The sequence below is a fragment of the Aotus nancymaae genome, unplaced genomic scaffold (assembly GCF_030222135.1).
Source record: "Aotus nancymaae isolate 86718 unplaced genomic scaffold, 86718_ANA_hifiasm-v0.15.2.pri h1tg000076l, whole genome shotgun sequence".
Classification (NCBI taxonomy): domain Eukaryota; kingdom Metazoa; phylum Chordata; class Mammalia; order Primates; family Aotidae; genus Aotus; species Aotus nancymaae.
This window is the reverse complement of record NW_026988491.1, coordinates 19,897,085-20,040,474: the sequence shown is the minus strand read 5'-3', so window position 1 is coordinate 20,040,474 and position 143,390 is coordinate 19,897,085. Positions and strand designations below refer to the sequence as shown.

The window sequence follows — 143,390 nt, the reverse complement described above, 5'->3', positions numbered from 1 at the left end:
CCTGCTCAATTTCTGAGTGGAATGAGGTGAAAAGCCCCTTCATACTAGTTATCCAGGTGAACCCCCGTCTCTACTATGAATACAAAAATTAGCTGGGCATGGTGGTGGGTGCCTGGAATCCCAGCTACTCAGGAGGCTGAGGCAGGAGAATCACTTGAAGCCGGGAGGTGAAGTTTCCAGCGAGCCGAGATCCCGCCACTGCACTCCAGCCTGGGCAACAAGAGTGAAACTCCATCTCAAAAAAAAAAAAAAACACCTTAAGGGAAGGGTTTAACAATAGGTTAGACACGGCAGAAGCCAAAAAAAAAAAAAAAAAAAAAAAAAAACCCTCAAAGACAAGTTAATAGAAAATACATAAATGGAAGCATAAAGAATTGGAAAAACAGAATTCAAAACACGAGGAACTAACTGTACCCTGTCCTCTCCTCAGGCCTCAATTCACCCCTCATCCCTCAGTTGCCTCTACTCTAAGGGATATCAACACTGCCCAGCGCAGGGGTCCTGAATTTATGTGGATTTTATATGTATTTTTTTTTGAGACAGAGTTTCGCTCTTGTTACCCAGGCTGGAGTGCAATGGCGCGATCTCGGCTCACCGCAACCTCCGCCTCCTGGGTTCAGGCAATTCTCCTGCCTCAGCCTCATGAGTAGCTGGGATTACAGGCACGCGCCACCATGCCCAGCTAATTTTTTGTATTAGTAGAGACGAGGTTTCACCATGTTGACCAGGATGGTCTCGATCTCTTGACCTTGTGATCCACACGCCTCGGCCTCCCAAAGTGCTGGGATTACAGGCTTGAGCCACCGTGCCCGGCCATGTATTTTTAATACAATGCACTTTATGTTATTTTTAATAAAGTTTGCAGAATTATTGTTTAACCCTGAAAAAAAAAAGAATTGGAAAAACAAATCAGAGGGTAAAAAAGACCTTTGGGACACAGTTCAAAGCTCTCACCTTGTATCAGTCCATTCTCACACTGCTGTAAAAAACTACCTGAGGCCAGGTGCCGTGGCTCAGGCCTGTAATCCCAGCATTCAGGAGGCTGTGGCGGGTGGATCAATTGAGATCAGGAGCTTGAGACCAACCTGGCCAATATGGTGAAATCCCATCTCTATCAAAAAGTACAAAAACTAGCTGGGCATGGTAGCAGGTGCCTATAATCCCAGCTACTCAGGATGCGGAGGCAGGAGAATCATTTGAACCCAGGAGGTGGAGGTTGCAGTGTACCGAGATTGCACCACTATACTCCAGCCTAGGTGAAGAGTGAGACCCTGTCTCAAAATAAATAAATAAAAACAACCTGAGACTGGGTATTTTATGAAGAAAAGAGGTTTAATTGACTCACAGTTCTGCAGGTTTAATAGGAAGCATGCCCAGGAAGCCTTAGGAAATTTAATCAGGGCGGAAGGAGAAGGGGAAGGAGGCACATCTCACCATGGCAGAGCAGGAGGTGTGGAGATGGGGGAAGTGCCACATTTTTTTTTTTTTTTTTTGAGACAGGGTCTCCCTTGGTTGCCCAGGCTGGAGTGCAGTGGCATGATCTCAGCTCACTGCAGCCTCCACCTCCTGGGTTCAAGCTATTTTCCTGCCTCAGCCTTCCGTGTAGCTGGTATTACAGACGTGCACCACCACGCCTGGCTAAGTTTTTTTTCAGTGGAGACGGGGTTTCCCCATGTTGGCCAGGTTGGTCTCAAACTCCTGACCTCAAGTGATCTACTGCCTCAGCCTCCCAAAGTGCTGGGATTACAGGTGTGAGCCACCATGCCAGGCCAAGTGCCACACTTTAAAACCATCAGATCTCATGAGTCTCGTGAGAACTCACTATCACAAGAACAGCAAGGGGGAAATTTGCTCCTATAATCCAGTCACCTCCCACTAGATTCCTCCTTCAACATGTGGGGATTACAATTCGATGTGAGATTTGGGTGGCGACACAGCCAAACCGTATCACCCCTTTGTGTAATCACAGCCCCCGAAAAAGAGGTGAGAAAGAGAAGAACGGGAACAGAGAAAGGAGAAAGAAACGGATTATGGCCACGAATTTCCTGAAAATAATAAAAGATGGCAATCCACAGAGTAAAGCAGCTCGACTTAGCCCCAGCAGGATAAACACACAGAAATCTACATTCTAGGCCCAGCACAAAGTGGTGGAAAGGAAGCACAAGGGAAAAGCAGCTGGGGGTGGCAGTGGGCGGGGGAGAATGAAGGGCCTTCAACAGACCAGTGATGAACTGGGGTGGGCAGAGGGAGGGCTAGTGGGGAACGCAGGAGTGTCCTTTGCTGGTCACAGAGACGCAAAGATGCGACACACATGATCTCCTCCCAAAAGAGCTGACGGCCAGGAGGGAAACAGGACAGCAATACCTTGGGCTTACCTTGTAACAGGCAGATGCAGGGAAGACCAGGAGAGCCCAGGAGAGGAGACAGGCAATCCAGACTGGGCCTCAAGGTAGTCTCCCTAGAGGGGAGACTTACCTAGGGACAGGCTTGTTCCAGACAGAAGCCACCTGCGGGTTCTGTCTGCATCAGCCCTCACCCCACCTGGGTGCAGGCCCGATTATTCTCAAGGAGGAGTGTGGACCAGGTGCGGTGACTCATGCCTGTAATCCCTGTACTTTAGGAGGTCGATGTGGGTGGATCACTTGAAGTCAGGAGTTCAAGACCAGCCTGGCCAACATGGTGAAACCCTATCTCTACTAAAAATACAAAAATTAGCCAGGCATGGGGGTGTGTGTGCCTATAATCCCAGCTACTCGGGAGGCTGAGGAAGAAGAATCGCTTGAACCCGGGAGGTGGAGGTGGCAGTGAGTCGAGATTGCACCACTGCACTCCAGCCTGGGCGATGGAGCAAGACTCCACCTAAAAAAAAAAAAATGATAATAAAATAAAGGAGGAGCGTGGAGCATGCCACAGCAGCACTCTCTTCTGCCCCTCTCAGAAACCTCTCCCTCCAGGCCAAGCAGCTTCTTGGATTTCAGGGCCACATCTCCGTTTGAAATCCACTTTGGAAGTAAAAAGCTGTACGACATCCTTTGCCCCGAGGCATGGATCTTACTTCTGGGGGCTGTTCATTTAACACACCTCTTAAAGGCAAATATTTTCAAATAGCCTGTCTGACTGGCAACAATTAACCACCTCACACTGCTGGGCACTGAGCTAAAGGCTGAAAATTAAGGAGCAAACAAGTCCAGGCCTGCCCTTGGGAAAGGAAGATTCTTAATGAGAAACATTTGAGGGCCAACCTTTGGGTAAATTGCTATTGAGCCCATGTGCTGTAATGTGATTTTTTTTCTTCCCCTAATGGGGTTAGCTTTAGGAGTACGTTTGGCGAGCACGTTTAACAACCCGCTCTGCATCTGAGCACATGTTCATTATCGGCACAAAGGAACGCTGGAGTCAAGACTAACCAAAATGCATGAAACAAATGCGGAGGTATGTATTGTTTCGTAATGTTACGCGTCGTTTCCAGTGCCAGTTTTTCAGGTTTAAGTTTTTTTTTTTTTTTTTTTTTTGAGACGGAGTTTCGCTCTTGTTACCCAGGCTGGAGTGCAATGGCGCGATCTCTGCTCACCGCAACCTCCGCCTCCTGGGTTCAGGCAATTCTCCTGCCTCAGCCTCTTAAGTAGCTGGGATTACAGGCACGCGCTACCATGCCCAGCTAATTTTTTGTATTTTTCAGTAGAGACGGGGTTTCACCATGTTGACCAGGATGGTCTGTCTCTTGACCTCGTGATCCACCCGCTTCGGCCTCCCGAAGTGCTGGGATTACAGGTGTGAGCCACGCGCCCGGCCCAGATTTAAGTTTTGACAAGTTAGAGTCACAATGGGGACATAGGCCAAATAAACAAAAAACAAGCCCAAACTCAAAAAGAAATACACGTATGTTAAAGACGATTATTATCTCACCAAGACTGAACCCTGAAATCAAAACTGAGACATTCCCTAGAGAACCTGTGTGCTTTTCATGGCAGGACTTCTACGTGCCTAATCTCTTTTTGCACATAAAAATCACTTGAATAAAACTTCCCCACACATTTGCATTCTAGAAAGAGAGCATTTGTTGGCAATTCTGAGGCCTCATAACTTCGTTTCAATGCCAGGGAATATTTGAAATACGGTTTTAAAACTTTAATGGAAAATGAAACAGATCATAAAGGTAGGACATCTGCTTTAGAGGGTCAAGTGAGAGTTTGTTCACGGTTAAACAGAATTCATAATGCTTTAGAACTGAACCAAAAACAATTGTTTCTGAATGCTGGTCACCACCAAGACTTAAAACGTGGAGCTGGGCTGCCTGCATCCTTCTCTGCTACAGCAATAGAACATTTCAACTGCTTGTTAAAAACACCACACAGTAACAACTCATTGATTAAGTGAGTTGGAATGAGTCTGGAAAATGCCAGTTCTCCCTGGGCAACTGTCCCCATCCCCCCCATACTGAAGCTTACCCCTTCCAGTGACAAGCCTTTATTTGTTCATTTTGTCAATTTTGAATGGAAAGATTTCCAAAATATGGAAATATCCTCGCTGATACAATTCAGATATTTGTCCCGGCTCGTACCTCGTGTTGAACTGTAATCCCCCGTGTTGGAGGTGGGGCCTGGTGGGAGGTGTTTGGATCATGGGGGCGGATTTCTCAAGATCAGCTTGGGCTATTTATCCCTTTGGTGGTGAGTTCTCACCCCGAGTTCATACAAGATCTGGTCATTTAAAAGTGTGTGGCACCTCCCTCTGCTCGCTGGCTCGCTCGCTCGCGCTCTCTCTCTCTCTCTCCCTCCCTCCCTCTCTCCTCTCTCATTCCTGCTTTTGCCGTGTGACATGCCTGCTCCCCCTTCACCTTCTGCCATTATTTTAAGCTTCCTGAATTTCCTGCGTAAGATGTACATTGGTTTAGTCGTATAAGGCGGGACAACTCAAAGTGGGGGCTTCCAGGTTACAGGTAGACAAAAGTTTGCGTTCTTTTGAGTCCTCGATTGGCCTTCCGCTGAATACACTATTTAGTCTGGCTCAGTGAATCTGCATTTTTACATAAAGGATAGGGAAGAGGGAGAAATCAGATATGTATTTGTCTCAGGTGAGCCTCAGAGAAATGACTTTGAATAGAATGGGAGGCAGTTTGTCCTAAGCAGTTTCCAGCTTGACTTTTTCCTTTAGTTTAGTGATGTGGGGGTCCCAAGATTTTATTTTCCTTTCACACACAGAAATCCTTAATGTGATATTATCAAATAAAATCCAGCAATATGCAAAAAGGACAATCCATCATGACCAAGTCAGAGTGATCACAGAAATTCAAGATTGGTTTAACATTTGAAAATCAATCAGTATAATTCACCACATTGCCATAAGTCATGTAATCATTTCAATACATGTAGATGATATGGTCTGGCTCTGTGTCCCCACTCAAATCTCATCTCCAGTCGTGAAAATCAATCAGTGTAATTTACCACATTGCCATAAGTCATGTAATCATTTCAATACATGTAGATGATATGGTCTGGCTCTGTGTCTCCACTCAAATCTCATCTCCAGTCGTAATCCCCACATGTTGAGGGAGGGAATCTGTAATCCCCAAGTGTAGAGGGAGGAAGGTGATTGGATCATGGGGCCGGTTTATCTCATGATGTTCTCATGATTATAAGGGAGTTTTCACCAGATCTGATGTTTTTTGTTTGTTTGTTTGTTTGTGACAGACTTTCATTCTTTTTGCCCAGGCTGGAGTGCAATGGCACGATCTCAACTCACCACAATCTCCGCCTTTCAGGTTCAAGCGATTCTCCTACCTCAGCTTCCCGAGTAGCTGGGATTACAGGCATGTGCCCCATGCCCAGCTAATTTTTTGTATTTTTAGTAGAAACAGGTTTTGCCACATTGGCCAGGCTGATCTCGAACTCCTGACCTCACCTGATCCACCCACCTTGGCCTCCCAAAGTGCTGGGATTACAGGCATGAGCCACCGTGCCCGACCCTGTCCTTTCAGTGCTCCAAGTTTTTCTTTCTCATATTTTGCACCTCTCTTCTTTGAGGTTTACACATTTAGGATTGCTATGTCTTCTTGGTGGACTGGCTCTTTTATCATTATACAATGTCCTCTCTGGTAATTTTCTTTGCTCTGAGGTCCACTTTATCTGGTATCAATATAGCCACCTCCTTTCCTTGGATTAACATTTGCATGATGTAACTTTTTCCATCTGACGTGGTTCGGCTCTGTGTCCCCACCCAAATCTCATCCTGAATTGTACTCCCATGATTCCCACGTGTTGTGGGAGGGTTCCGGTGGGAGACAATTGAATCATGGGGGCTGTTTCCCCCATGCTGTTCTCATGGTAGTGAATAAGTCTCAGGAGACCTGATGGTTTTATCAGGGGTTTCCGCTTTTGCGTCTTCCTCTTTCTCTCTTTGCCTGCTGCCATCCATGTAAGACAGGACTTGCTCCTCTTTGCCTTCCACCATGATTGTGAGGCTTCCCCAGCCACGTGGAACTGTAAGTTCAATGAAACCTCTTTCTTTTATGAATTGCCCAGTCTCAGGTATGTCTTTATCAGCAGCATGAAAAATGGACTAATATAGCAAATTGGTACCCGTAGAGTTGGGCGTTGCTGAAAAGATAAACTGAAAATGTGAAAGCAGCTTTGGAACTGGGTAACAGGCAGAGGTCGGAACAGTTTGGAGGGCTCAGAAGAAGACAGGAAAATGTGGGAAAGTTTGGAACTTCCTAGAGACTTGTTGAATGGCTTTGCCCAAAGTACTGATAGCGATATGAACAATAAGGTCCAGGCTGAGGTGGTCTCAGATGGAGATGAGGAACTTGTTGGGAACGGAGCAAAGGTGACTCTTGTTATGCCTTAGCAAACAGACTGGATGCATTTTGCCTCTGCCCTAGATATTTGCGGAACTTTGAACTTGAGGGAGATGATTTAAGGTATCTAGCAGAAGAAATTTCTAAGCAGCAAAGCATTCCAGAGGTGACTTAAGCATTGTTAAAAGAAATCATTTTAAAAGGGAAGCAAAGTATAAAAGTTCATAAAATATGCATCCTGAGGTGATAGAAAAGAAAATCCCATTTTCTGAGGAGAAATTCAAGCCGGCTGCAAAAATTTGCATAAGTGATGAGGAGCCAATTGTTAATCCCCAAGACAATTGGGAAAATGTCTGCAGGGCATGTCAGAGGTCTTCACAGCAGCCCCTCCCAGCACAGGCCAGAGGCCTAGGATGAAAAAGTAGTTTCACAGGCCAGGCCCAGGGTCCCTGAGCTGTGTGTAGCCTAAGGACTTGGTACCCTGTGTCCCAGCCACTCCAGCCATAGCTGGGACCACAGGCTCATGCCATGCCACCATGCCTAGCTAATTTTTGTATTTTTGTAGAGACAGGTTTTTGCCACGTTGCCCAGGCTGGTCTTGAACTCCTGGGCTCAAGTGATCCGCTCACCCTGGCCTCACAAAGTGCTGGGATTACAGATGTGAGCCACTGCACCCAGCCAGTTTTCTATTTTTTTTTTTTTTTGAGATGGAGTTTCACTTTTGTTGCCTAAGCTGGAGTGCAGTGGTGTGATCTCAGCTCACGGCAACCCCGCCTCCCAGGTTCAAGCAATTCTCTTGCCTCAGTTTCCTGAGTAGCTGGATTACAGGTATGCACCAGCACGCCCCACTAATTTTTTGTATTTTTGGTAGAGACTGGGTTTCACCATGTTGGCCAGGCTGGTCTTAAACTACTGACCTCAAATGATGTGCCCATCTCGGCCTTGCGAAGTGCTGGGATTATAGGCTTGAGCCACCGTAGCTGATCTTCTCTCAGAATACTCTTATGTTTGTTTCATATATAACATCTGGGGTTTGGGGTTGTACCTAGTGGGAGGAATAGGGAAAAGAAACAAGTCTCTGTGCTATTTTTGCAACTTCCTGTGAATGCATAATTCTTTCAAAATGAAAAGCTAAAAAGAAATTCCAATATTGATGTCTCACTAATTTAAGGATCTGAATATAAGAAATATATTCTTTTTTTTTTTTTTTTGAGATGGAGTCTCACTCTGTCGTCCAGTCTGGAGTGCAGTGGTACAATCTCAGCTCACTGCAGCCTCCATCTCTGTGGTTCAAGCAACTCTCATGCTTCAGCCTCCGGAGTAGCTGGGATTACAGGTATGCATTCCCATACCCAGCTCATTTTTGTATTTTTAGTAGAGACTAGGTTTCACCATGTTGGACAGGCTGGTTTCTCTCAAACTCCTGACCTCATGTGACCCACCCTCCTCAGACTGAAGCAGTCCCTCCCAGAGTGTTGGTATTACAGGTGTGAGCCACTGCAGCCAGGCAGAAAGAGATTTATTCTAAGAGAAGAAAGCTATCTATCAATTCAAGCCAATGTGAGATGAATGCCAGAGGGTGGAGGAGACCCAGGACAGCAGATCAGAGGCAGAGCAAGTGTGGGGTACACATTGCCAGAAGTGAGTTTATCAAGGCAGTAGGACCAGAAATAGCACCAGCGTTCAAGGAGGTGGGGCCAGGCAGGCAGCTCGGGACAGATGTGGAAGGGAGTGTCTCTGAGGATTATGAAGCACTTTTCAAATAAAAGGCATCATATCATGACTGCTAACCCCCTGGGGGGGTCCTCGAATGCCTGACTTTGATTCTGAGGCACCGTAAACCCAGGAGGCATACAGCTGTAGAATGTTAGAGCCAGAAGGGTCCACGGGGACCATCGGCCCAGGCCTCCTCTATGCAGGAAGTGAGGCCGCAGCCACACAGCTGAAGCAAAGCAGGATGGAAGCCGGGCCCGGGGAAGGCCGCCTGGCTGCACAGGAGGCTGGACTGAAGGGGAGGCCTGCAGTGGGGGCCAGCTGGCCAGCTGGCCTCCAGGCTGGAGGAGATGAAAGCATCTGGAAAACATCATTCACTTCGACCAATCAGTGTTTAAAAGCCAAAGAAAGGCACAGTGAGCACAGGCTGGGTTAGATCTTTTTCTTTTCCTTTTTTTTTTTTTTTTTAACCTTCCAAGTAGAACAGCCTGTCTGGGTGTTTCACTTCAGCTCAGAATCATTTGCTGGGCAGCAGGTAAGCCTCTTATAATCAAAGTCTATCTTTACCCATCTTTAACTCCCAGAAAGTAGGCTGATTTTATGAAAGTAGAATTTATACCTGATTAAGAAAACCTATAAATTACTTTATTTTTTAAGATGGAGTTTCACTTTTGTTGCTCAGGCTGGAGTGCAATGCCATGATCTCAGCTCACTGCAACCTCTGCCTGCCCTGGGCTCAAGCGATTCTCCTGCCTCAGCTTCCAGAGCAGCTGGGATTACGTGCCCGCCATCATGCCTGGCTAATTTTTTGTATTTTTAGTAGAGACAGGGTTTCACCATGTTGGCCAGACTGGTCTCAAACTCCCGATCTCAGGTGATCCACCCACCTTGGCCTCCCAAAGTGCTGGGATTACAGGCATGAGCCACTGTGCTGGGCCTATGAATATTTTTATATTTCAATTTTTATTCCTTTCTTGAGCCAGGCCCCTGGGGTGAGTGCTGGGGACTTGGATAAAACCAAGTTCCTGTCTCAGGATGCCCACCATCTTGGGGAAGATGTGACCTAGAATGAGGGCCAGGGGGAAAGAGGCCTGCCCCAAAGAGACCAATTGAGCATGGCCCACATGTTGGCTTCCTGGAAGCAGTCCCTTCCTTGGGTCCCTCCTGTGACTCCACTGTCCCTGGGTCTCCTGTGTCCCATCAGTCACAGCTGCCACCCCCCTTTTCCCTGCGAGTTTCCTATGTGTTTCGTCCCAGCTCCTTCTCCCTTCACCCTCCATCTTGGCTCAGCTCTCCCTCCTCTGTGGCTCTGGGCACCATCATTTTCCTAGCCCCAGCCCAGCGCTCCCTCTGAACCCAGACATAGACCTCCAGCACCAGCTCTTGGATGTCTCAGAGGTTCTCGTAACTTGGCCTGTTCAGAGCTGCACACATGCTGTTACAGGTGGAGTCATGTCCCCAAGAAATGTGCATGTTGACGTCTGTCCTCACCAGACCCTCAGAATGTGGCTGCCCTTGGAGACAGGGTGTTCAATGGGTCATTAGGGTAAAATGAGTCCATAAGAGTGTGACTGGTTGTCTTCCCATTTAACAGATGAGGAAGCTGAGGCTGCCTTATTATTCTTATAAGCAGAAATTAGGACACGGACACACACAGAGGGATGACCACATGAAGACGTAGGAGGAAGATGGATCTACAGGCCAAGGAAGGGGGCCTCTGAAGAAACCGACCCTACCGACACCTTCGTCCTGTACTTCCAGCCTCCAGAACTGTGAGGCAAGAAGTCTGGGGTCTAAGCTGGGCGTGGTGGCTCACACTTGTAATCCTAACACTTTGGGAGGTTGAGGCGAGTAGATCACCTGCAGTCAGGAGTTTGACACCTGGCCAACATGGTGAAACCCCATCTCTACTAAAAATACAATAATTAGGGCCGGGCGCGGTGGCTCACGCCTGTAATCCCAGCACTTTGGGTGGCCGAGGCGGGTGGATCACGAGGTCAAGAGATCGAGACCATCCTGGTCAACATGGTGAAACCCCGTCTCTACTAAAAATACAAAAAATTAGCTGGGCATGGTGGCATGTGCCTGTAATCCCAGCTACTCAGGAGGCTGAGGCAAGAGAATTTCCTGAACCCAGGAGGCGGAGGTTGCGGTGAGCTGAGATCGCGCCATTGTACTCCAGCCTGGGTAACAAGAGCGAAACTCCATCTCATAAAAAAAAAAAAAAAATACAATAATTAGCTGGTACGATGGCACATGCCTATAGTCCCAGCTACTCAGGAGGCTGAGGCTGAAGAATCACTTGAACTTGGGAGGCGGACATTGCAGTGAGCAGAGATCGCACCATTGCACTCCAGCCTGGGTGAGAAGAGCGAAACTCAGTCTCAAAAAAAAAGAAGTCTGGAGTCTAAGCTGCCGGTCTGTGGGGCTTTGTCCTGGCACCCTAGGCCGCCAATTACATGTTTCCACCCAACCCTGGCTTGCCTCCTGGGTTTCCTGCCTCTGTGAAACAGACTCCCACCCAGCCAGTTGCCCAAGCCAGAAAGAGGCTTGAGATTCACGCTGTCTGCTCCTCTCTCATCGCCACCATCCACGTTCCTCAGGACCTGTCACCCCAGCACACACAGCCAGGTACGGCACCAATGGGCTGTCACTTCATGGTGACAGGGGGCCTGTGTGTGGGTGCTGCTCAGACATCACTACAAGCCCCAGTGATGCGGGGCTGTAGGATGGAGAAAGTGCCCCAGGAATTCGAGCACAAGGCCTGGCCACCACAGCTTTCTCCAGGCACTTCTATAGCCATGCAAAGTCATTATGCTGCAATTTCTAAGTGAGGTATTTAAGGGTGCAAGAGGTCTATACCAAGGGCTTTTCTCAATCCAGAAAGGCCTTACCCTGGGTGATCTGAATACCATCACAATTAACTAGTTTTCTGTTCCTGTGTTAGTTTGCTGTGTTAATTTGCTGAGAATGATGGTTTCTAGCTCCATCCATGTCCCTGCAAAGGACATGTACTCATCCTTTTTTATGGCTGCATAGTATTCCATAGTGTATATGTGCCACATTTTCTTTATCCAGTCTATCCTTGATGAGCATTTGGGTTGGTTTCAAGTCTTTGCTGTTGTGAACAGTGCTGCAATAAACACATGTGTACATGTGTCTTTATAGAATGATTTATAATCCTTTGGGTATACACCCAGTAATGGGATTGCTGGGTCAAATGGTATTCCTGGTTCTAGATCCTTAAGGAATCGCCACACTGTCTTCCACAATGGTTGAACTAATTTACACTCCCACCAACAGTGTAAAAGCGTTCCTGTTTCACCACATCTTCTCCAGCATCTGTTGTTTCCTGACTTTTTAATGATCGCCATTCTAACCGTCATGAGATGGTATCTCATTGTGGTTTTGATTTGCATTTCTCTAATGACCAGTGATGATGAGCTTTCTTTCATATATTTGTTGGCTGCTGGTTTCAGCAAATATTAAGTGTGGTTTGTATCACCCCCGAGGAGCCTAACATGGGTAGCATGGCGATCAGGTGAGAGGCAGACTCGTTGAACAAGGCTGACCTGGGTTGGGGGTTGGCGGAAGGGCAGGGCCCTTCCCAGACATGAAGCAGTTAGCCTGGGCCAGCCTGCAGGATGCCTAGGCCACAAGACCCCTACAGTGACCTGGCGCCTGTCTTCCCAGGACCCACCATCAATTGTGGGAGGTGGACAATGAACACGGAAAAGCCGAAAGGTGTCCTGTGACAGATGGATGTGGCGGACAAAGCAGGACCCAGAGGAAGGAAGAAAGAAGCTGCTCTTGAAAAGAGCCGTGGCCGGGCACGGTGCCTCATGCCTGTAATCGCAGCACTTTGGGAGGCTGAGTCGGGTGGATCACGAGGCCAGGAGATAGAGACTATCCTGGCCAACATGGTGAAACCCCGTCTCTACTAAAAATACAAAAAAAATTAGCTGGGTGTGGTGGTGCCTGCCTATAGTACCAGCTACTCAGGAGGCTGAGGTAGTAGAATCGCTTGAACCCAGGAGGTGGAGATTGCAGTGAGCCGAGATTGCACCACGGCACACAGCCTGGGTAACAGTGCAAGACTCTGTCTCAAAAAAAAAAAAAAGAAAGAAAGAAAAGAAAAGAGCCGCAAACCACTGATGCCCAAGGAAGTGTTGAGAGATGAAGAGGTGTGTGCCAGGCAGACCGGGTGGGAGAGGACAAGCGATGACTGGTGCAAAGGCTCAGAGTGCTTTTGGAGTGATGCCAGAGCAGGGTGGGTGTGGGGTCCTGGAGGGGGCGAGGCAGGAACCTGACCAAGGGGCTTTGGAGGCCATGTCCATCTGCTGTAAGGTTATACTGAGGGCTGCCTGGGAGGAGTTAGGAGAGTCACGTGGTGGAGTTTGTCCTATAAAATAATCCTGGGGCTGGGTGTGGTGGTTCATGCCTGTAATCCCAGCACTTTGAGAGACCAAAGTAAGAGAATGGCTCGATCCCAGGAGTTTGAGACCAACCTGGGCAACATAGTGAGACAGCACCTTTATAAAAAATACGAAAATGAGCTGGGCATGATGGTGCAAGCCTGTGGTCCCAGCTACTCAGGAGGCTGAGTGGGGAAGATTGCTTGAGCCTGGGAGTCAAGGCTGCAGTGAGCTGTGATCACACCCTTGCACTCCAGCCTGAGTGACCAGGACGGAGTAAGATCCTGTCTGAAAAACAACAACAAAAAAGCCTTGGTCCATGGTTTCTGTATTCTCAAATGACCTCAGCTTCCTCATCTGTTTTTGTTTGTTTTTTTCAGACAGAGTTTTGCTCTTGTTGCTCAGGCTGGAGTGCAAAGGCGCCATCTCGGCTCACAGCAAAGTCCGCCTCTGAGGTTCAAGCAATTCTCCTGCCTCAGCCTCCTCAGTAGCTGGGATTACAGGCATGCGCCACCATGCCAGGCTAATTTTGTATTTTTAGTAGAGATGGTGTTTCTCCATGTTGGTCAGGCTGGTCTCAAACTCCCGACCTCAGGTGAGCCACCTGCCTCCTGGGTTCAAGCCTCCCAAAGTGCTGGGATTACAGGTGTGAGCCACCGTGCCTGGCCTGTTTGTTTGTTTGTTTTGTGTGTGTGTGTGTTTTTTTTTTAAATGGAGTCTTGCTATCTCACCCAGGCTGGAGTGCAGTGGCTTGATCTCGGCTCACTGCAACCTCTGCCTCCTGGGTTCAAGAGATTCTCCTGCCTCAGCCTCCTGAGTGGTTTTTCCTAATTCATACCCAAGGTGCTTAAAATGCTGAGGCCTCTGGGAGCCATAAAGAGGGCCTCACTTGTCGCCTTCATTTTGGGGAGAGGGCTGGAAGCTGAAAGCAGACTTCTCAGGGCAGCGCCGATGGAGGGTGGTATATTTCGAGGGAGGCCCACCCCTTCGAGTCCCTAGGTCAGGGCCCTTTAATGGAACACACTTCAGGCGGGGGTAATTAGTCAGATGCCGATGGAATTCTAAGTTAAAATAAAATCCGCCCAACCTCAGAAGTGGGTGTCCCAAATATGTCTCGCCTCCAGCTCTGATCTGGGCACCACACCGAGGGAGGCTGTTTAACATCACGTTGGACACAGATCAGAGTTAAGCAAATCTGGATTCCGATCTCCATCTCTCTGAGCCCCTGTGGCTGTGAAATGAAAGTGGCGTGACCTCCCTAGGCCACAGCGTTCTCTCTTATAACGTGGTATGAGGATCACGGTTCCCACAACGCAGCGGACGAGAGCCCAAACTCGGTGAATGTGTGTATGGCAACCAGCAGTGCCTGGCACAGAGCAGGTGCCCGTAGATACCAGCCACCAGTCCTCTGAGGTGGGGAAACATGCACACATATTTTCCACTGACACCTAAATGAGGTTAGACGGCCGTGATCTGGCCAGAGATTTATTTTAATTAGCAAGCAGCAGGAAAACTTGATTCATGGATGTGAGTGTTTGATGATTTTTCCAGGTGGTAGGAAAAAAATGTTAAATGACAAAAACAAACTCAGAAACATTCTTGAGGGGGAGAAAAAAGGGAGAGGGGCCTGTTAATAGCACTGCCTAAATATAGCAAAGTATATTTCCGTAGATGGCAAAAATGGTACGCAAGCCCTGGAAGAAAATACTGCTGCTTCCCAAAATTCCACCTAGCTCTTTCTTGAATCAAGGTGGCCAGTGACGGCTGGAAGCGTCCGCTGGAGTGTCGACTGGAGGAGTGTCAGCCCCTATACCTGCTGCTGGACCCAGCCTGGTGCAGAAGGATAAGGGTTAATAATATCCCAACCCTTCCCGGCTGCACGACCTTGCTGTTTCTCACCTCCACTTTTTTTAGCCTGTGTTTTAAAAAGGAAACACAGCTCCAGAAAAGGGCCCTTGGAGGCTGAATTTGGTCAAATAGCTTTGCAAACAAACTCCAGGTCCTGAGCCCCACAAACCTCTAATTGGGAACAGGTTAGTGGAGACGCCAGGAGGGAGTCAACCATGTGGTCTCTGACACGGCCCTCCCCACCACGCTCTTCCTTTCCGATTTCAACATCAACCATAACAAACACCATGCAGAACCAATTACTCGGCACCCAGCCCAGGAGGCAGGGACTGCAGTCAGGGTGGCTGGAAGTGGGCCCTTTAGGATGGGCTCTTCTGTGGGGAGGTGGGGGCAGGGTACTCCACTGCCACATCTGTGACCCTCCTGTACCCAAAACCCATGCCTGCCTTCCCAAAGGAAAACCACACATTGATTTATGATAGATTCACCGAAACATCTGACCGTTCCGTGGGTGTTCAGTGAATCTTGTTGACCATGGAGCTGACTGCTCATAGGAAACGGCATGGAACCAGCAATTTGGAAAGCATAGACAGATCCATTTATATCAACTGGATGGAGGAGTGAGGACTCCCCTCCCAGATATCAATTTACAGCTGCCCAAGAGCCTTTAGTACTGGAATCCAAAAGAGGTGCTGGCCCCGGGGAGGGCGGGGTCCCGCAGGGGTCAGGCCTGTTGACTGCCTTGTTAGGGATCCATCGCTCTCTCCACAGACATCTGCTGAGTACTGACTCTCTCCCGAGTGTGTCCCACGCTCTGTGCAATATGGTTCTTGGGTTTTTGTTGTTGTTTTTTTGAGACAGAATCTTGCTCTGTCACCCAGGCTGGGAATGGAGTGCAGTGGCACCGTCTTGGCTCACTGCAATCTCCGCCTCCCGAGAAGCTGGGATTACAGGTGTATGCCACCATACACAGCTAATTTTTGTATTTTTGGTAGAAACAGGGTTTTATCATGTTGTCCAGGCTGCTCTTGAACTCCTGACCTCAAGTGATCTGCCCATCCCAGCCTCCCAAAGGATTACAGGCGTGAGCCATCGCCTCTGGCCGAAATACGGTTCTTTAGATTCTGTACGCCCATTGCTCATAGGCTTAGGGGGTGGCTGGCTGGCTCAGGTCTGAGCTCTCGCAGGAAGAATGGGGAGAAAGAGGATGTGCCACAGGAAGGGGCTCTGCTGGATCTTGGAGCCAGGGCAGCCCAGCACGACGCGTCACAATGGGCTTTCTGGAGCGAGACCCCCTGCGTCCAGATCCTCACTGACTGAGTGACTTTGCTCAGGTGGCTTAGCCCACGACAGCCTCAACTTCTCATCTGCAAATGGGAGTAATCAGAGCATGGAGGTCACAGATTGTTGTCAGCGTGACATGAAGTCATCCAAGCAAAATGCTGAGAACAAGCTAGGGGCTCAGCAGGCATTAGCCATGATTACTGTTGCACTAGAGATACCACCATCGTCGATAAAACCACATTGAACTCTTTTAGCTTCGCCTTGTGGGTATCTTGGGGCAGAATGGTAAGGGGAGCTCTGTTAGGGAAATGGGGACTGTTCATTCACCCAGCAAATATTTATTTCCTGGAGGCCCTCTAAAAAGCAAAATGAATCAAATGCACATAAATCTGTTATTAATCAGAAACTCTTCAGGCTGCAACAGGAAGGCCTCCCAGCACCATTGACATGCTGGCCCAGGCCTAAGAAGCAGTTCTAGCAGAGGGATGGTGGGGTCCAGGGTAGTCTCTGTCCACCCTGATTCCCAAGTGTAAAGCCCAAGCCACAGGCTGAGATTTGGAAAGGGGTATAGGTGAGCCTGTGGCCTTCAGCCCAATCGCGCGAAAGCCCAGCACTGCCCATTCCCCGTTCTGCTAATGCTCTGCCTTTACCCCCAGCCCACGGGCATGAGTCCAGCTTTTGGCCTGCCTTCCAAGCTGCTTCTCAAGCTGGCTCTGGCCCTGTCTGGCCTCTCTTTTAGTCATTCTCAATGACCCATCCTCAGGGCCCCTCACTGCAGGGACTGCCTCTGGGTCATCTCTATGTCCTGGATACAAAATCCTGCCACCAGACCATCAATCCATTGTTCAGGACGTAGTGGACAGAAGGAAGGGGGACAGTCTGCACCCTGAGTGTCCTGGTCTCAGGGCAGTTCCTGGAAGTTCCCTACTGCCTGTTACCAAATCCTAGATCTGGGTTTATATGGATGTCACGTATGTTTCCATGTGAAGGTGGAGCTCAAGCGGAGGAAACTGATGCATTCAGGTTCCAATTTAGTTCTCAAAAAGAGACGTGGCCAAGTGGGAGCTGGGTTTTTCCAAAGATTACTTTGGCTGGAGGTGAGATTGGAGGGGTAGGAGGCCGACTGCTGGGGGCTGGCAAGAGGAGGCTGAAGCAATGGCCCAAGCTCTGCAGGAGGACCCCAAACCAGGACAGGCGCCAAGGGGGAGCCAAGTGAGAGACAGAAGGGCCAGGATTTGATTGACTTGGGGGCAGCACAGCGGGGAGGATCGGGAATGATTCCCAAGGCTCTCTCCCAGAGCCAGGTGGTGTCTTTCATCAATGTGGAGCCTGCAGGTTTGGGGGAAATGATGAGGTCATTTTGGATGTGCCTCTGGGACAGCCAGGTGGAGCTTTCTAGCAGCAGAAAAAGAAGGAACTGGCTTGGCATAGTGGCTCATGCCTGTAATCCCAGCACTTTGGGAGGTCGAGGTGGGTAGATCACCCGAGGTTAGGAGTTTGAGACCAGCCTGACCAATAAGGGGAAGCCCTGTCTCTACTACAAAAATTAGCCAGGCATGGTGATGTGCATCTGTAGTCCCAGCTACTTGGGAGGCTGAGACTGGATAATTGCTTGAACCTGGGAGGTGGAGGTTGCAGTGAGCTGAGATTGCACCACTGCACTCCAGCCTGAGCAACACAGTGAGAGTCTGCCTCAAAAAAAAAAAAAAAAGAAGAAGCAACTTAGAGGGAAGATGGGAACTAGAGGTTTAATTTGAGCTATGGGATATATATTTACTACTGACCAGTGGATGCCTTTACCCAGGGCACTCCATCCCAGGCTTCCTGATGCCCGGAGAGAGGAGGAGGCAGGAGCCCTGAGTGTTGCGACATCCTAAGTGATTTATAGTGAAAACGTCCCTTGTGTTTGTTCCTCAGCACTGCCTTCCAAGAGGGAATCTAAAACCCACATTCTGATCCTAAGTGTAATTTCCAGTCATTTCCACCGACAACATTTGGTTCTTATTATCAAAAGATACTCACACAGATGTAGCATTAAAATCTTGGCTTCCATGGATCAAGAAAACAAGATAATCTAAAGTATTGCAGCAGCCCTCAGACATTTACGATTCCAAGAATTGGTTGTTGGAGAACTCCTCTAAAATGTCCATTTCTCAATGTGTTTCTGGGTGGAAGAAAGCCAGCCACTTGGGTCAATTTCAGGCTGTTCATCTGAACTTTCAATCGGGAGGGCTGAACAGTCTTAAAGGGTGAACTCCTTAGGGTTGAGAACCTGGGCATTTCCTGGGGCTTCGGGGCACACGGACAGTGCTCAGTGAGGGATCATTGGCTGTGAAAGAAACAGGCAAATGCCACAAGCCAGCACATTTCGAGGTCTTCCCATTTGACATTTCTTTCTGCAGGTTCCAAGGGCTGTTATGGGAGAGGTGTGGCTTCTCTAAGACAGAAATGGAAAAATATACGAAATTCATGTTTTGAACTTTAATGGAGAACTTTATCTTTCTCCCTGTTAAATTTTATATTTGTGATTCTGGGTCCTTCCAAATAACATCCCTGGCATGGCATCCTCCACTCACATTCCCAAAGTGTATTGCTACATAATCATTTCTTAAGTTCATCCTATTGTATGAAATGGATGCTCAGTGCCACAAAGAAAAATTAACACTGAGACAGAGGATCTTTTAGCCATGCAATTTTTACTTCAGGGACTGCAGGAAGGGTACCCTCACTAGCCATCGTGCCACGAGACTTCGATGATCAAAGGGAAACACACAAATTTATTCCTTACGCATTTGGGGTCGTCCTCACTGCTGTGTCTGATCTCCATTGGCTGGAGCCAGACCTCATAATCTAAACTAAATCCCGATTGGCTAATAACTTAAAACTTTTCTAAGCAGGTAAAAGCAATGGAGAGCTGGGACATGCCTGTGAGCACATCCAGCACAGATATCTTGGTTAAAGTACAAGGACATAGTGTACTATATGCCTGTAAGCATGGCCTAATGGCTACATAGTATCCTGTCGGGCTTAACAAGGTTATCAGCACACTTATTCTTTAACAAGAAAGGAAACTTTAAAAAGGAATTTTTCTGCTTTTTACACTATAGACCAAGCACTTTAATGAAGTATCTCATTTGATTCTCAGAATAATACTGAGACAATGATATCCTGGATTATCCTTATTTTACAGATGTGGAAACATGGCCTTAGGAAATATAGGTCATTTTCCCAAGAGAACACGGCCAGTGAGAGGCAGAGCTGGTATTTGAGCCCAGGGAAGGTGACCCCACGGCCCATCATGCACTGTTCCTCAGTCCCTGTTATCACCAGCAGTGCCCAGGTTGGGTGGGAGGAAACTTTTTGTACATTCACCTCCTTCCTCCTCTTGGAAATCCTGAGAGGTAGGTTGGTGTTATGATCCCCATTTTACAGCTGGGGAAATAGCCTCACAGAGATAAAGAGACTTGTCTGAAGTCACACAAAGCAGAGGGGCCAGAACCCAGGTCTGAGGGACGCCAGCAGGGTCCTTTGTCTCCCCCAGAGCCCCAGAACTTCACTCCTGTTCCTCAGCCTCCACCTCCACCATTGCTCAGGATTACACAGGCTCCTTCAGAGCCTGCCAGGGCACAGAGGCTGAGAAGGGACGGCTTGACCTGAGAAACCCCCAAGAGGCCTGGCATAGTGGCTCATGCCTGTAATCACAGCACTCTGGGAGGCTGATGCAGGCAGATCTCTTGAGCCCAGGAGTTCAAGACCAGCCTGGGCAATATGGTGAGACCCAGTCTCCACAAAAATACAAAAATTAGCCAAGTGTGGTGGTGCACAACTGTAGACCCAGCTACTCAGGAGGCTGAGGTGGGAGGACTGTTGGAAGAAGACTGTTGGAGCCCAGGAGGCGGAGGCTGTTGTGAGCCAAGATCAAGGTCACACCACTGCACTCTAGCCTGGGTGGCAGGGCAAGCCTCTGAATCAAAAATAAATAAATAGGGTCAGGCATAATGGCTCATGCCTGTAATCACAGCACTTTGGAAGGCCGAGGCAGGAGGCTTGCTTGAGGTCAGGAGTTTGAGACTATCCCGGCCAATATTGTGAAACCACATCTCTACTAAAATACAAAAATTAGCTGGGTGTGGTGGCGCACATCTGTAGTCCCAGCCACTTGGGAGGCTGAGGCCAGAGAATTGCTTGAACCCGAAAGGCAGAGGTTGCAATGAGTAGAGATTGGGCCACTGCACTCCAGCCTGGGCAACAGAGCAAGACTCTGTCTTAGAAAAACAAACAAACAAACAAATAAATAAACTGGGTGTGGTGGCTCACACCTGTAATCCTAGCACTTTGGGAGGACAAAGTAGGTGGATCACTTGAGGCCAGGAGTTTGAGACCAGTCTGGCCAACATGGTAAAACCCCATCTCTACTAAAAAATACAAAAAAATAGCTGGCTGTGGTGGTGTGCTCCTATAGTCCCAGCTACTTGAGAGGCTGAGGCAGGAGAATACCTTGAACCTGGGAGGCAGATGTTGCAGTGAGCTGAGATTGTACTTCTGCCCTCCAGCCTGGGTGACAGAGCGAGTTTCCATCTCCAAAAAAAAAAAAAAACCGTTTTTTTTCCAAATACTAAAAAAAAAAAGAAACCCTGAATTACAACCATTTTGCTGATGAGATGAATAAGACAAGGGTCAGGTAGGTAAAGAGATTTGCTCAAGACCATGTGGTCCTGAGCTGGATGGGAATCCAGGCTGTGTGGCTACAAAGCCCGCTTCAGACTCCTGCCCTCCATCTGTAAATCGGAGATCACCCAGCTCACCTGGCTGGGCTGCTGCGAGAATTTAGTGCAATGTGTGTGCAGAGACCCAGTCTGTGGGAAGGGCTCCACCAACAGCCACTCCTGGGATCCTGGGATCGCCGGATGAGATGGAGGCCAGACGGAGAGAATAGGCTCTGGGAGCTTTCCCTGCAGCTGTCAGCATCTGGGATGATTTGAGGCTGTTATTGAAGAACCCAGCCCTCCCTCAGGCTGCAAGTTGGCAAGCTGAGTGCTAGACCCAGCCGGGGGCCTGGGGCCAGCTGGGTGGGGCAGGGAGCTGGCTGGTCACTGAGGCACCAAGCAGGGAGGAAGAGCCAGGCTCCCTGAGCCTTGACCCAACCCCTCCCCCACAAGCAAGCCCCAGAGGACGGAAAGAATGGCCTCCTTTCATGTGGCCATGTGCACAAGATGAATGGCGGGGGAGCCGTCGGGAGGAAGGCCTCAGCCTTTGCATCTGGGTGGTCTCCCTTCCTGCGGAATTAGCTGCACGGGCTCCACACTCTCTTGCCTCCTTGCCAGGGTTCCCAAGCCACACCTGGTGAAGTCACAATTGCACTGAGGCCCCTGGAACCTCCTGGGGGTTTATTATTTATTATTATTTTTTGAGACAGAGTATTGCTCTGTCTCCCAGGCTGGAGTGCAGTGGCAGGATCTCCATTCACTACTGGGTTTAAGTGATTCTTGTGCCTCAGCCTCTCGAGTAGCTGGGATTATAGGCACCATCACACCCAGCTAATTTTTGTGTTTTTAGCAGAGATGGGGTTTTACCATGTTGGTCAGGCTGGTCTCGAACTCCTGGCCTCAAGTAATCCACCGACCTTGTCCTCCCAAAGTGCTGGGATTACAGGTGTGAGCCACCACACCCAGCTTATTTGTTTGTTTTTCTAAGACAGAGTCTCACTCTGTTGCCCAGGCAGGAGTGCAGTGATCCAATCTCAACTCATTGCAACCTCTGCCTTTTGGGTTCAAGCAATTCTCTGGCCCCAGCCTCCCAAGTAGCTGGGACTACAAACTTCTGACCTCAGGTGATCCACACGCCTCAGACTCCCAAAGTGCTGGGATTATAGGTATGAGCCACCGTGCCTGCCTAATTTTTCTATTTTAGTAGAGACAGGGTTTCACCATGTTGGCCAGGCTGGTCTTGAACTCCTGATCTTGTGATCCTCCCACCTCAGCCTCCCAAAGTGCTCGGATTACAGGCATGTTAATATGCCTGGTTTATTACAGCCACCACACCTGGCTTGAAAAACACTTTAAGTGTTGGAATTGTAAGCATGAGCCACCACTCCCGGCCAATACAGGATTTCTTGAGCTGAGTCCACAGATTCCCAAGAGATCCATGGAGAAGCCTGAGAAGGGAGCCCATGAAATAGAATGGGAGAAACTTGCTTCTTTATTCCAACCAACCTGTAACCAAATGTAGTACTTCTTCCCATGATGAAGAAACAGAACATTCCAGAGGAAGATTAGCAGCACCTGTGACCATTTCATCACTAAATAACGGCCATCTCTGCTTCAAAATTAGAGTAGCTATTAGATGCACTGGTGCAATCTCAGCTCAGTGCAACCTCCGCCTCCCAGGTTCAAGTGTGGGCTTACAGATGCGCACCACCACCTCTGGCTAAATTTTTTGTTTTTATTTTTTATTTTAGGAGAGATGGGGTTTCTCCGTGTTGCCCAGGCTGGTTTCAAACTCCTGACCTCAGGCAACCCACCTGCCTCAGTCTTCCAACGTGCTAGGATTACAGGTGTGAGCCCCCGCCGACTCTGGATCTTGTTTAATGCATCAGTTTGTCAATGCCCTTCCTAAAATACGTGCCGCAGAAGAAACAAGGCCACAGGTGCAGTCTATTTTCCCTCCTCACTTGCACCAGGTCTCTGTCCTTACAGCCCTGCCTGAACTGACTGGTGAAACCATCTGCTGCCTGGTGTCTCCTCCACTGCAGGACTGGGACCAAAGGGGCTGGAGAAGGGTTGACCCCAGTGCTCAGTGCCAGTCCCTGCTTGGTAAGCTCAGCCCAAGAGATCCTTTTTTTTTTTGAGATGGAGTCTCACACTGTGAGTGCAATGGCACAATCTTGGCTCATTGCAGCCTCTGCCTCCCTGGTTCAAGTAATTCTCCTGCCTCAGTCTCCCGAGTAGCTGGGATTATAGGCGCTCACTACCACGCCCAGCTAATTTTTTGTATTTTTTAGAAGAGATGGGGTTTTACTATGTTGGCCAGGCTAGTCTGGAACTCCTGACCTCAGGTAATCTGCTTGCCTCAGCCTCCCAAAGTCCTGGGATTACAGGTGTGAGCCATTGTTCCCAGCCTCATTTGTTTACTGCCTGTCCTTCCACCAGAATGTGAGCTCCATAGGACTGGGTATTTTCTGTATCGTAATCCCACTTCCTACAGCAGTACCTGGCCCTGTAAATATCCAGTCAAAATTTGAGTGAACGTGTGACTGAACAGCCACGTCACCCTTGACTTATCGTCAACAAACTCCTCCAAATCATCTTTACACAATCCGTGACTCTGACACTCTGAGCTTGTATAATTGATTCAGGGGAACCTGATTCCAGATCTTACCGAGGACCAGCCCTGCCATAGAGACCCCCACCCAGGTGGCGCTGAAGGCAATGAGAGGCAGACACCCAGATAGAACAGCAAAGTGGGTCTATCCTGGGGGGCCAACAGCCTACAGAACTGAGAGCCCCAGGGGCTGACAGCATTCCAGGCTGAAGACCCCAAGTAGCCTCTGACCCACGCAGTTATTCTCTCTGCACAGATGGTCATTATTAACAAACAGGTGTTCGGTATTTTCTCATAACACAAAACACACGCCCAGCAGGCAGCTGGTGCCCGCTTACCACTGATTACAGACAAGCTAAAAGGTATTCTCCACGAGGGAGCCACGGGGGCACGGTCAGATAGCTTAATTGTTTTAACCGGTGCGTGATATGTACACATTGTCCTGCTGCTTTGGAATGCCCCAAGTAGTTTTCTACTTAGGGTTCTAGGTTTTCCTTGCCATCGTTCTTCCTAGCAAACAGTATATTCTATGACACACTCAGCATTCATCAACATTCATAAACTTAACATTTCTCAACAAGATCTCAACAACTTATCACTATTAAATTCCATTTGCTACACTCTCAACTGTGTGACAGGTCCTGGTTTCTGGTTCTACTCACCTGAAGACCGAGGAACATATTTTTTAATCCTTTATCCAAGTCACCAGTAAAAATGCTACACAGAACAAAATCACTCTTGTCGCTGTTTTCTGGGTAGCTTTTGTGTCTGTTGGAATTGATCTTGTCCGTTAATAAATTTGCTTGTTTATTTCTGTCTTCCGGCCTGGCCCCAGCCTGCAAGACTTCATTTTCTTTCTCTTTCTGTGCTCTGTCTGTTTTTAAGATAGAGTCTTGCCCTGTCGTTTAGCCTGGAGTGCAGTGGTACAATCTCGGCTCACAGCAACCTCCACCTTCTGGTTCAAGCGATTCTCCTGCCTCAGCCTCCTTTGTAGCTGAGACTACAGGCACCCACCACCATGCCCGGCTAATTTTTTTATTTTTAGTAGATAGCAGGTTTCACCATGTTGGCCAGGCTGGTCTCAAATTCCTGGCCTCAGGTGATCTGCCCGGCTCAGCCTCCCACAGTGATGGGATTACAGACGTAAGTCACCGCGCCCAGCCAGGACTTCTTCATTGCTGCAGAAGCCCAGGACCAGAACTTCGGGAATATTGTTGTGGGCTCTGGATAAACATATATTTCACATGTTCATTTGTGTTTTTTTTGTTCTTTAAGACAGGACCTCACGCTGTCGCCCACACTGGAGGGCAGTGGTGCCATCACGGCTCTCTGCAGCCTTGACTTCCAGAGCCTGAGTTCTCCGCAGCAGAAGCCATGCCCTCTCACCTCTGAACCCATGGAAGGAGGTAAGCAGCACGCATGCATTCCTTAGCAGTGCTGCTCTCCTAAGGAGAGGAGTGAGCAGGAGGTTGGATGTGATTCAGGCCATGCTGTTCTGGCCTCTTGACATGGCCTCTCCACCACCAGTAGGTGGTTCCACTTTCCTGACGTCCAGGCTTGGCTAATCATGCTCTCTGACCACTTGGGCCATGGTTTGGGTGCCACTGTGGGGTCATGCTGCCTGTGCCCCCTAGGGCTCACAGAGATACTAGCCTTTGGATTCCATTGCCCTCCCCCAGACCGCTAACAGACCCCATGGAGCTGAGCCCCAAGTCTCTTCATTATCAATCATTGCCATTATAACTAGGACACGTCTGTGTGCCTGCAATGTCATTGCCCCTAGGATGAGATTTTCCCAGCAGCTCCTCCATCATCACACAGAGATCTCTGGAGGATCCACATTCCTTGCTGTGTAGACCTGTCCTCAGGATGCCTGAGGGTTCAGGCTCAGGCTGTGAAACTTCATACCCACAGTTCACCAATTCATGCAACGAACATGTGCCGTGTACTGTCCAAAGCTCTGGCAAGAGCAGTGGAAACAACAGAGGGCCTGCCTTCATGGAACTTGCATCCTAGTGGTGGGGAGGACAAACGAGAAATGTATAAATCAGATGATAAGTGCCGCAGAGAACAAGAAAGCAAGACGGGCGCGGTGGCTCATGCCTGTAATCCCAGTACTTTGGGAGGCCGAGGTGGGGGGATCATCTGAGGTCAGGAGTTTGAGACCAGCCTGGCCAAAATATGAAACCCCATCTCTACAAAAAAAAAAAAAAAAAAAATTGGGCATGGTGGCCGTTGCCTGTAATCCTAACTACTCAGGAGGCTGAGGCAGGAGAATTGCTTGAACCCGGGAAACAGAGGTTGCAGTGACCCGAGATTGCACCACTGCACTCCAGCCTGGGCAACTGAGTGAGACTCCATCTCAAAAACAAAATAAAACAAAACAAAAAACAGTAAAGCAGGGAGGAAGAGTGCTAGGGAGGAGGGCATGGTCATTTTATATAGGGGTCAGGAAAGGGCCTCACTGGGAAGTGAGCTGAGTTCCTAAGGAAGTGACAGAGCTGACCACATAGATATCTAGAAAAAACAAAAAACACACAGAGGGAGTAGCAAGCACAGAGGCCCTAAGGCAGGAATGTGCTTGACATGCTCAGTGAATAGCAAGGAAGGGAATGTGGCTAGAGCAGAGTGAGTGAGGGGGAGGGCAGCCGGGGAGGGGGCCGGAGGGACTGATGGCAGGGAGCGAGGCCACTGGAGGGATGCTGGATTTACTCTGAGTCAGGAGCCATTGGACAGTTTGAGCAAAAGGACAGATAGTGCGACTTACAGTTTACCTGGGTCTCCAAGGCTACTGTGCTGAGAATTAATGTGGGTGGGAAGGGGAGAAGCAGGGCCACCAGAGAGGGGATGATACAGTGATCCAGGTGGGAAACGATGGCTTCACCCAAAGCCGAAGGTGTGAAAATAGGAAGGAGGCATCAGATTTGTTTTATTTTTTAAATTATTTATTTTTATTATTTTTTTTAAGATGGAGTCTGGCTCTGTTGCCCAGGCTGGAGTGCAGTGGTGCGATCTCAGCTCACTGCAACCTCCACCTCCTGAGTTCAAGCGATTCTCCTGCCTCAGTCTTCCAAGTAGCTGAGATTACAGGCATGCACTACCATGCCCGGCTCATTTTCTTTCTTTTTTTTTTTTTAAAAGGCGGGGTTTCAGCATGTTGGTCAGGCTGGTCTTGAACTGACCTCAGGTGATCCGCCCGCCTTGGCCTCCAAAGTGCTTGGATTACAGGCATGAGCCACCATGCCTGGCCTTCTTTGTATTTTTAGTAGAGACAGGGTTCATCATGTCGGTTGGAGGGACAGATGTGGGTAGAGGGAAACCAGTTCTGTTGGAATTGTGTTCATGTTGACTGTCTGTTAGACATCAAGTAAAGCAATCAAGTCGACATTTGGATACTGAGCCTGGAATTCACAGCAGAGGTCAAGCTAGAGAAAAACACTGGAGTGTTGTCACCTGTCTTCCCCACCTGGGGCTCTGCTGACTGTCCTCTTGGGGGCATTCTGTCAGAGGTAGTGAGACTTTAGAACTGGGCTCAATTCCTGGCGCCATCTTGAACTGGATCTGGGACCTTGGGAAAGTGAGTTCCCCTCTCTAAGCCTTAGCTCTTGTGAAAGGAAAGTCTCTGGACTCCAATGGGAAAAGTCAAGCTGGGAATTTTTAGTAGAGATGGAGCAAATCAGGCAAACCTGTCTCCCATTTTCTTCCTAGATAAGATAGCTACAAACATAAACAAGCTGCATACCTCCCTCCCAATTTGCCCACAGGGAAATTCCTTGTGGGCCTCAGCATCTTTCCCCTACAACAGTTCTGTTGAATTTCACCCTGTCAATGTAAATTGATAGCTTATCTTCACAGACGCCAAAGGACAGAACTCACAGTCAGCCCTCTGCTTACTGGAGACAAATGTATTTCTGATTGCTTCCTCTGCCCTATTGTTTACCTAAAAACGCAGATTCCCTGATTCCTCTACCATCCTCTCACATGGAAATTGTGTATTCAGTGAAAGGCAGATCAAAGACTCAAAAGGATGCAACCATTTGTCTTTTATATGCCTGTGACCTGGAAACAACTGCTTCCAGTTAGCTTTCCAAACTGAAGCAATGTACATCTTACACATTGATTCATGCCTCACGCCTCCCAAAAATGTATAAAAGCAAGCTGTACCCCAACCACCTTGGGCACATGTCCTCAGGACCTCCTGAGGCTGTGTCACAGATGCCTCCTTAACCTTGGCAAAATAAACTTTTTTTTTTTTTGAGACACAGTTTCACTCTCGTTGCCCAGGCTGGAGTGTGGTGTGATCTCAGCTCACTGCAACCTCTGCCTGCTAGGTTCAAGCGATTCTCCTGCCTCAGTCTCCGAAGTCGCTGGGACTACAGGCGTGCACCCCACATGCCCAACTAATTTTGTCTTTTTAGTAGTAATAAGGTTTCACAAGGTTGGCCCGGCTGGTCTCGAACTCCTAACCTCAGGTGATCCACCCACCTGGGCCTCCCAAAGTGTGGGATTATAAGCGTGAGCCACCGCGCCCTGCTGCAGAATAAACTTTCTAAATGGATTGACACCTGTCTCAGTTACTTTGGTTTCACATTCCTCATCGGGGATATGAACTGGTAACACCTGCAGCCTCCTGCAGGTTTTAAGAAGAGAAGCTCTGCGGTGTCAGCAGGCGTGGGCTCAGCAAGCAGCAGCTGTGTACGGCATCAGCGTATTTTGCTGGGCGTGTTTACTGGGGCCGCAAGCCCACTGCCCTTTTTGCCTCTGATTATACTTTGAGCCAACCCTCCCCATGGGAGGATGAAGCCAGATAAGGAGCCTTGACCTATGGACGGCCCATCTGAAAAGATGACCAGGTCCCATAAGACCCCCTGGTCATGAATTTGAGCTGGCAATGAGGAGCCTGGGCCAGTGGGGCTGGGAAGGGTGGCCATGCTGGAGCTGAAAGGCTGTTTTAGGGCCATTAACCAGATGGGCGTGGCCTTGGGTGAGAGACTCACTGGTGGCTGTGAGTCCTGTCCTCAGGCTCTGCCAAGTCCTGAGGGACATCCAGGTAACAAAGGCGTATTTGTCAGCTCCAGAGCCCCGGGGAAAACCTTCAGGGGTGATGAAGTCACAGATCAGCCTGGTGTGGAGGAGATGGCCCTAGGAATTTTTTTCTTCAATAGGCTTTGGAACGTTCTGCCCCCAAAAATTGTGGACAATGCGGCCAAGAGTCTTTTCTGGCAAGGTTAGAACAAGTGTGTTTGGAAAGCTTTCTAGAACATCTGGTGAAAAGAAAAGACCCACTGACTTCCAGACACTCCATCTGTCCTCGTTCCCATTCCTGTTGACTTTTGGGGGTGATACGGTGGGTCGGCCCCAGGGACTTTGGATTCATCCTTCATTCGCTGGAAGAAGAGAAGGGAGGAAGACCCACCAGACTCAGTAGATGAAACTGACTGTGCCAGGTCTGGACAGAGGGCAGGTGAGGTTCCAAGATGGGGGAGCATGAATCTGGGGGTGGGCTGGATGAGGTAGTGGGTGGGGGAGGAGCAAGGCCTTTACTTGGTGGGGGCAAGCACAGATGAAGCCCCACTTGGCAGCTACCTGCTCTGTGTCACTCACAGCCTTGTTCTCACTGGCTTCCTCCAGCTTCTTTCCCCCACTGTCTTAACATCACGTGGGCACGATACACGACGTGGTTGAAAAGATGCCTCTTAGGAAAATATGCTCCAGAAGCCCCTGCTCCATCCCCAACTTTCACCCCAGGATTTCTCCTGTAACCAGACTCAGGAAGTTGATCCACCTAGGAGTGTGGGGACCTCTCACCTCATTGCACCAACATTCCAAAGTGGCTGTTGCCTCTGCAGAGGGAGACCCGGTGGCGCAGGTGGAAACAAGATGGCTAGGGGCTATGCTGGGAGCCGGCAAGATAGATGTGCCACCTGCTGGCGGACAGCTCGCTGGCAGACAGCTCACTGTGCACGCAGATGGTACTTGGTTTCTCAGGAGTCTTCCCTTTGCAGTCCTGACTCGGGGGTGGGAGTATGGTTGTTTTTTTTTCTCCCCCCATCCATTTCCATTACTCCAAAAAATAGCCTCATACCTGTTTTCCGTCTAGCCACCGTCACCCTGTCCCAGGCAGGCACTGATAGAATAGCTACCTTGGTTCTGGAACTTCCCATAGATAGAATAGTAGATTGTGAAATCCTTTGTATCTGTTACAGTGTTCCTGATTATGAGATATATATATATATATATTTTTTTTTTTTGAGATGGAGTTTTGCTCTTGTTGCCCAGGCTGGAGTGCAGTGGCACAATCCCAGCTCACCACAACCTCTGCCTCCCAGATTCAAGCAATTCTCCTGCCTCAGCTTCCCGAGTAGCTGGGACTACAGGCATGCACCACTATGCCTGGCTAATTTTGTATTTTTAGTAGAGACAGGGTTTCTCCATGTTGGTCAGGCTGATCTTGAACTCCTGACCTCAAGCAATCTGCCTGCCTTGTAGTCCCAAAGTGTTGGGATTATAGGCGTGAGCCACCGTGCCCGGCCGAATGTATGTTTTCATTTCTCTTGCAATAGCCAGGTTATAGAGTAAACTATTGTCAGCTTTTTAGAAACCACCTCTCTCCCACCAGTGATGGACCAAAGTTGCAGTCACTCTGCATCTGGACCTTCATCTGATGTGGTCAGTCTTTTGAATTTCAGGCATTCAGTGGCTGCGTAGTGAAATCTCATGGGTTCTTTAAAAACTGAGATACAAATTAGCTGGGCACGGTGGCGCGTGCCTGTAATCCCAGCTACTCAGGAGACTGAGGCAGGAGAATTGCCTGAACCCAGGAGGCGGAGGTTGCGGTGAGCCGAGATCGCGCCATTGCACTCCAGCCTGGGTAACAAGAGCGAAACTCCGTCTCAAAAAAAAAAAAAAAAACTGAGATACAATTAACACGCCATAATATTCACTCTTTTAAAGTGTACAAGCCAGCAGTTTTGCATATATTCACAGAATTGTGCAATCATCATGACCATCTAATTTCAGAACATTTTCCTCACCCCTAAAAGGAAACTCTGTACCCTTTAGCTGTTATCCTTAGAAACCCTGGCCCATGGCAAAACACTCATCTGCTTTCTGTCTCTACGGATTTGCCTATTCTAGACGTTTCATGTCGATGAAACCAGACGATACATGACCCCTTGTGTCCAGCTTCTTTCACTTAGCATCACATTTCCAGATCATCCATCTCATCTCGCGGCATCTATCAGTATCTCATTTCTTTGTATGGCTGAGTGACAGTCCATTGTATGGATGGACCACGTTTTGTTCATCCGTCGTCTGAAGGACATTTGGGTTGTTGCCACTTTGTGGCTGTCATGAGTAATGCTGCTATAACATTCATGTACAAGTTTTTGTGTAAACATATGTTTTCTTCTCTCTCTTTTTTTTTTTTTTTTTGAGACAGAGTTTCGCTCTTGTTATCCAGGCTGGAGTGCAATGGCGCGATCTTGGCTCACCGCAACCTCCGCCTCCTGGGTTCAGGCAAGTCTCCTGCCTCAGCCTCCTGAGTAGCTGGGATTACAGACATGCACCACCATGCCCAGCTAATTTTTTGTATTTTTAGTAGAGACGGGGTTTCACCATGTTGACCAGGATGGTCTCGATCTCTTGACCTCGTGATCCACCCGCCTCGGCCTCTCAAAGTGCTGGGATTACAGGCGTGAGCCACCGCGCCCGACTCTTCTCTTTTTTTTTGTTTAAAATGGAGTCTTGCTCTTGCTGCCAGGCTGGAGTGCAGTGGTGCGATCTCGGCTCACTGCCACCTCCGCCTCCAGGGTTCAAGCCATTCCTCTGCCTCGGCCTCCTGAGTAGCTGAGACTACAGACATGCACCACCATGCCTGGCTAATTTTTTGTATTTTAGTAGAGGTGGGGTTTCACCATGTTGGCCAGGATGGTCTCAATCTCCAGACCTCGTGATCTGCCCGTCTCAGCCTCCCAAAGTGCTGGGATTACAGGCGTGAGCCACCATACCTGGTCCATATGTTTTCAATTCTGCTATTTGCCAAGGAGCAGCATTGCTGGGTCTGATGCTTACTCTGTTCCACAAATTCCAGCTGCCTCAGCTTCTGGAGCTTAGTGAGACTAGGGGATTCTGCCTGGGGACCTCTTCCTCTGCCATGGTACTGCTTCTCCAGGAGGAAGTTTTGGGAGATTGCACAGCTCACTTTGCTTGTTTCCCTTCTCAGAGAACACAATGCTGTGCTATTTGTGGTTTGATGTCTGAAAACAGTTGTTTCACCTATTTGGTCCAGTTTTCTGTCATTTATAGCAGGAGAGAGAATCAGTACTGATCACTCCCCCAAGGCTGAAAGTAGATAATGCTTACACTTTTTAAACAGTTATGTTTAGACACTGGGCACCGTGGCTGATGCCTATAATCCCAGCACTTTGGGAGGCCAAGGCAGGTGGATCAACTCAGGTCAGGAGTTCAAGACCAGCCTGGCCATAAGACTCCATTGTCTGGAGGTCCCACGGTGTGTTTATCCATTCACTTATTGAAGAACACCTTGCCTGCTTCCCAGTTTTGGCAGTTATGAATACAGCTGCTGTAGACACTCATGTGCGGGACAGAACTGTGGACATAAGTCATTTGGGCAAATCCAGATGGCTTTGTAATGCTGTTATTTTAACTTTTCTGTGCTGTTTTGTTTCAGATGTGTCTTTTGTAAGCAGCATATATATATAACTAGAATTTTCAAAAGCCAGTCTGTGGAGAGCTGGGAGACAAATACAGCATAATATTAATTGTAGAATCTAGGTGGTGGGTGTATGCATACATTTTATACAATTCATTCAGTTTTTCTATATGCTTGAAAAAAATGTAGCAGGGAGGGCTGGGTGTGGTGGCTCACACCTGTAATCCCAGCACTTTGGGAGGTCCAGGTGGGAGGATCACTTGGCCAACATGGAGAAACGCTGTCTCTACTAAAAATATATAAATTAGCCAGGCATGGTGGTGCAGTCCTATAAATCCCAGCTACTCTGGAGGCTGAGGCAGGAGAATTGCTTGAACCTGGGAGGCGGAAGTTGCAGTAAATCAAGATTGTGTCGCTGCACTCCAGCCTAGGTGACAGAGTGAATGAGACCCCACCTCAAAAAAAAAATGTAGGGGGAAATGTAACAAAAATCCTTTGGATTTATGAAATATGAAATCACAATGTCCTTTCAGGAGAGAGTAACCCCCCATGTCTGGCCTCGACTCTGCATTCCAGCCAGGGACAACACACGGAACGTCTTTTATCCTGTGGACAGGAATCACAGCATCCAGCAGTATCCTTCCTGGCCGTTGCAAGAACCTGCCCAGCATAGGGACCTGGGGGCTCCACAATTTAACCATCTGGTTCCTCTTCCGCCTGGAGAACCGCAGGGACTGTGTTGTGCTGCTGGTCACCAACAGAGGGCGCACGGAAAGCAAGTCTGCCTCCAAAGTACTCATGCCTGCCTTTCCTTTAGGATTATTTTTTACAACGATGCAGCGTTCAGAGTTAAAACAAGCCTCTCCACGTTGGGCCGTGATTCCAGGCATATAAATGCAGTGGTGATAGCTGTGGTGGCCTGCTAGCGCTGTCTCCCTTCTTTCCTGGGCCTCCTTCCCAAGGATTTCCTTCCCTGCTGGTGTCTCCCATTAGACGTGGCGATCCTGGCACAGGACCTGGCCTGACCCAGGACTGGAAGAGCACTCAGTGCTCATTGAATGAACTGACATTACTTGAACTTGAAACTGATAACTTTCAAGTTATCTCCCCACTTGAAAGCAGGAGGATGAATGACAGTATCGGCTGTCACTCGCCCATCACTGGGGGCCTCCCAGAGCCTGGCTTGTTCAGCCTGGACACAAACATTCCTAATGGAGTTATCCTGGGAGGCAGCAGAACCAGGTGCCCCCTCCCTTTCCCCCTGTTGTGGGTTGAATTGGGTCCCCCATGAAAAGATATGTTGGTCTTCCAACCCAGGTACCTCAGAATGGAACTTTATTTGGAACTAGATTAACTGTAGAGGAGATTAGTTAATCTGAGGTCATTAGGTTCAGCCCTAGTCCAGTATGGCCTTATGAAAAGGGGAAATTTGGACATATGCATGCACAGAGGGGAGGAAGGCAAGATCAGAGTGCTGTGTGTACAAGCCAGGGAACACCAGAGATCACCAGCAAACCCCCAGGAGCTGGGGCAGAGGTCCAGATCACCAGCAGACCCCCAGAAGCTGGGGCAGAGGTCCAGATCACCAGCAGACCCCCAGGAGCTGAGGCAGAGGTCCAGATCACCAGCAGACCCCCAGGAGCTGGGGCAGAGGTCCAGATCACCAGCAGACCCCCAGGAGCTGGGACAGAGGTCCAGATCACCAGCAGACCCCCAGGAGCTGGGGCAGAGGTCCAGAACAGAGCCTTCCTCATGGCCTCGGAGGGAAGCAACTCAGCCCACACCTTGATTGGGCTTCTGGCCTCCAGCACCTTGAGGAACTCTAAGTTTCTCCTGGTTAGGCCACTCCGCCTGCTGGAGTTTGTTAATGGCAGCCTGGGAAATGAGTACACCCCCCAACCCCTTTCCCTACAGGGAGCATCCGTGTCACCACCAGTCACTCTGAAAATAGGCAGCTCTGGTTGGGGAAACAAGGGGTGAGCAGCTGGCTGAGAGTGCTGAAGCCCTGGCCTCTGCATGGGGGCCCTGCCCGGTGCAATCAGAATGGTGAGGTCGTTCATTTTCTCGCTGCAAAATGAGGCTAAACAACAGCTCTCCAGAGGTGCGATGGGGCAGGTTCAAGGGACCAGCTGCACAAGAGGCCCAGTGGGAGCCTGGCACACAGGGCGTGCAAACAAAGCGACTCTCATACTCCCCTCTCCGGCTTTACATCACAACCCACACTCTAGTTATAGCTCCTGAGGCCATCCCCTGGGTCCCACCCACGGTCCCACACCAGCCTTGGGGGGTGGCAGCATTACTTGGTTAACTGTGGACTTGAACCACATCCTCAGTGTGGTCATTTATTCAAATGCTTTGCCTGGGAGCCTGTGTGGGCCTGGATCCAGAGGGAGGCATAAAGTCTGTCTGCAGAGCTTTGCTTCCCTTTCAGCAGCTCTCGGTGGCCTGAGCCTGCTGGGCAGCTGGAGCCATCTTTGTGAATAGGCACACCCAGCCCTCTCTGCCTGGCCGACAATGCTCTCCAAGTTCCCCTTTTGCCTCAGGATAAAGTCTGCAGCCTTCCTTGTAGGGCCCGGCCTGGTCCTCACACCTTAGCCATAGGCCTCTTCCTTCCACCCCCACCCCACACCAGCCCCAGGCCCTCTACACGCAGACCTCAGCGGACACCGCCCTATCATCTCTCCTCTCTTGAACACCCCAGCATGCCTTTATTTATGCTTGCTAGCGAGTCCAGCCCCACTGTGTCCACCTAAAAACCCTGTCGATTGTGAGACTCACGTGAAACGTCAGCCAGTGAAGGGTCTGAGCATGGGAAGAACCAAAGGGGCGTTTAGATGGAGGGAAGGTGAGCTAAGCTGTCTGCACTGGAGTATCTGGCTCCATCTCAGCTAAGGATAACCTGCTAAGAGCTGCCATCTGTCAATGGCCCTGGGTATCTGATCCCACAAGAAACCCACGTGGAGAAGGAAGACGTAACTGGGGTGGGGGGACCCAGTCAGTCATTTCTGGGCCTTGGAGCCAGAAATCCCATCTTTGAGGTCAAGGACAGGCAGGGGGCTGGACTTAGTCCCCACGCTCAGTGGAAAATGCCTCCCACACCTCCCGCCTGGCAATTTCCAAGTCGCCCTTCAAGTGTTGCCTGCAACAGATAGCTAGTTGTCCCCCAAGATGTATGATTTCATTTGTATACAATTGTAGAGTGATGGCCCAGTCACGTGGTTAGCCAGCTAAGCTTCCCAGCCTCCGTTCACCTAGGTGGAGTCACATGACTAAATTCTGGTCCATGGGACGCAAGCAGAGGTAAAATGCCATTTCCATGCCATGTTGCCATGGAGAAGTAGCATGGTGACCCACTTCTTTTTTGCCTTTCCTCCTCCCTCCTGGCCAGAGCGCAGCAGGATGGTGGGGACAGGAGCTGCGTGTGGGGACGGAGAGGACAGAGCCACAGGCTAGAAGGAGCCTCAGCAGAGCTACCGTATCAGCTTGCGCTTGTGTGAGAGCAGAAAGGAGCCTCTGCTCTTTCAAGGCCTCTGCTGTTGCAGGTCAGTGCGGGAGCCAGCCGAGTGAGGCGGCTGAGCGCCAGTTCTCCTTGGGTTCAGCCCCAAGCACCCACACTTCCTGGGGGTATGACCTCACCAAGTCACTTAATGTGTCTGTAACTCAGGTTATTCAACTAGAAAATGTGAGTAGTAAAAATACCCACCACTGGCTATGATGAGAAACAAATTAGTGAATTCCACGTGGAGTGTTTGATGCACATAGCTTGCATGTGTGAGCTGTAACCATTACTGCAGCTGAACCTAGAGTCTGTGTGGAACACAGGTCCACCTTAAATCCCAGCTCTCTCCAGGATGGCCCTGAGCAGGCCCGTGTTGAGCTACTTCCCAGAGCCCCACCCAAGACCTTTGCTGGGCTGAGCTGAACAGCAACCAGTGTTCCTCATAGAATTAATTACAAGGGAGAGGTTAGATAAATGTTTTGTCCACTGAATAGTACTTGTGGACCAAGGAGTGTTTGTTTTTTTTTGTTTTTTTTTGAGACAGAGTCTCAGTCTGTCACCCAGGCTGGAGTGCAATGGTGCAGTCTCGGCTCACTGCAACCTCCACCTCCTGGGTTCAAGCGATTCTCCTGCCTCAGCCTCCCAAGTAGCTGGGATTACAGGCACCCACCACCACGCCCGGCTGATTTTTGTATTTTTAGTAGAGAAGGGGTTACACTATGTTGGCCAGGTTGGTCTTGAACTCCTGACCTGGTGATCAGCCTGCCTTGGCCTCCCAAAGTGCTGGGATTACAGATGTGATCCACCACGCCTGCCCAGGAATGTAGTTTTTAAAAATAAATGTGACTCCTTAAGGTGGCCACTCTTTATACGTAAATGACGGGAAGAAGGGTGTCTTCTTCATTATCGACTTCCTGTATTAAATTGTGTGAAATAATCTCCTGTGGGTTGATTTGTATAGACTTCATTCATATATTTTTTCCTGATAACGAAACAAAAGAAGAAAAAAAAGTCAGCAAATATGTGTACTCCCTAAGTATTCTTTGTTTTTTTGAAAAGGCACACAAACTTTTTATTAGTGTTATCCCCAAAATACAGAATACATTTCCCACCTAATGAGCTCAAAAAAATGACCCATCTCAACTGCTGCTCACTTTATAATTACACTGCAATTAGATTAGGGACTTACGGACAGTAACATTTGGGGACATATTGAAATGAAACCTCCATGGGTGTGACTGGATGCTCTGTTCACCCCATTTGATTTGTCAGATCATTCTTTTATTTTTTTTTAGAGACAAGGTCTCATGCTATCAGTCAGGCTGGAGTGCAGTGGTGCAATCATGGCTCACTGCAGCCTCCAGCTCCTGGGCTCGAGCGATCCCCTGCCTCAGCTTCCCCAGTAGCTGGGATTTAAACCGTGTGCCATCAGGCCTGGCTTTTCAGATCATTCTTAATGCTCCTTTTAAGCCCTCAACAGAAGTGATGATAACAGATGGACCCACCAGCAACCAGACATCAAATTGGAGAAATTATTCCCAGGTCCCTCCTGACTTTAAGCCAACAGTTTGATAAATAAGTAGATATATACTGTGTTTTTCAGTAGCAAGTTCACCTATTTACTCGAATTTGACATTTTCCTGTAGCTGGAACTCTCAACTCTTGGGGTCCTGTCTATAAGTAAGAGACTCCAGGCTTTTTTTGGGCAGGTCAGGAGCCCCTCTCTCTGCCTGGAAAGCCGTTCCTGAGTAGGCAGTGCCATCCTCCTCCTGGGTCTCAGCCATGAAGCCTCCTCCAAGAAGCCTTCCTGACTCCCCCAGCAGACTCACTGCTCTTCCCTGGGGCTTTCCGGTGCCCTCCATCTACGCACCCCATGTGGACAGCAGTGACCTGTGGCCCATGGGTCTGTCAACCTGAGTCAGCCCGCCTGAGGTCCCCAGTGCCCAGATGAGGACCACCCAGGGTGGGGTGTTTCCCCTCCTGCCCCCTCCTTGTCCTTGACCTTCATAGACCTGCGGTCCCTCCGCCGAGTCCCCGACCTGGCCCTGGTCCCACCCAGCACTCACTGCAAACGCTGCTCCTTGGCCAGGCTGAGGTTGCTGCTGTCCAGAGCCCTGCGCAAGTCACGCTGCTGCCGCTGCTGCTGCCGCTCAAACAGCAGGGTGGCTCGAGCCCCCTGAATCCACCGACGGTCCCAATCCAGGTCTCGCTGGCGCTCTTCTTCCTGGAGCCTCTGGAAGGAAGAGATGACTCACCATCACCTTTCCGCAGGTCCAAAGAGCCCCAGGGGATTGTCTAGGAGGCCTGGCCTCTCATTCTAGAGATGAGGAAACCGAGGCTCAGAGGAGGGGCAGGTAGGTGACCTATGTCATGCAGGAAGCCAGAGGAGAGCCCCAGTCTGCCCTCATTCCATGTGGCCCAGCTGCCCTCCCCCGTCAGGAGGTGCTGGCCGTCCTCCTTCTCCTGAAGGCGCAGCAGGGACTCAATTCCTAGAGCGGCCTCCACTCCCAGCTCCCAGGGTAAAGGACCTTCATTCCTACAGTGGCCTCCACTCCCGACTCCTGGGGGGACCTCCATTCCTACAGCGGCCTCCACTCCTGGCTCCTGGGGGCAGGGCTCCCAGGTACAGGCTGGGCCAGGGTCTTCCTCCTCAGGTCCTTAGGGGGCTCCCTGGCTGGGTCAGCACCACCTCCATGAGCCATGGCCTGCTGCCCCACAGCTGAACGCAGATCATTTGGGCAGCTTCCAGAACATGCAGACACCACAGCCTCACTCGTGACAAGAAGGTCATGGTCTTAGAGGGGCACCCCGACCCCTGAGTTGCTATGTTTCAGCTCATTTCTCACTGCCCTCCAGACTGCTCTGTGAAAACCCCAGAGCCCTGGAAGAGGAAGCTGGATTTATGTGAAGGGAGGGGCACTTTTCCACGTGTCATCAGCTTTGTTGGGGCTGAAGATGAGTCCCCTTTGCCCACTTTTGCCAGTTTTAGGGCAGAGCTTCCTCCCACCGAATGAGCAAGGAAGTGTCCGGTGCATGGCACATGAACCTGGGTGGCCCCATCCTGGGACTGAAGGCAGGCTGGCAGTCTTTGCCACCCACTAGGCAAGTCACCTGGCTCCCACGAACCTCAGTGTCCCCTGCTGTAAAGGCAGGCTGCTCTCAGGAGCCTGGGGTCATCACACAAGCTGGTCGGTTGCAAACAGGGAACGGCACGAGACACACTAACTTGGGCTAAGAGCAAAGCAGAAAGCCCAGCTGTTCGCCGCGAGATCCCAGCTTTCCCAGTTATCGCCAATCACAGAAAAGGTGATGGAAGCAGTATTTCTGAGTGGGGAGGTTTCATGTGTTTTGCCCCCTTTGTGCTTTTCTGTCTTCTTTTTTTTCTGAGACAGGGTCTCACTCTGTCGCCAGGCTGGAGTGCAGTGGTGCAATCTCGGCTTACTGCAACCTCTGCCTCCTGGGTTCAAGCAATTCTCCTGCCTCAGCCTCCTGGGTAGCTGGGATTACAGGTGTGTACCACCACACCTAGCTAATTTTTGTGTGTATGTTTTTAGTAGAGATGGAGTTTCACTATGTTGACCAGGATGGTCTCGATCTCCTGACCTTGTGATCCACCTGCCTCGGCCTCCCAAAGTGCTGGGATTACAGGCGTGAGCCAGGCGTACCTGGCTGTCTTAATTTTCTATAAAAAATGAAAACTAGACAACCATGCTGCTTTCAGAATGGCTGGCCGACCATCTGTGCCAGACAGTCCAGGCAGAGCTGCAGTCCTGAAGCACAGAGCAGGGCTTCCCCGATTCCAGCCTTGGTTCTCTTTCCACCTGGGACTACTTCCTAAGCCTCACGCCTCCTGCCTACCCAGGTCCAGGCCCCACTGCAGCCTCTCCCACACACGTGCACCTCTGGCTGGCAGGGAAGCAGGTGCCCCACCCACTCCTCATGCCCTGGTCCACGCCACCGCCACTGTCCCTTGTCCTCCCCGGACCCACCAAATGAGAAGCTAACACCAACAATGACATCTGCCACCCAGCCTGGCCTTTCCTATCCACCTTTGCAGGTTTGAGACCCTCTCCAGATCTCTCCTGCCAGGATTCTCAGTGGTTTCAGCACACGCAGAGATGGCCCTCTCCTGTCCCCACTGCTCAGCTCTCCCGCCTCCTCTTCAAAGACCTAGTCCCGGTTTCACCTTCTCACCCTCTGGGCACACCCTACCAGTAGTTCTCAAACTTGAGTGGGCATCAGAATCCCCTAGGGGCTTTCGAAACCACAGACTGTGGGCCCCACCTGGCCAATGCTGCGGGCTGGAGACCCTCCCTTTGGGACCCTCCACCCTTCCCTTGTCATTACCAGTAACGCTGCCCCGACAGTCTCACTGCTGTGACCTGCCTCTTCCACTCTCTCTCCAAGACCCTGACTCCGATGACTATGCGCCCCCTGAATTGTGACCTGCAGCCCGCTGGCTGCCACTTTTCCATTCTCTCTCTGGCCCCCTGGTTTGTCTCATGGCAGACGCTCCCAGGCCGATTCCTTCGGCCCCGAGCCCTTCACTTGGTCAGGCAGGCAGTGACCATGATGAATCTGGCTAAGCATGGGTAGGAACACCCAAAAATGCTCTCTTGGGGTCACTTCAAGGTCATGACTATGATCCCCCCCCCCGCAGTGGGCCCTGGGCACTGTCCGACCATCCTGTCCCCTTCCTCCAGGCTGTTCCCTTTCTGGCTCTTCTAGGTGACCATTTAGCACTAACTCCCCCTCCCTCAGTTCTACTTCTAAAAGGTAGAAAATTTTTAACTTCTAAAAGGTAGAAAATGCACTGTCACTTCAGTGGTCCTGAGCCACAGCTCTCAGTACAAATCAATTCCAGGTCTAATTTCTGTTCTGATCCTGCTGGTCAATTTCACTAGAAAAGAGAGGCTCCGGAAAGAGAGGCTCCCCAAACTCCCACCCTGATGCTCCTTCCCATGGCTCCCATGATGGCTCTCTGAGCTCCCAGGCCACACCAAGCCCTCAATAGCACGCCAAGTCCCTTGCTCACCTGCAGTCCAGCGACATGGCTCCAGCAAGTCTCTCCTCTGGCATCAGTTTCCCCCTCAACTGTATCACAAGTATGGTGTTATTTATATAATCAAAACAAACAGACAGAAGCTTGCCCTTCACGCCATGGCCCCGACCAGCTACCGCTCCATTTTTCTGCACCCTTTACAGCAAACGCTTGTAAATGTTGTCTACATTTGCCATCTCCATTTCTTTCCTGCCTGCTCTCTTGAGCCCATTAGGCTGTTGGCCCCACTCCTCTCCAAACATGCTCCTTCCTGACAGGGTCCCCGGTGGCTACCATGGTGCCAGATCCAGCGTTTAGCCCACAGCCTGGCAGCAGTGTCTGACCCAGGGGTTCCCCTCTCCTTCCCTCCCAAACACCTTTCCTCACTTGGCCTCCAGGAAACCACGGCTTGCGTCCGTTCACCTCCCTGGTGGCCCCTTCTCAGGCCCCTTTGCTCTTTATAAATGGTGGTGGTGAGAAGGGGGACCCCAGAGGGGAGCAGGACTCAGTCCTCAGCTTTAAATACTCTCTGTAGGGCCAGGCGCAGTGGCTCACACCTGTAATCCCAGCACTTTAGGAGGCTGATATGGGCAGATCACTTGAGACCAGGAGTAGAGATATCTACAAAAAATACAAACATTAGCTGGGCGTGGTGGTGCATGCCTGTAATCCCAGCTTCCCAGGAGGCTGAGGCAGGAGAATTACTTGAACCTGGGAGGCAGAGGTTGCACCACTGCACTCCAGCCTGGGTGATACAGTGAGACTCTGTCTCAAAATGCATATATACATACTCTCTGTAGACTCACATTTATGCCTCCGGTCCAGACCTTGTTCTGAGCCCTATGTTACATATCCAGCTGGGCTTTAATTGGAGGTTGTGGTAGAAAATACCACTTTTCTCCCAGTAGCCATTTTTCATTCTTCCTTAGTAAAAGAATCACCAGCACGTCACTGCCTGGAATAAATGTGACGTTTCCCTGCCTTCTTTAGAGTTAGAGGCAACTTTGTGACTAAGTGCTGCCTGGTGAAATGTAAGTGAAAATCTCCATGCCTCCTTCCTGGTAGCTGGACTATGCATGTGATGGCTGGTGCTCAAGCAGCCATCCTGCACTAAGAAGTGACAGCCAGGAGACAAGGATAGCAGGATATTGGTCAGTGACCACAGAGCTGCGATATCAGTCCTGGACTGTTTTCCTGAGGATTTAGACTACACGCAAAAGACTATTTTAAGACGCTGTTATTTGCGTTTTTCTGCCACATTCAAGCAAATCTAATCCTAATAGATACAGATATCTAATGAACTTTGCATACTTAATGTATCTAAAATTGTAATTTTGATTTCCACCCCACCAACCTGCTCCTCCCACTATCTTCCCCATCTCTGGAAATGCCAATTCTACCCCTCTAGTTGCTCAGGCCACAAGGCCTGGAATCATCTCTAACTCCTCCCTTTCACACGCCCCCACCCAATCCTTCATCCAGTCCTGTAGACTCTACCTTCAAAATACATCCAGAATCTGACCCTTTCCCAGCACCCCCACTGCCAGTGCTGTGGTCCCGGCCAACATGGCCTCTCACTGTGAGCACTGCAAAGGCCTTCCTGGAGGTCTCCTTCCTTCCTCCTCAGCCCCTAGCATCCACCCTCAACACAGGGGGATCAGGCTGGGGATCCTGTTCCACCTAAGTGAGATCTTGTCACTCCTCTGTCCAAAACCCTCCAGAGTTCCCTGTCTCAGTCACAGAAGAAGCCAAAGTCCTCTCCAGTAGCCTTCCAGCAGGACCTCGACCCTCTGCCTCTGAGGCCTTGGCACCTGCCCCTCCCTCACTCCACTCCAGGCACCAGGCTCTTCCAGGCACCAGGCTCCTTGCTCTTCTCCCAGCAGGTCTGACAGGGTCCTGCCTCAAGGCCTTTGCCCTTGCAGCTCCCCGTGCCTGGCGCAGTTTTCCCAGGTCCACACATGGCTCCCTTCTTGCCTGCTTTTGGGTCTCTGCTTCAACATGTACCCAGTCTACTGTCCTCTTTCTTGGCACTCCTACTCCTGATGCCACATCATACGGGTGTGAGATTATCTGGCCCGTCTCCCCCAACTAGAAGGGAAACTCCTTGAGGCCAGCTCCTAGGGCAGAGCCCAAGTCCTGCTACAAGGAGATTTGTGCCTGGAAGGCAGCAGGAGCATAGGGGCCGGCTCTGCGGGCTCTGGGAAAAGGGGAGGGGCAGTCACCAGCTTCTCCTGGACTTGCTGCTTCTGAACCAGGCGGATCTGCTCCAGCTGCTCCTGGGTCATGCCCTTCCAGCGGTCGGGGACCACGCGGTGGGGCCCGAAGGAGCTGGCTGCCTGCTGCGGGTTCTCAGAGAGCAGGTCCCCATGCAGCAGGTTGGTGATCTCGGCCAAGTTGTCCTCTTGTTCTTGGGTTTTCTCTTGCTTTTTCCTTTCTGCTGACTCAATGGCCTAAGCAGGTGAAGATATGAAAGAAGATGGTCTGAGTGACCCCAGGGATCTTCTGATACCCAGGCCAGCAAATCTCACTGGGGGCCCTCAAGGGAAGGATATGCTAAGGGCAGCAGGAGCCGGGTGGAGGGGAGACTTGTCAGGTACAGATGTGGGAGGGTCCCGGAACCTCTGCCTGAGCACTGCTGGGCGGGTGGGCTGGATTCAGGGGATCACCCCCTGCCGGGTGTGTGCATAAGAACTCTAGGTCTTGCACCAGCTTGCCAAGGCAGGGAGCTCCCTCCCTGGGTTAGGCCACCACCCAGCGTCGGCCTGGCCCCACCCAGGGCAGGGCTCTGTGCCCCTGGCAACCCTTGGACATTGGTGGGCTGCAAACAACACCCGACAGAGTGATTCACAACAGTGATGACTTCTCAAAGGTAGAAAATGCACTGTCACCTCAGTCGTTCTACATGCTGCAATCCTCAGTACAAATCAATTCCAGGTCTAATTTCTGTTCCATTCCCTGGGAGGTCCCTGGCTGTGTGACCTGCACAAGTCAACCTCCCCTCTCGGGGCTGCAGTCCTTTCTCTGTGAAGTCAGGAGATGGCGCAGGAGACATGCACTTGGGTTAACAGTTGTCCTCAGTAACACATGGACAGGGCAGTTTGCAAGGGGCCAGCATTCCACAGGTGCTCACCAGAGGCCAGCTTCGTTGAGTCACGCAGCACAGGCTTTGCAACTGGACGGGCCCAAGTTCAAATACTGGACTTGCCACTGAGCATTCCCTAAGAAAGACAGCTCATCCTTTCAAACCTCTTTTTCTTTTTTTTTTTTGAGACAGAGTCTCACTGTGTCGCCTGGGCTGGAGTACAGCGGTGTGATCTCTGCTCACTGCAACCTCCACCTCCTAGATTCTCCTGCCTCAGCCTCCCAAGTAGCTGGGATTACAGACGCCCGCCACCACACCCAGCTAATGTTTTGTATTTTTAGCAGAGATGGGGTTTCACCATGCTGGCCTGGATGGTCTTGAACTCCTGACCTCCCGATTCACCCACCTCAGCCTCCCAAAGTGCTGGGATTACAGGTGTGAGGCAATGCACTGGCCTCTTTTTTTTTTTTTTTGAGACGGAGTTTCGCTCTTGTTACCCAGGCTGGAGTGCAATGGCACGATCTCGGCTCACCGCAACCTCCGCCTCCTCGGTTCAGGCAATTCTCCTGCCTCAGCCTCCTGAGTAGCTGGGATTACAGGCACGCACCACCATGCCCAGCTAATTTTTTGTATTAGTAGAGATGGGGTTTCACCATGTTGACCAGGATGGTCTTGATCTCTTGACCTCGTGATCCACCCGCCTCGGCCTCCCAAAGTGCTGGGATTACAGGCTTGAGCCACCGTGCCCGGCCTTTTTTTTTTTTTTTTTAAAGACAGGGTCTTACTCCATTGCCCAGGCTGGAGTGCAATGGTGCACTCAACTCACTGCAGCCTCAACCTCTCAGGCTCAAGTGTTTCTCCTACCTCAGTCTCCCAAATAGCTAAGACTACAGGGGTGTGCCACCACACCCAGCTAATTTAAACTAAAGTTTTTAGAGATAGAGTCCCACTATATTGCCCAGTCTAGTCTTGAACTCCTGAGCTCAAATGATCCTCCCGCCTCAGCTTCCCAAAGTGTTGAGATTACATACATGAGCCATGGTGCCTGGGCCTGAGCCTGTTTCTTTGTCGGTTAAGTTGGATTAATCACGCCTCTTTGGTAGGGCTGCTAAACATAGTGACTACTAAGAGCAGCTAACTGTTGCTGGGATTTTAAATAAAATAATGGCCAACCAGGTAGATGACCTGAGGTCAGGAGTTCGAGAATAGCCTGACCAACATGGTGAAACCCTGTCTCTACTAAAAATACAAAAAAAAAAAAGTCAGGCATGATGGCATGCCCCTGTAATCCCAGCTTCTCAGGAGACTGAGGCAGGAGAATCACTTGAACTCAGGAAGCAGAGGTTGCAGTGAGCTGAGATCACACCACTGCACTCCGGCCTGGGCAACAGAGTGAGAGTTAGTCTCAAAGTAATAATAACAATATTGTTTTAATATTAATAATATTGTTTTAATAATAATATTGACCTTTGCAGCTCACTGGGTGGTGAGCTCGGACATCTGGTGTCTTGCTTTGCCCTTCGGTCCTCCCCAGCACCCGCAGTTTGCTCTCCTCATTCCTCTCCTCCGTGTTGAAAACCCACATTCTCTGGTGTCTGGTCCAGCCTCTCTGGGATTTTTGACTGCCCGCCCCCACCAGCAGAACAGTTTAGAGTTTGTATCTCCAAAATATTTAGTTCACAGTGTGGCACTACTATACTTTAATTATAGCATATGCTCTGTAATGACACATGAACATGGAACTCAAAAGCGACGAGGTTAAAAACAAACATGAGGCCGGGCTCTGCTATTCTCCTCTCCAACGGATCGTGACCCATGTGGTCTTTAGGGACCACAGTTGTAGTTGACAAGAGAATCTGATCAATCTGGCCAAGTCCTCACCCACTGAAAACAGAATTGCATTTGAAAAGAAAACCTTGTTGGGAGAAGGAGGGGAAGGGGTTGAGCTCTAATTTCCATAAGTAAAAGAATCCCAGCTCTTTGTGAGGCTGAGGCGAAAGGTCGGAGCACTTGAGCTCAGGAGTTTGAGACCACCCTGGGCAACATGGCAAAACGCTGTCTCTACAAAAAAATACAAAAATTAGCTGGGCATGGTGGCACGTGCCTGTAGTCCCAGCTACTCGGATGGCTGAGGTGGGGGATCACCTGAGCCTGAGAGGTTGAGGCTGCAGTGAGGCATGATCACGCCACTACACTCCAGCCTGGGTGATGAAGTGAGACCATGCTTCAAAAACAAAAAACAAAGAAACAGAGAAGGATCTACTTCAGCAACTTCAGCATCAGGTTGGAGGGGAGGGCAGTGTGTGGGAGGAGGTGGGCCAGAGTTCAGAGGAGGCGGGAGCTTTCAGAAGACCCTACTGTCCGAGCTCATCACAATAGTCTCCCTCCCTGCCATGAGTGAGCATCCATGTAGGTGTTCTCGGTAAAGGGGAGCTCGGAGAAGGGAAGAACTGAAGACAGCAGCAGGCGTGGCAGCAGAGCTAGGCAGTAACAGTTTAGTGGATGTCACCATACTCACGTTACAAAAGAAACTGAGGTGTGGAAAGCGGAGCTGACATGTTACAGAAGAAACTCAGGTGTGGAAAGGGGAGTTGGGCAGGTTTCCCTCTAAGATTCAGAGAGAAGGGACAGGACTGGGTCTCATCCGTCTCTGTAATCAATCAGGCAGCCCGTCAGGGGCTCCGTCAGGGCTGGTGATGTGGCCAGGGGAGTGGGCTGAGACTGGGATTCCCGGGGAGGCAGGAGAGTCTCAGGAAGCTGCAGTGGATTCATCCTCCCCTCCAGTGGCGGAGCCTGGGGTATCGGGATACCTATACCTGGCTCTTGTTGAACTCTTTCACAGATGCACAAACTGCCTTTCGGGTGGCGCTTTCCAGCTCCTGTAGGTGACTGGCCGTCTCATCAAACTGCAGCCTGGTCTCCGTGTAGAAGGCCTCTGAAAGCAGGCGAGATGCAATCAGACCCACCTGGCCACAGGAGCGCCTTCTCCCTGCCATGTGGCCATTCGTGCCTTTGCCTCCTACCACGTCCTTAGCCATGAGCATGAGGCAGGTACAATAATGACAGGACCTGCTGAGTGCTGGTGATCACTACTATGCTGGGGTCCTGGGACAGGCTGGTGGTGTGTCCCCTGCTGTCCTGCTCTATGTGGACGCAGCTACATCCTTACAGTGGGCAAGAGATACTCTACAGCCCCAGAAATGACGTTCGAGACCTACAGGACAAAAGAAGTGGGTTGAGAGCAGGTGCAGAGGTTTTGGGGTGGGAAAGGATTCAGCAGAATCCAGAAGTGAAAGAGGAAGAAACTAGGCAGGATTCTAGGAGGAAGGGGAGCCAGATGACAGATATTGTACAGGGGCAGGAGGACTTGCTCAGGCCAATGAGGAAGAGAAAGAGGAATAGCTGAAGGAGTCAAGGTAGAAGGCCCAAACAGCAAAATGCGAAGATTTGGAGTCAAACAGAGCAGGCTCACATCCCAGCCCAACACTTCCTAGCTCTGTGAACCTCAACTATGACTTAACCTCTCTGAGCCTGTGTCTCGACCTATGAAGCAGGACACACCTACCTTGCAGAACTACTATGTTTAAAAAAAAAGTCATCAATCAGAAGTTTCTTCATTCAAGTATTTGTGCCCTGTGAGTCTCCACCATATCCACAAAAACAAAGACCAAATTCTTTCATCTTGAATTTCTGGCCTCTGCACTGTCAGCCTCATATTTCACCCTTCAGTTGTCCATTCAACCATTTAACATAGAGCCATTGAGAGCCTAGCATGGGGGTCCCACTTTGCTGGGAACATGGTACATAATGGCAAGTAAGACAGGGCTTTTCCTGCCTTCCTGGAACTTGCTGCCCTCAACCAACACATGAACCCAGAATAAATGTATTAATACCAACTGTAGCCGTGACATGGAGAAAGGACAGAGAAACCGACAGGGGAGATGCTGGGGGCTCCTGGCTGAGGCAGCTGAGGTGTGTGGGGGGAAGGGATTACTCTTCTGGGAGCAAATGAGGCTTGAGACCTGCAGGACAAACAAAGTGGGTTGGGAGCAGGTACAGAGGTTCTGGGGTGGGAAAGGATTCAGCGGAATCCAGAAGTGAAACAGGAAGATGGCAGGAACATAGCAAGTGGAGGGGGAGGAGTCAAAAGCAGAGGGGGTGGGCAGAGGTGCAGCGTGCAGAGCCTATGGTCTGCGGGAGGATTCTGCATCTCTCTCCATGTTCATGGGAAGCCATTAGTGGGCTTGAAGCTGGGATCAAGGGGGTAGGGTGATGCTGTCCAAACCCCACACTGTTTTGTTGTTGTTGTTGTTTTTGACATGAGTTTCGCTCTTGTTGCCCAGGCTGGAGTGCAATGGCACAGTGTTCTGAAAGCTGAATTGCATGTGGATTTTGAGGAGGAGGAGATGATTGAATGTGTCTTGTGCTGATGACAGGTCAAGATGAAGATCAAAAACCGACCTTGATGGCTGGGTGCAGGCCATCAAGTCTGTCAAGCTTGTAATCCCAGCACTTTGGGAAGCCAAGGCGGGTGGATCACGAGGTCAAGAGATCGAGACCATCCCGGCCAACATGGTGAAACCCCATGTCTACTAAAAACACAAAAAAGAGCTGAGCGTGGTGGTGTATGCCTGCAGTCCCAGCTACTCCAGAGGCTGACGCTGGAGAATCACTTGAACCTGGGAGGCATGGCTGCAATGAGCTGAGATTGCATCCTTGCACTCCAGCCTGGCAACAGAGCAAGACTCCGCCTCAAAAAAAACAAAAAACAAAAAACCAACCTTGGATTGGGCGACATGGAGGTTACTGGTGGGATTGGCCAGGGCAGTTCCAGTGGAACAGGGAGGGGCATAAATCTGGTAGGAGTAGGTTCAGAGAGAATGGGAGAAGATTATCTGGGGAGACATCACTAGTGGGGAGTAGAGTGGGGAAAGAAGAGGCTGGGAGGAGGATGAGCTGAGCAAGGAGACTGCACACTAACAAGCAGAGAGGAGGGGCTCAAGAAGATGGAGTGTGTTCCTCCCTGTACCTGCTCCTTGTTTCGGCTTCCTCATAGCTCCTGACTATTTCATCACCTGCTGACACACCCCAAGAGAGCGGGGATGTTGTCATCTTCATTACTGGGTCTTCCTGGCACAGAAGTGGCTGGGAGGATCAGTGCTGCCTGGGTACATGCATGAAGAGGAGCTGGGAGAACAGAATGCTGCTGACCTCAGTGAATGCAGGACGTATTGGGCTCTCTGCAGTTCCTTCAATCAGAGGCAATTTTGTGCCTTGGAGCATTTGCCTAAGAGGTTCCCTGGGCTTGGGGAGGCCTGGTGAGGACAAATGACCACCATGCCTGCAACTACACTCCCTAAGTTCCCTGTAGGAACTTTTTTGTTCTTTTGAGACAGAGTTTTGCTTTTATTGCCCAGGCTGGAGTACAATGGTACAATCTCGGTTCATTGCAAACTCTGCCTCCTGATTCAAGCGAGTCTCCTGCCTCAGCCTCCCAAATAGCTGGGATCACAGGCATGGGCTACCAGGCCTGGCTAATTTTTTATTTTTAGTAGAGATGGGGTTTCTCCATGTTGGTCAGGCTGGTCTTGAACTCCCGACCTCAGGTGATCTGTCTGCCTCGGCCTCCCAAAGTGCTGAGATTACAGGCATGAGCCACTGTGCCCATCCCCTATAGGAACTTCCACCACAGCACCCAAGAGACTTGGGAAGACCTGCATCTTTCCCATTCATCTTCCCAGCAGGCTGTGAGGGCAGGGGCCGATTCTGAGTTACCTTTGCACGCCAGCATCCCACTGGGACCTGACACGGAAAGTGTTTCCCATTTGACTGAGGGGTGATTGGAGATGTTTCACTCCTGGAGGGGAGGCTCTGACTTTTCTTTCCCCACAGGGCCAAAGAAGCACGTGGCTGTGCACATTAGGACTTTTAAAAAAAGGGCTGGGCGCGGTGGCTCATGCCTGTAATCCTAGCACTTTGGGAGGCCGAGGCGGGTGGATCACGAGGTCAAGAGATCGAGACCATCCTGGTCAACATGGTGAAACCCCATCTCTACTAAAAATACAAAAAATTAGCTGGGCATGGTGGTGCGTGCCTGTAATCCCAGCTACTCAGGAGGCTGAGGCAGGAGAATTGCCTGAACCCAGGAGGCGGAGGTTGCGGTGAGCAGAGATCACGCCATTGCACTCCAGCCTGGGTAACAAGAGCGAAACTCCGTCTCAATAAATTTAAAAAAACAAAACAAAACAAAAAAACAAAAAAAAAAACACACAAAAACTGTAGGGTTGCTTAAAAAAAAAACACACACACGGAAACTGTAGGGTTGCTAAAAAACAAAACAAAACGACCCAGAAAAAACTGTAGGGTTGGTTTGTTGAAGAGAGCATGGAGACCGGTTGGTCCCTCCTGTTTCATTACCTGCGTGTTTCTGTTCAGCCCGGGCATTCTTCCATTCCCTCTGCTGCTGCAAGGACCATTCTCTGTTTTGTTCTTCTTGGAATTTCTTCCTCTCATGGAAGTTTAAATCCTCTCCCATGAATTTCTGCATTCCTGATATCGTATTCCGAATATCATTATCTGACTGCCGGGCTGGAAGATCTTTCTTAAGGGCTAGGGGGTCAGACAGATCAAATTCACGGCGAGTTTCTGGCTTCTGAAAGCTCTGTTGGAAGTCACTGAGAGCCCTACAGAGATTTTTCTGATCCCTCTTTTTCCGGTTTTCCAATATGCACACTATTTTGTCATTTTGCCTCATTTCAGCAGCTGGAAGAGATATAGCGTATCCATAAGCTTAGGATTCAGAGGAAAAAATAAATTTAAATATTCTATCTATTCTATTCTAATTTTGAGACGAGTCTCGCACTGTCCCCCAGGCTGGAGTGCAGTGGCACAATCTCGGCTCACTGCAACTTCAGCCTCTTGGGTTCAAGCAATTCCCCTGCCTCAGTCTCCCAAGTAGCTGGGATTATTGGCACCTGCCACCACGCCTGGCTAATTTATTAATCTTGAATAATAGTATTCAGGGTACTTGAATACTGTGATTTGAATCATGTCTATCTGTGAGTCAGCTTGAGGGTGTGAGCCCGGGCTTATGTGTTGTCTGGTATAAACAGCTGTTCTCCATAAAGGGTCTTAAACTTTTGGGCAGAGAAAGAGTGTGTGTGTCTTTCTGTGTTTAAGGCTTTTCCAACCCAGTTTTTTAAGAAAGAAGAAGAAAATATACATTTATCCTTAAAAATCTACTTCCTGTAATCCACATCCAAATTCAATAGCTGTTTTTCTTTTAAGAGAAGAATCAGTGCATTAAGTTAACTGAGCACAAGAAACTGTGAAATTTAAAAGGAGGAAGAGTATGAACATGACAACTTTTTGTGTATGTGAAGAAAGGAGGGCTGGGCACAGTGGCTCATGCCTGTAGTTCCAGCACTTTGGGAGAATGACATGGGAGGATCACTTGAATTCAGGAGTTCCAGACCAGGCTAGGCAACATAGTGAGACCCCCATCTCTATTTAAAAAAAAAAAAAAAAAAAAAAAGGAGCGGATAAGACTGGAGTCTAAAGGCACACAACCCTAAACCAATAGATAAGCATTCAGAAAATGCTCACCGAAGGTTTCATGTCTAGCTTTTTCAGTAGCTTCTTTTATCTTCTGGTCATGAACTTGAATATCCCAGGCTTCAGTGTCTCCCTATAAATGGAAAAACGGGACACGGATTAGAGTCAGATAATGTTATTCAGTGGATAACGATCCTACTTATTAGTAGTAGTATTTATAACTGCTGGTGACTCCAGGAGAGGTCGAGAGGGAGCATTATTGAGGGTGCTAAGGTCTCCCCCCTTTAGCAAGTTTAGTGCATCTAATTCTTCCTCCCCTCAGCCTACTTCTCTCCTGCAAAACCTCGTGCCTCTGCAGCCTCCTGGCTCAGATGTTTCATCCTAGAACTCATCTCCTTTCCCGCTCCACGCCGCCCCTCGCCCGCATCCGCCCTCTAACCCCGTCCCGGCTCCTGCCCTTTCACCCCAATGATCCTGTTCCTGGCGTTGAAGACCCGCTTCTGCCTGCACAGCTCCGCGTGCCTCCTCCTGGCCAGGCTGGCGTCCTGCTGCAAGTCCCTGGGCAGCGCCACCGCCATGGTTTGGGAACCCACGGAAAGCCTAAGGGGGTTTTTAGAAGACGCAGAATCAGGAGAAAAGACGACGAAAATAAGCAAGGTGCAGCGCAGGGTTGGTTGGCTCCCTAGGTCTGGCCGGGGAAAGACAAGCCTGCAGCACCGCTTTCCGTCGGGGGGGGTCGAAGCAACGCCGCTCAGGTGCAGGCGCTCGCGCTCAGAAACGTCAACAACTCGTTGCTAAGGAACAGCGCCGCTCTCGCCTCGCCTTGCTCTCGCCTCGCCTTGCTCTCGCCTCGCGTTGCTCTCGTCTCGCGAGACTTGGAGAAGACCTTCCCGCCCTTTTTCCGCGGGCTCCTGAGGACCGGGCTGAGGCGAGGAGGGCGGCGTCATGGGCCACCTGGAGCTGCTGTTCGTGGAGAACTTCAAGTCGTGGCGGGGCCGCCAGGTCATTGGCCCCTTCCAGAGGTTCACTTGCATTATCGGCCCCAACGGCTCTGGTAACTGAGCAGCTCGAGGCGCGACCAGAGCGCCTCCGCCGCCCCAGGCGTCCAGGCCGAACGTGGCCTGAGGGGTGTGGGCGGCTGCCGCGGGGGCTTGGCCAGCCTTCCCTGTCCGGCCTGGACCCTGACCCCACCCCATCTCGGCCTGGCCCTGGGCCGTCCTCTGCCCTTCACCCACCTCAGCCCCGGCCCTCGCCCTCCACCTCAGGGGTCCTGACCCTTCCTCTCCACCCCACCTCGGTCCCCACCCTCACCCCCGACCTCCGCCTCAGGACTCCCGACCCTCGTCCGACACCCTGGGGGGCCCCACCCCACCTCAGCCCCAGCCCTCGCCCTTCATCTCAGGGGCTCCCAACGCTCGCCCTCCACCCAGCGGGTCCTGACGCTTCCTCTCCACCCCACCTCGGGTCCCCACCCTCCTCCCCCTCCTCCTCCCGGGGGTCCTGACGCTTCCTCTCCACCCCACCTCGGGTCCCCACCCTCCTCCCCTCCTCCTCCCGGGGGTCCTGACGCTTCCTCTCCACCCCACCTCGGGTCCCCACCCTCCTCCCCCTCCTCCTCCCGGGGGTCCTGACGCTTCCTCTCCACCCCACCTCGGGTCCCCACCCTCCTCCCCCTCCTCCTCCCGGGGGTCCTGACGCTTCCTCTCCACCCCACCTCGGGTCCCCACCCTCCTCCCCTCCTCCTCCCGGGGGTCCTGACGCTTCCTCTCCACCCCACCTCGGGTCCCCACCCTCCTCCCCCTCCTCCTCCCGGGGGTCCTGACGCTTCCTCTCCACCCCACCTCGGGTCCCCACCCTCCTCCCCCTCCTCCTCCCGGGGGTCCTGACGCTTCCTCTCCACCCCACCTCGGGTCCCCACCCTCCTTCTCCACCCAGGGGTCCTGATGCTTTCTCTCTGCCCCACCTCGGTCCCCACCCTTGCCCTCCACCCAGGGGTCCTGGCCCTTCCTCTCCATCCCAGTCTCACTCTGGGCCCTGTTCTCTGTCCTCATTCCTTCTGCTTCGGGGACATCTTTGGCCCTTGGCCCTGGTCACTCTGGTCCCTTTTCCTTTCTCATCCGAAGTTGAAATGACAGGGAGCTGTCAAGCAGGTAATGGGTTCCAAGCAGCCAGAAACCACCAGTTAGATCCAAGGGAGCTTTGACCCTGGAATGTAGTGATGACCCACTTTACTGAGCTTTTGCTAACTTCCTGGCAGCACCGTCTTTGGTTAGCCCTGGCGGATGGCTGCTCTCTCCATTGTATAGTTGGGGAAACTAAGGTCTGGAGAGGTCCTTCTGAGTATTTGCAATGGTCTCTACTAATAATACGAAAATTAGCCAGGCAAGGTGATGTGCGCCTGTAATCCCAGCTACTCGGGAGGCTGAGGCGGGAGAATCGCTTGAACCCAGGAGAGGGAGGTTGCAGTGAGCCAAGACCGTGCCACTACACTTCAGCCTGGGTGACAGAGTGCTTGAACCCAGGAGAGGGAGGTTGCAGTGAGCTGAGACCGCGCCACTGCACTCCAGCCTGGGTGACAGAGCGAGAGTCTGTCTCAATCAATCAATGAATCAAGAAGGCCTGACACAGTGAGTCATACCTGTAATCCCAGCACTTTGGGAGGTGGAGGCGGGCAGATCACTTGGGGTCAGGAGTTCAGGACAAGCCTGGCCAACATAGTGAAAGTCTGCCTCTACTAAAAATACAAAAATTAGCCAGATGTGGTGGCACACACCTGTAGTCCCAGCTACTTGGGAGGCTGAGGCAAGAGAATCGCTTGAACCCGGGTGATGAAGGTTGCAGTGAGTGGAGATGGCGCCATTGCACTCCTGCCTGAGTGACAGAGCGAGACTCCGTCTCAAAAAAAATAAATAAATAAAATATGTAGTTCCGTGGTTTTTAGTATATTCAAAAAGTTGTGCAACCATCATCACCATCTACTTCCAAAACATTTTCATTGCCCCCAAAGAAACCTTGTACTCATTGGCAACCACTCCCCATTATCTCCTCTCTGCCTAGCCCCTGGCAACTGCTCATCCACTTTCTACTTCTGTGGATTTACATATTGGGACATTTCATATAAATAGAGTCAGACAATATATGGCCTTTGTGTCTGACTTCTTTGACTTAGCATAATGTTTTTTCAGGTTCATCTGTGTTGTCTCTTGTGTTAGTACTTATTTCCTCTTTATTGCTGATAATATTCCACTATATAAATATACTATATTTTGTTTATCCATTCATCAATTGATGTTTGGATTGTTGCCACTTTGTGGTATGTTATGCTGCCTTGACTCACTTAACAGAATATAACCTTTATTAGGCAGGGACAATATTAATGGAATGAATGGATTTGGATGGGGAAGTATTTATTTTAGGCAGATTTAAATAAGGATTGACTTACTGATTTAAAAAGTGTCTGTTTAGCTCTGTTACTTAATACGTAATGAATTACTTAATAATTTAATTCAGTGAATGTTTATCTTGTCCTATTTGCACTTACAATGGCCCTCAATGTGCAGATTATCTATTAACTCAAAAAAGCTGTTTCATGCCTGTTAGTTGATTGAGACTCAGCTAAGTAAATTTAAAGCAATTTACTTCTAGTTCTTTTTAGAAAGATCCTAAACCTCTAAAACTAAGACATATTTCTAGTGGCTGGTAGTATTCCTTTGCTTTGTTCACTGCAACCTCTGCCTCTTGGGTTCAAGCAATTCTCCTGCCTTAGCTTCCCGTAGCCGGGACTACAGGCACGTGCCACCACAGCTGGCTAATATTTTGCATTTTAGTAGAGATGGGGTTTCACCATGTTGGCCAGGCTGGTCTCGAACTCCTGACCTCAGGTGATCCTCCTGACTGGGCCTCCCTAAGTGCTGGGATTATAGATGTGAGCTGCTGCAACTGGCCTGAAAATTGAAATTGTTTTGTGGATATAGGGGAGATGTGAAAAGGGGAAATAATAGCGTTGGTGATAGCTGCATTGACATTGCACCTAGGAAATTGTCTTGGAGAAAATCATGGGCCAATGGTTGGGTAACAAATTTAATATTGAAGTTAGGAAGGCACACAACTACCCTTAGGTTCATTAATTTGTTGGGAGAACTCACAGTACTCTACATATAGTTGGACTCATCTATATAAACCCCATCTCTACTAAAATGCAAAATATTAGCCAGCTGTGGTGGCATGTGCCTGTAGTCCCAGCTATGGGAGGCTAAGGCAGGAGAATTGCTTGAACCCAAGAGGCAGAGGTTGCAGTGAACAAAGCAAAGGAGTACTACCAGTATTATTTATTACAGTGCAGAAATACAAAGCACACTCAGCAAAGGGGAAGGGCATATAGGGCAAGGTCTTAGGAAATCAGGTGCAAGATTCTAAGTCCTTACCCATTGGTGTCACTCATTGCTTCATTCCTCCAGCAACTAGTCCACACATGTGAAATGTTACCCACCAGGGAACCTGACTAAAGACTCAATGTGCAGTGTTTTTGTTGGGAGATTGTCACATAGGCACCGTTTGCCTATCATGTACCCAAATTCCAGAATCTTCTTAGGCCAGACCTTCTTCAAAAGAAATTATAAATTAATATTCCAGAGTTCTAGGAAGAAAGCATATGTTCAACTTAAATCTCATTGTTTGCACAAATAGTTTAGGCACAGTGAGCCACTCTTAAAAGGGAATGTTAGAAACCCTCTCAGCATCCAAATCCAAATCCCTGTGAGCCAGCCCACCTAGTAAGTGGGACTTTCAAAAGATAACAGTCTCAGACCTGCTATATAAATTTTCTGTAGCACCACTCTCATACCAATCATAAACAGTTTTAATCTAGCCCTTGAAAAGATCCTGGATTTAGTTAGCCTCTCTTTTTTTTTTTTTTTGCAATTGGAGTTGGAGTCTCTCTCTGTCACCCAGGCTGGAGTGCAGTGGTGCAATTTCTACTCACTGCAACCTCTGCATCCTAGATTTAAGCAATTCTCTTGCCTCAGCGTCCCGAGTAGTTAGAATTACAGGCATACACCACCATGCCCAGCTAATTTTTGTATTTTTAGTAGAGACGGGATTTTGCCATGTTGGCCAGGCTGGTCTGGAACTCTTAACCTCTGGTGATCCACCTACCTCAGCCTCCCAAAATGCTAGGATTCCAGGTGTGAGCCACCATGCCCAGTCTTAGCCTCTCTTTTTTAAAGTATATGAGGATTTGGTGTTGCACCAATGCTTTAGGTGATAGTTTCCATATTTACAAAATGAGGATAACTGAAACTTCATGAAGTTAAATGGTTTGCCATGCTGTGATACCTAATAATGGAAGAGAGCTGGGATTTAGATTTGTGTATTTCAATCCTTAAATTTAGACCTCTTAATAGTCTACAGTAGATGCGTAGAAGAAACAAATTATCTACATCAAATTTTTCAGTCGTGCATTTTGGACATTGATAAAAAAGGACATGTGTATTGGCTATATTTCACTTCAGTTGGTTGCCTGATTTCATCAGCTCTGCAGGGCTTTTTATCATTAAGAATGAATAATGTTTTATCTCTTTTCCCCCAGGAAAATCTAATGTAATGGATGCACTTAGTTTTGTAATGGGAGAGAAACCAGCTAATTTAAGAGTGAAAAGTATTCAAGAACTCATTCATGGAGCACATATTGGAAAACCTGTTTCTTCTTCTGCAAGTGTAAAAATTATATATGTGGAGGAAAGTGGCAAAGAGAAAACATTTGCAAGGATTATCCGAGGTATTTTTTTATAAATTTTTTTTTTCATTTTATTTTTCAAGAGTCAAGTAAGATTGCTCATTTTTTCTTTCTTTGGAGGATATGATTTATTATTCTACTGGCATAACGAGCTAGAATTCTTTTTTTCTCTTGCATAGCAAATCTCAGAAGCAAGTAACAGAACCTGTTTGATTCTCCACATAATTCTCCAATTATGTCTGCTTTTCCTTAATAGACATAATTGTTCAAATACCCTACTGTCAAATAACATTTTAAAATCTGGTTATTTAGTTGAGATGAAGGAGGGAGTACCTTGAAGACAGAGAAATTATAAAGTTTATTCTCGAGGTTCTTTATCAGTTTTTCTTCATGACGAACAAATTGTATGCATATTTTTGGCTTTACACAGTTTTTTCTATGACCAAAAAGCAATTTGAGTGAAATGTTTTAATTTGTGGTGTGTGTATATATATATATATATATATATATATATATTTACAGGAAAAGGGTGAGTACTGGGGAAAGAGGAAGAAACTTTTTTTAAAGGACGTGGACAGATAAGAGATCAGTGGTTGCATTCTTTGATCAGTTATTCACATGTGATGAGGGTAGAGGAATAGACATGCATTAGGCTAGCTCAGTGAATCTGCATTTTTATATAAGATAATATATGCTGGGGCCGGGTGCGTGGCTCACACCTGTAATCTTAGCACTTTGGGAGGCCGAGGCAGGTGGATCACAAGGTCAGGAGTTCAAGACCAGCTTTGCCAACATAGTGAAACACTGTCTCTACTAAAAATACAGAGAATTAGCTGGGCATGGTGGTGGGCGCCTATAATCCCAGCTACTCGGGAGGCTGAGGCAGGAGAATCCCTTGAACCCAGGAGGCGGAGGTTGCAGTGAGTGGAGATCGTGCCACTGCACTCCAGCCTGGATGACAGTGTGAGACTCTGTCTCAAAAAAAAAAAAAAAAGGATAATACAGGCTGGGCATGGTGACTCATTCCTGTAATCCCAGCACTTTGGGAGGCCACAGCAGGAGAACTGAGACCAGCCAGGGCAACATGGTGAGACCCTGTCTCTACAAAAAATTAGATGTGTGTGGTGGCATGAGCCTGTAGTCCCAGTACTTAGCTGAGGTGGGAGGATCACTTGAGTCCAGGAAATCTAGGCTATAGGGAGCCAAGATTGCACCACTGTACTCCAACCTGGGCAACAGAGCAAGACCCTGTCTCAAAAAAAAAAAAGATAAACAGCCGGGCGCGGTGGCTCACGCCTGTAATCCCAGCACTTTGGGAGGCCGAGGCGGGTGGATCATGAGGTCAAGAGATCGAGACCATCCTGGTCAACGTGGTGAAACCCCGTCTCTACTAAAAATACAAAAAATTAGCCGGGCATGGTGGTGCGTGCCTGTAATCCCAGCTACTCAGGAGGCTGAGGTAGGAGAATTGCCTGAACCCAGGAGGCGGAGGTTGCGGTGAGCCCAGATGGCGCCATTGCACTCCAGCCTGGGTAACAAGAGCGAAACTCCGTCTCAAAAAAAAAAAAAAAAAGATAAACATAGGGCAGAGGAGTCAATCACATTTGCATTTATCTCTAATGAGCAGAGGGATGGCTTTGAGTTCTGTCCTTTGTCCTGTACCTGTGAAGATAAGCTATCAATTTATATTGTCAGTTCAGCAGAACTGTTTTAGGGTAAAGATCTTGGGGCCCACAAGGAATTTCTCTGTGGATAAATTGTGAGGGAGGCATGCAGTTCTTTTTTTTTTTTTTAATCTTCACAACCGTATTATTTAGGAACCAAATAGGAGCAAGTTTGCATGCCCTAGTTCCCAGCTTGACTTTTCCCTTTGGCTTAGTGAGTTAGGGGTTCTGCCGGGCGCGGTGGCTCACGCCTGTAATCCCAGCACTTTGGGAGGCCGAGGCGGGTGGATCACGAGGTCAAGAGATCGAGACCATCCCGGTCAACATGGTGAAACCCCGTCTCTACTAAAAATACAAAAAAGTAGCTGGGCGTGGTGGCGCCTGCCTGTAATCCCAGCTACTCAGGAGGCTGAGGCAGGAGAATTGCCTGAACCCAGGAGGCAGAGGTTGCGGTGAGCCGAGATCGCACCATTGCACTCCAGCCTGGGTAACAAGAGCGAAACTCCGTCTCAAAAAAAAAAAAAAAGGGGGGGTTCTGAGATTTATTTTCCTTTTACATCCTGACTAGGATATATGCTCCCTGAGATCAGAGACTTTCATGTCTTTTGTTTGCCACTGTAAAATAGACCTTGACATATAATAGACACTCAATATTTGTTGACTCATTAAATGCATTTATTGCCATGTATATTATTACATAACTGGCCATCTCAATAAGAAAACTAATTTTGTTAAACTTTCAATGGATTTTGAGATATATCTGATATATTTTTAACAGGCTTTATTCTTTTATTTTAGGGGGATGCTCAGAATTTCTCTTTGATGATAATCTTGTGAGTCGTTCTATTTACATTTCAGAGTTAGAAAAGATAGGCATAATAGTCAAAGCACAAAATTGTTTAGTTTTTCAGGTAAGTAGCTGTAGTAGTTTATTTGATTCAGAGTTTTGAAAATACATCACTATATTTTACATGTTGATGCGCTTTGCTGTTTTTAAAAGGGAACTGTAGAGTCGATTTCATTGAAAAAACCCAAAGAAAGGACCCAGTTTTTTGAGGAAATCAGCACTTCAGGAGAGCTTATAGGAGAATATGAAGAAAAGAAAAGAAAGTTACAAAAAGCTGACGAGGATGCACAGTTTAATTTTAATAAGAAAAAAAATGTAGCAGCAGAGCGCAAACAAGCAAAATTAGAGAAGGAAGAGGTAAGATGTTATGAAGATATAACCATTCAGTGTTGGATACAAAACTTTCTCTGTTAGAATCACTAGGTGGTTACCAAGAAGATTAATAGTATAAGACAATTAAAGCACAGTATTCATTAACATAAACTTTTTGCTCCCACTGTTTCAGATTTTCTTTCCAAATAGGCAGGACAGCCTGAACTAGAAAAATGTCTGATTTTCCCAACTAAAAACAAGCTTGATGGTTTCTGTCTTATGTGGCAAAGGCTTTGAAATTTTGGATATTAACCCCCTTATGCTCTTAAAAATTATTGAGGACCCCCAAGAGTTTTTGTTCATATGGGTTATTATCTATTAATATTTATTGTATTTGAAATTAACACTGGAAAATTTTAAAATATTTTAATGATCCCTGTACAAATAAATAGTAATAAATTCATTACATGTTAACATAAGTAATTTTATAAAATATAACTATATTTTCCAAAACCAATTAGAAGAGAGACATTGTTTACCACTTTTATAATTTCCTTAATGTCTAGCTTAATAAAAGACAGCTGGATTCTCGTAAACACTTTTGTGTTAAATCTTAGTTATGTTTAAGGCCTAGCAATTTTATCCACACTGTCAGTGCAAGTGTCAACACACTGAAATAGACAAATAAGTCTTAGTATTATTGTGAAAATAGTTTTGCTTTCAGGACTCCCTAAAAGGGTCTTGAGAACGTCCTAGGAGGCCATGACCACATTACATGCAAATGTACCTCTGTGATATTTCTTGATCCTCTTCGCAATGCCTGGTATAGTACCTTGACTTTGGTTGTAGTTGTAAGGTTAGCCAAGAGAAAGAAAAGTAGACCCAAAGTCGGGCAAGCAAGTTTTATTAACTTGCCAGGCTGCCTCATAACAATCAGAGGAGGCAGCTCCAATGTTACGAAAGGAGGGATTTTTATGGAGTGTGAGGGGCATAAGGGAGTTTCAGGACTGAGATAATCTATCAGCTTGTAACAGGCACTGAGGTAGTTTGTTAACTTGGGACAGCCTTACAATACATCATCCTGTGACTTTTGTGGTGGCAGTTTTAAAATTACAGATTTTACACTATGTGTAAAACAGGAATTTACAAGTACGGATAACAAACATTTGTTTTCCCTGTCCTCACTGGAGGTACCCAGATCACTGTAATCAGGCTTTTCTTAATTGTAGCACCTAGATAGGAGTTGAGGAATGCAGCTGCAGAGCAATCAGAGTGGGGGCAGGGGTCAGCTTGCACGGAGCATGTTTTCTAAGGCAGCCTGTCCCTAACATTCCAGCCTTTCAATAGGTAATAGAAGAGGGGTACTGTTGTTATCTGGCTGCTTATTGGTGGATAGGGGCGATGTTTGGGTGGGGGGCTAGATAGTAGGGATTGTCATTCCTGGAGCTGTCAGTATTCTTGGAGCAGCATTATATCTTGTATTGTTCCATGGGTGAGAGCTTTAATACAGTCCTGTAAAAACTGAATGAGGAGTCGTTAAGAGACCGGCCAAATGCTGGGAGGAAAAGGGTTATGGCAGGACCTAAGAGGGGCAGTAGCCAGGGTGCCCAGGAGTTACGGAACTACTGGGTCCAGGTGAACTGACTGTCTTTAAGTTTTTGTGCTTGGTCTTTGAGTTTTTTGACAGCCTCTTGTACTAACCCAGATTCATTGAGGTAGAAACAGCATTGTTCATCTAAAAAGAGGCACAGACCTCCTTTTTCAGCAGTGAGGAGATTTACACCTTTGCGATTTTGTAGGGTGACTGCCGCTAAAGAGTCTAGTTGGTTTTGGAGGTGAGTAATAGAGTCTGCTATTTCTTCTAGTGACGATTGGAAGTCTTGAGAGAGTGACTAAGGTTCATAGGCTTCCTGCTTTTAACCTGACACTAGTTGTGACTTCGAGGGCTACTAATAAGGGAATGAACTGTATTGCTCTTTCTAAGCAAGCATGTAATGTAGCAGGGAGTAATGAGAGGGTGTAATGACGGGGCGTTCTTGGTTTGGAGAGACAAGGTTAATGTTGTGGGTAAGGTAGACTACGGTGCAAGTACCTGTCCAGTTGGCAGGGAGAGAGAAGTAGGTTGTGAATCCGCAGAGGAAGAAGATGCCTTCGGTGTTAATGCAGACAAGTGGATTGAGAATAGGTGTTGGAGTGTGTAGGTTCCTCTTTTGGAGGGACTCGTTCAGCTTCAGCAACACAGCGTGAAGAGGAGAGAGACCCTCCTTTGAGAACTCCTGTCTAGGGCAGGGGTTTCTGTGTTTGAGAGGCAGGAGGGGAGGTAGTGCGGAAACCAAGGGGAAACTGAATAATCTACTCAGAGTGAGATATGGGAAGAGGGATGAGAGATGGTTTGAGTTGAGCCACAGGCAGAGGGAGGGATAGTGCCTATGTGTATGTGTTCATTGGAAGAGGTGACACATAAGAACGGGACCGTGGATGGCAGGGTGAGGGAGTTTTGTGCAGTTGTAATTGGCAGCATATGTGGAGAGGTTTGGTAGCTCTGTTAGCGAGGGTAGTGGGATAGTTCCCAGTGAGGGTGAGGGCTCTGTCTACAAAGGCAGAGCCTTTTTAGAGGTGTATGAAAAGCGAATGGGAATACGGTCCCAGGGCTGCGAAATTGGGATAGCTGAGCAGGCAGTAGAGGAAAAGGAAAAACAGGTCCAGTAATGGGAAGCAAGCAGAGAGTTGGAGCGTAGTAACAAGGAGTGAGTGAGATTGAGAGATTGTTTGAGCCTTGTAGAAGTGAGAAGAAACTTTGAAGGAGCAGAGGCAGTGGGGATGACTATTAAAAAAGTTAGGAACTTGAGGAAGAATCAGAGTCTATACTTGGGGGAAGGAGTTGAGAGGGGTTGTTTGGGGAGGTGGCCTCTTGTAGCAGTGAAGTCTTTTCAGTGGGGGATATTGGGGTTGGATTGCGGGGGTAATGAGGAGAGGGGCAGGGGCAGAAGAAAGGGAGGCTTCTTTTGTTGTCTTGTCGGCCTTTCTGCTTCCTCTTGAGATTTCATCTGACCCCGTTTGGTGTCCTCAATAGTGTATAACTCCTGCTTTAGCCAGGAGGTGTGCAGCTGGGAGGGGTTGATAAATACGGGGACCATTAGTGATGGGGGTTCCTTTGGCAGGAAGAAATCCTCTCTCTTGCCAGATGGTGGTGTGAGAATGGAGAATGTGATAGGCATGTTTGGAGTTGGTAAAAACGTTGACTTGTTTGCCTTTGGAGAGGGTTAGGGCCCTGGTGAGAGCTGTAAGTTTTGCCTTTTGGGAGGAGGTCCCTGGGGGTAGGGGTTTAGCTTCAATTACTCAGTTAAGGGAGATGACTGCATACCCAGCGATTTTATGGAAGTTGACTGACTTGGAAGAGGCGCCATCTATAAATAACTGGTTGTCAGAATTGGAGAGAGGTTTAGGGGAGATATTACAGAAATGAGGCTGTAGGTGATCAAGGATTTCAGTGCAGTAGTGGGTGGGTGAGGAGGAAGATACTGGAAGTAGAGATGTAGGATTGACAGGAGCACTTTTGGAGAGGGGGAACTCAGGGTTTTTAAGAAAGAGAGCTATTTGCAAAGGTATATGCCACAACTGAGAGCAAAAACTAAAAAAATAAAGAGGGCATTGAGTAGTTGGATATGAGAAGGAGAAAGTGTGCTTAGTGCTTGGCAAACAGAGGAGATTTTGTAGATTATGTGGACTGTAGTGTTTTGACCGAATGTTAGTTTTTTGCTTTTTAAGGCTAGGGTGGTGGCTGCTGCTAGGGCTCTGAGGCTGGTCGGCTACCTTCGGGCAGTGTTGTCTAATTGTTTAGATAGGTAAGCTATAGGAATGAAGGTAGGAGGACTTCCTTTTTGTTGGCCATGGACACCAAGGACTATTCCATTGTTTTCAGCTGTGTAGAGAATGAAGGGCTGAGAGAGGTCAGGCAAAGATGGAGCAGGAATGGTTATGAGGGCGGCTTTAAGTTTGTGGAAGCTAGGGATTATGTCGTGTAAAGGATTTAGGGGCTTATTTGGAGGGCCTTTAGCTGCTTCATAGAGGGGCCAGGCTAGGAGGGCAAAATTGGGAATTCATAGTCTGAAGAAGCTTGCTAGTCCTAGGAAAGAAAGGATTTCACCTTTAGAGGTGGGTGGGGGCAGGCTGTCTATCAGTGCTGCCCATTCTGGGGTTATGGCTCAGGCCCTGGGGGAGAGCTGGACTCTAAGTACATCACTGTTGGACTGGAGAGTTGTGCTTTGGAGGGGGAAAGCCTATATCACTTACTAGCAAGAAAGTTTAGTTGGATAATAGTGTGAATGAATCTGAGAGTCCTCTAGGGAGGGACTACAGAGGAGGAGGTTGTTCACGTACTGGAGGAGCCGGCTAAGGGAGAGGTCTAGGGAGGTGAGGTAGGTCTTGAGCTAGAACTTGTCCAAAGAAATGGAGGCTATCTCTAAAGCCTTGGGGGATGACTGTCCAAGTAAATTGTCGTGACTGGAGGGTTTCAAGGTCAGTCCACGTGAAAGCAAAGAGATATTGGGAATCAGGGTGAAGAGGAATGGTAAAAAAGGCATCTTTTAGGTCTATTACAGTGTAATGGGTTGTGTCTGGAGGGATGAGGGAAAGGAGCATAAAGGGGTTGGGAACTACTGGCTAGATGGGAATAACTGCCTGATTGATAGCCTGGAGATCTTGGACTAGCCATATGACCCATCCGGTCTTTGTGACAGGGCATATAGGGATATAGTATGGAGAATAAGTTGGCCTAAGGTGGCCTTGCAAGTGGAGTCTGTTTACAATGGGTTGTAAGCCTTTTAGGTGCCTTAAATGAAATGGGATACCGAGAGACATTGGGAAATTTGGAGGGGTCTTTTAGCTGGATTTTGATGTGATCATGGTGAGCTGCTAGAGAAGGGGTAGTGGTATCCCACACTATTGGATTAACAAGAGAAGCAGGGAGTGGATATTGGGGGGAGGGGTCGAGGGCTGGCATGGTGGCAGAGCGGAGTAGGAGCGAATCTGGTTTTGGGGAACAGAAAAAGGTGATGGAAGCTTTGAATTTGGTTAGAAGGTCTCTGCCTAGGATGGGGGTAGGGCAATGAGGCATGATAAGGAAAGTGTGAGAAAACAGTATTAAATAGGGAACAAGTAAGAGGTCTGGTGGCACGTGGGCGCAAGATGAGTCCGTCAACCCCCGCAACTGAGACCTGAGAGGGATCCTGAGAATTCAGGCAAAGCTGAGAAAGTGGCCATGGTATTGATTAAAAAAGAAATCGGCTTACCTGCTACTAGTAGAGTTACCCTGGCCTCTGATGCAATGATGACAGATGGGGTCGGGGGTGCCTGGGCCTCATCAGCCTTCAGCGGCTAGGCCAAGGAGCTACTGGAGTACAAGGGATTCTTCATTTTTTGTATTGCTGAATGGGTGGTGTTTCTGAGGTGCAGGCTTTTCCGTCTGTGTGTTGAGAGGAGTCAGACTTCCAGTGGCCTGTCTGCTGGCAGAATGGGCAAGGGCTTTTCAGCATTCGTGGGTCAAGACATGCCTGCACCCAGTGGTCTTCTGTGCTGCACTTAATACAAGGCTTGGGAGGGCCACTGCTATAGGGTCTTTTGTGCCCTTGGGTACTATGGCTAGGTTGATGGATAGCTGCAGCTAGAAGCTGGTATTTAGCACGATCTCTTTGGGCTATATCTAATTTACTTTGCTTATCCCTATTATTGAAGACTTTGAAGGCCAGGTTAAGGAGGTCTTGTTGTGGAGTTTGTGGGCCATCTTCAGCCTTTTTAAGTTTGTGTTGGATGTCAGAGGCAGATTGAGAGATAAAATGGGTATGAAGAACAGTAATTCCTTCTTGGGAGGCAGGGTTGACTCGAGTGTATTTTTGGAGAGCCTCTGTAAGGTGGGAAAGGAACTGGACAGGATTTTCATCTGCTTTTTGGGAAATTTCTTTGAGGTTTTAAAAATTTACGGAGGAGTGAGGGACAGCAGCGGCTCCTGTGGGCCTTGTAGGATCTTGCCTATGAAGATTATTGGCATGTGCCTGGGCTGCGAGCCACACTCTTTCCTTCTCTTCCGGAAGGAGAGTAAAAAAAAGGATGATATCGAGATTATGCCAAGTGAGTTTGTAAGGCTGGGTGAGATATTTAAATTCTTCAATATAAGTATTAGGATTGGAGGAGAAGGACCCGAGACATTTTTCAGTTTGGGAGAGATCGGAGAGGGAGAAGGGGATGTGGACTCAGATGATTCCTTTGTCCCTTGCTACCTCCCGGAGGGGAAGCAAGGGAGCTGGTTGCTGGGCATGTTGGGTTTGAGAATGGGTAAGGGGTGGAGATGGGGAGGACTCCAAGTTAGAAGTGGGTGGTTGGAGAGACGGGGAGAAGGGGGTAGGGCTGGAGCAGGGGCGTACGGTGGAGGATTATGATATTCCAGTGGAGGATTATGATGCAGTCAAGGAAGAGGAAAATCGGTGGGGTCAAAGAGGAGTCATCAGCTGGGGCTGTGGGGAGTGTGGCAGGAGACAAGTTGTCAGCTGGGGCCATGGGAGGGTGATGGGGGAGAGTTGAGTTTGGAGTAAGGAAGAATTTGGAAAGTAGAACAGGACTGAAAGGGAAGGATGACTACAGAGAATGAAGAAAGCCTGAACATAAGGAATCTCAGACAATTTCCCATTGCAATGGCAAAAGTTGTCTAAGTTTCTAAGTATATTGAGATTAAAAGTGCCATTTTTGGGCCATTGGGAGCCATTATCTAATTTGTATTGAGGCCAAGCAGTATTACAGTAAAAAAAAATAAGCCTTCTTAGGATGGACCTTTGAACAGAGGCTGAGAACATTGAGATTACACAGGAGACACCCAAGGGTGGGTTGTTTTGGAAGGGGTAAACTGAGAAGCTCCCATAGGAGATAGGGGAGGGAGACAGAGGAAGAAGAGACTGGGATTGACAAGGACAGCGGGAGAGGGCGTCTCCTGTCCTGTGGGCCTTGTCCAGAATAGAGGAGGTAGCTGCTGAGTCAGGCGTCCCTGAAATGGAGGAACTGAAGGCCTGGAGGCTGGAGGAAGCCTTTGGCCCAACACTGGGTCTTTTGGGAAGGTAGAGACAGTCAGGGGTTCTGGGTAAATGGCAAGAGTCTCTCTTACTCTGGTGGAGGCTTTGATGGTGGATGAAGTTGTCATCAGTGGGAGAGTCTGGGAGATTCTCCAGGTCTTTGGTAGGCTTGAGAAGGGGAGGGTGGCTGGGAGAGAAGTGATAGAAGAGGGAGGGAGGGATAGAAGGGGAGAGAGAGAGAGCCCTCTAAGGGTGCTCGGCCACAGCCTACCCCATCCCAGGTTTCAGCACCAAAATGGCCGAGAGAAAGAAGAGTAGACCCAAAGTCAGGCAAGCAAGTGTTATTGGCTGCCCTGTAATAATCAGAGGAGGCAGCCCTGAGCTTACAAAACCAGGGGTTTATATGGGATGAGAGGGGCATAAGAGAGTTTCAGGACTGAGATAATCTGTCAGCTTGTAACAGGCACAGAAATAGTTTGTTAACTTGTGACAGACTTACAATACATCATCTGACTTTTGTGGTGGCAGTTTTAAAATTACAGATTTTACGGGTCTGTGTAAAACAGGAATTTACAAGTATGGATAACAAACATTTGTTTTCCCTGTCCTTCCTGGAACTGCCTAGATCGCTGTAATCAGACTTTGCTTAATTCTAGCACCTAGATAGGAGTTCAGGAATGCAGCTGCAGAGCAATCAGAATGGGGGCGGGGGTCAGCTTGCACTGAGGGGGTTTTTTGAGGCAACTTGTCCCTAACAGTAGTTAGAGTGAGATTTTTGAAATGCAAATCAGATCTTGTATTTTCCATGCATAATACCTTCCAGTGCAGTGCTTCTTGCTGCACTGAGAATCTTGTCTCTTATAAAGTGTACTGATCTTGTCCCTGTTTACCTTTTGAGCCATAACTTCTTAAACTTTGCTACCACATTAACCTTTATTATGTGTTGAACACACCAAACTCCTTTCTATTCTGGGGCTTTTGCTATTTCCTCTGGTAGAAAGCTGTATGCCTGATTTTGCATACCTGGTACTCTCTTATTCATGTTTTTATTTAAAAAGTCATTTTATTAAAAAAGTCATTTTCTCAGGTGGGCATTTGCTGTCCATGCCTCCATTCTAAATTAGCACCTCCTCCCTTGTACTAGCACATTACTCTATTTCGTTTCTTTTGTAGCATTTAATGCTGTATAAAATTATCTTGTTTATTATTTGTTTGCTTGTCTGTCAATGGAGAGTCAAACTCTGTAAAATGTTTGAAGAGATTTATTCTGAGCCAAATATGAGTGACCATGGCCTGTGACACAGCCCTAAGAAGACCCTGAGAACATGTACCCAGGGTGATCGGGCCACAACTAGCTTTTATACATTTTAGGGGGACCTAAGACATCAGTCAATACTTGTAAGATGTATATTGGTTCATTCTGGAAAGGAGGGGGATCTGGGGCTTCCAGGTTATAGGTGGATTCAAAGATTTTCTGATTGGCAATTGGTTTAAAGAGTTTTATCTAAAGACCTGGAATCAATAGAAAGAAAATGTCTGGGTTAAGATAAGGGAGAAAAGATACATAAGAAGGTAAGATAAGAACATTGTAGAGACCAACATTCTTATTATGCAGATGAAGCCTCCAGGTAGCAGGCTTCAGAGAGAATAGATTTTAAATATTTCTTATCAGACTTAAAAAGATATCAGACTCCTAGTTGATTGTCTACTGGATCAGGAAAAAAGGCCTGGAAAAGGGAAAGGGGATTCTCTACAGAATGCAGATTTTTCCCCACAGGAGATAACTTTGCAGGGCCATTTCAAGATATGGCAAAGAAACATATTTGCAGTTAAAATATTTTAATTTCCTTCCTTATCTGTCAGGTGATACTATGCCAGCATCATGTTGGAAAGTAAGCCATATTATATAGGGTTGAATAAAACCCTTCTGGCCAGGCATGGTGACTCATGCCTATAATCCCAGCACTTTGGGAAGCCGAGGCTGGCAGATCACTTGAGGTCAGGAGTTCGAGACTAGGCTGGCCAAAATGGAGAAACTTTGTCTCTACAGAAAATACAAAAATTAGTGGGTCGTGGTGGCGTATGCCTATACTCCCAGCTACCTGGGAGGCTGATGCAGGAAAATAACTTAAACCCAAGAGGTGGAGATTGCAGTGAGCTGAGATCGCACCACTGAACTTTAGCCTGAGCGACAGAGCGAGACTTGCTCAAAAAAAAAAAAAAAAAAACCCTCTGATGAGCCTGTAGAGCAGACTCCCCAGGCTCCTTAGACAGAAATTTGGGCAAGAGAAGAAAAAAGATCAGAGTTTAATCCTTAGTCCTTCCATTTATTCTCTGACTTTTCTTCCTCTCTTCTCCCTATTAAAATAACTGGAATGTAAACTTCGTAAGAACAGGGTTGGGCTGGGTGTGGTGGCTCACATCTTTAATCCCAGTACTTGGGGAGACCAAGGTGGGAGCATCCCTTGGGTCCAGGAGTTGAAGACTAGCCTGGGCAACATAGTGAGACCTCATCTCTACAAAAATAAAAAAAAATTTGCCAGATGTGGTGACACATGCCTTTGTTTCCAGCCACTCAGGAGGCTGATGCAGAAGGATCTCTTGGGCCCAGGAGGTCAAGGCTACAGTGAGCTGTGATTGTGCCATTGCACTCCAGCCTGGGAAAGAGAGCAAGACACTGTTTCAAACAAACAAGATCAGGGATAGTCTGTCTTATTTTCTGCTATATTCCCAATGCATACATCCGGGCCTGGCACATAATAGACGCTCAATACATATTTGAAGAAGTAAACGAAAAGTGGCTGTGTTTCTTATTAGTAATTTTTCTCTTGTGTCTACGTATTTTTTGAATGTGTATATATGTCCTTGGTTTTGTTAGTGAAAAGGAGTGGCAGCAGTGGAAGTCAGACTGTAATTATCACAGTATACTCAATTGCAGAATTTAAACATTTTAAGGACAAAACAATACAACTTCCTAATGATTTTTTTTAAATTTTTTTTAAAAAAAGACGGGGTTTCACCATGTTGGTCAGGCTGGTCTTGAACTCCCAACTTCAGGTGATCCACTCACCTTGGCCTCCAAAGTGCTTGGATTACAGACGTGAGCCACCATGCCTGGCCCTTCCTAATGATTTTTACAACATCCTAGCAGATAGCCTGTTACTTGGAATGCTTCCAGTGTTGATTAGTAGCTCCTCTTGAGGTAGCCTGTTCCTTAATTCTTTAATAGCACAAGTGTTAAAGAAATTATTCTTTTGAGCCAGGTGCGGTGGCTCATGACTGTAATCCCAGCACTTTGGGAGTCCGAGGCAGGTGGATCTCCTGAGGTCGGGAGTTTGAGACCAGCCTGACCAATAAGGTGAAACCCTGTCTCTACTAAAAATACAAAAATTAGCCGGGTGTGGTGACTCACACCTGTAATCCCAGCTACTCGGGAGGCTGAGGCAGGAGAATTGCTTGAACCAGGAGGTGGAGGCTGCAGTGAGCCAAGATCTTGCCACTGCACTCCAGCCTGGGCAACAGAGAACAAGACTTTGTCTTTAAAAAAAAAAAAAGAAAAAAAACATATATATACGAGGCTGAGGCAGGAGAATTGCTTGAACCTGGGAGGCGGAGGTTGCAGTGAGCCGATATCGCATCACTGCATTCCAGCCTGGCGCTTGGCGACAGAGTGAGACTCTGTCTCAAAAAAAAAAAAAGAGGCCGGGCTCAGTGGCTCACGCCTGTAATCTCATCACTTTGGGAGGCCGAGGCGGGCGGATCACCTGAGGTCAGGAGTTCAAGACCAGCCTGGCCAACATGGTGAAACCCTGTCTTTAAAAATAAAAAAAAGAAATTATTCTTTTTCACATATACTTTAGCACTGTAAGAGTCTTATTTTATTGGTAGAAAAACTACATCCTGTAGTAGGAATTTTTCCTGGAGACATTGAATTTAAAGTTGCTAGCACCTTATAAGTCATATCACACTCTTCTTTCAGTTTACAAAGGAGGAAGCTGATGCCAGAAATATTGATTGAGTTGTTAAACTCACAGGTCCAGACAAATGGGATTAGGACTCAGGTTAATGCATGCCACTTCATAGTTCTTACCATCATACCATTGAGCACAAGAACACAAAATCATTTACTGGTTTACTGACTTATTTGAAAAGTATATTCAGGCCAGGCGCGGTGGCTTACGCCTGTAATCCAAGCAGTTTGGAGGCCAAGGCAGGCGGATCACCTGAGGTTGGGAGTTTAAGACCAGCCTGACCAACATGGTGAAACCCTGTCTTTAAAAAAAAAAAAAAAAATCCGCCCCCCTCAAAAAAAGTATATTCAGAAACCCTTGCCAAATTATGCTACTTTTGGCAAGAATATTGTGTCTTCATGACAAATAAAAATTCATTAGTTGGCCGGGCGCGGTGGCTCAAGCCTGTAATCCCAGCACTTTGGGAGGCCGAGGCGGGTGGATCACGAGGTCAAGAGATCGAGACCATCCTGGTCAACATGGTGAAACCCCGTCTCTACTAATACAAAAAAAAATTAGCTGGGCACGGTGGCGCGTGCCTATAATCCCAGCTACTCAGGAGGCTGAGGCAGGAGAATTACCTGAACCCAGGAGGCGGAGGTTGCGGTGAGCTGAGATCGCGCCATTGCACTCCAGCCTGGGTAACAAGAGCGAAACTCCGTCTCAAAAAAAAAAAAAAAAAAAACAAAAAAAACAAAAAACAAAAATTCATTAGTTAATTTGTTGACACAGTAGTTGAGTTTATGAAAGGCCAGCTAAAATGTACTCCATTTTAACTACTGTTGAATTGTACTCTTTTATAGGCAGAACGTTACCAGAGTCTCCTCGAAGAACTGAAAATGAACAAGATACAGCTGCAGCTTTTTCAACTATACCATAATGAGAAAAAGATTCATTTTCTGAACACCAAGTTAGAGCATGTGAATAGGGAGTTGAGTGTCACAAGAGAGTCTTTGTCTCATCATGAAAACACACTTAAAGCTAGGAAAAAGGAACATGGAATGCTAACTAGACAACTACAACAAACAGAAAAAGAATTAAAGTGAGTTTTAAAAAATAGATATTAACAGTTGCGTTATAATAATATTTGACACTTTGAAAGTTGATTTTTAAAAATAAACTTTTTACTTAGGAATAATTTTAAATATACAGAAAAATTATTATGATAGTATAGAATGGTCCTGAAGTGACGTTGTTTGTCTGGGGTAATACCCGAGGTTCATTGCTTCACGCTAAGAAAGTCAAGGATGCAGACACACAAGGAGTGAGGTTAAGAGTGGAGGTTTAATAGGTGAAAGAAAGAGAAAAGCTTTCTGTCATGCAGAGAGAGGGGCTCCCGAGTAGGTCTTCCGGCAGTATAGGAGGTTTTATAGATGAGCTTGAGGAGACAGTGTCTAATTAAGGGCATGAAGGATTGGTCGCACCCAGTATGTCCTTTGCATAGCACTCGAAGAACTTGTTAGGACTAGGTGTGCCATTTGCATAGTGCTTGAAGAAGCTGGCCACCCCATCCTAATCTTTTATGTAGATTCTCTACTTGGGCAGTGCCATGTTGCCAGCTTTTCTACTGTACACTTGGTAACAAAGAAAAAGGAAGTTGGAGCCTTCATGTTGAACATACCTGGCTTCCAAGTAGCCTTTTTCTATTGGCACACCTGCTAGTATTCACTCATGCAAGCTTCCAGCTTGCTTATGTATGTTTGTAACTTAATTTTTCAGGCTCCTCTTTGTTAGAAAAGAAATGATTTGGGGGCTGCTTTTTGTTAAAAGGGAAGCTCTGCTGAGGATTCTCTTAACCTTCACTATCTGCTTAATTTCTTTTTAGCTCTTGTGTTAGTCCCACATTCCCCACACTCAGTTTCTCCTATTACTAACATCTTACGTTATTAGGATATATTGTCAGAATTAACAAATCAATATTGATACATTAACTAAAGTTCGTACTTTATTCGTATTTTCTCAGTTTTTGCCTAATGTCCTTTTTATGATCCAGAATATCATATCATATTTAGTTATATGTCTCCCTAGGCTCCTTTTAGCTGTGTCAGTTCACTTGACACTTTTGAGGAATATTGGTCAGTTTTGTTGTAGAACATCTTTCAATTGGAATTTGTCTGATGGTTTTCTCATAATTAGACTGAAGATATGGACTGTGGGGAGGAAGACCACAGAACTAAAATATCATTCTCGCCGGGCGCGGTGGCTCAAGCCTGTAATCCCAGCACTTTGGGAGGCCGAGGCAGGTGGATCACGAGGTCAAGAGATCGAGACCATCCTGGTCAACATGGTGAAACTCCGTCTCTACTAATACAAAAAATTAGCTGGGCGTGGTGGCGCGTGCCTGTAATCCCAGCTACTCAGGAGGCTGAGGCAGGAGAATTGCCTGAATCCAGGAGGCGGAGGTTGCGGTGAGCCGAGATCGCGCCATTGCACTCCAGCCTGGGTAACAAGAGTGAAACTCCGTCTCAAAAAAAAAAAAAAAAAAAAAAAAAATCATTCTCATTATATTCTATCAGAGTATCAGTGTATTACATATGTTACATGACATTTAGCATGTACTATATCATGTGTCATATCAACTTGGCATCACTTGATGTTGACCTTGATCACCTGACTGAAGTAGTGTTTGTCATGTTTCTCCACTGTAAAGTTATTTTTTCTCCCTTTTCATGCTATAATCTTTGAGAGGAAGTCACTGATTGTAGCCCACACTTAAGGAGTAGGGAGAGTTATGTTTTACCTTGAGGGCAAAGTATTTACATGATTTGAAATTCTGCACAAATTTGTCTCTACTTATTTTTAAATTAATTAATTTGTTATTTGTTTACATCAGTATAGATTTATGGATATTTTACATTTGGAGTTATAATTCAGTATTACATTATTTATTTTGCTGCTTAGATTTTTCCTGCTTTGGCCATTGAGAACTCTTTCAGTTGGCTTCTGTGTCCCTTTTAAATATTCTCATTATGATTTTTTTTTTTTGAGCTCTTCCTTATTTTCTAGAAAAGAAGTATCTCCTAGTGTCATTATGTATAAGCCAATCCTAGCATCAGCTTGCCCAGGCTTATAATCAGTCATTTCTCTAAGGAACCCTGGTTCCTTTTATTGGAGAATGGTATTAGGAACCAGCATCTAGGTGGTAGATGCGTTCGTTGCTACTGGAGTATCCTTGCTTCTAGGCTTTCTCAGCTGATGGAACTAGGAAATACGTGTGTATACTATTTATACATATAGCTATAAATATTTCCATACGTGACCATCTATATTAAGCTAAACATGAGTTCATATTGATGTCTCCCAATTCTAAGCCATTACCACATGAATCATTCTAGCCTTCTCTTGCATATCTGTAACCTCCCACTTCAACAATGGGAAATCTGGCTTCTACCATCTGCCATCCATTTGCTTAATTGTGCAGTTCCAGTAATCTTGTGTAACAGTGTCAGAATTGTTAACCCATACCCCCATGGAAAGCATCACGTGTTCTTCTTTTGTTTTTAGTCTTACAGACTCCACTCATTTCTAGAATTTGGTCAGCATGTTTTCCTTCCACCTCTTTAGTAAGGTTGTTTCTACATTTGTAATAAAGTTAGATTCTTTATTGTATTCTACATTTCATCTAGGATTCCTTAGCCTCCTGATTGGTTCTTTTTTAATTTGCTTACATTAAGGTTCCTTATGGTGCTGTAAAGTAATATAGGTTTTGGTAAATTTTTAGTGTCAAGTGTCTACCTACAGTACCACTACAGTACCACTCTCAAAGTGACCATATGCTTTATTCAGTCCTCCCCCTGACCTTACTCAGCCTTTGACAACCATTGATCTGCTTATAGTCTCTGAAAGTTAATTTTTAGGATTTCTTTTGTAAAGTGGTTTGATCAAAACAACTTCTTCCCTTTTCATATTAAAGAAATGAAATGTTTTTAAAGTAAACTTTTTTCCTTTTCAGGTCACTTGAAACCCTTTTAAATCAGAAGAGGCCTCAGTACATTAAAGCCAAAGAAAACACTTCTCACCACCTCAAGAAATTAGATGAGGCTAAGAAATCAATAAAGGACAGTGAAAAACAACGTTCTAAACAGGAAGATGATATAAAAGCCATGGAGACAGAGCTGGTTGATTTAAATGGTGCATGGAGAAGTTTTGAAAAGCAGATTGAGAAAGAAATTTTACATAAAGGACGAGACATTGAACTGGAAGCCAGTCAGGTAAAAAAAAAAGTCAACTTAGGGGAAATCTTAAGTTTCTATTGTTTCTTTGAATTAGAAAAAAATTTAAAAGACGACCTCTCTGATATTTTAAGAGATTATCCTCAGAATGTAAATTATGGGGATTTAAATTTTTCAGCCTGCATACAGAATCTAAATTTATTTATTTTTAATTTTAATTTTGTGGTGATAGGGTCTCACTCTGTCACTCAGACTAAAGTGCAGTGGTATGATCATGATCATGATGCAAGATTTTTTTTTTTTTGAGACAGAGTTTTGCTCTTGTTGTCCAGGCTAGAGTGCAATGGCGTGATCTCGGCTTAACGCAACCTCTGCCTTCTGGGTTCAAGTGATTCTTCTGCCTCAGCCTCCGAGTACTTGGGATTACAGGCATGCGCCACCACACCTGGCTAATTTTGTATTTTTAGTAGAGACAGGGTTTCTCTATGTTGGTCAGGTTGGTCTCAAACTCTCGACCTCAGGTGATGTGCCTGCCTCGGCCTGCAAAAGTGCTGGGATTACAGGCGTGAGCCACCGTGCCCAGCCAATGCAGGATTTTTCTCAGTCACTTTGTCAGCCAGAGGCCCCCAGTTGGTGACACCCTTGCCCAGGCCTTGCTTGGTCCCGAGTTCACTGCGGGAGCTATCCTGTCCACCCAGCCTGCCAGGCTGCACCCAGCCTCCACTCCAGCATGAATCCCACAGCTGCCACGACTGCACATGCAGAACCCAGCAGGAGAGAGTGTGTAAACAAGCAAGTTTAGATTCCAGCCAGCTGTTCCAAGCACAGCACAGAAGCAGGCTCCATGCAGTGTTTGGAGCTGGACTAGTCGTGTCACAAGCCGCTCCCACAGTGGGCTCTTGCATCCAAATGAGGGGAAGACAGTGGCACCTGGGCAAGGGTGCTTATGACCCCAAAGCCCCAGAGGGGATGTTATAGTGTGCTAATTAACTCTTTTAGTCCTGTCCACAGCCCGACAGATGGTGGCATGTTAACAGCTGTCAGACTCTTGGCCCACTCTCGCCCTCAGCTCTGGGGCTGGCTTGGCCCTGCCACTGCTTCCTGTTGCGTGGGGCAGCTGTCCTCTGCCAGCAGAGGGCAGAGGACTACAGTGTTACAGCCTTCTCTATACCCACATTCAGTGGGTCCTGAGTTCCTTGTCCTGCATCTAAGAAGAATGAGGCTACACTGGCAATCGAAGAGTAAGGAGGGCGAAGAAGAATTTTATTGAGCAATGAAACAGCTCTCAGCAGAGAGGGGATGCAAGGGTGGTCCCCCTCCTGAAGTTGGGTGGTTTCTTACCCAGTGTAGCTGGGTCTGGGGCTTTTATAGACTCAGAATGGGGGGATTGTGTGCTGATTCGTTTGTGAGTATGCAAAAAAAAAGCTAAAACAAAAGCACTGCTCTAAAGTGGATACAACAGTGTGAAAAACCAATTAGGGAAGGGTAGGTATATATAAAATAGGTGAAGGATAGGGATCAATCACAGGTAAGTGTGCCAAACAGGAAAATAGGTTCTCAGTCTTATCTGTGGATTTACCCAGGACGTGTAGCTAGGCTTTAACCTGTCTTTGGTTTGAAGGTCAGCGGTGAGACAGGACCCACCCCTGTCTGTCTAGGATTTGTCTGCCTCCTGCTGTTATCAATCACAGTTCACTACTGGGCTCAGTCGATCCTTCTGTCTACAGGCTCATGCGACCACATCTGGCTAATTTTTAAATTTTTTTTAGAGATGAGGTCTCATTGTGTTGCCCAGTCTGGTCTTGAACTCCTGGGTTCAAGTGATCCTCTTGCCTTGGCTTACCAAAGTGCTGAGATTACAGGCATCCACTGTGCCTGGCCTAAAAAAGTGTTTAAAGCAATGAGATATTCAAAACAACCTCTATACTAAGGTCTCTGTCCAAAAATCTTAGAAAGGAGAATCCAGAGAAAATGATAATTTTTCTACTTATATAGTCATAATTATTGTGGTATATAATTGTGATGTAAGATTATCATAAAATTGATAAAAGAGATAAAAAAATTGGTTGTCAGTTACATGTTTTTGCCATTTACTGATTTACTATAATTAAATCTTGTATAATAAGAGATTAATTCATCACTGAACATTTTAAAGCACCTTAAGTAATCAGTTTCCTTCCTGTCAATTAAGTGATCATGTCTCCTTAAAGCCACATGTATCTTTAAGTGTTTATGAGAGGAAAAAATGATTATCTTACAAATGATAAGGTAAACACTTGAGCCCAGGAGGTCAAGGCTGCATTGAGCCGTGATTGTGCCACTCTAGCCTGGGCAACAGAGCAAAATATAAATAAATAACAATTCCAAAAATAAATAATAAATTTTTTTTGAGGTGGAATCTTGCTGTGTCACCCAGGCTGGAGTGCAGTGGCACAATCTCGGCTTACTGCAACCTCTGCCTCCTGGGTTCAAGCGATTCTTCTGCCTCAGCCTCTCCAGCAACTGGGGCTACAGGCACAAACCACCACGCCCAGCTAAGTTTTGTATTTTTAGTAGAGATGGGGTTTCACCATATCGGCCAGGATGGTCTTGAACTCCTGACTTGTGATCTACCTACCTCGGCCTCCCAAAGTGCTGGGATTACAGGTGTGGACTACTGTGCCCAGCAATAAACAGTTTTTTTAAAGGAAGGTTTTATGTTCACATTATTTTACCTGGGGAAATTGGTCGATTATGATTTAATTATAAAGTAAGATTTTGGGAAGATTATCTTCTAGTACTGGATTTCATACAAAGAATTTGCTCTCATGTTTATTTAAGTGAATTAGCAATTTTTCAATACTGTTTATGCAGCTGGAACATTATAAGGAACTTAAAGAACAAGTAAGAAAGAAAGTAGCTATAATGACTCAACAACTGGAAAAACTGCAGTGGGAACAGAAGACAGATGAAGAAAAACTGGCATTTGAAAAGAGGAGGCATGGAGAAGTTCAGGTATCTTGGGTTGTACATTAATGATTTAGAATTATTCTTAATGAAATTTTATTTCCTTTTTGTACTTGAATCCGGAATGAATCTTCTTAACCTTACACTATACTGCCTCATTTCATTTATTTCATGATTTGGCAGATGAAGATACAAACAAATATAAAAGACATAATCTATGATGGTTCCGTGAGTAGAAAAGGGCAAGGAAAATAAGGTGGTAACATAGCGGGAATTACTTTTAAAATATTTGTAATTGTATAATTTGTATCATATTATAAACTTAGACACTGAAATTTGTTCCAAGCCCCCAGGTGGTAACCCCTAAGAGATCCACCTGGCAAGTAAAAGTAATAACCGTGAAGGGACCTATTTAGTGTGACATAGGCTCTCGAAGTGGCCAGAGTAAAGGTCCAGAGGCAGGTCTTTCTAATTTACTGAACTTGGTACTCCTTCTTAACTAATCTTGTTTCTTCCTCTCTGAATGGAATTTGTAAGTGAGGTAATAGAATTTCAATATGGGACTCTAATTTCAACATGTATAGTCCGCACAGAAAAGGAACTGTAACTTACTCATTTTTATAACTCTGGCATCTAGCACAGTAGGTGTTTGTTCAATGAATTTGTGTGATAAGTGAGTAAAACAGAATAATTATCTTCATGGAATGTGTTCATACTTTTCCACTTGAAAACTAGTATTTCTTCTCTTTCCTCATATGCTGAAATAATTGCTTTTGGTTTCTTCTTTTTTTTTTTTAAGACAGAGTTTCGCTCTTGTTATCCAGGCTGGAGTGCAATGGCGCGATCTTGGCTCACCGCAACCTCCGCCTCCTGGGTTCAGGCAATTCTCCTGCCTCAGCCTCCTGAGTAGCTGGGATTACAGGCATGCGCCACCATGCCCAGCTAATTTTTTGTATTTTTAGTAGAGACGGGGTTTCACCATGTTGACCAGGATGGTCTCGATCTCTTGACCTCGTGATCCACCCGCCTGGGCCTCCCAAAGTGCTGGGATTACAGGCGTGAGCCACTGCGCCCGGCGCTTTTGGTTTCTTATACTCTTTATTTTCAACCATTTAGTGATGGATTAAGAGATTAATTTTGCTACAGTGTACAGGATGGATTAAGTGGGGGAAAAGTTAAAGACATGAAACCAATTGAAGACTACTATAGTACTAGACTGCTACTACAATAGTAGTCTCCAATTGGATTTAACGATAAAGTGAATAGAACAACGCTTTCATGAAGTCCTCACCCACAACCCTATTAGTTGCCCTATAGTTCCTATGTTATTACAACACAAAACAATTCTACTGTAATTACTAATGTAATTGTATGTCTCTCCTACCAGACATCAGTCTTTCAGAGCAGGGACTCTTTCCTGTTTATATTTGTACCTCTAGTTCCTATCACATGGTAGCCAGTGAACATATTTAGGTTACCATATGATAGGAACTTTTTGTTGCAAAAGTAATTGTGGTACTTTTGCACCAACCTAATATATTTGTTGGTGCAACAAATTTTGAACACTTTGTTGCAAAAGTAATTGTGGTGCTTTGGTACCAACCTAATATATTTGTTGAGTGAATTAGTTTAAGTGATAAGAAATATATAGATATTTGAAATAATCTCCTTGAAGTTTGAAGTTACAGAGAGAAATCACTCGAGATGAAATATCTACCAAATGATAGAGTCAGGATTTGAACCCTGATATGCCTTTTCAAAATTAAAATTTCAAAATTAAAATTTGCTCTAAGTGTTTTCATATGATTATATTTGACATCTTTCAAATTTATAACAGCTTATAATATTATAGTAAGTTCTAGGCATGTAATTTTGTTGGTTTGGAATTGCTGTAATTGATTTTAGATTTCATTTCCTCTTTTAGGGAAATCTAAAACAAATAAAAGAACAAATAGAAGATCATAAAAAACGAATAGAGAAGTTAGAGGAATATACAAAGACATGCATGTAGGTAGAGTAAAAAAAATTCCTTGCAGCAATTTTCTTTTCTTTTTTTTGAGAGAGGGTCTCACTCCCATTGCCTAGGCTAGAATGCAGTGGCACAGTCATGGCTCATTGCAGCCTCGACTTCCAAGGCTCACGTGACCCTCTTACCTTAGCCTGTAGCTGAGACTACAGGCACGTGCCACCACACTCAGCTAATTTTTTGTATTTCTGGTAGAGATGAGGTTTCACCATGTTGCCCAGGCTGGTCTTGGACTCCTGGACTCAAGCGATTCGCCCTCGTCGGACTCCCAAAGTGCTGGGATTACAGGTGTGAGCCACTGCACCCCTTGCAGTTTTCTTATCTATGAATTTCTTTTTTTTTTTTTGAGACAGGGTCTCGCTCTGTCACCCAGACTGGAGTGCAGTGGCGTGATCATGGCTTACTGCAACCTCCACCCACTGGGCTCAAGGGATCCACCTGCCTCAGTCCCCTGAGTAGCTGGTACTACAGGTGTGTGCGACCACAGCTGACTAATTTTTTTATATTTTGTAGAGACAGGGTTTTGCCATGTTGCCCAGGCAAATTCCTGGACTCAAGCCATCCACCCACCTCAGCCTCTCAAGAGTGCTGGGATTACAGAGTGAGCCACCTGGCCCAGCCATATTTTTATCAACAAAGAATGAGCAAAATCTCTTTTGCCCATGTTTGGTGTCAGGTTTATTGCATTTTGTACCCTTTAAAAATTGATAGAGCACTGCCCTATTCCCCTGCAATGCTGTTGTATCTGATAATTCTTAAAGTTTGGTTTATCATTTTGCTTTATAATTTGTTGTTATTTGGTAGGGATTGTTTGGAAGAGAAGAAACAGCAAGAGGAAACCCTGCTGGATGAAATTGAAAAAACAAAATCAAGAATGTCTGAAGTTAATGAAGAATTGAATCTTATTAGAAGTGAATTGCAGAATGCTGGAATTGATAACCTTGAGGGAAAACGTCAGCAAAAGAGAGCAGAGGTTCTGGAACACCTTAAAAGACTGTACCCAGATTCTGTGGTAATTAGAATGAATATTTAATTTAAACAACAAAAAAAAACAGCTTTCCTGTTTGCTTACAATGTATCTTCTTATTTGGGATTAGAAATAATACCATTATTACAAAGCAATATTATTTCAGACATCTTTAAGTTTTGTGTTTGAGTCTTTATATTTAAAATGTAATAGTAAATAATTTGGGTAAAACTTCTGGTAGTATCTATAGATATGTAATTATTGGGGGAGAAGCATGACATGAACATAGTACTTACAAAGTTCAAATTGTGGCCAGTGTTAGACTTCTCGTCGAGTTCAAGGAGGAAACAGAGACTGGAGTGAGGAAATTAAAAGCCAATTTATTCAGCTCCCGGGCGAGGTTCTATGGTCCTGGAAAGGGGGCCAAAGAAGTCGCCCTTCTCTTCTTGGGGCGTGGGGTTTTATAGGGAATAGAGGTAGCTGATTGACTACGGGGGAAACAAAGACAAGGTAGTTCTATTGGGTATTAAAAGACTGGGGACGGGCTAGGTGAACAAAGTGGGGGCATTTCCATTGGGTATGAAGGGAGTGAGCACGGACGAGGGGCTGGTCGAGGACGTACCGGGGAGCTACCATAGGGCAGGTTCTTGGCAGGCCTTTTCAAAATTTCTGGCGGGTGCAGGGCTGAGATTGGAATGTGGAAATGGGCAAGGGGGAGCCCGCGTGGAGAGGGCAAATGCTGAGCAATGCGCTCAGAATGATGACGTAGTTTTTAGGCGCGGAGAGAGAAGGGCGTGTCCATTCAGCTCCCAAGGAGGCACCGGCCTTACAGCCAGTATCCCCAAAAGAACTTGGATGCTGTGAAGAAGTCTGACCTCTGCATACATATAGCCTGAAACCTCATGTTTTTCAAGGTTTCATTTGTTTTTGAAATATTTTTTCAGCATCCAGTATTGCTAGTGTATTTCATTAGCCAAAATACAGTATCACCTGTTGCTTAAGGTGTCCACCTTACAAGATTATTTCCTTTTGTATCAGGGTTGCATCTGACTCTCTTGTCGCTAACATCAGTGCGTACTATGCAATCCTTATTTTATGATATGGCCTATTTTCAGCATTTGAGACTGGTAACCAGTGCTCTATTTTGAAACACCTATTGGCCGGGCACTATGGCTCATACCTGTAATTTTGGGAGGCCAAGGCAGGTGGATCACTTGAAGTCAGGAGTTCAAGATCAGCCTGGCCAACATGGTGAAATCCCTCTCCACTAAAAATACAAAAATTAGCCAGGTGTGGTGGCAGGTGTCTGTAATCCCAGCTACTTAGGAGGCTGAGGTAGGAGTATCACTTGAACCTGAGAGGTGGAGGTTGCAGTGAGCTGAGATTACGTCATTGCACTCCAGCCTGGCAAAAAACAAACAAAAACACCACCTACCATTGGCCTCCATATCTGCACTTTCATGGTTTTTCTCCTATCTCTCTGGCCACCCATCTTCATCTCCTTGACTTTCTGACTCTTAAATGTCGGTTTTGACTTCTAGATAATGATGGAATAAGATTAGTTCACAGAATTTGGGTCCCCCAATTCCTATCCAAATGACAAAAAATAGTAAAACGCATGCACGCATGCACGCGCATACACACACACGCACACACAACTAGTTCAACAACCAATCAACCAGATGCCATAAACTTTAGAAAATGGTGATAATCTAGGATTTAAAAAAAAAGATTGAAGTATAGCATTGCCTTTTCTCAACTTCACAGAAGCTGAACTGACAAACTGACTAATTCCTGAGAATTTTTACCTAGTATTCCTTACTCTAGCAAGAAGCAAACTCACATATATTTGTTTCCTTTTCCTCTTCTAACTAGAGGGAGTTAGATTTAAAAACTGGAGAATTGGGCTGGTGACTAATTCCTGAGAATTTTTACCTAGTATTCCTTACTCTAGCAGGAAGCAAACTCACATATATTTGTTTCCTTTTCCTCTTCTAACTAGAGGGAGTTAGATTTAAAAACTGGAGAATTGGGCTGGGCACAGTAGCTCACACCTGTAATCCCAGCACTTTGGGTGGCTAAAGTGGATAGACACTTGAGGTCAGGAGTTTGAGACCAGCCTTGCCAACACGGTGAAACCCTGTCTCTAGTAAACAAAAAAATTAGCCGAGTGTGGTGGTGCACGCCTGTAATCCTAGCTACTTGGGAGGCTGAGGCAGGAGAATTGCTTGAACCTGGGAGGCAGAGGTTGCAGTGAGCTGAGATTGGGCCACTGCATGCCAGCCTGGGTGACGGAGTGAGACTCAGTTTCAAAAAAACCCACTGGTGAATTGGGGAATGTGAAGCTCATATGCTCTCTAATGGAAGTGAAGATCCTAGGTCTCACTTCTTAGGGCTTTAAAATTGAGAGGCCATTTTGAAGCCCTCTCTTCAAGATCGGATTTGTCTTCCTCCCTCAAGATAGAAGAACCTTGGTATAGGATATTAATTAAAAACTCAGATGAGAGAGAATTCAGTTACTTAAATGAAGTGTGTTCTTTTTTTTTTTTTGAGATGGAGTTTCGCTCTTGTTACCCAGGCTGGAGTGCAATGGCGCGATCTCAGCTCACCGCAACCTCCGCCTCCTGGGTTCAGGCAATTCTCCTGCCTCAGCCTCCTGAGTAGCTGGGATTACAGGCACGCGCCACCATGCCCAGCTAATTTTTTGTATTTTTAGTAGAGACGGGGTTTCACCATGTTGACCAGGATGATCTCGATCTCTTGACCTCGTGATCCACCCGCCTCGGCCTCCCAATGAAGTGTGTTCTTAAAAAGCCTTAGGTGAGTTCTCGCTTGCCCCTACCATCCAGTCCCTTAAAATAAAGTAAATAGAATAGGAAATATTTATTCTATCAACCGTTGCTCAGAGGAGGTAATTGTCTCAGTTCTGTGAGAAAGGGAATTAGAAAGTTACCCACCATAGCAAATCAAAGATCTGAACAGAACTACTCGCATTAAACATAAGCAAGGTGAAAAGAATCACTGTGGCAGCTATAGGTACATATAACAACAGCAAAGAGAAACAAAGTATTTAAAAACATTTGGAAGTCAAAGAGCCCAGTTTAGAAGGTTACAGAACAAAATCTCCTGTAAATGTTTTACACTATGGGCAATTTAATAAGAACTTGAATTTATAAAACTATTTTCAAATATGAGGTAAAACAGCTGGGTGCAGTGGCACGTGCCTCCCGAATAGTCCCAGCTATTCGGGAGGCTGAGGCTGGAGGATCGCTTGAGCCCAAGAGTTCTGGGCTGTAGTGCGCTATGCCGATTGGGTGTCCACACTAAGTTCGGCATCAGTATGGTGACCTCCCAGGAGTGGGGGACCACCAGGTTGCCTAAGGAGGGGTGAACCAGCCCAGGTCGGAAAGGAGCAGATCAAAACTCCTGTGCTGATCAGTAGTAGGATCACGCCTGTGAATAGCCACTGCACTCTAGCCTGGGCAACATAGCAAGACCCCGTTTCAACATTTAAAAAAAAAAAAAAAGAAAAATATGAGGTAAAACAATAAGACAAAAAGGAAAATATAAGCTATGAAAACAAATCAAGAATAGGCATTATTACTGAATAATTATAGTTAGCGTGTAAGTAATAAATAACATAGACAAATTAACAAATTAGAAGCATTAATAACAAGAAATACTAGTAAATTAGAAGTAGCTGCCAGGCGTGATGGTGTGCAGCTATAGTTTCAGTTACTCAGAGGCTGAGGCAGGAGGATAGCTTGAGCCTAGGAGTTTGAGACCACCCTGGGCAACATAGCAAGACCTCATGTCTTTAAAAAAAAAAAAAAAAAAAAAAGGTAGCAAATAATGGATTACACAGCTGAAAATCAAATTATTGACCCTGAATAAAGGCTTTAGATCATTACAAGCTATTGGAGAAGGAACAGACAAAGACATTTAAATAATTAGAGCAAAGATAAATATGAAAGACAGTGATGGTCTATCATAGGAAAATGGTATCCCTGAAGTAGAACCTAATAAATGCAGGAAACAGTCCAAAAACACAAAATTAAACCTTTAGATACTCTAGAGACCACTCATACACGATGCTTGACATTCAGACATTTTCTAGTAAAGCTTTTGAACTTCAATCTAACTAATGCTTGACCATTCTTCAGGTCTCAGATCAAGTAACACTTCATGGAAATCCTTCCTGGACTTCTTATGCCGACATGATCTCTGCTAAATATCCTCAGAGCACTCTCTACTTTGTCATTGTCTAGCTCTAGACTAAAAATTCTATGAGGTCAGAAAGTATCTGCTTTGTTTCATTAATGTTTTTTCCAGTGTCTGTCTCAGTATCTGCAATAGTAGGTGCCTTATAGATTTTTTGTTTAATAGATAAGGGAATGAATGAATATTATCTAATTATGTAGTTTTAGAAAATATTTTAATATTTTGGTAAGGCTAGTCCCCCTTTATTACTCTTTTTTTAAAATATAGTGTCACATAGCTAGATGGACATTTCATAATGAAACTTAGGCCTATTTAAGTAAAACTACTAATTATGAGGTATATAATTTTATAAAATTAGTTTTTGTCTGTGCTACTCTGTTACGTTGGAAAACAATGAATTATGTATTGCTCACGAATATATCTGATTTTCTCTCCTTTTTTGAAACTTGCTAAGTTCGGAAGACTACTTGACCTGTGTCATCCTATTCATAAGAAATATCAGCTGGCTGTTACTAAGCTTTTCGGCCATTACATCATTGCCATTGTTGTTGCCTCTGAAAAGGTAGCAAAAGATTGTATTCGATTTCTGAAGGAGGAAAGAGCTGAACCTGAGACATTCCTCGCTCTGGATTACCTTGATGTAAGAACTTCATAATGCCTGTATATATAATGATAAAAATCTTGTCTTTTAAAGAATGTTTTTATTGCCTAAAACTATCATAGTGATTGAAAAAAATTGTAGCTTGAATGCCAGTTAGCCAGTCATTTAAATGGCTGGTGTTAAATACATTGTCAAGCAAAGAATAACGTCAGGTGGCTGCTCTCTTTCTTGATATCATATCATTTCTTCCTTATCTAGTTTTTACAGAGTTTTACCTTATTTGATTTCATTGCACTAGCAGTGCACTACTCTATCTATTAGCCCACAATATATTTTGCTGTGTATAGCAAAGTATAGGAAATGGATAAGATGTATGGTCTGTTGGTGAAATGCCAAGTCAGTCTGTTGTAAATATTTGACCCAGTATATTAGTTCTTTGTGGAAAAGACAATTTTGAGGCTTGAGATATGTATTGAGATACCTTAACATATCCTGAGTCTAAATTCGTGAAGCAGGAGCTCTGTCATATCATGATTGATACCCTTCAGTGATTTTTCATTGACTACTCAAGAAAATGTTCTCTTTGGTTCGCCAGTCAAGACCCTGAATTGCAAACAGTCTGCATAGTAGTTAAGAGCACATGCCTTAGAGCTGGACTGCTCTGAGTTTGAATCTCAGCCCTACCTCTAATTAGCTCTTACTTATTCTTAATTTTTCCGAGCATCAGTTTTCCATGTATGAAATAGAAGAATTCGTTCTTATTGGATTACTACAAGGAATTGTTACATGTAAAGCAGCTGGCATAGGACCTACACAGAGGAAAGTCTCAGCAAATGCTGGCTGGTGTTACTCATGGTCCAGACCTCCCTTTTGTACTTCCACACTGTAGCTACCTTCTGCTCACTGAAACTCTTTACCCCAACTCATCTACCTGTTAGAATCCTGTTTTATTTATTTCTCACTTGAGGTTTTTTTCAAGACAGACTCATTTAAAAAAAAATCTCACACAGAAGTGTATCAAATATAAAGGGAATACTCCTACCCCGTCGTAATGCTTGATTCTTTAATAGTAACTACTTTAAATTGCCTCCATACACTTAATTTATGTAACTATATATTCCCAAGTGTATGTATACACACACACATTTTGGTTGTATGTAAGTTTTCTGCTTTGTTTTGTTTTGTTTAAAAAGTGAGATCATACTTGCTGGTTTTCGATAATACATTGCAGACACTTTTGTGATCTATTGTAAACCCAACCTGAAAGTCATGACCAAGAAGGTCTGAAGGCTTTCCTGATCATTTAAGTCAAAAGTGTTTTGTTTTTTTGAGACAGAGTCTTGCTCTTGTTGCCCAGGCTGGAGTGCAATGGCGTGATCTCAGCTCACTGCAACCTCTGCCTCCTGGGTTCAAGTGATTCTCTTGCCTCAGCTTCCCAAGTAGCTGGGATTACAGGCATGTGCCACCACATCTGGTTAATTTTTATATTTTTAGTAGAGACAGGGTTTCACCATGTTGGCTAGACTGGTCTTAAACTCCTGACCTCAAGTGATCCACCTACCTTGCCCTCCCAAAATGCTGGGATTACAGGTGTGAGCTACCACTCCCGGCCCAAAAGTGGTTTTTAAACTTCCATAATGTTGTGCTACTCTTTTGACACATATCTGATTGGGCATTATTTTCCACTAGATTTTATGATTTTAAATGTAGGGGACACTTCTTATGCATTGTTTTATCCCGACTAGTTAGTGACAGAGTTGAATCTGGAAATTATGTCTTCTGGCTTTTAATGAAGTTTTTGTTTTTAAAAAATATTACCTAAACCAATGATGGGATCTAGTTCATCATGTTCTTATCAAACTTTTATTGTATGTAATTGCATGCTTTTTTTTTTTTTTGAGATGGAGTCTCACTCTGTCACCCAGGCTGGAATGTAGTAGCGCAATCCCAGCTCACTGCAACCTCCGTCTCCCGAGTTCAAATGAGTCTCCTACCTCAGCCTCCTGAGTAGCTGGGATGACAAGCGTGTGCCACTATGCCAAGCTAATTTTTCTGTATTTTTATTTGAGACTGGGGTTTCACCTTGTTGGCCAGGCTAGTCTCAAACTCTTGACCTCAAGTGAATCCACCCGCCTCTGCCACCCAGAGTGCTGGGATTACAGGCATGAGCATCTCACCCGGCTGGGTACATACTGTTAATCTTTTGCTGCCATGCTTAAATATTTTGTGAAAAAGAATATAATGAACATTTGGGGTTTTTTCCAGTGTATCTAATATGTTAAATATTTTTAAACCCTTTAGATCAAGCCAATCAATGAAAGATTAAGGGAGCTTAAAGGCTGTAAAATGGTGATTGATGTCATAAAGACTCAGTTTCCTCAGCTGAAGAAAGTGATTCAGTTTGTGTGCGGAAATGGTCTTGTTTGTGAGACTGTGGAAGAAGCAAGGCATATTGCATTCGGTGGACCTGAAAGACGGAAAGTAAGAAAAGAGGCTTATATCACACCTTTGGATAAGTTGAAGTAGTACTTAAAAGACCAACATATTATACACAAACACACAGAAATATTTATATTTGCTTTTATATGTTATATGCTTATAACATATAAAAACATATGCTTTTATATGTTATTTTTTTCTAAAGAGAACTGGCCCAGAACTTAAGGTGGTTATGGCTTCAGGGGTTTTTCTAATGTTCCGTAGAGTTTAGAAAAAAAAAAAAACAAAACAAAACAAAACAAAAAACTCATAGCATTTCTCAACATCATAAATTATATTTTGAAAATTAGATTTATGAAGGCCGGGCGCGGTGGCTCAAGCCTGTAATCCCAGCACTTTGGGAGGCCGAAGCAGGTGGATCACGAGGTCAAGAGATCAAGACCATCCTGGTCAACATGGTGAAACCCCATCTCTACTACAAATACAAAAAATTAGCTGGGTATGGTGGCGCATGCCTGTAATCCCAGCTACTCAGGAGGCTGAGGCAGGAGAATTGCCTGAACCCAGGAGGCGGAGGTTGTGGTGAGCCGAGATCGTGCCATTGCACTCCAGCCTGGGTAACAAAAGCGAAACTCCATCTCAAAAAAAAAAAAGAAAATTAGATTTATTTTAATAATATTCTAAAGCATTTATTTATTTTTAACCTTACATGGAACCCTAGATATAGTACCTGTGTTTTTGGATACCAGAAAAGATTTAAGGTATTTATTTTACCCTCTGGGTTAATTCTTCCATGCTTTAGTGGAGATACTAACTGTCCTTTTGCATGTTCAATGTTTAACATATTTGAATTTCTAAAAAACAATTGAAATGAGATTACTGAATACTAGTATCTTGAGGAAATAATTTTGGTCTTAAAAATAAGTACCATTGCCGGCCATGGTGGCTTACGCCTGTAATCCTAGCACTTTGGGAGGCTGAGGTGGGTGGATCACCTGAGGTCAAGAGTTTAAGACCAGCCTGGCCATAGTGGTGAAACCCCATCTTAAAAAAAAAAGAAAAAAAACGGGCCGGGCGCGGTGGCTCACGCCTGTAATCCCAGCACTTTGGGAGGCCGAGGCGGGTGGATCATGAGGTCAAGAGATCGAGACCATCCTGGCCAACACGGTGAAACCCCGTCTCTACTAAAAATACAAAAAATTAGCTGGGCATGGTGGCGCGTGCCTGTAATCCCAGCTACTCAGGAGGCTGAGGCAGGAGAATTGCCTGAACCCAGGAGGCGGAGGTTGCGGTGAGCCGAGATCGCGCCATTGCACTCCAGCCTGGGTAACAAGAGCGAAACTCCGTCTCAAAAAAAAAAAAAAAAAGTACTATTTTACTCTCAGTTGAATAGAGAGTGTTTAGTTATATTTGTATTTAGTTGAGCAATGTTAAACTCCTTAAATTATCTGACATAGTTTTTTTTAAAACTACATTTATGATGAAGTATAACATAATGCTTAAGGGTATAAGCTATAATGTAAGATCAGTGATGCTACTTAGTAATTAATTATGTGAATGTTGGGAAGTCTGTAAACCACTAGTTTTAGTTTTCTCATCTAAAATCGGGGAAATAATATTACCTGTTTTATGGGGTAATGAATTAAATTAAGTAATCATGTAAAATGCTATTATAGTGCCTGGCAAGTAGCTCTCAAAAACTGGTAGTAATTTTATAACTTACTAGTCAATTAACACATTTAATCTGGAATGTCCAGAATTGCAGATAAACACAAAGCAGGCAATTCTTATGACACATGAGGATTTCCAGTGTTAAATTTATTGACTTATCTAACATGATTAACTTTTCATACATTTTAGTGTTTCTGATCAATAGTCTTAAGCATAATGTGATCACTGTCATTGATTTCTACACGTTAAATTGAAGCAAGCGTAGTAAGTTACTGTTTTTCTTATTTTGCTGCCTAATTAACTATACTAACATTGACTTTTGTATATTTGTATATTTCATAGAATTGATATTTGAAGATTTGTATAGTCAAAGAAGTCACATGAAGATATGATTGCTTATTCCTTCATATAACAAATATTTATGGTTTCTATCTTGTTCATAATAACCTCTTCACCCCTTTCTGTTGTATCTTATTTTTATAAGTTCAGAATTTTAATCAGCTGTATCTTATTTGTATTTTAACTGTATCTCAGGACTTTGAAAGAATTTTCTCTGTGTTTTAGATTGGGTCAAACAATTGGATAGATGTCACATTTTCACAGAAATCATCTGGCGACTCATCTGGAATTTTTGCTTTTGGTTTTCTATATACTTGATACCATGTTTTAGAATTTTATTTATTTAAACATTGCAAATAGTATTAAATATTTTGGTTTACTTGTTTACTTGTAAACTATAGTATATACAAACTACATACAATATCTATAAACTACAAATATGAATTACATTAATTCTGTTAGCTCTAGTTTGGTCACCATATTTTAGTGATAACTCAGTTTTTACACATTTTTTAAATTTACATACCAAAATTTTAAAATCCTGAGTCTTTTTACATATATGAAATTATTCTGTCTGTTCCCTTTAACCAGAGATATAATTATTTGTTTTCTTCTCCTATAGACTGGTTGGTTGTTACTCTAAAATACGTATATTATAGAAAGATCTACTTATACTGTGCCCTTTTAATATGGTGAAGCAAAAAGCAGACCTAGAAAAATATCAGTAGCTGGACAATTTTTGAAAAGATTATTTTTTCCAAAATTGCACGTATTAAACAATAGTGAATAATGTACAGGTTACTATACTACTTTGTCGAGTACCATCTGGAATAAAATATAGTTAATCTAAACTTCATTCCTTGTATCAGGATAAATTCCAGAAATTAGAATGAATTAGAAATGTTAATGTAAAAAGTAAAAACATAAAATTTCTAAGAGAAACCATGGGAAATTTTTTCTTTCTTTTGGAAATGGAGTCTTGCTCTGTCACCCAGGCTGGAGTGCAGTGGTGCGATCTCCGCTTACTGCAACCTCGTGTCTCCCGGGTTCAAGTGATTCTCATGCCTCAGCCTCCCAAGCAGCTAGGATTACAGGCACCCCCTACCATGCCTGGCTAATTTTTGTATCTTTAGTAGAGACAGAGTTTCACCATGTTGGCCAGGCTGGTCTCGAACTCCTGACCTCGAGTGGTCTGCCTGCCTTGGCCTCCCAAAGTGCTGAGATTACAGGTGTGAACCACCGCACCCGGCCTGGGAAGTTTTTCTTAATCTCAGAGACAGGAAGCCTTTTTCCAATATGACAAAAAACCCAAAAGCTATAAAAGATGAATGAATTCACGTAACAAAGAGTTTCTATATGGCAAAGACTAAGAAAAATCAAAAGAAAAATGGCAAACTGGGGAAAATAGTTGTAGCTTTTAGTAAAGAGCAAATGTTCTAACAGATCACTATGGAAAAGAACAATAATATAGTTGGAAAATGGACAAGGGATATGAACAAACTTGTTTTCATGAAAGGAAATACAATTCTTGAACGTGAAAATGCAACCTCACTCATATGGGAAATACCCATTAAAATTACACTGAGGTACTGTTTTCACCTGTCAGATTGACCAACATCAAAAAGTTCAGTAATACTTTATGGGGAAAGAGATTCTTCTGTTTACTGCTGTGGGAACTTAAATTTATACCAGTTCCGTGAAGGGCAGTTCTCTCACTTGTACCTATGAGGAACTTAGCATATAGATTAACTTACATGTGTGAAATGATGAGTGTACAAACTTTATTCATTGAACCATTGGGTATAATAGGGAAAAACTGGAACCAACCCAGTTATTGATAAAAGACTAAATCAATAATTTTATTCCCTAGAATTTCTTTGGGCCTTAATGAAATGGGTTTTATATTTGTGGTTTGCTTGTTTGGGGTCTCTTCATAAAACTAGATATTTTATTAGTAAAGTTCAGTAAGTGGCTTTTCTCAACTGTTTTATTCTCAGCTGTAAAAATTGCCACATCGTGTCCTTATTTTTATCTTTATGTACATATCTCCAGGGTAAAATACTTTTAATTTTACAGACAGTAGCCCTTGATGGAACATTATTTTTAAAATCTGGAGTGATCTCTGGAGGGTCAAGTGACTTAAAATACAAGGCTAGATGCTGGGATGAGAAAGAGTTAAAGAATCTAAGAGACAGACGAAGCCAGCGAATCCAAGAGCTAAAGGTAAATCTATACCATAAAAGTTGTAATATACCAAGTAGAATAATTACGTTTTTAAACTAGGTGGTTTTTTTAAAAATATATATAATAACAGTGCTGTTTCCATAGTTTAAAAATTCAAATAATACAGAATGTAATAAAAATAAAAAATAAAAATCTTTCCCTTAATCTTCCTTATATGTCAGTGGTATTTACTAAACACAGTTTGATGCATAGCTTCCAGAAATTTTCTTTGCATGTGCAAGTATATGTATTATTTTTCCTATTTTCTTTGTTTTATGATAGGTTCTTGCTATAAATATTGCTTGCAGTAAGTTTTTCATTTAATATCATAATGTTACTTGATTTTTAATGAATTCTGCCTGCCTGGTATGTCATAATATAGATTTTATTTATTTACTCAGTCCCCTGTTGATGGACTTTTTGCTTTTTGCTGTTACAAATGCTGTAGAATTAAACAGTCTCTCCCTCTAGAGAGGGAGAAACATAGTACCTAAGAATATAAATTCTGTAGCCAAGCTGCCTAAGTTTGAATCCTGGCACTGCTACTTACTAGTGATATGACTTTGGTCAAATTATCTAATCCCTTTATAACTTCATTTTCCCATTTGTAAAATGGGAATAATTAAAGTACCTTCTGTTTGGGGTTATTGTTGTAAGGATTAAGTCAAATAATCCAGATAAAATACTTAAAACAATTCCTGGCATATGAAGCCCTATATATTGTGTGTTGTTATTATTACATATTTGTTTGTTATAAATATATCTTTAAGATATGTATATTTAAAACATTAATAGATATTGGTAAATTCCCATCAAATGAAAACTTGTAGTAAAGTGTCCATGTCCCTAGATTACAATACTAGATATTAGCAAATATATTTATATTAATCTTTGCCATTCTGATTGGTTTAAAAAAAGTGTAAGTCACTTGTTTGATATGCTTTTATTTTTTGAGACAGGGTCTTACTCTGTTGCCCAGGCTGGAGTGCAGTAGTGCCATCTCAGCTCACTGCAACATCTGCCTCTCAGGCTCAAGTGATCCTTCCATGTTAGCCTCCTGGGTAGCTGGGACTTACAGGTGTGCACCACCACGCCAGGCAAAATTTTATATTTTTTGTAAAGATGAGGTGTCACTGTCTTGCTCAGGCTCACCTCAAATTCCTCGGCTCAAGCAGTCTTCCTGCCTTAGGCTCCCAAAGTGCTGGGATTATAGGCATGAGCCACTGTGCCCAGCCTGATAGGCATTTCTTAAAGTATAACTGAGGTTGGGCATTTCCTCATGAATTTAATGGTCCTCTGTAATTTTTCCTTCTGTGAATTGCTTATTTTCTCTGCACATTTTTCTAGTAGGTTGTTTCTTATTTTATTACCTATTTTAATAATTATTTGCATTAAATTAGTCCTTAGTCACATGTATTGTAAACATTTTTCCATTTGACTTTTTAGTCAGCCTTAGTTGGAATATAATTTATATACAATAACAGTCACCAATTTTAAGTATAATTTAGTAAGTTTTGACAAATGTATATAGTCACGTAACTACCACTGCACTCACGATATAGAACATTTTCATCACCCCTCAAAATTCCTTTGGGTTCCTTTTAGTTAGTCCCCTCTTCCCGCCCCTTTGGGGCCTCACAGTCCAATCTACTTTCTATTATAGTTTTTCCTCTTGTAGACTTTCTTATAAATGGATTCATACAGTCATTAGTCTTTTTTGTTTTCTTCACTTAGCCTAATATTTTTGAGATTCATGTTGTATGTATCAAAAGTTTATTCATTTTTTATTGCTGAGTATCTCTTTGACATTAACTTTGTTCTGTCATACATGTGTTTTTAATCTTTAGCCAAATTTATTAATCTTTTATAACTTCAGGATTTTAGGATGTGTTATGCTTAGAAAGATCTAATTCTTTCTGAAGATCACAAAAGAAGTTCCATACTGCTTCCTTCTAGTGCTTTTGTGTTTAACATTTGTATTTTTTATTCATCTGGAATTTATTTTGAAGACGGGATCAAGCTTTATTTTTACCAACTGACTTACCATTTTATAAAAGTATCATTTGTCGAATGTTGTAATTCCCCCATTTATTGAAGCCAAATTTTACATACGCTGAATCAATATACAGTGCTTTCAGATTATTTATTTTTTTCCATTTAGTTTTCTTCCTTGGTTGATTCAAGATGAAACCCCATCTCTACAAATATATATATATATAAATATATATATATAATTATACACATATACACACACATATATTTATATATAAATATATGTGTGTGTTATATATATGTTATATATATATTTATATATATACAATTATATATATATAAATGTGTGTGTGTATGTGTATGTGTGTGTATATATATATTTTCAAGAAGATATTTTGGCAAAGTTACTTGACTAATTTTCATCTTTTTCTGAAGCATAAGACTACATTTTATGTTTTAATCTAAGGTATAGAAATATTCAGCTTTTAAAGAGTTTACAGATTTAGGCCTAGGCACAGAGAAAGTTCTGGGAAGATGGCAACTTGAAGTGAATCTTGCTTCCCATCCATATCCATACTAAGCTCCCATCTGTCTGTCACAACCTGAACCAAGTGGCAACTAGGTGGGAGTGATGTCTTGGGTTCTAAGGCAGGCTGCTGGGAAAAGCTGATACAGGGCTTCCTCTCTATTAATGTGAAGAGTACTTGGGTAAGAATCAGGACATAGTGGAATCCTGGGAGTAAGTTAAACATTTGTCACATGTGAGGATGCCTGGTCTTCTTGAACCCCATGAAGCTAAATACTACCTTAGCAGGAAGTTTGTGGCTTCCCTATTCCTGAGTTTGGAAGAGTCGAGGGATACCAGAGAGAAATCTTTTCCTCTATCTCAGTGTGGTCTCTGTCTCAGGATGGTACTGATAGTCTTCTCTTGTAATCACTGGCCCCCACAGGTATAGAAAATCCTTGTGGAGTGCTGCGATTTAGAGTACTTTAATACTCAGACATGATCCTCATTGGGCAAAGAAATACATAAATATATCTGAGGTTTTCTAGGAGCCAGGTAACAACTTCAACAAAAAAAGTAAAGGAGCATTAAGGAAACTCAGTGTAGTGTCATCCTTCCCCTGCCAATCCCCAATGCACAAAAAGATTTTCTAGGACTAAAAAACATTCTTCTGACCAGGTGTGGTGGCTCACACCTGTAATGCCAGCACTTTGGGAGGCCAAGGAGGGTGGATCACCCGAGGTCAGGAGTTCCAGATCACCTGGGCCAACAGGGTGAAACCCTGTCTCTACCAAAAAAAAAAAAAAGAGAGAGAGAGAACTTTTTTTGTGTTTGTTTTTTAAAGAGACAGTCCTTGCTCCATCACCAAGGCTGAGGTTCAATGTTACCATCGTAGCTCAGTGTAACCTTGAACTCCTGAACTCAAGGGATCCTTCCACCTCAGCCACCCAAGTAGGTAGCTGAGAATACAGGGGCGTACCACCAGGCCTTGCCAATTTTTTTTAAAATTTAAATTTTTTTTATAGAAACAAGGTCTTGCTATGTTGACCAGGCCAGTTTTGAACTCCTGACCTTAAGCAGTCCTCCCACTTTGGCTTCCTAAAGTGCTGAGATTATAGGTATGAGCCACCACCTCCAGCCAAAAACATATTTCTTAACTATAAAATGTAGTAGATGAATTGAAGGAAAGGATGTCATTGTTGAGAACCAAATTTGTAACCTGGCAGACTGAGTGGAAGAAGCAACTCAATGAGGCTAACAAAATTACAAAGATAAGGTATGAGGAAAATAGAGACTGAGCAGATAGACTCAGGAAACTTATATGAGACTATTAAATTCTTGAAAGGAGAGAAAGAACACAGAGGAGAGAATTAAATTAAAAATAAGAAACTTTCTCTAAGGATCAACTTTAATTTACCAGTTGAAAGGGCACACAGAGTTTTGTACATTTGGTGAGAAAGGGCCCACAACACAGATCTGGGTGTAACTCCTTAACCTGTAGGTTACAGAAGCAACGCTAAGCTACCTGCCCTTCAAGAAAAATTCCTTATACATTTAAACAACAACAAAAAAGCCCATATCAGACTGCAATACTGGATGAGACTGTGGAATAATAGCTAAAAGGAAGGGGACTACAACCCAAGATGTTAGTTACCTTTCAAGGATCTGCCAATAAGCAAATTCAGAGATCATCATCCACATACTCCATGTGACAAAAATACTGGAGGAAGTACTCGTAAGTGGCTGGGAGCAATGGCTCACACCTGTAATCCCAACATTTTGGGAGGTCAAGGCTGGTGGATCACTTGAAGCCAGGTAGGAGTTCAAGTCCAGCCTGGCCAACATAGTGAAACCCTGTCTCTACTAAAAATACAAAAATTAGCTGGGTGTGGTGGCTTGCACCTGTGATCCCAGCTACTTGGGAGGCTGAGGCAGGAGAATCGCTTGCATTCCGGAAGCAGAGGTTGCAGTGAGCCCAGATCATGCCACTGCACTCCAGCCTGGGCAACAAAGCAAGAATTTGTCTCAAAAAAAAGGTAAAAAGGAAGTACTCTAAGCAGCACATGAATTAGAATATACCTAATTATAATAAATGAATAGTGCTAAACTAACTCAGCAAAGTCAAGGAATTGGAAGTGAAGAGAAAGGTCAATGTGTTCCAAAGGTCTCATCTGTGAGGAGAGGAAGTTAGAATATTCTAAAACCGTGTATTAGGGTGCAGGGGGACAGGAGGGACTAGAGTGTTAAAAAGTATACCAAGCTAACACAGGGACAAATGGAAAACGAATAAAAATGAGTGAAAAGAATAAAAAGTAAGATGGAAGAAATAAAATTTTTGTGTATCAGTGATTACAGTAAACATGAGAAGATTTAAGTCTCCCATTAAAAGAACAAGATTCATAGATTAAAAAACCAAGTGTTATTTACAAGAAGTCATTTTAAAACTGAATGTTGAAGCTGGGCACAATGGCTCACGCCTGTAATCCCAGCACTTTAGGAGGCCAAGCTAGGTGGATCACTTGAGGTCAGGAGTTCAGGACCAGCCTGTCCAATACAGTGAAACCCTGTCTCACTAAAAATGCAAGTATTAGCCAGGTGTGGGGAAAAAGGAAGGCAAAATATTGAAAATATTATTTTGAAGACTTGTAGCCAAGAAAAATTAGAATTTGGTCCAAACTGTAAAAAATAATAAAAATTGAAAAACAGGCAAGACTGGAATCTAACAACAGGTGTACTGTAGTTTTCGAAACACAGTTTTTCTCTCCAGTTTTCCATTTTTACTAAAGACAAGTCTTGGTAGTACTGATTTGCTGTATTATACTTGGCCTGACTATGTCTATACAGTGTAGCAAGAATATTTTTTTACATCAAGCCCAATCTCTAGAAAGACCATTATAATTTCCCTTTCATTGTAGACAACTTGATCATATAGAAGTTTTTGTTTTCCTGTAAATCCTTTTATTGTGGCTTACACAGACCATTCATAATAGGCTTGAACTTTGTGGTTTGTCCTGAGCATCACTTTCTTTCTTTCTTTCTTTTTTTACTTTTTATTTTTTAATTATATTTTAAGTTCTGGGGTACATGTGCAGAACATACATGTGCCATGGTGGTTTGCTGCATCCATCATCCTGTCATCCACATTAGGTGTTTCTCCTAATGCTATCCCTCCCCTAGGCCCCAACCCCCCTACTATGCTGCATCCATCATCCTGTCATCTACATTAGGTGTTTCTCCTAATGCTATCCCTCCCCTAGGCCCCAACCCCCCTACTATCCTTCCCCTAGTCCCCACCCCTAGACAGGCCCCAGTGTATGATGTTCCCCTCCCTGTGTTTATGTGTTTTCATTGTTCAGCACCCACTTATGAGTGAGAAAGTGCGGTGATTGGTTTTCTTTTCTTGTGTCAGTTTGCTGAGAATGATGGTTTCCAGCTTTATACATGTCCCTGCAAAGGACATGAACTCATCCGTTTTATGGCTGCATAGTATTCCATGGTGTATATGTGCCACATTTTCTTTATCCAGTCTATCATTGATGGGCATTTGGGTTGGTTCCAAATCTTTGCTATTGTAAACAGTGCCGTAATAAACATACGTGTGCAGGTGTCTTTATAATAGAATGATTCATAATCCTTTGGGTATATACCCAGTAATGGGATTGCTGGGTCAAATGGTATTTCTATTTCTAGATCCTTGAGGAATTGCTACACTGTCTTCCACAATGGTTGGACTACTTTACACTCCCACCAACAGTGTAAAAGCATTCCTGTTTCTCCACATCCTCTTCATCTGTTGTCTCCAGATTTTTTAATGATTGCCGTTCTAACTGGCATGAGATGGTATCTCAGTGTGGTTTTGATGTGCATTTCTCCAATGACCAGTGATGATGAGCTTTTTTTCATATGTTTGCTGGCTACATAAATGTCTTCTTTTGAGAAGTGTCTGTTCGTATCCTTTACCCAGTTTTTGATAGGGTTTTTTCCCGTGTAAATTTGGTTTTTTTGTTTGTTTGTTTGTTTGTTTTTGAGATGGAGTTTCGCTCTTGTTACCCAGCTGGAGTGCAATGGTGCGATCTCGGCTCACTGCAACCTCTGCCTCCTGGGTTTAAGCAATTCTCCTGCCTCAGCCTCCCAAGTAGCTGGGACTACAGGCACACGCCACCATGTCCAGCTAATTTTTGTATTTTTTAGTAGAGACGGGGTTTCACCTTGTTGACCAGGATGGTCTCGATCTCTTGACCTCGTGATCCACCCGCCTTGGCCTCCCAAAGTGCTGGGATTATAGGTGTGAGCCACCGTGCCCGGCGTAAATTTGTTTACGTTCTTTGTAGATTCTGGATGTTAGCCCTTTGTCAGATGGGTAGATTGCAAAATTTTTTTCCCATTCTGTTGGTTGCCGGCTTGCTCTAATGATAGTTTCTTTTGCTTTGCAGAAGCTCTTTAGTTTAGTTAGATCCCATTTGTCAATTTTGGCTTTCGTTGCCATTGCTTTTGGTGTTTTAGTCATAAAGTCCTTGCCCATGACTGTGTCCTGAATGGTATTGACTAGATTTTCTTCTAGGGTTTTTATGGTGTTAGGTCTCATGTTTAAATCTTTAATTCATCTGGAGTTAGTTTTTATATAAGGTGTAAGGAAGGGATCCAGTTTCAGCTTTCTGCATATGGCTAGCCAGTTTTCCCAACACTATTTATTAAATAGGGACTCCTTTCCCCATTGCTTGTTTTTGTCAGGTTTGTCAAAGATCAATTGGTTGTAGATGTGTGGTGTCATTTCTGAGGCCCCTGTTCTGTTCCATTGGTCTATATCTCTGTTTTGGTACCAGTACCATGCTGTTTTGATTACTGTAGCTTTGTAGTATAGTTTGAAGTCAGGTAGCGTGATGCCTCCAGGTTTTTTTTTTTTTTTTTTTTTTTTTGCTTAGGATTGTCTTGGCTGTGTGGGCTCTTTTCTGATACCATATGAAATTTAACGTGGTTTTTTCCAGTTCTGTGAAGAAAGTCAATGGTAGCTTGATGGGGATAGCATTGAATCCATAAATTACTTTGAGCAGTGTGGCCATTTTCATGATATTGATTCTTCTTAACCATGAACATGGAATGTGTTTCCATCTGTTTATGTCCTCTCTTATTTCCTTGAGCAGTGGTTTGTAGTTCTCCTTGAAGAGGTCCTTCACATCCCTAGTTGTATTCCTAGGTATTTTATTCTCTTTGTAGCAATTGTGAATGGGAGTTCACTCATGATTTGACTCTCTGTTTGTCTATTACTGGTGTATAGGAATGCTTGTGATTTTTACACATTGACTTTTTATCCTAAGACTTTGCTGAAGTTGCTTATCAGCTTAAGGAGATTTTAGGCTGAGACAATGTGGTCTTCTAAATATACAATCATGTTGTCTGCAAATAGAGACAATTTGACTTCCTCTTTTCCTAATTGAACACCTTTATTTCTTTTTCTTGTGTGATTGCCCTGGTCAGAACTTTCAATACTATACTGAATGGAAGTGGTGAGAGAGGGCATCCTTGTCTTGTGCCAGTTTTCAAAGAGAATGCTTCCAGTTTTTGCCCATTCAGTATGATATTGGCTGAGGGTTTGTTAAAAATAGCTCTTATTATTTTGAGATACATTCCATCGATACCTAGTTTATTGAGAGCTTTAGCATAAAGAGCTGCTGAATATTGGCAAAGGTCTTCTCTGCATCTGTTGATATAATCATGTGGTTTTTGTCTTTGGTTCTGTTTATGTGATGGATTACATTTACAGATTTGTGTATATTGAACCAGCCTTGCATCCCAGTGATGAAGCTGACTTGATCGTGATGGATAAGCTTTTTGATATGCTGTTGGATGCGGTTTGCCAGTATTTCATTGAGGATTTTCGCATCAATGTTCATCATGGATATTGGCCTGAAATTTTCTTTTTTAGTTGTGTTGCTGCCAGGTTTCAGTATCAGGATGATGTTGGTCTCATAAAATGAGTTAGGGAGGATTCCCTCTTTTTCTATTGTTTGGAATAGTTTCAGAAGGAACGGTACCAGCTCCTCTTTGTATCTCTAGTAAAATTTGGTTGTGAACCCGTCTGGTCCTGGACTCTTTTTGGTTGGTAGGCTATTAATTGCTGCCTCAATTTCAGACCTTGTTATTGGTCTATTCAGGGATTCAAATTCTTCTTGGGAGTTTAGTCTTGGGAGGGTGTATGTGTCCAGGACTTTATCCATTCCTTCTAGATTGACTGGTTTATTTGCATAGAGGTGTTTGTAGTATTCTCTGGTGGTAGTTTGTATTTCTCTGGGATTGATGGTGAGATCCCCTTTATCAATTTTTATTGCATCTGTTTGATCTTCTCTCTTCTTTTTTATTAGTCTGGCTGGTGGTCTATCTATTTTGTTGATCTTTTCAAAAAACTAGCTCCTGGGTTTACTGATTTTTTTTTTTTTTGAACTTTTTTGTGTCTCTGTTTCCTACAGTTCTGCTCTAATCTTAGTTTTTTCTTGTCTTCGGCTAGCTTTTGAATTTGTTTTATCTTGCTCCTCTAGTTCTTTTAATTGTGATATTAGGGTGTCGATTTTAGATCTTTCCTCATTTCTCTTGTGGGCATTTAGTGCGATAAATTTCCCTCTAGACACTGCTTTAAATGTGTCCCAGAGATTCTGGTACGTTGTGTCTTTGTTCTCATTGGTTTCAAAGAATATCTTTTTAAGGTCCACCCCTACAAGGTCCTATGAGTCCCTCTCTACTGGTGCGGAAACGAGAAACTGTGGAAATAAAGACACAAGACACAGAGATCAAGAGAAAGAGAGTTTAGGTCCAGGGGTCTACTGCCAACCAAAGCACGGAGTCCGGCAGTGGCCCTGAGTGCCTGGTCACTCTGACTTTTATTGCATACAAAGCCGGAGGCAGGGCAGGTAGGGCAAGACATTGGCAGTTAGTGATAGGGTCAGATAAATCACGTATCTCGGAGACAGGGGCCCAGGACTTTCAAGTAACTGAGGCAAGGAGAAAACCTAATGTGTCAGCACTTTTTCTATACTTGTCAAGAAAGAACAAAGACATTAAGATTTGTTACTTTTACTAATTTTTATCTTCTAAGAAAAAGAGGAACCAGGTGCAGAAGCGGAACATGGAAGTAGACACAGAACATGACCGCTGAAGCACAGCATCACATAGAGACAAGTAAGCCCCCGGATGTCTGCGGGCCTCCCTGACAGTCATCAGGCCTACCGCAAGAGCTTGGGGAATGGAGTTTTCTCCTAACTCCTCTGAGGAAGGAGACATCTTGGACGTCTCTTGGCTAAACAGTGAGCGCTTTCCCAGCACTGGCACTGCGCACAGCCAAGGTGCCCTCCAGCAGCCCTTACAAGGGCATGACAGAGGGCATCTTGCCTTAGGGTCACCTCTTTCACAATGTTACTTCAGTTCCATGCTTCATGACCCAGGATTCATGAGTAAAATTAAAAGGTTATATTGAGTATATATATATGATTACGTATGAATAACTATGTGATTATGATTATAGGAATAACTATGTGACTATATCTCTAATTCTTTTCTAGTTCAGTATTTATATGGGAACAGGCTGAGGCTTCAGACCCTTGGCTCAGCACTTGCGGGGTCTCCCACCCACACATCTTTATTTCTGCCTTTATTTCATTATCCAGTAGTCATTCAGAAGCAGGTTGTTCAGTTTCCATGTAGTTGTACGGTTTTGAGTGAGTTTCTTAATCCTGAGTTCTAATTTGATTGCACTGTGGTCTGAGAGACTGTTATGATTTCTATTCTTTTGCATTTGCTGAGGAGTGTTTTACTTCCAATTGTGTGGTCAATTTTAGAAAGCAACGTAGTGCTGAGAAGAATGTATAATCTGTGGATTTGGGGTGGAGAGTTCTCAAGATGTCCATTAGGTCTGCTTGGTCCTGATCTGAGTTCAAGTCCTGGATATCCTTGTTAATTTTCTGTTTCATTGATCTGTCTCATATTGACAGTGGGGTGTTAAAGTCTTCCACTATTACTCTGTGGGAGTCTAAGTCTCTTTGTAGGTTATTAAGAACTTGCTTTATGTAGCTGGGTGCTCCTGTATTGCTTGCATATATATTTAGGATAGTTAGCTCTTCTTGATGCATTGATCCCTTTACCATTATGTAATGTCCTCCTTTGTCTATTTTGATCTTTGTTGGTTTAAAGTCTCTCTTATCAGAGACTAGGATTAACCCTGCTTTTTTTCTCTCTCCATTTGCTTGATAAATCTTCCTCCATCTCTTTATTTTCAGCCTATGTGTGTCTTTGCACATGAGATGGGTCTCCTGAATATAGCACACCGATGGGTCTTGACTGGGGCATTTAGCCCATTTACATTTAAGATTAATATTGTTATGTGTGAATTTGATCCTCCCATTTTGATGCTAGCTGGTTGTTTGCCCGTTAGCTGATGTAGTTTCTTCATAGTATGTTGATGGTCTTTACAGTTTGGTGTTTTTGCAGTGGCTGGTACTGGTTGTTCCGTTCCATATTTAGTGCTTCCTTCAGGAGCTCTTGTAAGGCAGGCCTGGTGGTGACAAAATCTCTCAGCAGTTGCTTGTCTGTAAAGGATTTTATTTCTCCTTCACTTATGAAGCTTAGTTTGGCTGAATATGAAATTCTGGGTTAATTCTTTTCTTTAAGGATGTTGACAAATATTGGCCCCTGCCACTCTCTTCTGGCTTGTAGGGTTTCTGCTGAGAGATGGGCTATGAGTCTGATGGGCTTCCCTTTGTGGATAACCCGACCTTTTTCTCTGGCTTCCCTTAGCATTTTTTCCTTCATTTCATCCCTGGTAAATCTGACAATTATGTGTCTTGGGGTTGCTCTTCTTGAGGAATATCTTTGTGGTGTTCTCTGTATTTTCTGAATTTGAATGGCCTGCTTTGCTAGGTTGGGGAAGTTCTCCTGGATAATATCCTAGAGAGTGTTTTCCAACTTGGTTTCATTCTCCCCATCACTTTCAGGTACACCAATCAAATGTAGATTTGGTCTTTTCATATAATACCATATTTCTTGGAGGCTTTGTTCATTTCTTTTCACTTTTTTCCTCTAATCTTGCCTTCTTTATTTCATTGAGTTGATCTTCAGTCTCTGATATCATTTCTTCCACTTGATTGATTCAGCTATTGAAACTTTTGTATGCTTCGCGAAGTTCTTGTGCTGTGTTTTTCAGCTTCATCAAGTCCTTTATGTTCTTCTCTATGCTGGTTATTCTAGTTAACATTTTGTCTGTTTTTCAAGGTTCTTCACTTCCTTGCATTGGGTTAGAACATGCTCCTTTAGCTCTGAGAAGTTTGTTATTACCCGCCTTCTGAAGCCTGCTTCTGTCAATTCATCAAACTCATTCTCTATCCAATTTTGTTCCCTTGCTGATGAGGAGTTGCAATCCCTTGGAGTAGAAGAGGCGTTCTAGTTTTTGGAAAATTCAGCCTTTTTGTGCTGGTTTCTTCCCATCTTCATGGATTTATCTACCTTTGGTCTTTGAAGTTGGTGACCTTTGGATGGTGTCTCTGAGTGAATGTCCTTTCTGTTGATGTTGAAACAATTGCCGTTTGTTAGTTTTCCTTCTAACAGTCAGGCCCTTCTGCTGCAGGTCTGCTGGAGTTTTGCTGGAGGTTCACTCTAAACCCTGCTTGCCTGGGAATCACCAGTGGGGGCTGCAGAACAGCAAAGATTGCTGCCTGTTCCTTCCTCTGGTAGCTTAGTCCCGGAAGGGTACCCGCCAGATGCCAGCCAGAGCTCTCCTGTATGAGGTGTCTGTCAGCCCCTGCTGGGAGGTATCTCCCTGTCAGGATAGACAAAAGTCAGGGAGCCACTTAAGGAGGCAGTCTGTCCCTAATTAGAGTTCAAGTGCTGTGCTGGGCAGGGATGTCTAAATCTGCTGAAGCTGAACCCACAACCATCCCTTTTCCCAGGTGCTCAGTTCTAGGAAGGTGGGGGCTTTATTTATAAGTCCCTGACGGACTGCTGCCTATTTTCACAGATGCCCTGCCCAGCACGAAGGGAGTCTAGTGACAGTCTCCCTGCAGAGGCCTTGCTGAGCTGCCGTAGGCTCTGCCCAGTTACTGTGTAAACTTCCCAATGACTTTGTTTACACAGGTGAGATTAAAACTGCCTACCTGAGTCTCAACAATGGTGGATGCCTCTCCCTGCAGTGAGCTCCAGCGTCCCAGCTCAGACTGCTGTGCTGGCTACAAGAATTTCAAGCCAGTGGATTTTAGCTTGCTGGTCTTCGTGTGGGTGGGACCTACCAAGCCAGATCACTTGGCTCCCTGGCTTCAGCTCCCTTTTTCAGGGGAATGAGCAGTTCTGTCTCACTGGCGTTCCAGACGCCACTGGGGTATGAGAAGAAGAAGAAAAAAAAACTGCAGCTAAAACAACCAACCAGTTTTGTGCTAGAAACTTGGGGTGCTGGTGTTGTAGGCACCAGAGGGAATCTCCTGGTTTGTGGGTTGTGAAGACCATGGGAAAAGTGCAGTATCTAAGCCAGAAGGCCAGAGTTTCAGGAAAAGTCCCTAATGGCTTCACTTGGCTAGGAGAGGGATTTCTCCCATCTCTTGCACTTCCTGGGTGAGGCGATGCCCCACCCTGCTTTGACTCGTCCTCCTTGGGCTGCACCCATTGTCTAACCAGTCCGCATGAGATGAACCTGGTACCTCAGTTGGAAATGTGGAGATCACCCCCATTCTGCATCATGCTCGCTGGGAACTGTGCACTGGAGCTGTTCCTCTTCGGCCATCTTGGTGGAAATCCTTGCATCCCTCTTTAACACCAGTCACTTTATTCTAGGACTCAATTTACCATACAAGATTCTTTCTCATATAAAATTATTTCTCTTTAAGTTTTTTTTTTTTTTTTTTTTTTTTTTTTTGAGACAGAGTCTCGCTCTTGTTACCCAGTCTGGAGTGCAATGGCGCGATCTCGGCTCACCGCAACCTCCGCCTCCTGGGTTCAAGCAATTCTCCTGCCTCAGCCTCCTAAGTAGCTGGGATTACAGGCATGCACCACCATGCCCAGCTAATTTTTTGTATTTTTAGTAGAGACGGGGTTTCACCATGTTGACCAGGATGGTCTCGATCTCTTGACCTCGTGATCCACCCGCCTCGGCCTCCCAAAGTGCTGGGATTACAGGCGTGAGCCACCGCGCCCGGCCCCTCTTTAAGTTTTCTTATCCCAAAAAAAAAAAAAAAAAAAAAAAAAACCTCTTTTTATAACTTTCTTTACTTCTCTGTAATTTCCTGGTTCCTTTTACCTTGTTTTATACATAACCTTTAAATAAGCATTAAATTAGACAAAAATTGTTCTCCTTTTTGAAATGAACACTTTTTTTTTAGAAAGAATATTTTCCTACTATATACTTTTATTGAAAAATACCCAAATAATGAAATATCTATTATTTAATATAACTTTAGATTTCAAATTATGATGTTTGTCTACAAGCATTTATCCCATTACATTTGCCTAATTATTTTTAGTCATTTACCTAGATTATTTATGAAAACTGCAATAGTCATCATGTAAAGTTATGAAACCGCCATTGCAAAATTATAACTGAGGCAGTGAAAAACATCTGACTTAACTGACCCCCACCTTGCTTCTGACCTCCAAGCTATCCTTGTTTGTTCCTGGGCGTAAGCCAAACTAACTTTGGGAGGAAGTTAGTTTATAGTTTAGCTTTGAAACAAAGACAGTAACAGTCCTTTCCCAAAACAAACCTTACTACCTGTGGACTACACTGCCTAAGGCCTCAAGATTAGAAGTTATGGTAATCTTACTAAATTCAACATGTAGCTATTTTCATTAAACCAGTATCAATGTCTTATGTATTAAAAATTGCGTAAGCAAAGATCATTCTGTCTTGGGCTGGGCTTAAATTTTGTAATCCTGTGCCAAATTTCGACACCTTATAGTAATTGGCAGGGATAAGTATGAAATTGCCTGATTAATAAATGTAAATTAAACTGTATGCTGGCAATTCTTAGGACATTTCTAATATTTCTTTACCAAAAATTTTAAAGCTAGCTTATTTATTAAAGATTTTACCTATGTCAACTTGAAAAAGCATTTGACTAGTCTTTTTTCCTGATAAAGTATTTGATTCAAGTGCTTTTATTTTCTTAAGCCATTTAATTAGAGCTCTTTTGTATATTTTTAGTAGTGAAACATTGTGTACGCATAAATGCATAGACATATTAGGCATACCAATAGAAGTATCTTTTACAGTTTCTTTTTTTTTTTTTTTTGAGACGGAGTTTCACTCTTGTTACCCAGGCTGGAGTGCAACAGCGCAATCTCAGCTCACCGCAACCTCCGCTTCCTAGGTTCAGGCAATTCTCCTGCCTCAGCCTCCTGAATAGCTGGGATTACAGGCACGCGCCACCGTGCCCAGCTAATTTTTTGTATTTTTAGTAGAGACGGGGTTTCACCATGTTGACCAGGATGGTCGCGATCTCTTGACCTCGTGATCCACCCACCTCGGCCTCCCAAAGTGCTGGGATTACAGGCGTGAGCCACCGCGTCCAGCCTACAGTTTCATAAAAAGCCTTTTTTTTTCAACTATCTTAGACTTTCAAATTCTTGATATCTTGTTTCACTACCCTAGGCAGTTGTCAGCTAAATTGCCTTAAATTTGCACATTAAAGGAAACAGCTCAGGTGAAAATCAAATGGCAAAATTTACATCATAAAATACAGAGAGAAAAGGTCTGGTGTGCTAGTGGGAAATTAAAATGGATTTAATTGCAAATTAAAATTATAGAAATTATATAGGCCTTTTATTTTTATTTTTATTTATTTTTTTTGAGACGGAGTTTCGCTCTTGTTAACCAGACTGGAGTGCAATGGCGCGATCTTGGCTCACCGCAACCTCCGCCTCCTGGGTTCAAGCAATTCTCCTGCCTCAGCCTCCCGAGTAGCTGGGACTACAGGCGTGCGCCACCATGCCCAGCTAATTTTTGTATTTTTAGTAGAGACGGGGTTTCACTTTGTTGACCAGGATGGTCTCGATCTCTTGACCTCGTGATCCGCCCGCCTTGGCCTCCCAAAGTGCTGGGATTATAGGTGTGAGCCACTGCGCCCGGCCTTATAAAAGCCTTTTAAATATACACACATACACAAAGATTCTATAGCTTTTAGTCTACAACTTTAGTCATGAGATAAATACAAATTCAGCAGTTTGCAAACAAAAAACCTGTTGAATCCAAACAGTGGTTTTTATCTTAATAGAAAAATAACAGCAGACTTAAAGCAAGCAGAAAAGAAAATAGAGAAAAAAGGAAAACTTAAGAACTCTATAGTTTGCAGGTCAACCTTAACAGTTCTTTTTTCTTAATGTAAATGTGCACAAAGACCATGATACTTCCATTTTACATAAACTCTGGCCAAGCAGAAGTGCCATAAAGCCTATGAAATGCTCAAAGGGGGTATTCTTGTTTTCTCCTCATTCTTAGATTGTTCCCCACTTTTTTTCTTGAAAGGGGGAAGTGAGCTGCAGCTTAAAGTTTTCGTGTGGTGTATCAATGTGTGCTGCTTGTGGGCAGGACTCCATAGTGTGTCACCATTGAGTCATTTCCACCCTCTTAAGTGTCTCAGATCCTCTCTCCAGAGGTCTGTGACCTCTGAGAGGGCTTAAAACCCCAGGTGATCTACCCTATGTGCATTTCCTAGATGAGCTGTTTTTAAAATTAATTTTTGTTGGAGACATTCCTGTAGGGCCACTGCATGTTGCGGGGGTCAGCCCACCAGACACTCCCACGAGGCCCCCAGTCACCCGGGGCACCTCTTGGCTGGGAGGAGCCAATGCCCTTTCTCTTCAGAGCTGAGAAAATTCAGTCTCTCACATATCTATGGAAACAACAGTTCAGTTCCTCATGCAAATATACACAGGCAAGCTGAATCAAGATTAATTTTGGGAGAAAAAGCAATAGAGACGACCCTTTAGAATGCATCTCTGCACTAGAATTAGGATCCTTAAGCAACAACTTTCTAGGAGAGAAAACAATAGTCATGACCACTTCCTCTAAACTGCCCAGCCACCCCTACCTTGTAGCTCTCATCTGCCATTATACATGCCAAGGTCAAATCCTCTTACAATACAAGGTAATCTCTGATACCTCCAAAGCCAAAGAGGTCAGGTCATGCAATACAGGAAAACAGAGCTTTAGACCTAAGACGAATCTGCCTATGACTCTTGAAACTCCACAAAGAAAACAACACCCGAAAAGGGGTGAGGGGTGCCTCTGTTCTGAGTTCTTCAAAGAGATTCAAGTCATTAGAAGCCTTCTGTAGATTTTTTGGTACTGCATATGGTAAAGGGGGAAAGAGGTATAGGGTGGAAAAAAAGTAAATGAAAGAACATTTGTTTTTGTTTTTTAAAGACAGGTAGCAAACAAAAACCAAGTGCATAGTTTTTTTTTTTCTCTCTCTTTCTTGCAGCTTCGAGGAATTTTAGCCAAATTAGAGAGTTCCTGTTACCCATAATTTGGAATTCTCTCTTGGATTTGACCTAATCAGGTAGAGTTAGTCAAATCTAATGAGAGAAAGACCAGAGCAAACAACAAAAAAGCCCCAACAATATGATCACTGAGTGCTCTAATGGTAATGAGAAATTAAGATCAGCTGGTTGTTAAACTTTAGCCAAGACAAAACCCCAATTCAGTTACTTACCTAGTGGTGGGTCTCAGGCTGAAAACTGCTTTCTACCATCCTGGAAGCAGGAAATCTCAAACTCGTCTTCCCTGCCAACAGTGAGCTCAGACTCCATAAATGAGTTACCTGCCTTCCATTGTCATGGAAGCAGGAAATCCCTTCCTTGTTAGAAGCAACTAAAATTCCAAAAAAAATGGTGGGGGAGTTATACAGCAAAATCTTGACCCAGATCTAAAGGGAGAATAGGGATTTGCCAAAGGGGATGCTTCCAGATATAGGCAAATTCTCCTACTGATTTGAACCATAAAGTTAGCACCAGCAGAAGGTTTGTCAAAGATCAGGGGAATCTCCACTCAGAATCCCTCCATGTTTACCAAAATGTGAACCCTGAATATCTGAAATAGGTCTCAGTTAATTTAGAAAGTTTATTTTGCCAAAGCTGAGGATGCACACCTGTGACACAGTCTCAGGAGGGCCTGACAACATGTGCTGAAGGTGGTCAGAGCAGTTTGGTTTTATACATTTTAGGGAGACATGAGACATCAGTCAGCATATGTAAGATGAACATTAGTTCAGTCTGGAAAAGGCGACACAACTTGAAGCAAAGGCAGTGTTACATGTAAATTTTTAGTGCTGCAAAAGAAGTAGCACTCAAAGATAAATTTTCTCTAGGCAATTCTACTTTCTGCAGAAAGGGCACCGCTCACAGCAGTCTTGCCACAAGAGTGCAATGAACAAAGAAAAAGCAGGCATGTCTGGGTGTGGTGGCTCACGCCTGTAATCCCAGCACTTTGGGAGGCCAAGGCAGGCAGATCACCTGAGGTTGGGAGTTTGAGACCAGCCTGGCCAACATGGAGAAACCCCATCTCTACTGAAAATACAAAATTAGCCAGGCATGGTGGTGCATGCTTGTAATCCCAATTACTTGGGAGGCTGAGGCAGAAGAATCGCTTGAACCAGGGAGGCAGAGGTTGCAGTGAGCTGAGATCGTGCCATTGCACTCACGCCCAGGCAACAAGAGGAAAACTCCATCTCAAAAAAAAAGGAAAAGAAAAAGCAGGCATATTTCTATCTAATGCATCTGGCCCCTACTGCTGTGCCCTGATTCCATTGGCTGCAATTGGACCTCACTAGGCTACACTCAGTTAGCTAACAACTTAAAACTCTCCTAAATAGGTAAAGGCAGAGGAGAACAAAGGGAAAAGAGGAAGTAACTTGTGGAATGCTGAGAAAGGTGAAAACACTTCCAAATAAGGAATAGGAGGAAATTATCTAAGACTTGCCTAGGCTTGTCCAGAGATGTCAGGGCAAATATCTGAGCTAGAATGTAAGAATCAAGAGCACAGAAGACACTTCCTTATAACTGATCAGCAAAGGTTTGGGGGTAAATTAATTTTTAAAAGAAGCTACTGTCTACTCTTTATTCTTAATAAGCTAAGTGGAAAGCTTTTGAAGAGGAATTCTCAGTTGTTTCATTTTTCACAGGCCAGCTTGAAGTGAGGAAGGGGGGTTCCAGGTCATATGTAGGTAAGATACAGATGGTTGCATTCTTTTGAGTTTCTGATTAGCTTCTCCAAAGGGGGCAGTCAGATATGCATTTATCTCTGTGAGCAGAGGGGTGACTTGAATAGAATGGGAGGCAGGTTTGCTCTAACCAGTTCCCAGCTTCACTTTTTCGTTTAGTGACTTTGGAGCCCCACAGTTTATTTTCCTTTCACAGAAGTTACAAGTGCAGTTAGACACAAAATGAAATAATTAATATAAATCTGACGAGAAAAATAACTTTGCTGATAAATTGCTGTTTAAAAGCTACTACGTTTAGTAAGATAATAGGAAGGCTACATAAATAAAAATCTGTCGTTTTTTTCTATACTATCAAGAAGCATCTAGATCAGGCATGCTGGCTCATGCCTATAATCCCAGTACTTTGGGAGTCCAAGGCAGGAGGATCACTTGAGCCCAGGAGTTGGAGACCAGCCCAGGGAACATAGGGAGACCCTGTCTCTACAAAAAATGCAAAAATTAGCCAGGCATGATGGCTTGTGCTTGTAGTCTTGGCTACTCTGGAGGCTGAGGCAGGAGGATTGCTTGATCCGGAGAGGTAAAGGTTATAGTTAGCAGTGATTGCATCACTGCCCTCTAGCCTGGGCTACAGAATAAGACACTGTCTCAAAAAAGCATCTAGAAATGGAAAAAAGTATTCTGTTTATGATAGGAATAAACGTGAGGCCATGTGTCTGTGTCTGTGTGTGTGTTTATATGATGGCACACAGAAAATGAAATTTACAGAAAACTAAATCTTACTGAAAGACATAAAACAACTGAAAGGAAAAACACACTATATCAATAGGTCAGAAGTCTTCTAATACATAAATTGAATGCAGGTGTTGTTGTTGTTGTTGTTGTTGTTGTTGTTTTGAGACGGAGTCTCGCTCTATCACCCAGGCTGGAGTGCAGTGGCACGTTCTTGGCTCACAGCAATCTCTGCCACCTGGGTTTAAGCAATTCTCCTGCCTCAGCCTCCTGAGTAACTAGGATTACAGGCACCTGCTACCGTGCCCAGCTAATTTTTTTGTATTTTTAGTATAGACAAGGTTTCACCATCTTGGCCAGGCTGGTCTTGAACTTCTGACCTTGTGATCCACCCGCCTTGGCCTGCCAAAGTGCTGGGATTACAGGCATGAGCCACTGCGCCCGGCTCAATGCAGTTTTAATTAAAATACTACTGGGAAGTTTTTATTGCTAAAATGATCTTCTGACTGTTACAAATGAAGAATTTCCTGAGACAAAAGAAAACTGACAAAAGAGAATGAAGTAGGACTTTCCTTAAGTATGCAGAATACTCTGAAAAACCACTGTAATCAAGTTAATATAGTATTGGCATAGGAATGGACAGATTAGTGAAACAACAGGAATTCTAGAAATAGAGCCCAGTATACTTAACAATTTAATGTTCAGCAAAGATGATGTTTCAGTTCAGTGAGAAAAGGATAGAGTAATAAATGGTATTGGCATATCTGGAGCAAGTAATTTTGTGCCCATCTTATTGTAAACCAAAAGTATCTGAGGCAGGTCTCAGTCGATTTAGAAGTTTATTTTGTCAAGGTTAAGGACATGCCCGTGACACGGCCTCAGGAGGTCCTGAGAACATGTGCCCCAAGTCACCGAGCTACAGCTTGGTTTTAAATGTTTTAGGCCACTCAAGACATCAATCAATACATGTCAGAAGTACCTTTTAGGTCTGGAAAGGCAGTAGAACTGGGAGCTGGGGATTGGAGAAAGCACTTCCAAGTTACAGGTAGATTCAGAGTTTCTGCTCCGCAGTTGGTTGAGTTTATCTAAAGACCTGGAGTCAATGGGAGGGAGTGGTTGTGGAGACCAAGATTTTTATTATACAGATGCAGCCTCTAGCAGGTTTTAGAGAGAATAGTCTAAGGTTTCTTTTAATGGTAATGCTGGTCAGCTGTGCCTGAATTCCAACGGGAGGAGGGTATAATGAGGCATGTCTGACCACCCATTCCCATCATGGCCTGAACTCAGGTTAACTCTGGAATGCCCTTGGCCAAGAGGAGGGGGAGGGGTTCATTCAGTTAGTTGTGGGGCTTAGAATTTTGTTTTTGGTTTACATTATGATGTATATAAAAATATCCAAACAGGATTTTTAAAAAAATTTCAGATGAATAAAAAAACTTTACTGTAAAATAATTTTTAAATGAAGATAAAAGCCTTTGTATACTTCGTATTTTTTTTTAAGTTTTAAATAAAGATCATAGGTTCTGTCCTATTAAAGAACTCTTTACAAATTGACATGGCAAAGACATGATAGAAACAGAAGGGCAAATGATAGGATCAGACAGTTCACTGAAAGAAGAAATCCATATGGCCAGTAAACATGACGAAATGTTCAATACAGAATATAGTCCTCAGAGGAATACAAATTAAGATGATATCTATCAATAAGACTTGAAAAAGTGTATGTGTATATATATATATATATATATATATATATATATATGTGTGTATATAACTTATTGCTGATAGAGATGTAAGGAAAAGAGTACTCATATATTATAGAGATTGGAATTATTATAGCTTTGGCAAGTAATTCATATCAGCTATTAAAAGAAAAACATGAATACCTTTGACCCATCAATCTCACCCTGAGGAATCTATGCATGGCAATAAAACACTTGCCATGCATAGAGTCCATGCTTGAGTGTCTACATTCAGTTGGTCAGAGGGTCTACTACAATGTCATTGTAGCATTATTTGTGGTGACAAAAATGTGGTAAGAGAATGTCCATTGTTAAGAGAATAGTTGGATAGCTTTGATACAGTCAGACTCTGGAATAATATGCAGCCAGTAAAAGAATTAATTTAGAGCTTAATCAGTTGACTTTTGTGAGTAACTGAATGAGAAAAGCAAGGCAAGAAAAGCACATTTCATATGATTCTGAATTTGCAATTGTTAACAAAAAGAAATCCTGTAATTTATTTGAAGAGTTATTCTGAACCAAATATGAGTGACCAATGGCCTGTGACAAAGCCCTCAGGACATCCTGAGAACATGTGTGCAAGGTGAATGGGGCACAGCCCAGTTTTATACATTAAAATGTCTCCCTAAAGGAGACATGAGACATCAGTCAAATACATGTAAGATGTACATTGGTTCTGTCCAGAAAGATGGGACAGCTTGAAGTGGGGGCTTCCAGGTTATATGTACATATAAAAATTTTCTGATTGGCAATTGGTTGGTTTATTATCAATAGAAAGGAATGTCTGTGTTATGATAAGTGGTTGTGGAGACCAAAGTTTTATCATGCAGATGAAGCCTCCAGTAGCAGGCTTCAGAGAGAATAGATTGAAAATGTTTCTTTTTCCTTTTTTTTTTTTTTTGAGATGGAGTTTCGCTTTTGTTACCCAGGCTGGAGTGCAATGGCGCGATCTCGGCTCACCGCAACCTCCGCCTCCTGGGTTCAGGCAATTCTCCTGCCTCAGCCTCCTGAGTAGCTGGGATTACAGGCATGCGCCACCATGCCCAGCTAATTTTTTGTATTTTTAGTAGAGACGGGGTTTCACCATGTTGACCAGGATGGTCTCGATCTCTTGACCTGGTGATCCACCCGCCTCGGCCTCCCAAAGTGCGTTTTTTTTTTTGTTTTTTTTTTGAGACTGAGTCTTTCTCTGTTATCTAGACTGGAGTGCAGTGGCGTATTCTTGGTTCACTGCCACCTTCACCTCCCAGCCTCAAGCGATCCTTCCACCTCAGCCTCCCAAGTAGCTGGGACTACAGGCAGGTACCACCATCTGGCTAATTTCTTCTTTTTTTTGTAGAGACAGGTTTTCACCATGTTGCCCAGGCTGGTCTCAAACTCCTGGGCTCAAGTGATCTGCCCTTCTTGGCCTCCCAAAGTGCTGGGATTACAGGCATGAGCCACTGCACCTGGCAGAAAATGTTTGTCAGACTTAAGGTCTGTGTTAATGTTTAATGCTGCTTGGCTTTTCCTGAATTCCAAAAGAGAGAGGATACAGGGAGGCATGTCTAACCACTTCTTCCTGTCATGGCCTCAACCAGTTTTTCAGGTTAACTTGAAATGCCCTTGCTGAGAGAGAGAAGGGTTCCATTCAGATGGTCAGGGGGTGGGCTTAGAATTTTACTTATGGTTTACACGAAACAAGCGTTAAGAAACCAATATATAGTCTGGGTGCAGTGGCTCACACCTGTAATCCCAGCATTTTGGGAGGCTGAGGTCAGGAGTTCAAGACCAGCTTGACCAACACGGAGAAACCCTGTCTCTACTAAAAATACAAAATTAACCGGGCGTGGTGGCACATGCCTTTAACCCCAGCTACTTGGGAGGCTAAGGCAGGAGAATGGCTTGAACCTGGGAGGTGGAGGTTGTGGTGAGCTGAGATCACGCCATTGCACTCCAGCCTGGGCGACAAGAGCAAAAACTCCGTCTCAAAAAAAAAAAAAAAACAACCAACATACATAGTTGAATATATATACATATATATCAGAAGGACTTAGAGTAAGAATACAGAAGAACATGTACTAGGGAGTCAATTTGGTTGAGTAATAAGGTGAGTGAAGGAAGAAGGGAATGAAGGAGGCAAGCCACAATATAAAGATGCACTAAAAACAAGGCAATTATATGACCCTATTTATGTCATTAATGTGTGTTAGATGTACACACACCCCTCTTCATTTTCCATTTGTAATTCTTTCCTGTTAAGCATTGTTACTTTTTTTTTGAGGAAGCTGCATGGCATTTTGGTTACTCCAGATCGCTAAAGTACTTAATTGCCTAGTCTCTTAACAAAAGAAAGAGAGGTAAAGTGTGGTTGTGGTGGTAAGTAAAAATCAGTGAATTACTACATATGAAAGCACTTTGAAAAGTGAAAGTGCTTTTCTATCATAAAATATTCTTATATTTTTATTTCTTTTTAGGATTTAATGAAGACACTCCGCAAAGAAACAGATTTGAAACAAATACAGACTCTGGTACAGGGAACTCAAACACGACTCAAATATTCACAAAGTGAACTAGAGACAATTAAAAAGAAGCATCTTGTTGCTTTTTACCAGGTAATTTAGACTTACATAAAATATGATGGGCATTTGACCCAGAACATAGAATTTCAGGAATTAGATTTATATAGCTCCATGTAATTTTTAGATACTTTTATTTTTTTCGAGACAGTCTCACTCTGTCACCCAGGCTGGAGTGCAGTAGCTCTATCTCTGCTCGCTGCAACCTCTGTCTCCTAGATTCAAGTGATTCTCCTGCCTCAGCCTCCTGAGCAGCTGGGATTACAGGCATGTGCCACCATGCCCAGCTAATTTTTGTATTTTTAGTAGAGACAGCGTTTCATCATGTTGGCCAGGCTGGTCTCAAACTCCTGAGCTCAGGTGATCCAAAGTGCTGGGATTATAGGCGTGAGCCACCACACCTGGCCAATTTTAGATACTTTATCCTATGATCGAGATTATATTATAGTCCCTTAATTATTTTCTGAGGTATTTAATCTTTTATCCAGCTGAATTCATCTTAAAGATTCTTCTTTTATTCTAAAAGACACCTATCACATTTTTGGCTTCACTATATAAAGCTAAAACAGTCATGCTAAAAAAATTTTTCTCTTTTGTTATTAGGAACAATCTCAGCTACAAAGTGAACTACTAAATACTGAATCTCAGTGTATTATGTTGAGTGAAGGAATCAAAGAACGACAACGACGAATTAAAGAATTTCAAGAAAAAATAGATAAGGTCAAGAGCGTTATATTTATACATAAATGGTATATATAGTTATAGACCAGATTCTAGATTTAGGGCTTTTTATGCTAAAGCAAAGGTTGACAGGTAACAGTGCCCTACCAGAAACAACAATGTTGTAAGCTAAGTTTTATTGGTTTGCCAAATTAATTATTTTGTTTTTTTTGATAACCTCTATTACTCACTTAAAGAGACAATGACCTGTGCCTCCTGTCCTCTGCACTCCAGCCCCTCCTTGCCCATTGTAAAAAAATTATAGTCTCTTTCTTTTCTTCCACTTCCCTAATACTGTGAGGGAAGGAACTGTCATTCAGTTTATCTTTTAAGGTTATTTATTCATTCAGTAGTATTTTTTAAAAGAACACCTATTCTGTAGCAGGCACAGTACTTGGCTCTAGGACAATAAAAATTTGGTCATCTAGCTTCTGCTTAAGAAGGGACAGAAACTTTCTGATTTAATTCTACCCATTGCCTTTAGGCCTGACCTTTATCACATGATTTGGAATCACACTTATGTTACTTCCTAATTAGTTATCTCTCTTCCAGGTTAAATATCCCTAATTTCTTTACTTATTTCACATTACCATGTATTTAAGACCATCCTCTGGATGTTTGTCAATGCCTCAGAACAGAGCATGATGTAAAGATATTATCTGACCAGTACAGCATACTGTGGGGCTTTATGTATGTAACTGTAACTTTCCATGATTTGGATTATCTAGTCATCTAATTGTAACTTACTACTGCATTAATCATATCACATTCATATTTAATGTATATTTAACTAAAATCTAAGCATGTTTAAAATGTCCTATTCTTAAAATAGATTTCTCTCATCCTATAATTATACATAAAAAATCAGAGCTTTAAAACATTGAGGTTAAATTTTACTTTGTTGAATTTCCCCATTCTAGTTTTCCCAAATCTTTTTCATTCTTAATTCTATGCCGCATTCCACTTGTTATTATACTGGCAAAGATGCTATTGTGTTACTCATACATAAAAAATCTTTTCTTTATTTGTGTAGAATATTTTGGTGGGTCTAAAGTAAATGGAATTCTTCCACTTTTATACTAAATACTCATAAAGCCAAAACACTTAATAAGCCCAGTTATGAGCTTTCTTAGTTTTTTTCAATAAGAAATTTGAAAGTAGATGGGCATAATTTATGGAATTAAAGGAGGAGAAAGTACTGGCTTTTCACAATACAGTAATGCTTGGTGGGATTAGTTTTTGGCCTAATTCAGGAAAATCTTGGAGGGAAAAACTTATATTTAAGATGATATATTTCTTAAAATTGCTTATTACATCAGTTGTTTTAAAATAATTTAAAAGGTAGAAGATGATATTTTCCAACACTTCTGTGAAGAAATTGGCGTGGAAAATATTCGTGAATTTGAGAACAAACATGTTAAACAGCAACAAGAAATTGATCAAAAAAGGTATTTTTATAAAAATGTTGGTAAGAAGCTTACATCTGTATAAAAATAGCTATTATTTCATAATTTAGAGGAATTATGCCTAAGTTTCATTTCATGAAGAAATAGCTAGTAAAAATGTATATTCTTAAGAAGAGATCTAATTTTTTTGTTCCATAATTTTTTAGAGAAAGTACAAATACAGAGAATAAGAGAATAGGGGCATAATTACACACATACTGGTTATTAAAATAATAAGACAATAATTTGCTTGTCTGTAAATATTGATATATGTAGATGAAATTGGTCATTTTCAAGAAATAATATATTACCAAAAATTATCTCAAACAAGATAGAAAATTCTAAGATGGCCAGTTACAATAGGAAGAGAAAGTAAAAAGGCTTCCTACTTATCCCATTGCCAAATGCACCAGGTACATATAGCTTCACAGGTGAATTATCCCAGCAAACTTTAAAGGTACATGTAACTTCATTGTTTAATTTTTAAACAGATGTTCAATATTAAGACTGTTTCAGGCTGGGCATGGTGGCTGATACCTGTAATCCCAGCACTTTGGGAAGCCAAGGTGGGCAGATCACCTGAGGTCAGGAGTTCAAGATAAGTCTGGCCAACATGGTGAAACCCCGTCTCTACTAAAAATATAAAAATTAGCCAGGTGTGGTGGTGGATGCCTGTCATCTCAGCTACTTGGTAGGCTGAGACAGGAGAATCTTGCTTGAACCTGGGAGGCAGAGTTTGCAGTAAGCTGAGATCGCGCCATTGCACTCCTGCCTTGGAAACAGCAAAACTTCATCTCCAAAAAAAAAAAGAATTGATTCCAAAATTCAGAAATGTTACATATACAATAAGAAACTGTAAATCAATCTCACCTACAAATAACCAAGTAAAACAAGGTTAAATGCAAATCAGCAGTACAACAACAAAATAAAGTATCATTATCTAGTGGGCTTTATATCAGAACTATAAGGATGGTTCTGTATTAGGAAATCTATTGTAATTAACCATATTAAGGATCACAGAAGAAAAATCATATGATTAACTAAGGATTATGAAGAAACACTTGACAAAATTCAACATTCATTCTTGATTGAATATTCTTAGGATGTGAATACTTAAGATATCTATGATATGAAAAAATACATCTGAGAAATCAGCATTGTGGTTTCATGGTTTCACTTCCTAGTAATGTCAGAAATGAGAGATACTTGGTATCACTAGTATTTAATATTCTTCTAGAGATACTAGTCAATAAAGTTAGACAAGAAAAATGAAGTATACAAATTTGGCAGTGATATCACCAAAATGGTAGAATAGAAGCAATCTGGCTTCACTGCCCCCTAGAGAAAACCAAAACAATACACAGTGCTGAGATTGTCATCAGCAATATCCCAGAATTAAAAAACAAGAATGAGACAGTTCCTGAAGCCACAGAGAAGTGAAAAATCTTGCAGATAGTAAGAGAGTTGGGCTTTTATATCTGTGTGGTCTTCTCCCAATATATCAGGCACCATGTGTGCACAAAAATTTCCCCTGAGTCATGGTTACTACCCTGGAAAGAGTGAGATCAAGGTGGACAAGCAGCTTCCTCACCATGGGTTCCCTGGCAGGGGACCTCCCTGCCTCAGCCCATAGGAAGCATCACGAGTACCTGAAGGGGAAAAAATTCCTGAAGACAGACAGAGACAAAGCAGGGAAGCAAAACTACCATCCCCAGTCCAGGAAACGCTGCTGTGTTACTTAGTCAAAGGAGACACCATATCAGAGTGGCTGTTCAGCAGTGCCAACCAGTAGGAGGTATGTTCCATAGGTCCCCTGGGCTCTAGCCTGTAGCCAGCCTTTCCAAACTGTCAGGGTATCCCCTTTGGGACTTCCCCCGTGCAAGGTAAGCAATGCTCCAAAGTTTGCTCGAGCCAAACAAACCTGAGCTTAAGGCATCATCTGGTGCCAACAAGTAGGCAGTGACCCTATCACAGGGGGAAAATAAAAAGGTACCTAAGAGGTATATTGCAAATAAATTTCTAAGCAAACATAACCAATTTAAAAAAAAAAAAAAGCCAGACAGATAATCCTTTAATGTTAAGACATACATCCACAAAAAACAATAGCAAACAGGGAACTGTGACCTCCCAAAACAGACAAAGCAAGGAGCCATTAACTGAGCCTAGTGAGACTAGTAGGCAAGCTCTCTGATCAAGAACTCAAAATAGAAGTTTTAAGGAAACTCAGTGATCTCCAAAATAACAGAAAAGCAACTCAGAAATTTATCAGAGAAGCTTAACAAAGAAATTAAAATGCTGGAACTGAGAAATACATTTGCTGAACTGGAAAATTCATTAGAGGCTGTCAACAGCAGAAAGGCTGAAGCAGAGGAAACAATCAGTGAGCTTCAAGACAGCTATAGGAAAAGAGAAAAAAGAATGAAAGGAATGAAGAATGCCTAAAAGATATAGAAAATTATCTCAGAATATCTCAGAAGAGCAAATCTAAGAAGTATTTGTGGATTGCTGGCAAGATGGCTGAACAGGAATAGCTCTGGTCTGCAGCTTGCAGCGAGATCACTGCAGAAGGTGGGTAATTTCTGCATTTCCAACTGAGGTACCCAGTTCATCTCACTGGGACTGGTTGGACGGTGGGTTCAGCCCACAGAGGGCAAGCTGAAGCAGGATGCGGTGTCGCCTCACCTGAGAAGTGCAAGGGGTTGGGGACCTCCCTCTCCTAGCCAAGGAAAGCCCTGAGGATCTAAGTCTTGAGGGACTGTGCCATGAGGGACGATGCATTCCGGCCCAGACACTGCGCTTTTCCCAGTCTTTGCAACTCGCAAACCAGGAGATTCCCTCCAGTGTGTACACCACCAAGGCTCTGGGTTTCAAGCACAAAACTGGATGGCTGTTTGGGCAGACACTGAGCTAGCTGCAAGAGTTGTTTTTTCATACCCCAGTGGTGCCTGGAATGCCAGTGAGAACTGTTCACTCTCCTTGAAAGGGGGCTGAAGCCAGGGAGCCAAGTCATCTGATCTGGCAGATCCCACCCCCACAGAGCCCAGCAAGCTAAGATCCACTGGCTTGAAATTCTCGCTGCCAGCACAGAAGTCTGAGGTTGCCTTGGGGATGCTCAAGCTTGGTGGTGGGAGGGGCATCTGCCATTGATGAGGCTTAAGGAGGCAGTTTTACCTTCACAGTGTAAACAAAGCTGCCTGGAAGATCAAACTGGGCAGAGCCCATCACAGCTCAGCAAGGCCACTATGGCTAAGACTGCCTCTCTAGATTCCTCCTCTCTGAGAAAAAAAGGCAGCAGCTCCAGTCAGGGGCTTATAGATAAAACCCCCATCTTCCTGGGACAGAGTACCTGGGGGAAGGGGCAACTGTGGATGCAGCTTCAGCAGATTTAGACATCCCTGCCTGACAGCTCTGAAGAAAGCAGCGGATCTCCCAGCACAGCATTCCAGCTCTGCTCAGAGTCAGACTGCCTCAAGTGAGTCCCTAACCCCCGTGTCTCCTGATTGAGAGACACCTCCCAGCATCTGGCAGGTGCCCCTCTGGGACGAAGCTTCCAGAGAAAGGAACAGGCAGCAATGTTTGCTGTTCTGCAGCCTCCACTGGTGATAAGCAAACAGGGTCTGGAGTGGACCTCCAGCAAACTCCAGGAGACCTGCAGCAGAGGGGCCTGTTTGAAGGAAAACTGACAAATAGGAATGGCATCAACATCAACAAAAAGGACGTCCACTCAGAGACCCCATCCAAAGGCCACCAACATCAAAGACCAAAGGTGGATAAAGCCACAAATATGGGGAGAAACCAGCACAAAAAGGCAGAGAATTCCAAAGACCAGAATGCCTCTTCTCCTCCAAAGTGTCACAACTCCTCACCAGGGTAACAAAACTGGATGGAAAACAGTTATTTGAAAAACTGACTAAATAATAAGAATAAACACATAAAATTATAATTTAAAGAAAAATAGAGGAGGAAACCTGTAGATTATAAAAGATTTAAGAAACATATCACCCATATGCAATGTGTAGATCCTGATTCAAACAACTAATTTTTCTTTTTTTAAAAGATTTTTTTTTTTTTTGAGATGGAGTCTTGCTGTATCACCCAGGTTGGAGTGCAGTGGCGAGATCTCAACTCACTGCAACCTCCGCCTCCCAGGTTCAAGCGGTTCTCCTGACTCAACTTCCTGAGTAGCTGGGCTGCAGGCGCACGCCACCAAGTCCAGCAAATTTTTGTATTTTCAGTACAGGTGGAATTTTACCATATTTGTTAGGCTGGTCTCAAACTCCTGACCGCAAGTGATGTGCCCACCTTGGCCTCCCAAAGTGCTGGGATTACAGGCATGAGCCACCACGCCCAGCCTAAAAGAATTTGTAAAAGGAAATTTGTCAATGACAGCAATTTGAGATTAAGGAATTATATTTTAGCCATAAGGTTATGAGTTAAAAGTCATTTCACTTCTATGGATACATACAAAAACATTTACAAATAAAATAATGCACCTCTAGAACTTGCTTCAAATAAGCCAGTGGTTAGAGAGGCAATTAGTGGAGTTATAGATGAAACAAGAATGACCATGAATTGATAATTATTAAGTTAGGTGATAGCTACTTGAGGGTTAATTATAGTGTTCCTTTTACTTTTATATTTGTTTGAAATTTCCCATAAGAAAAAAAAAGGAATAAAAGTTTTCTGCTTATACTTTTTATGCTTGACTTTATTATACTAGATTAGAATTTGAAAAACAAAAAACTCTGCTTAATATTCAACTTGAGTATAGTCGCAACCAGCTTAAGAAGAAACTGAATAAGATCAACATATTAAAAGAAACTATCCAGAAAGGTAGAGAAGACATTGATCACCTAAAGAAGGTAATTAATAATGGGTGGCTGAAGTGCCTCTTCATTGAAATTATGACTTCCTTCATGTAGTAAACCTTTTGTGAGCTCCTGCAGGGTCCTGTTAGAGATCAAAGGGGTTGGGGGCAGATTTAAGAAATACTTAAAGTAAAATCAGCAGAGCTATATGAATTACTGGATATCAACATGGGAGGAAGGGCAAGGGGGTGCCACAGATGACTCCTTAGTTCTAACTTGGGTGATTGGTGAATGGGAGCAGCAGGTTAAGGAGAGAAAATTCTGGACCTGTGGAGGTTGAGTTGCCTATGTAATGTCTAGACGGTAATTTCCATCAGGCTGTTAAAGAGTAGATAATGGGGAAGTCTAGGCTGGAGATACAGATTTGGGAGTTGCTGGTTAATGGCAGCAAACTGAAACCACATGAGAATGGTTGAGACTTTTCTAGCAGGGAGTTAGGCAGTGAAGAGCAGTGGAACAGCTATGGGATCTGGAAGGTGGTCACTTAGCTAATGAGGAGAGCCAGAAGAGGTGGCATCACAGAATCCCAAGTTTCAGGAAGGAGGAAATGATCAAGGCTGTCGAAAACATAAAAGACTGGAAAATGTCTGTTTAATTGCCAATTAGAGATCATGATAGTAAAAACACTCTCATTGGAGATTGGGAACAGAAGTCAGATGGCAGTGAGCTGAGGAATGAATCCAAAATGAAGGACAAAAAAAAACCTAAAAACAAAATGAAGGACAAAGGCAGGTAATGATCATCAGTTTCTAAAAAGTATAGAATGAGTGAGTCACAGTCCATGATAGAGGGTCAAGTAGCACATACAGTTCATCTTGGGATGAATGGTTTGGTGTTACTGATAAGATCATAGAATTATCTTATTAATATAAAAAATGGTAAATCTACAATGCAAATCCTCTCTGTTCAGGCTGAAGAAAACTGTCTGCAAATAGTGAATGAACTCATGGCAAAGCAGCAGCAACTTAAGGACCTATGTGTCACTCAGAACTCCAATGCTGAGAAAGTTCAAACTCAAATTGAAGAGGAACGGAAGAAGTTTCTGGCTGTTGATAGGTAATCAAGACTTCATCAGTTTGAAAGACCTAATCAGAGTTTTAAACATGGAAACCATCTATCTGAAATGTACTAAATGAGTTGCATTTGTATATATGCCCTTTGTTGCTCTTGGTCTCACATCACACCCTTCATTCTAATTTTTTTTTCAAACATTCTAAACCAGGAGAGGTGGCTAATTTAGAACAAATAATGTTTTGTTTTTTCTTCAGACAAAAAGTCTCCCTCTGTTGCCCAGGCTGGAGTGCAGTGGTGTGATCTCAGCTCATTGCAACCTCCGCCTCCCAGGTTCAAGTGATTCTTCTGCCTCAGCCTCCTGAGTAGCTGGGACTATAAGCCCATACTACCATGCCCAGCTATTTTGTGTGTGTGTGTATGTGTGTTTCTCTTTTAGTAGAGACAGGGTTTCACCATGTTGGCCAGGCTGGTCTCAAACTCCTGATCTTAAGTTACCTGCTTGCCTCAGCCTCCCAAAGTGCTGGGATTACAGGCATGAACCACTGCTCCCGGCCTAGAGCAAACAGTTCTTCTTGTTAGATGAAAACATGAACCTGTATAGAGTCCCTTATCCTAAATCTACCTTGACATTGGTGCTTCCTGTTGTACAGAGATTCCCTCTAGTCTGTGTAAGATAGCGTAGAGGGTAAGGAGATAGAATTTGGAGCCACAATTTCTGGTTTCATATCCCAGCTCTGCTGTTTACATATGATACCTTAATTTCCTCATCAGGAACCCATCCACAGGATGAACCCATGTTTCTTACCAATATATTAGATACCTCATCAGGAAATTAAGGTATCATATGTATCTACCTCACAGAATTGCTGTATTACATGTGTTAATATTCATACGCACTTAGACTAGTACCTGGCACGAGATTAGCATGTGTGTTTGCCATGATGATGGTGACGACACTTTGACTGGCTTGTACCAAAATGACACCTGCTTTCCTGCCATACATCATGATTTACACAACCATGACTGATTAGACATATTAGTTCTCTGTTTTGGCTCAGCCTTTTGGCATTCTACAATTTTTCTCACTGTCCGAAGACCTTCAGTATTTCTTTTTTTTTTTTTTTGAGACGGAGTTTCACTCTTGTTACCCAGGCTGGAGTGCAATGGCGCGATCTCGGCTCACCGCAACCTCCGCCTCCTGGGTTCAGGCAATTCTCCTGCCTCAGCCTGACCTTCAGTATTTCAAGATACAGCCAGAAAGTTGTCTAAGATTTTGGAGTGGAATTAAAGTCTGTTTACTCTTGCTTTTTTAAAACTCTTGTATTTTGTGTAAATAGAACACATTCCTCTGTTGTTTTTTTTTAAAGAGATGTCTTGTTATGTTCGTCTCAAACTTCTGGGCTCAAGTGATCCTCTTGCCTTGGCCTCCCAAAGTGCTGGATTACAGGCGTGAGCCACCACAATTAGCCAAAACAGGATACTTTCTTTTTCTCTTAATATTCTTGAAAAACACATAGTTCTTTTTTTTCTTTTTTCAATTTCTTTTTTGTCCTCTTTCTAGGTCTTTTAACAAAACCCACATGATTTTTCTTTCTTTTTTTTTTGAGATGGAGTTTCGCTCTTGTTACCCAGGCTGGAGTGCAATAGCACGACCTCTGCTCACCACAACCTCCGTCTCCTGGGTTCAAGCAATTCTCCTGCCTCAGCCTCCCGAGTAGCTGGGACTACAGGCACATGATTTCAATTAGTAAGACCCAAGCCCTCATTTTCAGATAGAAGGCATTACTACATTAGTGGTGGTGGTAATAAAGAAACCAGATTATTAGGTGTATATGGCTTATCCGGCAAGGGATTTCTTTTACTAAGAGACTATTTATCTTGATTTGAGGTTCTAAAATGTAGAGCTTATATTTGAGAATTGCAGCTTGAAAAATTATGCAGATTTAAAAATAAAGTACCTAGGAAAGCACTGTCTTTGGTAACCTTGATTAAATCAGTAATGCTTACTAGTGGAAAACGCTCCCTCAGATTAACTAAGTATATTCATGGCCTTTCTCAGGAGTGTTAACAATTAAATTACAAACATCAATGAGAGGATTCTAGAACTTACAGCACTCATGGGAATAAGTAATCTTTTTTTCATATAAGTTTATAGCATACATTTTTCTTCCTTGGTGCAACATTACATAATGAGTAAAATTACTTTTTCATATCTGTGTAATTACAGGGAAGTGGTGAAGTTGCAGAAAGAAGTTGTAATTATTCAAACTTCTCTGGAACAGAAACGATTAGAGAAGCATAACTTGCTGCTTAATTGCAAAGTGCAAGACATTGAGATAGTTCTTTTGTTGGGGTCACTGGATGACATCATTGAAGTGCAGGTATTCTAGCAAATGACTGTAAAATACATGCTGTTGTATGGAACTTAATGCATTGCCCTTTGCTTATTCTTTCTCCTGTTCTGTAGCCCCTTTAGGGGTGGTGGAGATATCTCTTAGGAGGGAAAAAGGGCAAAATGACTTATCTCAGAGGACTAGGGCCACAGGATGAACCCATGTTTCTTACCTATATATTAGATACCCAAGAGAAACCAGAGAATTAAAAGTTGTTGGAGTTAAGAACGTTTTTACACAATGAACCACAGGCAGTATGCAGATCATCCACCGCATGGGTGGTCCCCTGCACTCTGATAACATTTTACATCATGTCGGGGCAGGCGGGGTGGGGGATGGGTTTCTTGCTCTGCACCTTCTCCAACAGTTGAATTGAAGAAACGTGCCCTACTGAGTGTCTCTGGGTGGTAAGGGAACAGGGAGAGGCAAGAATGGACATAGAAATCACAAGATAAAACCAAGGCTCACTAACATTTCCCTGTTGGCGCTTTTTCTTTTCTTTCTTTTGTTTAACCACATTTGGATTATACAGGATTTAGATTGGCAAGAGTACAATCATTCATTGGTATCCACAGGGATAGTTCCAGGATCCCCCCATGGATACCAAAATCTGAGGATGCTGAAGTCTCTTATCTAAAATGACATAGATTTGGTATTTAACCTATGCACATCCTCCCATATACATGCATGCCTTGTTTTGTGTTTCACAGATATTGCAGGGGTTTTTTTTTTAAATACAAATTGAAGATTTGGGGTAACCCCATGTCGAGAAAAGTGTGTTGGTACCAGTTTTCCAACAGCATGTGCTCACTTTTCTGTTTCTCTGTGTCACATTTTGATAATTCTCAAAATCTTTCAAACTTTTTAATTATTTATCTGTTAAGGTGATCTGTGATAAGTGATCTTTGATGTTACTATAGTAATTGTTTTTGGAGTGCCATGAACCACTCCATATAGGACAAACTTAACAAGTGTTTGTGTTCACATATTTTTCAGATGGGAACTGAAGCAGAAAGTACACAGGCAATAATTGCTATCTATGAAAAAGAAGAAGCCTTCGAAGTAGACTACAGTTCTCTAAGTGAGGATTTGAAGGTAATGGAAAGCTTTCTGTTGTTTATCACTCACAGTAATATGGAATATTTAAACATTACAGAATCATTTTTAGATGATAGAATTAAGGGTGGGTTTTTTAAAAATAGATTTCCTAATGGTTTTGGAAGAAATATACAAAGGAAAAACACTGTAATCATGAAACTTCTGACACCAAATTGTGGGTCTCTCCCACACCAAGCAATTCTCTAATTTTTTGAATACTAAGTGGGTATTCTACAATCCAGTTCAATTCTGACACTGTCCAACTGGAGTTAGCATCAGATCCCACAAGGTAATGGCTCGGTGCCACAAGACTAGCCACTCTTCAGATGCCAGTCACAAGTCCAGGCCTCCCAGACTGGGGCCAACTGGCTATAAATCAGGAGTTCCCACAACCCTTTCCTCAGATTTGATAATTTTCTAGAATGGCTCACAGAACTCAGGGAAATACTTTACTTACATTTACTAGTTAATTTTTAAAGGATACAACTCATGGAACAGCTAAATGGAAGAGATGCATAGGACTAGGTATGAGAAAGGGTCCACGTCCTCTCTCCTGCCTTCTCCAGGCATGTCACCCTCCAGCATCTCTGTGTGGTCACGAACCTGGAAGCTCTTTGAAAACCACGGTTTAGGGATTTTTTTTTTTTTTTTTTTTTTTGGGAGACAGAGTTTCACTCTTGTTACCCAGGCTGGAGTGCAATGGCACAATCTCGGCTCACCGCAACCTCCGCCTCCTGGGTTCAGGCAATTCTCCTGCCTCAGCCTCCTGAGTAGCTGGGATTACAGGCACGCGCCACCATGCCCAGCTAATTTTTTGTATTTTTAGTAGAGACGGGGTTTCACCATGTTGACCAGGATGGTCTCGATCTCTTGACCTCGTGATCCACCCGCCTCGGCCTCCCAAAGTGCTGGGATTACAGGCGTGAGCCACCGCGCCCGGCTGGTTTAGGGATTTTTATGGGAGCTTCATTACATACGTGGTTGGTAAATCATGGCCAATTGGTGATCAGACTCAATTTTCAGCCTTTCTCCCCCACCTCCTTAGAAAAGAGGGCTGAAGGTTCCAACCCTTCAATCACCTAGTTGGTTCATCTTGCAATAGTCCCCATCCTCCAATAGTCAGCTCATTAGCATAAACTCAGTTATGGTTGAAAGGGGCTTCTTATGACTAATAGAAGATGCTCCTCTCATTCCTACCACTTAGGAAATTGCAAAGGTTTTAGGTATGCTGTGCCTAGAACTGAGACGAAAACCAAATATATATCTATTATATCATGTTATCTCAAAATCGCAGTAAATAGGTTACTTTAAAAAATGTTTATGTCCGCATTTCTGTGTTCTGTAGAACACTGGTATCATGAAATGTCTAGCCAAAGAAGAAAAGTTTCTGTGGTTACTTTTTGAGAAAGTATTTTCCCTTCTTGGAGATTCACAATTAATATTAAAGTTTTTGAGAAGTCCTTCAATAAATAAAAGTAACCAACTACTTATTCCAGTATCCCAAATTTGCTCTGCTGGTGTCCTACTGCAGTACCCTCAGTAGACCTACAGGGCCTTTCTCAGGATTGTAGGTGATGGTATGGCACATCCTTCACCGCTGCAGAGCACAGATCTGGAATTCAGCTTTAATTTAACTGAATTTAGTTCCTATAATTGAGCAGCTCTGGCTCTGTTTCCCAGTGATCCCCTGGAGCCATACATTTCTTTGTGTGTTGGCTTCATTCTGAAGCTGCTTCTCTCCTGAAGGCAAAACGAGTGCAACTGTTTTTGGCTTTCCAGCCACACAGCTACAACCTTCAGAGAAGAAAGAAGCTGTCTTTTGTAGTGGTGCTTGTGAAAGGAAAATGAAGACCTGGACCCCAGTTCACTATACCAAGAGGAAGAAATTAGGCTGAAAGCTGAGTCATGCAAAAAGCTGCCTTCCCTTTTGTTCCTAAGCAAAGAGCTACATATAAAAAACTCTTGGCCGGGCACAGTGGCTCACGCCTGTAATCCTAGCACTTTGGGAGGCCAAGGTGGGTGGATCACTTGAGGTCAGTTCAAGACCAGCCTGGCCATCATGGTGAAACCCCATCTTAAAAAATAATAATAATAAAATTAAAAAAAAATTAAAAAATTAAAAAACTCTTGTGTAGGGCTGGGCGTGGTGGCTCATGCCTGTAATCCCAGCACTTTGGGAGGCTGAGGTATGTGGATCACCTGAGGTCAGGAATTCAAGACCAGCCTGGCCAAAAAAAAAATAGCCGAGTGTGGTGGAGCGCACCTGTAATCCCAACTACTTAGGAGGCTGAGGCAGTAGAATTGCTTGAACCCGGGAGGCAGAGGTTGCAGTGAGCCGAGATTGTGCCACTGCACTCCAGCCTGGGTGACAGAGAGAGAAACTCCGTCTCCACACATACAAAAAAAATTATCTCCCCAGGTAGCTACTCAGTGTTCATCTTTTTTTTTTAAGACAGAGTTTCGCTCGTTACCCAGGCTGGAGTGCAATGGCGCGATCTCGGCTCACCGCAACCTCCTCCTCCTGTAATCCTCAGCCTCTTGAGTAGCTGGGATTACAGGCACGCGCCACCGTGCCCAGCTAATTTTTTGTATTTTTAGTAGAGACGGGGTTTCACCATGTTGACCAGGATGGTCTCGATCTCTTGACCTCGTGATCCACCCGCCCCGGCCTCCCAAAGTGCTGGGATTACAGGCGTGAGCCACCGCGCCCGGCCTCAGTGTTCATCTTATGGTAAAGTGCTGATTTACTGAGCATGAGATGAATACATAATTGACTATTCCCTACCTACTCCCTTCCCCTGCAACATAATGGATTCAGTGATGTGACCATACACTCCCTCTTGCTCCTGCCTGCTTTTCCCCTTTAAATATCAAACCCCTTAAAATTATCTCTGGAGAAAGGCACAGACTTACCTCTGGAGCATGTCCTTAACCTTGGTAAAATAAACTAAATTGATTGAGACCTATCTCAGATACTCTCTGGTTTACATGCTGTTGTAAAATTGAAGAAAAGTTTTACCTACAAAGCCTCAGCAACTGTCCCCTCATCACAGTTGCCTGAATGGGGTCACATATTCATTGCTGAACCAGTTACTGTAGAGGGAGGATGGTGTACTTAACCTTAGACCAAACAGGTCCTGCCTCCTAAGTACATGGGATCCAGGACCAAGAAATGGATCCACCTGGTCAAAAGCACGTGCTGCATTAAAAGAAAAAATGGAGAACAGATACTCAGTAGTAATATCCACCACATCTTTTCAGTTCATATGCTGTTAATATATTTTTGTTAGACTTTTGGGGCTCTGATTATATTTGTGGCAAAAAAAAAAAAAAAATTTCCTGGACCGAGCACGATGGCTTACGCCTGTAACCCCAGCACTTTAGGAGGCCGAGGCAATAGATCACCTGAGGTCAGGAGTTTGAGACTAGCCTCGCTAAATCCTGTTTCTATTAAAAAAATACAAAAACTTAGCTGGGCATGGTGATGTGAGCCTGTAATCCCAGCTACCTGGGAGGCTGAGGCAGGACAATCACTTGAACCTGGGAGGTGGATGTTGCGGTGAGCTGAGTTCATGCCGTTGCACTCCAGCCTGGACAACAAGAGCAAAACTCCATCTCAAAATAAAAAAAGATTTCCTGGAAGGGCATGGCTACTTTTTCTCTTCTATTACCACTCGTGTCAGGTTAAGTGTTAACCTGTCTAGCTGGATTGGATCCCCTCACTCTGCACTGTAGTACCTATGCTTGCCCTGTTAGGAGTCTTTTCACCCTGCTGTAAAAGCCAGTTTAAATCCCAGCTACTTGGGAGGCTGAAGCAGGAGGATTGCTTGAGGTCAGGAGCTCAAGACATCCTGAGCAGCAGAGCGAGACACGTCTCTTACAAAAAATTTTTAATCCGATTTATATGTCTGACTTCCCTGTGAGTCTTTAAAGGCAAAGACTGAATAGCTTCCATCATTGAATCCTCATTGTAATACATCGTAGATTATGAATATTTTAAAATAAATGAAGATGAAATATATATTGTTGCTTTTTAGCCAGATTAAAAATTAAGCTGAAATGTATTCCAAGAAAAGAGCACAGCTGACTTAGGAAGCTACACATATTGCAGCAGGACTGCACCTCCAGGCTCAGAGAGGGCTTTGGGGAGAGGAGTAGATCCAGAGGGAACTGGGGTGCCAGATGGTGAAGGGCCCCATGCACACACCTTAGCTTGCTGGATGTAAAAGGCATGTCATGCCAGTCAGTGTTGTTCTTTGTTCATAATAGGCTCTACAAACTGATGAAGAAGTCGAGGCCCACCTTAAGCTCTTATTGCAGCAGGTAGCATCCCAGGAAGAAATCCTATTGAAAACAGCAGCCCCAAACCTACGAGCACTGGAGAACTTAAAGACTATCAGAGACAAGTTTCAAGAATCCACAGATGGTAAAATTGAGTGTAGTCACTAAGAAGATTATATTCATGGGTGTTTTCATTTCTATACCATTCGCCAACAATCTTCACTTCTATTGTCCCTTTTTATTAGACTTTTTTCCTCTGTAGTCTTATATTAATATGTGCTTCTAATACTGAATCACTGTTTCCTTTTTGAAAAGTGTTTTAATTTAAAACCAGGTTTATTGGTGATTTTAAAACATGTTTTTTCATACCAGCAAAATTGGCTTAATAAATACTGTATCAGACTGGGCATGGTGGCTCATGCCTGTAATCCCAGCATTTTGGGAAGCTGAGGTGGGTGGATCACCTGAGGTCAGGAGTTCAAGACCAGCCTGGTCAACATGGTGAAACCCCGTGTCTACTAAAAATACAAAAAATTAGCTGGGTGTGGTGGCACATGCCTATAGTCCCACCTACTTGGGAGGCGTAGGCAGGAGAATTGCTTGAACCTGGGAGGCAGAGGTTGCAGTGAGCCAAGACTGCACCACTGCACTCCAGCCTGAGCAACAGAGCAAGACTCCGTCTCAAAATGAAAAATACTCTATCAGAACTTATCAATATTATTTAGCAATTATCTGTACTAGAAAAGAGGCTCATCAATTCTAAGAGCTATGCTCTTGGAATTAATAGTTTATATATTTTTGAGGTACATTTACTCAAGAGATCCAAACTCAAATCCAGTTTTAAAAATATTTTATGCTTTGTAGTTTAAGTGACAGAACCTCCTCAGTGGTCTCTAAAATAAAGAATATTGATTCTCTCTTAGCTTTTGAGGCCAGCAGAAAGGAAGCCAGAATCTGTAGGCAAGAGTTCGAACAAGTGAAAAAAAGGAGATACGATCTTTTCAGCCGGTGTTTTGAGCATGTCTCAATAACAATTGATCAAATCTACAAGAAGCTCTGCAGAAACAACAGTGCCCAAGTATGTATCGTTCATCCTCAAATACTAATGGGAATTCTGTGTTACTGGTGGTGGGTTTTTCCTGGTGGGAAATAACCGCTGCCACATTATTTGAACAACTCACTTGTGGGGCAAAGTCAGTTCATGAAGAGTGGTTAGGACCTGCACTGTAGATCCCATTCACTTCACACTATCCAGTGTGGACAAGTCAAAATCTCTCTGGGTCTGTTTCTTTATCCAAAAAATGAATGGACTAAATCAAAATTCTGTAGTTTGGTACTAATTTGATTTTATAGAACTGTTGGTCTTTCTGGTAAATGTGGAATAATAGAGGATCCTGGGAAGATGATTGATCTGTAGAGGTGACCAGAGTAACAAGAGAGGAAAAGAACTAAAGGCAGGGTTCAAATTCCGATATGACCCTTTTAATGATAACCACTCCCATTCTGTTATCAACATCCATAGCAAATACTTGTGGAATCGAATTTGAAATAAAGATGTAGGTTGGGCCTTACATACCTGCTCTGGTTTTGTTTTCTCACATTATGACTAAGGTGATCCTGCTTCAGGTATTTAGAACTTCAACTGAAATAACTTGTTTTCAGTAAAGTAAGACTAAAACCCATTAACTCTTTTTTTTTTTCTTTGAGACGGAGTCTCCCTCAGTTGCCCAGGCTGGAACGCAGTGGTGTGATCTCGGCTCACTGCAATCTCCACCTCCCAGGTTCAAGTGTCTCAGCTTCCCAAGTAGCTGGGATTACAGGCGCACACCAACAAACCTGGCTAATTTTTTATTTTTTGTAGAGTCAGGGTTCCAACATGTTGGCCAAACTGGTCTCAAACTCCTCCTGGCCTCAAGTGATCCACCTGCCTCAGCCTCCCAAAGTGTTGGGATTACAGGCGTGAGTCACCATGCCTAACACTTTGAGAATAAGATTTATCTCTGTATCTACAGTACCTGGCCCTTAATAGGTATTCAGTAAAGGTTTGGTGAACGTACCAGTGAGTGAATTGCATGAAGACTGTTTTGTAAGACTGTGGCATGTGCCGCTGAGGTCTGACTGGCAGTCTGGTGGAAAGGGCTGATCCCTGGGTATGTTAGTGTGTTTCCCCCTCTATTGCCTACCCAGACAACTCTCTTGTCTGTGATTACATGTACAACTCAATACATTATTTATAGGCATTGGTAGTTTTCCACAAAAATTGAAGAAAAGCTAACCAATACAATATTTTGTAGTTAAACGCCAAGATGAAATTTAGTGGTTGCTTTTCTGATACTGCTAAACAAATAACATGTGTTTCAGGCATTTCTTAGTCCAGAGAACCCTGAAGAACCTTACTTGGAAGGAATCAGCTATAACTGTGTAGCCCCAGGCAAACGGTTTATGCCAATGGACAATTTGTCAGGGGGAGAAAAGTGTGTGGCAGCCTTGGCTCTCTTGTTTGCCGTGCACAGGTAAGATCACAAAAGCTATTCAGTTTTCATATCAGGGCAGAAGCCAAGAGGACGTTTCTACAGATGATAATACTAACTGTTGTCTTTATTGATATTTAGCAAATGGGATACAAAACTATCTTCTTCAGCCAGACAATTCAGATTATGTTTTAGGCCTACAACAATTTAGACTTTACACAGAAATCTAAGAGAGAATTCAGATTTTTAGTGGTTTGGGGTTTTTTTTTGAGACAGAGTCTTGCCATGTTTCCTAGGCTAGGCTTGAACTCCTGGGTCAAGTAAGTGATCCTTCTGCCTCAGCCAACTGAGTAGCCAGGACGACAGGCACATGCTACCATGCCCAGCTAGTTATTGACAGATTTTTATTCAATTTCTGTTATTATCAATAGCTACTACTATTCCATTTTAGAAAAGAAAAAATATTTGGAATGGCCAGAGGTGACATCAGGATTGACCAAAAAAAAAAAAAAACCCAACTTGTATATTATTTTCTTAGTCCATATTCAGGGATCTGCTACTTAACAGTAAAGAATGTTGAAGTATTTTTTCTATAAAAGCATTTAACCTTCTCATTTCCACTGATGGCAGTGGAACTGTTTTTTTGTAAAACAAATCAAGAAGCAAAAAGTTCTCTAGAATTAAGGCAATTAACCTCTTTCAAGATTCAGAACATTAGATGAAGATCTAAAGTATAGATGCTAAGCCTGGGCAACATAGTGAGACCCCCATGTCTACCGAAAACAGAAAGGTCATACATGGCTGTAGTCCCAGCTACCTGGAGGCTGAGGTGGAAGGATCGCTGGAGCCCAGGAGTTGGAGGCTGCAGTGAACCGTGATGATGCCACTGCACTCCAGCCTGGCTGAAAGAACAAAACTCTGTCTCAAAAAATACATACATAATACAATAAAGTATAGATGCTGCTGCTTCTCTATTTCCATGACTAGGAACAAAAACATACAGGAGTTTGACAACTTTTTACTGGTCTCCAGAAGGAAAAGGAATAGGCTGCCACAGGAAAGGAAAAGAGAAAACCATAAAAGCAGGAGGCCTGCTCTCAACAAGTCATCTGAGCAGAATCAGACTAGGTGACACCCCCATTCATTTAGTCAACATATATTTACTAGTTACTGTGTATCAGGTGCTGTTGCAGGCACTGGGGAGACAGCTGTGAACAAAACAATATACCTGCCTCAAAGATACTTCATTTTAGTTGGGGAAGGCAGACAATAAATAAAGTAAATTAGTAAACTATCCAATATAGAGATTAGAAAATGACAAGTTCTATAGAGAAAAAAATAAAGCAGGGAATGGAGATGGTGAGTGGCAGGCAAGGGTTAGCAATGTTAGAGTCATCAGGGAAGGTCTATTTGAGAAGGTAACATTTGAGCAAAGATTTGAAGGAATAAATGGAGCCGGTCATGTGGATAGCCAAGGGAAGAAAGTTCTAAGATATCAGCAACAGCAGGTGCAAAGGCCCCGAAGGCAGTGTGTGCCTGGCAGGGATGGAGAATAGACTGTATGCAGCAGTGGCAAGCACAGGGCTATCACTGGTAACAAAGTGAAAGATGGTGATGGGTTGGGCCAGGATGAGAGGATATGGTTGTGCAGATGGAATTTGCTGACAGGGTATGGGATATGAAGGAAGAGATGTGAAGGGGATGGCTCTGTGGGTTTTGACCTAATCAACCAGAGTAATAAGAGCTGCCATTCACTGAAATGGGGAAGACTACAAGAGGACCAGGTTTGGAGGGCTGTGGGGGTTAGTTTGAGATGAGTTTGAGATATGTATTGGACACCCACACAGAATTGTAGAGAATGTAGTTGGACATTTGAGGTGAATGTTCAGGAGATAGGTTAGAATTATTGGCAGAAGTGTGGGAGCCTTCAGTATTTGGGTGGTATTTAAAACCCTGAGGCCAGATGCAGTCACCAAGGGAATTGATTAGATAAGCACAGAGCCCTGAGGGCACTAGTTCTCAGACTCAGAAAGAACAGGGGCTGAGGGAAAGTAGACTATGTCCTCCTACAAGTCACAGAGCAGTATTTCAAGGAGGGAGTGACCAACCCCAAATACTCCTTGCATAGGTCACATACATGTGGACTGATAACTGAACATTGGATTTAGTAACATAGAGGTCACCAATTTACTTAGAAATATCTAAAAGAATGTGCTTTATTTATTCTGAATACTGTTAATCTTTTTCTCCAAGTCTTTTGTAAAACAAATAGACAATTGTAACTTACTTGATTGTAATTTTCTTCTAGTTTTCGCCCTGCCCCATTCTTTGTTTTAGATGAAGTGGATGCAGCCCTAGACAACACTAACATAGGCAAAGTAAGTTGTTGATTTTAATTTTCAATAGATTGTCTACAAATCAAGGATCATGTGAGGCAAGCAATATAAATTGCACATTAAAAATCCTTGGCTGTTTCGGAGGCTGAGGTGGGTGGATCACCTGAGGTCAGGAGTTCAAGACCAGCCTGGCCATCATGGTGAAACCCCATCTTAAAAAAAAAAAAAAAGAAAAATCCTTGGCTGGTCACGGTGGATCACGCCTGTAATCCCAGCACTCTGGGAGGCTCATCATGAGGCAGGTAGATCATGAGGTCAGGAGTTTGAAACCAGCCTGGTCAGCATGGTGAAACCTCGTCTCTACTGAAAATACAAAAATTAGCCAGGACTGGGGGCGAGGGCTGTAATCCCAGCTACTTGGGAGGTTGAGGCAGGAGAACTGCTTGAACTCTGGAGGTGGAGTTTACAGTAAGCTGAGTTCATACCACTGTACTCCAGCCTAAGCAACGGGGATTCTGTCTCAAAAAAAAAAAAAACAACAAAAAAAACAGTCCTCGTGGGCTGGACTTGGTGGCTCGTGCCTGTAATCCCAGGACTTTGGGAGGCTGAGGCGGGTGGATTGCTTGAGTCCTAGGAGACCAGCCTGGACAATATAGGGAGACCTTGTCCCTACAAAAAGTTAAAAAAAAAATTATCTGGGCATGGTGGTGCACATCTGTGGTCCCAGCTACTTTAGAGGCTGAGTTGGATCATCTAAACCCAACAGACAGAGATTGCAGTGAGTCGAGACTGTGCCACTGCAATCCAGAAAAGAAAATCCTTTTAAAATCTAAACTAAATATCTAAAACATAAAACAAGATGATTGAAGGTAGTTTTCATTCAAGGATTAGGGGACCTTTAGGAGATAATGGAAAATCAACATGGGGGTCAAATGAGGATCACTGTACTTTATCAACAGTGTTACTGCTGGCGTAACAGGTTTCTCACCAAATCTAGATGTTGGGAATTAGAGATACCCTAATAACAGGCCCTGTGGCAGACAGGTTTATTTATTCTCATGGATCAATTTAGCTGTTTAATAAGGTTCAAGAGTACCATCTCTAAATAAATTCCAAAGGAATTAAAGTTTAAAATCCTACCTCCCCAGCTTTTTAAAAAATTTTAATCTATTTATTTTGAGACCAGGCTGAGACTGGCTAATTTTTGTGTTTTTGGTAGAGATGGGATTTCACCATGTTGCTAAGGCTGGTCTTGAACTCCTGGGCTCAAGGGATCCACCCGCTTCAGCCTCCCAGAGTGCTGGGGTTACAGGCATCAGCCACCACGCCAGCCCTCTCTCTCCAGTTTTATCAAAATGTATCCAATAATTTACTGAACTTGAGCATGATCCTGTTTTCAGTCTTTGAGAGAATGAAAGAACTAAGGAACAATTTCATGCGTAAGAGTTAAAATTTTAGTCAGCAATAAAGGATTGGTGGGTACTCAGAGCCCACCTGAAAGAGCTAGGCTCTTAGCCCACACATCTTGACAGTGACTAGACTGAATTTTGGACATGAGAGTGGGGTCAGCCATGGAACATGAACAAAATGGAGGCAAATCCTGGCAGTGCCCGTTGCTGCGCAGGGGAAGGGTAGCACCAGCCTGCAGAGTTCCAATATCATGGTGCTGCTGGGGCCATTTATTCTTGGAGATGGGTTAATTGGACTGTCCTGGTTCTGATTCCAGACCTACCTGTCTTCAAGAAATGACCAGGCTTTGCATTAATGGCTGCTTGCAAGGTGGCTGCTCTGGTCATGCTGACAGATACATTTCTCACGATTTATTTATAAATTGGCATTCTGGGCCAGGCGCAGTGGTTGATGCCTGTAATCCCAACACTTTGGGAGGTTGAGGTGGGAGGAGCACTTGAGCTCAGGCGTTTGAGACCAGCCTGGGCAACATAGTGAGACCTTGTCTCTATTATAAAGAAATCTAAAAAGAAAAAAAAAATTGGCATTCTGGTTTACAACCTATCCTTGTGAGTAGTGATGTTAAGGAGCCCATGCCTGAGAGAGGTTTTCAGTCTCAGGGTACTGCCTAGCAGGTTCTGTACCTCCAAAGCTGATCTCCTCATTTCTTACCCTGAGTCTCATGTGAAATGCCTGAGTTGCTGCAACCTGAGGTATCTTCTGATGGCATGAATGTAGTCTTTGACCATTTCTCAAGTTGTATTCATGTGACCCAAATCTCTTGAAGGTCCTGCTTTTTTTGAGACAGAGTTTCACTCTTGTCACCCAGGGTGTAGTGGCACGATCTCGGCTCACTGCAACCTCCAGGTTCAAGAGATTCTCCTGCCTCAGCCTCCTGAGTAGCTGGGATTACGGGCGTCTGCCACCACACCCAGCTAATTTTTTGTATTTTTAGTAGAGATGGGGTTTTGCCATGTCGGGCAGGCTGGTCTCAAACTCCTGACCTCAGGTGATCCGCCCACCTTGGCCTCCCAAAGTGCTGGGATTACAGGCATGAGCCACCGTGCCTGGCCCAAAACAGCAGTTTATAAATAAATCATGAGAAATGTATCTGTTAGCATGACCAGAGCAACCACCCTGTAAGCGGCTGTTAATGCAAAGCCTGGTCCTGCTTTTTTAACATGGCACAGGATACACAAGAATATCACATCAACTCCATACCTGCAAAAAGTCTCTGCCAGAAACTTCATGGTAACTGGGGGAAGAAAACATAGGAACAAAAGAACATCTTGTCTCTTGAATGCCAGCCAGTGTGCATCATTAATGACTGGATTCCATGGCTGACTCATTTACGACAAATCTCCCCTTAGGAGGGTAATTTTGGCACTTTATACCCCATATCCTGTGAAGGGAAATCTTTGTGGCTATCTTTTCTTGGTTGCGTTTAAGGTATCCACGTTTTAGGAAGAATTAGATGTTTGCATTGGTGGCATCTCCAGGTACTAGGTCTTACTTAAGAGTCTTATTAGTATCCATCCTATGTATTAATACCTTTTAATTGCTTTATCCCTTTGAGATGTAGCTGACACGCTGTTGCTGAATTGAGTATGAGCAGTTATGTAGTATGAGGAACTATGAAGCACCCTCCACTCCCTCTTGTGATTAGGGTGCCCAGCATTCACAGTTGGTAACTCCAGGAAAAATGCATGCCATGCATCTTCGCATAGTCTCCTCTTCTTTTTCTATTACGGGCCCAAGCCCATTTTTTTGTAGTCCTGTCATAATGGCTACTGCCATTGCCTCTAATGCTGGAAGTTCCTTCTATGAACTCAGCCTCGTAGAGCAGTTTCTTTCTTTTCTCATGTAAAACATGGCCAGTGACTCACTGGTCAACGGAAGCTGCCATTCCTACTTCCAGAGCTTGTGTCCATAGGATCTTTGGTGCAGTCAGAACCAATACACATGGAGAATATCCATTCCAGGCCCTCAGAGAAATCCCAGGAGTTGGCAGTACCTTTGTTAGACTGTTGATAGTTTTTCTTTTCTTGGAGTTGATCACGCTCTTAAGTTCTGAGTAGTTTATTCACCAAGACTCGTCTCTATTGAATCCATTTTGCACTGCTCATTTCCTTGGAATTGAGCTTCCTGAAGGAACCAGAGCTCACCTCTAACCAAATGACTTATATCATAATCCATAATCAATTGTCCTATTTTTCCCTTCAGGCTTTGATTTGGCAAAACAGGAAGTTGGAAGTTTGTTGTTAGACAGAATCTCTCACTCTGCCGCCCAGCCTAGAGTGTGGTGGCATGATCTTGGCTCACTGCAACCTCTGCCTCCTGGGTTGAAGCACTTTTCCTGCCTCAGCCTCCAGAGTAGCTGGGATTACAGGCACCTGCCACCATGCCAACCTAATTTTTGTAATTTTAATAGCAATGGGGTTTTGCCATGTTGGCCAGGCTGGTCTTGAACTCCTGACCTCAGGTGATGTGCCTGCCTCAGCCTTCCAAAGTGCTGGGATTAAAGGTGTGAGCCACCGTGCTCGGCCTGGAAGTTAGAAGTTTAAATGCCAGCCCTTGTACACCCTCAAAAAATACTTTGAGTGGTAGTTTCTTTTGTTACAAAGGCTGATTGCCTGTTCACATCACAGTATCTTAAGTTGGAGCTTTATTCTTTAAAGTGTTAAAGTCTTCGATCATAGGTTTAATTCTCATTTTAGAATCTATTTCCATTTCTTCAGTTGTTGTGGATTTATTGAACTATCAGAAAGGTGGGTAAGTCCTCATTCACTTAAACTGAAACAAGGCCTTTCCTTCCTAGAGAAATGTGTACTTTTTTATTTCTTCCAGGTGTCAAGTTACATCAAAGAGCAAACTCAAGACCAGTTTCAGATGATAGTCATCTCCCTAAAAGAAGAATTCTATTCCAGAGCCGATGCACTAATCGGCATCTATCCCGAGGTAAAGATAAATCAGGGGAGAGGAGTATACCCACTGTCAACTCCCCTTAGTACCCTGACATCCACCGGGCTTTCCTTTCATAATTAAAACTTCCAAATAGAGTCTGAGGCTTAAATGATTTTTTTAATCAAGATTAAAAGTAACTACTGGTGTTTTCCTTGACACTATATATATATATATAATTTTTTTTTCCTCTAAGGTGTTTGAGTGTGCATGATAGTGACAATATATATTTTAAGTGAAAAAAGCAAAGGGAAAATTGCAGAAAAGTAGGATAGTTTTGTTTTGTGAAATAGTCTGTTAATTTACATAAACTATTATACTTATTTCTGTAATATTTCAGTGTTTTAAGCAAAAACAAATTGTACTGTGATAGAGCAAGGAACCATTTATCCTCCAAAAGTATCAGAGGACAAAACAAATTCATTAGAAGTTCCAAGCTGTATAGTAACTTCTAAAGTGTGAACACACCTTTCTCAAGCCATTGAAAATACTAACCTGAACTGATGGAGTAGAGCAGCTAGTTCAGTAGAGCACACTAGTTGAGGTCACTTGGTTTTGGACAGTTAGGATTTACTTCCTGCATTTTCTTTTAAGCAAAGATAAAAATTAATTTACCGTCTTGTGCCTACAGAATGTTAGGGGACCACCTGGAAATACAATGCATGAGTAATGGAAATTCTTATACCAGATAATAACAGAAAACCCACAACCGACGTAAATGTAGATGATACCTTTTTAGGTTTAAGAAGATTCCTTTTGAATGCAATTCTAGACTCACTAATGGCTCTTATTTGACTTTAATAATACTTTTTCCCTAATTAGGGAAACTTTTAACTGTCTTCTCTCCATTTTAGTACGACGACTGCATGTTCAGCCGAATTTTGACCCTAGATCTTTCTCAGTATCCAGACACTGAAGGCAGAGAAAGCAGCAAGAGACACCGAGAGTCTCTCTAGGGGCAGTCTTGCAGTGGCGGCCCGATCACTGTTCAGTTCCCACTCTAATACTCAAACAGCTCCTCCACAGCAGACTTCTGGAGCAAGCAGGACCAGCCTGGGGCGCCCCTTAAGAGAAATCTTAGTAGTTCTAGCCAGAGAGACTGTAGCTCACCTCATTTGCGTGTTCACACCCCATTCTAGTAGGGAGTTTTCAGTGAGAGCTGGTGTTCAATGAGTTGTTTTAAAAAAGAGAAAAGGTAGAATTTTGTACTGTAATTCTAACTTCTATTTTGAAATAAGCTAGTCTGGTTGGAAAAATTTTGAATTCTGCTTCATCTTCACTCTGATCTTGCCTTGTACCCAAGTAATCTTTAAGGGAGCTACTCGGGTTTTAAATATATTAGTTATAAGATTGTTAATAAACTTTTGAAGCTGGATTTTGGGAAACTGTTTCAGATAAAATATGTTAGTATTGAAAATAACAATAAAAAATGTTCTAATTTCCAATGTCTCCAATGTATAATTTTTGAAGCCAAAAAAAGTTTAATGGTGAAATTGAATGATGTCTGTTTCAGTGCAATTTGAATTATTCTGAATAGAATTTCTGTTAAGGAAATATTGAAGAACACAGTTTCTCAAGTGACAACTGACGTCTCCACTTAAAAACATTGTTATGCAAAGGAAAGTTGCACTTTCAGTACATTTCCATTTCAAAATGGAACAAAACAGGCTGGGCATGGTGGCTCATAGCTGTAATCCCAGCACTTTTTGGGAGGCTGAGGTGGCTGGACTACTTGGGCTTAGGAGTTCAAGACTAGCCTGGTCACCATGGTGAAACCCTGTCTCTACTAAAAATACAAAAATTAGCCAGGCATGAGGGGGTGCACACCTGTAATCCCAACCACTTGGGAGGCTGAGGCAGGAGAATCACTTGAATCCAGAGGCCGAGGTTGCAGTGAGCTGAGACTGCACCACTGTACTGAGTAAAAGTATCCGTTTGACAACACTTTCATGTAACAAGAAGAATGTACCCTGTGAGGGGGATATTACATCTCAAAAAGATTGGGTTCCTTCCCCGAGGGGACTTCCAGTACAATGAGATAGCTGACCTCCATGAGCTGCAGACAGCAGAAGGCACTCTAACTTGTCCTTTGTTCTTTTTCTTGAGACAGAGTCTTGCTCTATTGCCCAGGCTGGAGTACACTGGCACAATTCTCGGCTCACTGCAACCTCTGCCTCCCGGGTTCAAG

The 143,390-nt window shown here is 44.3% G+C and overlaps 2 protein-coding genes across 5 annotated transcripts; one reads left to right on the top strand and one right to left on the bottom strand.

The window, feature by feature from the left end:
* Positions 1-36,264: 36,264 nt before the first annotated feature.
* Positions 36,265-51,990, bottom strand: RIBC2 (RIB43A domain with coiled-coils 2). Of its 2 annotated transcripts, XM_012449463.3 has the most exons (7): positions 51,691-51,990; positions 51,278-51,359; positions 50,090-50,434; positions 46,489-46,607; positions 42,813-43,040; positions 37,616-37,782; positions 36,265-36,531 (listed from the first exon to the last, which is right to left on the bottom strand). In XM_012449463.3, the coding sequence occupies exons 1-7, from the start codon at positions 51,802-51,804 to the stop codon at positions 36,453-36,455; spliced, it is 1,134 nt and encodes a 377-aa protein (XP_012304886.1). In that variant the 5' UTR covers positions 51,805-51,990; the 3' UTR covers positions 36,265-36,452. The 2 variants fall into 2 exon arrangements, with proteins under 2 accessions (XP_012304886.1, XP_064224423.1); XM_064368353.1 differs by lacking the exons at positions 36,265-36,531; positions 37,616-37,782 and adding an exon at positions 39,564-40,643 and having other exon boundaries at positions 51,691-51,885.
* A 155-nt stretch (positions 51,991-52,145) lies between these two features.
* Positions 52,146-142,647, top strand: SMC1B (structural maintenance of chromosomes 1B). 3 transcript variants are annotated; one of them, XM_012449464.3, is made up of 25 exons: positions 52,146-52,280; positions 56,814-57,002; positions 59,423-59,535; positions 59,625-59,828; positions 71,655-71,893; positions 74,804-75,062; positions 77,877-78,017; positions 79,894-79,976; positions 80,800-81,007; positions 85,638-85,823; positions 88,086-88,265; positions 92,310-92,456; positions 116,065-116,202; positions 116,770-116,886; positions 118,228-118,334; positions 123,052-123,193; positions 124,110-124,255; positions 126,441-126,594; positions 127,603-127,701; positions 131,974-132,130; positions 132,909-133,063; positions 134,347-134,498; positions 136,765-136,834; positions 141,089-141,199; positions 142,057-142,647. In XM_012449464.3, the coding sequence occupies exons 1-25, from the start codon at positions 52,172-52,174 to the stop codon at positions 142,156-142,158; spliced, it is 3,708 nt and encodes a 1,235-aa protein (XP_012304887.1). In that variant the 5' UTR covers positions 52,146-52,171; the 3' UTR covers positions 142,159-142,647. The 3 variants fall into 3 exon arrangements, with proteins under 3 accessions (XP_012304887.1, XP_012304888.1, XP_064224277.1); XM_012449465.3 differs by lacking the exons at positions 134,347-134,498; positions 136,765-136,834; XM_064368207.1 differs by lacking the exons at positions 52,146-52,280; positions 59,423-59,535; positions 59,625-59,828 and having other exon boundaries at positions 56,894-57,002; positions 142,057-142,641.
* The last annotated feature ends 743 nt before the right edge of the window (positions 142,648-143,390 follow it).

What these genes read in the sequence shown, in the direction of transcription:
- RIBC2 (XM_012449463.3), bottom strand. Translation starts at nt 51,804, where the DNA reads ATGGCGGTGGCGCTGCCCAGGGACTTGCAGCAGGACGCCAGCCTGGCC. An exon ending in AGCTAGACATGAAACCTTCG is followed by an intron (nt 50,435 to 51,277) that starts GTGAGCATTTTC and finishes TATCTCTTCCAG; the next exon opens with CTGCTGAAATGAGGCAAAAT. An exon ending in GCCAAGGAGCAGCGTTTGCA is followed by an intron (nt 36,532 to 37,615) that starts GTGAGTGCTGGG and finishes TTTCGTTATCAG; the next exon opens with GAAAAAATATATGAATGAAG.
- SMC1B (XM_012449464.3), top strand. Translation starts at nt 52,172, where the DNA reads ATGGGCCACCTGGAGCTGCTGTTCGTGGAGAACTTCAAGTCGTGGCGG. An exon ending in CAAGAAATTGATCAAAAAAG is followed by an intron (nt 118,335 to 123,051) that starts GTATTTTTATAA and finishes TTATTATACTAG; the next exon opens with ATTAGAATTTGAAAAACAAA. An exon ending in ATGACATCATTGAAGTGCAG is followed by an intron (nt 126,595 to 127,602) that starts GTATTCTAGCAA and finishes CATATTTTTCAG; the next exon opens with ATGGGAACTGAAGCAGAAAG.